We start from the raw sequence: 113,160 nt of genomic DNA, 5'->3' as shown, positions 1-113,160 counted from the left end.
ATCGCTCCGTTGATCACTGATCAACATTCTCGAGTGCCTCAAATTAGCATTGTTTGTGTGCAAAGAAGATCACTGAGCATTTTGGGTTTACAAAGAAGAAGAAGGGGAGGAGTAGGTGGTGAAGGAAGGGTACATATGTTATTAACTTTTATGTTAACTGTACTTGGTCAATCGAAGGCATAAAAGATCGATAAACAACTTTTGCAGCAACTTTGTTCATTATAAAGGAAAAAGGAGCAACTCTGTTCATTACGAAGAGGAGGATCTGTGTGCTCTTTGAGGAAGCAGATAATGATCTAGTTATAGTTTTTAGCTCTTGCTTACTTCCTTATAAACAACTCGTCGGTTGTCAAGTTACGCAAGAAATAAGTTTTATGGGTATTCCCATATTATACTTATCCTCTTTTTAAAGCAACTGTACTTATAAATATTATTTAAGTAATTGAATGGTGACTTAGTGATTCCTTCCTTATTTCCCGATTTGATAACATACATACATACATAGGTCGACAGAAATTACCTGAACCCCCTATTCTAAGACTATTGGAATATACTTTTCTAATGTATTTTGGTGCGCTGAATCCCTATCCAAAGTTTAAATATTAAGATAACCTAACAACAAATGCAAACTTATTTTTGAGGTTATGTTGAATCAAAGTGTTTGTTTCACTATATAAACGATGACCACTACATTAAAGCAAGACTCTTGTTCTTTCAAATGTAGTTTTATTTACTTTATTTATTTCTGAGATATACAATTTTAAACATTGCAAGCATTTTGCCAAAATCCTTTCCGCTTGCTTTCGACTAGAATATATTAGATTTGATTTAAATCCTATTTAAGAGTATATTTTGATGTGTTATTTTTATATTCTCTTGGTCTTACAAGACCAATGTCTTTAAAACAACTTTACATACTAAGAAAGAGAAGATCTATATTTGATTTTGGATCATTTCGTTATTGTTTTTATTCTTCTTTGTTGTCCACCAAACAAGATAAAATGTGATAAACATTCAGCATTTTCGCAGTTTATTAAGAGTAATTGATTAAACAAGAGTATCTATATATAGTCTGATCTTAAGTCTTTGAATTTGTACTCAGTTCTATTTATACATTTACTTTAGGTTTATCTTTAGTGCTTTAGAAAAAGATTAATAGAAAGAACATATTGATCTATACCCAGTCGTATCTTGACTTTTTTATGTTTTCCTACAATTACCTCCATCTAGAATAGATTAGACCATCTCGCTTTAAAAGAATAGAAAAAAAGATTAGTAACAAAGCTTCGTTTAATGCCTGGCAACAAAACTATAGATCATAATAAATTAGAAATATATCTCCAATTGAAATTTACGATTATAATTTCCATAAAATTTAATTTACAGCTTTTCATCCATTTTCTTTATGGCTCTCTAACCATATAAACAAGATAATCACTTGAAAAAAAAAATTTATAATTAAACTCAAAGTAATTCCAGATAGAGTGGGGACAATAGAGGAGAGCGTGGACAGTGGTGTGGCCAATGAAAGGGATCGAAACGGAAATGACAACTGGTTAAACCCGATCATCCATTGAAGTTATCTACTTTGACCTGGTCGACATCGTTTAAACTTTTTTTTTAGTTGTTGTTGTTTTTCAAATAGTATTATTATCATTCGGGTGAAAAAAAAACATATTTGTAAAGCGAAAATTTATGACATGGCCTGCAATTTGCATTCGGTATTTATGCATTGGGGCCACGAATACCACCTGGTGGTGCTAGTGGTGCCGGTGGGTACTGGTGGTGTGGTTCCACGCTCTCCATACTGTGTCTAATATCTCATTCCAAAAATTTTTGTCGTAATTAAAAACTTAACGTTTCATTTTAGTTTTTTTTCTTTTCACCCAAGTTGAACTAATCACAAAAATTAACGTAAATGATGCTGAACAAATTTTCATTTTATGTTAGCCTAAACGAAAATTAACAAAAAAAAACAAAAAACCAAACACAAAAAACAAACCTCCAAACAAAAATCTACCTGCTGCTAGAGGCGAATTCTGCTCCTCCTTCTTCTGCTTGTTCTTCATCTGGTCTTCTGGGGAGACTGGAGGAACTGGAACCGAGTATGATCTATCCACTCTTTTTTCGCTGGCTACCCACTTGAAATTGCCAAGTCAGTGAACAATTAACAGACAACAAGAAATGTGTGCATAATGAATATGCATGGGCAAATGCATTTTTCTTTTCCTTTTTTTTTTCTCTGCCATATGGAAAAAATAAAACAACTATACGCCCCTGACTATTTATATACATGGACGACAAGTACAAGTAATATACAAATATATATACTTACTTACTTACTTACTATGTATAAGTTTAACACGTAAAAAATTAGATAAATTTGCATAGAAATTGCAATGAACCTTAACACAAAATGTGGAAGAAATAGCAACAGGTTAATGGGCTCTATGGACACTAGACTACAAAGTTGAGATACATTTTCACAATAGAAAAACTTGAAATCTTAATACAGTAATAATCTTAAGTAAATTATCGCAATTGGCTTAATCAGAAACAGAAATGAAGCAAGTGTTACTAATAAATGAAATGGAAAGTTTTTTTTACCTCTGACTAACACGTGCTAGTGATAAGAATTACTACTTTTTAGTGAGAGGTTTATGTAGAGAAAACTTTGTATTCAACATACTATTCACTGATATTACAAACAATAGCTCTAGGCATTGAAGAAGTGTGCTTAATAACTCTAGAATTGCAAATCTTTACCCTAAAACCAGTTGGGAATTACAACTAAATGGATCGAAAACAGTGAGGTAAGCTTACAATAGCAAATAAATTTACATACGAAGATAAATTTTACGGTTACTTAATTAAAGAAAGACTCCTACTTACAATCGATTAAAACATTTAAAAATTTTAGCAACTAACTTCTTTTTAAGTCCTCTCCCATACTTTGAATATTTTTAAGCTATTTCATACAAATGTTGTCAAAAAGTAATTTAAATTACTTATTAATGAAGTAGACTTTCTTCAATTTTTTTATTGCAATTGGTGACATATTTTTATTAAAAGAATGATAAGTAATGTGTTTAAAGTAATTACTCAAAAGTAAGTTTTTAAAAAATTCCCCAATATTTTGAGTTGCTTATGGAGCAATTTTTAAAATATTTCTGATATGACGTGATCAGACAGAACCAAATGATATATTCCCATTTTTTTGTTCTTTGTTGCCTAGTGTTGGTCATTAAAACTTGTTGTAGTTGTTGCTGTAATTATTAACATATGGTTTTTGTTGGCATTGTTGGTGTTGTTGTGATTGTTGGCAGACTTTTGAACCCGCAGCAAGTTTAAATTAAATACTATTTTTTTTTTCCATCAAACTTAAATATATAAATTTGTATAAAATGTTTCTTTTTTTTCTCATTCTGCTTGTAGCCACTTGTCTCTCTGTGTCTCTGTGTGGCTACTGTTGTTGGCCAGTTTCTGCATTTGGTAATAAAGATTCGAATCAAAGTTTCTTATTTTTTTTTTGTTTTTTTTTGTGATTTTGTTTCTTTTTCGTTTGCTTTATTTATAGCACAACAAAAATTCTGTAGCAAGTTTGCCGCCATCCTGAGCCGAACAGAGTTATTAATGCTTGGAATTTTCATAATCGAAACAAGTTTTTCAACCGGCAAACCAGCAGCCAAACAGCCAGCCAAGTCAGGCAAGGAAGCACGCGCAGTCGCAGTCGTCTGGCTTGGAATAACTAACGCCTCTCTCTCGCGCCATCATGTGCCCCAGCCCCAGCCCAAGCCGGCCAGTCAGCCAGCCAGCCAGCTAGCCAGGTTTGGGGTTTGAGGCAATGCCAAAGCCAAGTCAAAAAGAAAAAGTTGCAAGTCCCCAGTCCAAGTCCCAGTCCTCCTCAGTTCCACTTGGAGTTTGTTACCTTCCTCAGAGTTATGGCAATGGCAAGACAAGCACACGCCTTGCGCGAACAGGTGAAGCGTTTAACTGTATGTCAGGAGGTAGCTCAGATTCAGGTGGGCGATGGACGGAGGGCGGGGGGTGTGCCAGTGAGTTTGGGGGACAGAGGATCATACCAATTGACTCTCAATGCTCTTTGGTGACTTTGCCATGGCTTTGGACCGCAGAGAGTTGCGTTACTTGCGTTTTATGTCTACGACAACTGTAAAATTCAATGTTTGATCATAAAAACAACGCCATATGGTTAATAGCCAATGTACAAATGATCAACAAAAAGTATTTTTCAATTGAGATTCCACTGAAAGTGTTGAATTTAAAAATTCAGCAAGCTTTCATGTATATTTTCAGGTTTTCTAATTAACCAAAATGAAACATCTTTTACTTAAAGAACTGTACTTATCCAGAAATTCACAAGTTTAAAATTTAAACTATGTAGTTTTAGACAGAGTTTAATAGGTAAACCGATTATTACAATACTTTTGATTGTGTTTGAGTAAGAACAATATAATATTATGATTATAAGTTTTCATTTTTATAAAGAAGAGAAACACCAAATGTTATTTTAAGACTCCACTCAAATGTTTCTATTCTTCCTTAATTAAAAGTATAATACATAAAATACTTCCTAAGCCTAAAAAATAAACGTAAAAAATAGGAAGATATTTATTATCGGAAGAAATATTTAAACAAAAGTTTGAAATTTTTCTATATACGTATTCTATTTTATTTCAGAAATACTTCAAGGGATTGTAAGTAATATAGATATGTAGATAGATGGATAGATCCAGTTGGATAGATATGTATATATGGAGAATTAGTTGGATAGATAGAATGATATTCATGGATAGATAGATGAATATATAGATAAATAAATAGATTAATAGATGGATAGGTAAATGGAAATACAAATGGATATATTTTTCAACGTATAGTTGATATATGTATATCTGTTCATCTGGCAAGATATATAGATCGAAGTGGTTTTCCTTTGGGCTCCATTTTCAACCAATGAAATGAAAAAGAATCGAGATACATAAAAACCTAAGACCATGTACAGTGCTCAAGAAATTAAAGTAGTCTCAAAATGTTAAGATCATAGTAAGATTTAAGTTTATATACTAAGAAATATATGATTGGCACTTGCCAATGATACCAACTTCAATTAAAAGTAAACTGAAATGAGTAGGTAATATTTTTCTTGAATTATTCTTACCCTCATAACCTATAAGTATCTTAATGTACTCCAAAAGAAGTTCATTTTTATTCATGATTATATTTTATAATGTGAAAATTACGAAACAAAATTCATTTGAATATTTTGAGATTAAAAATGAAATTCGTTTTTCGTAACATTTATCAAGCATTTGCGTGTGCTTAAGCAAAAGTTATGAATACACGTAATCAGGTTTCAGGGCATTGGTTTCCACTCAAACCCCTATGAGAGCAACACACACATACACATGCAATGACTGAATGCCCCATGGCCAGGGACATGCACTTGCAACGGTGTGGCAGAAGCAGCCGAAGCAGCAGCAGGTAGCACAACAACTTAAAAGTTCTTCGTTTGCTTCCAAATTAACCTCCTCTCTGTCTCTGGCCTTCTCTCTCTATCTCCCTTCAGATGGTGGACGGCAAAAGCTGTAATTTGCTTAAAAGCAGCGAACAAATAAAGGGTTTCAATGGCCCTTTTCCACTACTACTCCTCCCCCTTTTTGCTGAAGAGATCGGAGATCGGGGGCAAACCAGACAAAGATAATGAAACGCCAGCAGAAGAGATCAGTGACAAGTGCTTGGACCTGGCGTCGTCGTCGTCGTCGTCGTAGTCATCGTCATCGTCATCGTCGTCCATGTCGTTTGTTGTCTTCTTAGGCTGTTTGGGAAGACAGCTGCCGCATTTTTGACTGGGTCTCTCTACCACGGGGACGACAGTCAACGTCATCCAGCATTCAACATTCAACCAGCCACCATCTTCATTTAGCTACCACTAGTCCTGGTCCTAGTCATAGTTATAGTCATAGTCATAGTTTCCTTTTTTAATTAAATGCGTGTAGGTTTTCTCTTTGACTGCACTTGACTTGATGTCCAACGACGTTGGCTCAACATTTGATTAAGTGCCCGAGTAAGGCCAATTACATTGAACCAAGGCGAGATCAGCTAGGGCCAACGTAATTCTTAAGAAGTCAGTAAGTGCATAGGCGATGGGACGCCAACACAAATTTAGCTATAATCATAATCAATTTTTGATTGCCTTTCGAAAATTAGTTTGCCAATCTTTTCTGGAATATTTGTTTCCCTTTGGTCATCCTTAAAATGTCGAAGTACAAGGTAAGTGTTGAAGTAAACAATAATTAGAGAGTTTTCTATAAAACGGACATACTGTATCAAGAATCCTCAAAATTTTGATCAAATATCCTACACTCGGAAGAAACTTTTGAATCAGATGTGAACATACAGTTGGAAGTTAAAGATCTGAACTTAAGATTGTTTGATCAGCTCAAGTGTAGATGGTTAAATATAAAGAGTGTTAAAAGTAATAATTCTTGCCGTGCCGTAGATTTGCAGAAAGAAGTCTTCCAATTTGTTCCTGCTTTATAAACTAAAAGCTCTTCATGAGTTGTGTAATAGAAGCTTTTCAAATATATTAATGTGTTTACAATGGGATAAGTTGCAAAAATCAAAAGATTATAAAAGCAAAATATCTATTTTTGCATTAAAATTGTGTCTGGAATAATGATTCCAAATTAGAGGTAATGAAAAATCTTGATAAAGTTTTACAGGGACTCCAAACAAGCAATTGTATATGGACATCTGGGGGAAGTGAATTCCCCTCATTTCCGCCCCTAAAGATTTACGCCTTTATGCATAAATCAAGTATAGATCCATAAACCAATTGAAACTCATGTAAAATTGATCGATTTTCAAAATATTTGACAATTTTTCAATGCTAAATACCGAGGCCTATATAGATAGATAAATTGTAGTTAGTTGAGCTATCAACAGAAAGTTCACTTTGAGAATGTTGAGTTGAGGATCTAGAAGGGGTCTATGATGCGTTTTCTATGATGTTGATTTCCAACGGAGTAGTCAGAAAGAAACGTATTGCCGGAAGTGGCTCCAAGGCTGCCTCTCAATCATAATTCAATGTAGATTGTAAAATCCGAATTATACAAATAGATATGCTTCAATCGCACGTCGTCAACAGTTTCGAGGAGTTGTCACCGTTAAAGTAGTTCAAAGCGGTTTGGATTAGGCAAGTTGCATATATTTCAATGCATTTCAAGGGCTATACTTCACTTAGGAAATAAATTTAATACTTTTATTAGTTTTTGAACCATATTCTAGTTCAACCTTATAAAATACATTGAAATTCATGAGTTTATACGGGGGGGACATACCTAGTTAAGGAGCTACCACATCTGTTGAGTCATTATCAATGAATAGAATTTCCTGGCTCTCTTCTAACTATAGTGCCATCATTCCTTCCAATCACCAAACCATGCAAATAATCATTTCACATTCCTTTTATGATGTAGAAAATGGCACAAAAATTAGTCTCTCATGTTTGTACATAAATCAAAATCAATTGGAAATCTTGTGAGGTCTCAAAAGATGAAAAATCAACGAAATATCCCCATACCCTGATATTAGACAGAAAAGCCATTAAAAAAAAAAAAACCAAAAGTCAAGTGCAAAAGAGGGTAAAGTGCTGGCTGATAAATACCCAAAGGCGGCCAAGCGAAACGTCGATAAAGACAAAAATAAAAGAGGGAAGAGAAAACAAAAACCGGGACCAACAAGATCGAGGGGAACCTTATCACAAAAATAATATACATACAAACACATACACACGCGCACACATACATATGAGGAAAGTATGAGTAAGGAATTTATTCATAAATATTCGATGTCGGGGAATCGGAGTTTCAGTTTGAAACAGGTTCAAGAACTTTTTCTATGAGACAGAAAGTCCAACTCCAAGTCCAAGTCCAGGTCCAGGTCCGATGCATTGGTCATGATAAAAATTAAGTATTTATTAAACTACCAGAGTGCAATTGTTGCTTGTAAGTTAGTGACTAAGTGTGCGTGTGTGTGTGTGTGCATCTTAAGTGGTCGGCAGACATTGCACGATAATCATAAGGTGTGAAAAATTTATGAGCACTGCGTGCACTTTTTTGCGCATTGTGCACCGAAAAAAACTAAAGCTCCCCAAAAGAGATCTCCACACACACACATACACACAGACGGACAAAAGTGAAGGTTACACATATAAATGGTTGGTCATTTTATAGGATTCATTGTACTTATGTTTTCAAAAACAGCCAACCAAATATTTCAATGACTTTATAAATGTTCTATAAGGAACTCATCAAATTTTATAATGAATCAAAGAAAAAATTAAGAAATTGTTTACCAATTGTTATGATGTTAATTTATTTTAATTTAAATCTAAAAACAGTTAGACCAAGAATAGCCTGAATGTATATTTGATAAATTTATTTAATATAATAATCATTAGAACAGATAAATTAAGACTTTGAAACGTTCTAATTTAAGAGATAAATTAAGACTTAAATTAGAACGTTTCAATAGGTTTTGAGAACATTCTTTAATTACAAGGTCCTTAGATTATAGATAGGCGCTAAGGGTAAAGAAGGGTTTCAAAATTATAACAAAGATGGGCACGAGGTGCGAAGGGTATAAAATTTAGTTCACAAGGTTTTTGGATGATCCCTGAAGTGATTTTCACTTAAAATAAGCCCAATAGCCAATGCCATATGACTTTAATGTAATGTAGTCTGACAATTTACCAAAAAGATGTAAACATTAGTAATCAAATAGAATGAAATGTTCATATACAGCTTAAAGCTTAAATGAAGCTGGATCGAAACTATTGCCTATCGCTTGGATAAGAAGGGACAGGATGTAAAGTAGAGCTCAGTCGCCCAAAAATCAGACCACAAAGCATTGTTATATCTCTTCGATGTAATCGAATAAGACGATAATACATACTTTTCTTTTCTAAGTGTTCACAACAGTTTTTTATGAATACCCCATCAAGTCTAGTTTATTTACTAAGGCCTAAGCCTTGGTGCGAATAAACACTGAAAAGAAATCTCTTATAATGAATTTCAATGTACCTTTACATACAACAACAAGACAAGAATTTAACAATTATAAAACTAAGAACAGGATCGTGATCAGCTCCTTATAAGTAGCATGGGACATCGTCCTGTGTTATCAATCTATCTATATCTATGTCTTAAATAAAGTGTACTGTAAATATTTTAAAGTTGATCCGTCCAAAATAATATTCAGCATGTCAAAGATTAATTTCCCAAAAAACTAATGAATTCGGCAGATTCATGGGACCCCATAACCCTAAACTGAAACACTTATTAAAAAAGTTTAATTTATTTTAACGTTTTAACGTAATTGAGTAAAAAGAAGGCCAACAAATATAAATATATTTATTGACTATTAGTTTAAACATTTATTTAGGGAACTTCTGCATGGAAAACAAATTTAGAGAAAGTAAAAAGTTAAAGTTCATCTGTCTTGGGAAGCAAATTAAGGCACAAAGGAGGCATCATTTTGAATAACTTTACTAGATCAAACAAATAAAGAATCTTTTTCTGGAGTGAAGAAATAAAAAATTCTAAAAAATACTTAAATTTAGTTGCTAATACTTAATATTTTGACCAACTCTTCTCTGAACTGTCTTAACAAGCTTTCAAGCTGCCAATAATGTATAAATAAAAGCCAAAAAAGTTCAAATTATTACCAATTGACCTGTGATTTCAATAATGTATCTCTTATGATCTTTGACAGCCACTAAAAATGACGAGAAGAGAATGTTTCTGTGGTTCTAGTAAAGTCAAACCGTAACTAAACACTAAAAATCAAAAAGTGTTAACCGCAGGCAGGAAAAAAAGGAACAAGTGAATAACTTTGCAAAAATTTTTACGAGATGATTTGCAGCCGCCAATGTCTCAGTTGGAGTCATCCAACGGTTTTAAGTGTCAAAGTTGTCAGGTTTTGGCACTCGAAAGAAATTGAAATTGGGCTAGGACCGATCCGACCGACCGACGACCAAGGCAAGCCAAAGCAAACCAAAACAGATTTATGGCCTGTTAAAATGTCGACCGCAAAGTGCCAGGCAATTGGTTAAAAGCTACAAGCCCAGATACAACACGACCGATAACAACAAAAGGGGAGCACGACAAAGCGAGGAGCGAAGGTAACAAACCGAAAGGAAAGAATGGAAACAAAACCAAAGTCAAAAGTATGCGCCATGACCAAAAAAGGACACCGAACCAAAGCAAAAGTTTCAAGTTAATAAATAAAAGATGGTCCGAGAAGAAACCCCAGAAAAGGGCAAAACAATTGGCAACTCACAAATATGCAGACGTGACTTATTTAGGACAAATTGTTTGATTTACGTTTAATAAAGGTCGCAATCAGCTCGTAAGGATCAGCAGCAGAAGCAGCAGCAGACGTAGAGTAGCAGAAAGAATTAATCAGTTTAAATAGAGGCAGAACCTTTGGAATGGGCAACGATTTAGCTCTCTCTCTCTCTCTCTCCCTCTTAAGTAGTCCCTCAGACAGTTGGGCTCTGTCTTGCAAGTCCTCTCATATTCATGATGATAACTATGAAAAAACCATGAGGAAATCCAAAGGCGACAACGAAGCATGTCCACATAGGTTCATATGTGCATATGTTCATGTGCTTAGCTTGTAATTTGACACCTTCGACATATGACCACCATCTTACCCCCACCATCTCTCTCTCCCTCACACTCTTCCTTCTCTAGTTCTCTCTAGTGTCGTCGTCGTCGTCATCGTCTGTGAGCCAATGAAGCGTTTTCAAAGCCAACAAACATAAAATATAAGAAATATGCATTCGCATTGGGATTGAGACTTAGGCTCGAGGACGCTTTGCTTGACTAGGTAAGGAGACAAACCGGCCAATAGGTCATTGCACTTGCAAATCAGAGATGACAGCGTGACACGAGAGTGAATTTCATAAAAAAGTCGTGTTAAACTTGAGAAAATCAGACTCTTTAAACAAGAATCAAATATTAAAACCGAACAGTTAGTTGTTATATTTAAGTTAAAAGTATTCGTGATATTAGTCAAATTTGTCCTAGAAATATTATATGGCTTTATCAAATCAGTAACTGAAAATTTGAATGTTTTCGACAAAGGAAGTCTTTTCAAAAGCACTTAACTATGCCGAAGAACAACCAATATTTTGTTTAATCGTCTCCCAGTTAGGTTTTTAATTTAGATAACTATTTAGAAAGAAACAATATTCTAATTAATTATTAATTATAACTGATTAACTGATAGCTTCGGCGTCTTTAGTACCTTTATATATAACTAAATTATCGGACAGTGCTTTGATTATAGAGGGATGTTGCCTCGTTAAGAAAAATATGTCTTCAATAAAAATAAAAACTTGTTTATTCCTTTTATAACATTTATACTTGGCACAATCGAGATTCAAATTCGAACTTTTTCAACGATAGAATAAGTCACTTACTTAAGGCTTATTTGGTTGAGTATTCATTCATTTCATTTGGTCTTCTATTCAGTTAATTCAGTCGATCAGTGAGAAAGAATTTGACAACTATTTCGGCACTTGCATTCATTCAATTCGTTTTATGTTTAACTCAGATTTATTCGATTCATCATAAGACACCATTTATAAGTATAAGTTAGATCACCCTCTTTCTTGGTCACGATCAGATTTGGTTTCAGATATTCAACTACAATTGCCTTCAGAGAGAATCTTCATAAAGAATTTACTGATGTTAAGTTTTTACCTTTTTGTAAACTTAGCCATCATAAGAACCAAAACTCAATTCGGTAGAGATGCCTACTTAAATAAATAAGGTATCTCCCATAACTTGAAACCATCTCCATCTATGGAGATACCATCATGTCTCGCCAGGCAATTGAATTGAATTTTTCGACTGGTGTTACGAAAATTTATGTACTTTTGTTTTTTGTTTTCCCCCCTCTCGCATTGTTTTTATCTTTTCTACATTTTTATTATTATTATCGAATGCGGTCGATGGATGAAAAGGAGCCACAGCCAGAGCGAGGCAGGGCCATTTGCTTCGCTTCATTTCACCTTGCCTCGCCTTGAGTTTTGTTTTTTTTTTTTTTTGTTTTTTTTTTGGGTTATTTTGAATATTTAATTTGTGACATACTTCCAGCTTCGATTTTGTTCGGCTGAGCCCCTCAACCCCCCCTAGACCCAGAGTAGTCCATATAGTTTTGAGTTTCTTGTAGATGTTTTCTGTTAATCGCTGCTGCTGACTTTGTGTATGCTGGATATAATTAAAATTTATGGTTAATGCGCTTCAAGTTAATTCATTAGTCGCCCCCCCGCACTCCGCCACTCTAAGCCTGCATAGGTTTGGTTCGTTGAGAGGCTTAATTAAAAAGTTTCATAAATTTGAACGACTAAACACCTGTTGTTCCCCCCAGAGAGAAGAACCCCGGCATCGTTCGCGATGGGTCAAAGGTTGATAAGAGAATTCATATACAATAAATTTGAAATCCAAGAATGTAAGAGGATTGAATATCCTGTTTCGGCATTATCAATAAATACTCTGCAGATACATAGATATTTATTATGGCTTTTTAATGAGCATTATACAAAAGTAAGTAAAAAGGAGACAGTCAAGTGCAGTCCCCCAACGAAATGATCCTCCAACTACATGTCATTAGCATGCAAGAGGCAACAGCCGCATGGATGGCGGGTGAGAGAGACCCTGCCAAGTGAGGAGACCCAATCCAAAAGCCTTGCCCGGCCCGACCAGTTGACAGTTGTCAAATCCACTTACGCTCATCATGGTAAACAGTTTTTGACGAGCCTGCTGAAGGATTTATTTATGTATGTATGTTTGTAACGGCAGACAGACGAAAGAAGAGACTGCCAGACCGTCAGACTAACACACAGACGGACTAATAAGTGCACTCACACATAAATAATTACAGAGAGAAGAACAGCAAAACGGGTATATATAGTTAAAGAATGGCTTTCTTGCCTTGACTCATGACTCTTATTTGCTCGTGTGCTACCTGTTGCTACCTCTTTGCAGCCAGGTGCCTCCCCTTTCTCCTCCTTCTCCTGCTCCAGGGTTTGACATTTTAATGGAGGAAAAGCCCTGAAACAAAAAGTTCTGTCGAACCTTTTTCTATTTCCGTAAAGTCAATAACAACAAACAAAAAAGGCAGCAGCAGCTCTAAAACAAAAAGTCTGTTTCTTCAAAAATTTCAATTGACTTGTCAATAGAACAAAAACTGCAAACAAAAACGTTTATATAGAAAAAAATTATATGAGGAATATTGCAATACTCTAATAGAGTTAAATATTGTAAGAAGTAATTATTATTTGTAGTACTTACCGAATGGTAAAACGATTAAACTTGAAGACAAGCTGAAATTAAAAGTAAATAGAAGATTATTTATGATTGATAGAAATAATATTAGTTAGTTTATATTAAATGCTTTAAGTAGTTAAGATTTTATCTCTAGTCCATCAAAATAGGTTAAAAGATTACACTTTTTCGGCCTGTTGTTAATTAAGCATACATATATAAAAATGTTATATTCTTTTATCACACAACAAATTTACTTAAATTGATTGATTTGAAACTACTAATATTAAAAAAGAAAATTGTTTTTTCTAAAGGAATTTTTATATTTATTTTAACATGAAATATTACATTTAAAATTATTAGTTTTTTAAACAATGAAAAACGTTCGGCTTGTTGAATTGAAATCTATAAATTTAATAATAATATCAATACAAATTATTTACAAAAGATTTTTTATATTTATTTACTTCATTTAAAATAGAATAATTAAAAATTACACAACAAAAATATCGATATACAATTTTGTGTACTTTTTTATATGTTAAATATAATTTCAATTATTTATATATTTTTAGTTATTTAAAATAATAATGGCAATGTTTTTTTTATGTTTAATTTAAGATAAAATTTCAAGCATTTTTACTTATTTTCATTTATTTTATTCGAAAATATTATAATCTCATAATATTGTAAAGGATTTTAAGAATAATCCAAATATTTCTTAAAAATTATAAAAATTTAATTATAATAAATTAAGTAAAAAAAAAAATTACTGTAATCAAATTAATGTTTTTATTATTTTAAATTCTTTCATTAGAAAAAAATTATTATTTATTATTATTCAAATAATGAATAGAAACCCTAAGAAACTACCAAATAATATTTAGAAAATCAAAAATCAGAACATCAGAAATTGCAAAAGTCAAGTTCAGAAAACTATCCAAACAATTTATATTTTTCTAAATTTAAAATAAGATTGCTCACCATTTTTCCTAACTTTTCCTTCAAAAAAACCTAACCTTACTTTGTGTGGGCCAATTTTACCTATGAATGTATTTGGAAGTGCCCAAATTTTGGCCCAGTGTATCCGGAAAACACATTTACTGACAACAACAAACAAAAAAGCAACTCCAATTCAGATGATCACAAAGACATTTTTTAGAGTAGCCAAGTACAATGCATTCTCTTTTTTCCATTTTTTTTTTTTGACTGAATCGAAAGCCAACTGTTTCAATAATAAAAATAAAATACATAAAACAACAAAAACACCAAAAAACAATTTTATATACTCTTTTTATGTCCGCAACATTAAATGTTCAGCTGTTTTTTTTTTTGGGTTCATTCCAGGCTTTTGGAAATGGTTATAAAAGATAGGTATTTGTAAATTTATGGTTGAAAGAACACGCGCAGTGCCAAATTAAACAAAACAACAACAAAATAAATAAAAAAATTAAATGTGGATCGAACAGAAGTAATACAACAAACAAACCAGAAAGAAGACAGAAAAAAAACAACGACAACAAAAAAAAGTTGTGAAATAATTTCACACTATTTACGAGTGGAAATCCGTCAGGTTTGACAATTGATGGCTAGCACATTTGTCTTTCACTTGTTGCTTCCCCCCTCTCTCTCTCTCTGTGTGTCTCTCCTTCTCTGCCCACCCCTTTGCCGCCTTTAACCGTCCTTTATCTATATAAGTCTATGTATTTATGAGCAACTTCCCATTGTCTGGGGGCACTTCTTGTTCTTCTGAAGACGACGAAGACGACGACGACTCTTGGCGGCCTTTTGAAGTGAGCTCGTTTTGACAAATGTGTGTCATTGCTGGGTAACGACTACAATGTTTGAGATTCTCTTTTTTTCCTTACAATATATTTTATTATTATTATTTTTTATTTGATTTGTTCGGCAGAACGGTAAAAACCAAACAAAGTGACTGGCATGTGAAGATGAACTTGATGCTGGGATGCTGATCATGATGATGACGGCGATCCAAGATCCAACACAGACATACAATCGTTTCCACCGCTCACCAAAACAACAAATCTAGATCCCTTCTATTCCAACAAAGATATTGAATTGGTTTTACTTTTAAAGATACATACATGAGTTTAAAAGGCGGTAAGAAGACTCTTTAAACACTTTGAACTGCTTTTAAAAGTGATTTGCCTATGAATAGAATTTGATTTTCAACCAATAAAATTGGTTTCACATCAATATAGAAGACATTTATATAGTATAGAGACTCAGGATTTGAATACTCTCTACAAATCGACTCTTCCTGAAACTGTAAGTTGACTTTTTCCATCTAGAGTAGAGAGATCTTCCTTCTAATTAAGTTTTTGAAGTGTTTTTGCTCCAAAAATAAGTCACATTTCTTTCTAATTCTAATCTCATGTTCTCAAGTAAATTTTCATTTCCATGAACTTAATTTAGAAAAATGCTCAACTATGTCAGGCATTTAGTTGTAAGTTAATTCACATTCATTCGCTCCAACTCCTCTTACTCCTACTCCTACTCCTACTGAAAACATCAAGTAGAATTCCAGAGAAACGTCACGACAGATTGTCATCAGGAAAAACCTAGTGGGCCAAAAATAGACAATCCAGGGAAAAAAGAAAAGCGCTTAATTGCAAGTATTACACGTTGGAAAATGATACCAAAAAGTTTGGTTTTTTTTGTTGTTTTATGGAATCTCGAGCAAAACGCAAAACAACAAATGCCTTAGACAAAAAGCATGGTATTTCTTGTGTTGAATAATTTTTGAGTTTGGCGACACCAGAAGCAGAGAAATTTCTAAAAACAAAAAAAGAAAAACCAACAATTTTCCAAAAAACGCATCACGACGGTGGCGACAAACGACAAATTTTCATTGTACTCTTTCCCATGTGTGAGTTGTTCGATCTGGAAGAAAGTTTTGTATGGAATTTGCATTAATTCATAAAGAGAATATCTTTTGAATGTCAGGTCCTTTCTTTATAAAGTGGGATACGTCGATAGGGGATAGGAAGGACGCAAAATCCCATCGATCTCTAATAGAAAATTATCAACTAAACTAATATAAACAGCCATAAACTAGCCATCTCTACTGCTTGTGATTAACACAAGAAAAACAAGAAAGTTTTCAATCAATGATAAGTTTTTCTTACTAAGTCTCTTTTTAAAACATGGCTTAAAGGCCCTACACCAACAACACTATACAATTTATAGTTTTGCTTCCTTAACCCCAGAAAAGGGTTTTGAGAAGTGAGTCTACAGGTCAAGTGATTAGACAAACAACTTTCCCGAAATCCATGCAAAAGCAAATTGGAAAAAGCAACATTATGAAAAGGTTTTCAGTCACTTTTGTCATCATGACAGCTAAGGAAGAAGCTGCTCAATTTTCAAGCTGATGAGCATTTAAAACTGGGAGTTCTTGAAGATTAACCCAAGGCAACCAATTTCTAATTGGAAAAACAATGACTATGCCCCATGCTTAGTTAATCAGTCTTACGATTCATTGTAGCCCAAGTTCCGCAAGTTTTACCTTCGTGGTTTTGCTAATGAAGAGGCTTTTAAGTAGATTAAAATTATCACCGATGATCCTAACACTTTCCCAGAGAATTCCTAGAGCTAGTGATTCTCTTACCTTTTTCGATAATGTCCAGAATGCCAAGAAGGTAACCTCCGTATGTAAGGACAACTTGGCTAGACTAGCTAGACTCTAGAGAGACTCTAGAGACGTACCCAGAAAATAAAGCTCTATACATATAATAAAGATACCTTAGACAATTTGCCAAAAAATATACCAAGAATTTCGATTAAAACTCATTTTAGAATAAGAGCTTTTAAAGTAAAGCCTTTCCAATTAGCATAAAGACGGAAGGAAGCAAGTTCAGTTGACATTTCCATCCAATACTTCAACAGATCTTCCTTTTACGTATGCAAGGTGAAAAATTCAAACCTTTGTCTCTCTATAGCTCCCCCAGTATAGTTATAAAGTATCCATTTGGATCCTATAGTACACATTTCCCTATACATATGAAGCTCCCTGCCATCTCGTCTATCTATAAATTCCTAGAATATTTCAGAGTATTTCATCTTTCATAGAAACTTTAAATTTACAGATCTCACTCTGTAGTAAGATTGTAGAGGGGGTAAATAATTTCAACATTCGCCTCATTTCAGAACCCATCAACGACGACACGGCAAACCGACAAAATTTCCTGCCTCCCCCCCAACCCCAACCCCAACAGCAACACCAGCGTTTGTTTGAAATGAAAATCTCGGGCACAATTTTCATTTCAGTCAAAAGTTAAGAGATCGTTTGCCACACACACACCCCACTCCACCCCCAAACCCTCCATCACCCCCAAGTCCCTCGATGAAGATCTGCGTAGGAGGTAGGCGTCGTCCTCCTCCCCCCATGCTCCTCCCTCTGAATGCTGTCAACCATTGTTGAAAGATTTTCGTGTCGTTGTTTCCATGCCGCCTGCCACCAACAGACGACAGACATGAATTTCTTTCTTTCCATCTTCATTTTATTTTTTTTGATTTTTTTGAAACATTTTCAGAAAATGGTTTTTATATTTTCTTCGTGGTTTTTTCTTCGTGGTGTGCGTAAAAAAAAAAATAAAGAGATTTAGCAATAGCAATGAATTTAGTTAATTTATGGCATTATTAATGACATTTCGAAATATTAACAGAAAATAAAAAACGAGAAAAACAAAAAGCAAAAAAAAAAAAAAAACCGAGAAAAACTAAAAAAGAACGGCCAGGAAAGAAATGTTTGAAAACCATTTCGAACGCAATTTTTCGAGTCATGTGAGTTGTTTTTTTTTATTTTGTTATTTTTTTCTTCATCTTTTTGTCATACAAATTCACTAGGCCAAAGTCATAAATATATATATATAAAGACATATATTTTTTTTGTGAATGGCCCTAGCCGACGATCCAACTTCGATTCGTTTCATTTCGTTTCGATCTCAACCTGCATAATATGCTAATCATCTGAGGAAAAAAAGAAACCAAAACCCCCTCCAAGAGCAAAAAGCAAACGAAACCAATCAATAGAATCCATAAATTGTTCTCTTTCGTTTCGTTTAACAGTAAAAAAAACAAAATTCCAGTTGTCTGTTCAACCACAACAACAACAATAATAAAATTTATACATTTATATTTAATTTTGTGAACAAAGTATGGCATATTATGCAAATATTTGATAGACCTCTAAGACTCGACTTGAGACTCTGTTAGAGACTGAGTTCCTCCTTAGCAACAGTTATGAGTGAATCCAAAAGACATTCAAAATGTTACGGGTGGAAATTACGGGAAAATGGATTCGACTTTAACGTACTTAGTGATAATGAATTAATTAATTCAAACTAAAAACATTGCACAGTGGCTTAAGATACGGGCAAAACACTTTGAATTTTTGAATTGACCTAGAGATCAGCTAAAATTTTCAAATTTGTGGCTTTTCAAAATCATTAAATCGAATTTTTAAAATCGTAAGAGAAAGAAAAGTTAAACTAAAAACTTAAAAAACACTTTAAAAATTAAAATATAAATCGATATATGTATATGTATACATATGTATATAAGAAGTAAAATTCATTAACGATTTCTTAATTAGAACAAAAACATTTCAAAACCCAGTATCTGATTCTTGGAAACTTTTCATTTGAAGCTCTTCTAATTTTGATACCCCTCCAAAAAACCATATTTCCATCCCCGAATACATGATATCCCCTGGCATTATGATGAGCCAGCTCCGCCATTGCAAAAACTGTCCACTATAATTCAAATAAGAAATGAAAATTATAAAAAAAAAATTGTATTTGTTCATAATAAATTCATGCATAAAATTGAAAATTTATGTACCTAATGATTTTTGTATGTATTTTACCTAAAAAATTAAAAAAGTTCAATTATAACTAAAAAATTCGAAAACTAGTAGAGTTTGCGAATCATTTAAGAAAAAATTAAACACTTTACATAAGAAGATTTATGAAATTTTAGGTATAAAATTTAGGAATTTAAGAATTATATTAATTTTAGGTATAAAATTTAGGTATAGATATACCAATTATTTGGAAAAATATAAGCTTTAAGCTTTACAGAATTACAAATTATTAGAAAATTTTTGATGAAAAAATTGATACATCTTTCAATTTTAAAAAATTAATGCTAAAAATGTTTAAATAGTATCATTAAAAGATTTTGAAAAGTAAATGAAAGTCAAAGTCTGTCAAATATTTTATAATATTCAAAAAATGGAACCACTTTAGGAAATTGGATAATCTTTTTTCAAAAATTCTTAAAAATTAAGTATTAGAGACTCGATATTTGGAGAAATTAATCTGTATTATTATTATTAAATAATATAAAGAACATTATATTTTAAACATTTTTCAATGCAAATGAAAGTCAAAGATTTTTTTAAGCACTTTATAATCTCAATATACCTTTCAACAGATCATTTCATTTTATGTTTATTCATAATGAGTACTAATTTACTTTGAAACCGTTTTCAAAAATATGGCACAATCATCATCATTGCCTTAACCTGTAACTAAGATAACCCTCTGGAGGATGGGGCGAAGCGCAGGCGCTTAATTAGTGTTATTTATACATATTTATTTTCTGTGATTTCGACATATTCTCGCCTTAATCGAGAATTCAAAACTGTCTTGCGTCTACAAAAATTCCTTTGGAGTCAACTTTTGTGAACTTTTGTTGGGGAGATTAGAATCGATTTGTTTGTAGCAAAATGAGATCAGGCAGAGAATCGGTGCGCTATATAATAAGAAAAAAGTGGATCATTGGGTATGTGTCTCTGTGTGTGTGAAAAACCATGAATGAATATCGTTAGTCTTCTTTCACTTCAAGGCAAAAGCATCTAAATTTAGATCATTAATCTATATGAAAATATTATTTATAAGAAAATACATTAAGAAAATTTACGAATTTTCTGAAATTGATTTGACATTTTTATGGAAATATGCAAAAGACAAAAAAAAAAAGAAATGGAAAAAAAAATATATATTTCTCGATTGCATAATTTGTTTAGTGTAGAGATTAGAGATCAGAAAAAATTTCCAGAAAATTCAAAGCTATTCGAATGAAGATGAAATGCCAGAGGGGATCGGTTGGGGTCTGAAAGCATATAATTTGCATAAAATCACCTGCCTCAAAGACACACATATTCCGAAATGCTCATAAAGTTCCACAACTTAGGGCGGAGACATCGATACACTGAAAGAAATAACTAGAAATCTCTAATATCTATCTATCTCAAATATATGCAAATTTTCTCACTCTGTATTTGAAAGAAACAGACCACAAATATTTGCATAAATTAAATAACAAAAACTATTTTACATTTTTAATGAACTACAAATGGTGGAGGGGGAGGGGAGATACAAGCATGAAATGATTATATATCCATCCAATATGTACTACTCTTTTATCGATTTATGCGCTAAGGTGATATAAATTAGAATTTTATGACTTTCAACAAAAATTGTGTCAACGATCATAAGCATAAATAAAAGAATCAAAAGAAAAAATACAAAAAAATAAAATGTTTGAAACTATGAAATTAATTAACATTTATTGGTGGGGCTTCGTCGCGGATTTTGTAGGAATGAAAATCGGGTTAAGTCTGGAAAGTGCTTGGATATATCTATGTAGGAGGTGGTGAAAAAAGTTGAAGGGAATATAGTGGGGGGTGATATCAAAAGGACTCTCCCCTTACGTATTCTGGTCCTGTAATGCAGTCAACTGTTACATCTTTCAATCAATTAGAGTTTTAGACAAGGTAGTGAAAAAAAAGAAAGTGGGAGTCTCCCAAGGAACATATGTAATTTAAAAAAGTTCTCTATGCCAAGGAATGAAAGGGGATTTACAATTTCAAGGGAGGAGGTCTTACTGATATGGAACATTCTGTAGTATTTTAGTAATATTAAAATAAAGACCGAACGTAAATTTCGTTTAAAGGTGAAAAACAAAAATAATGCAAGTGTTGAGGCTTAAATGCCCAGAAGGCAAAAAAAAGTGACGTAATATTGACACAACCACGCCCACATTCACTGAAAATACCGCCCTAGGCACCAGAAAAAAAGCCAACCATATTAAGATATGATGGACTATGAAGTAAAGAACATTTCTAGAATATAAAACATTTCACAATGAAACCATAAAGAATGAAAGCAACGAAGGAATGGAAGATGGCGATGCAGTCAATGAAAACTTACCGTTTATTTTAATAAGCTGTTAATTTCATTTCTCAATTCCATTTCTCACACACACGCATGATTAATCTTACAATTAGAGTGACAATTTAACTGTACTTGAAACATCACAAAAACAAAAACCACAAAAAAGAACATCTCGTATTTGTTAACTGTCCCATAAACGTTTACCTTCTTGTTCTGAGCATCTTTTTCCTTTTTTCTTACACTAATACAAAAGCTTTTGCAAAGTCAAGGAAAAACAATGATGTCGGTTGTCCAGAACTTTAAGTTGATCTTATTTATCTACACCCAACGAAAATTAACCGGAGAGTGAGAGAAGGGTTTGCCCTGGGTCGATTTATCGAAGAATGGTTTGTATTTATTGCCATTATTATTTGCAATTTGCAAATTACATTTTACTTTAGTTAAAAAATGCCGCCATTTCTATATATCCGATATTTCGATTGTCCATTTTGTAATCGGTTAAGTTATCGGTAGGGTTGTTGGCTACAATTTACCATCTTTAGATTCCACAATTATTATTATTTTTTTAGTAGAAAACAAACAAAAAAATTATTAAAATTAATGAAATGGATGACCCGCTAAAACCCAAAGCCGTGCCATTGGCAGCGGAAACAGTTCTCTGGTTTGAATTCCTGCTAGATCCGCACAAGATAACACAACATTTGCAGCGTCCCAATCCCGGTAAAGATTTGGAGCGAAAGCCACATCCACACACTTGTAACTGAACGACAATTTCCTGTTCCTCCATTTCAGAGCCCAGTGCTGTGGATTTGATTATGCAGTTTATTAGCATGACGCCGGATACGGTGATGACGTCGGTGGTGACACCTGGCAGTGATTTGCAAAGCTTGCCGGGATCAGGAGTAGCAAACACACCAAGTGCCTCTGCGGCACTGCAAATGCCTCGATCTCCCGGCGAACCAGTGGGTCTGCAATTAACACGCAAACAGTTGGCCCTCAAGATTCTGGAACTGAAAGTAGCCACATGGTTGAGATGGGATTTAGATATGCTGGAGAAGCAGCTTCCAGTGGTCATGCAGCTTGGTCTGCTGCGTGATTTATGTACCATTAGCTATGGACGACCAGTGGCGATACCCCTGGCCAGTGATTTCAATATGCAAATATGTGAGATAATAGTCTGGCGAGGATTGGCTTGAATTAATTAACTATAACTTTAATTTTTTGTTACAGCGGCCAGTGGGAATGAGCATGCAGCACGTTTTGCTTTGACCATTTATCACAGAATGCTCCTCCGAATGCAGTTAATCAAGGAGAATGCTTTAAAGGCTCCGCGGCCGATGAATATGTGAGTTAGCCAAACGACACTAATCCTAGTGGAACTAACCAAACGTGTATTTTTGAATAGGTATCAATGTGTTGATCAATTTCTGGACAGTCCAACGCAACCTTCCATAGAGTATCTGGAGCAACTTTGCTCTACCTCCTCCATTACTTGGGGGAAACCCTTCTATGTATTCCATTATGATAGTTTTGTGACCCTACAATGTGATGACTTGGGCAGTGGTCAAAACTATGATCTAATGCGATTGATCTCACCCCAGGAGTTGCGCGCTCAGCTACAATTCGAATTGGCTCACTATTATCTCTTTACCAAGCAATATATTCTAGCCCGAGAGGCAGCTGCCTCTTGTCGGAGTAATCTCCAAGCTATACCCAAACAAACGGAAATGTATTTCTGTCATATACGCCCCGAAGAGCTGGAGGGAATGCTCCAGGCATGCGGCATAAGTTCACAGAAACCCACACTCTTGGAGAGATTTCATCAGTCTATGCTCAATAATTTCGCGGATTTGCTGCCTATTCTAAAAATGGATAATCGAGAGCGAGAAATTCCTTTGGTTAGTCGACGACAACTGGAATTGGATTTGGATGCAGCCATTTCGGCGGGTTCACTCAAGGATTCTCCGCAATTGCCCATGCAGGTAGCCGCGCTCAATGTGGTGCGAAATATCTACGAGTGGGGCGACATTTTCGGTCAAATGGAATACTTTGAAAAGTTCAAAGATTTGGATTGTCTGCCGCCTCTTATAGAGGCCATCAAAACGACTCTACCACATTGCCGGCAAGGTGGAAGGACGGCCCTCAAGCATTTTCTCATCGATGGCATACTCCTTTATCATCAGAGCAATCAGGGCAGTAATCAAGCGCGACAATTACTTCAGTCTGTAAGCAAGTTGAAAATCTTTACACCAGCTGAGCTGGAGGATTTGGAAGAACAACTGCAGCAGTCCTCGTTGCCGGCGCTAAACAATTCTCTAGCCAATATCAATGATTGGCTATGTCACTCCAAAAGTAAGTCCAATCATTTCTTCATCCCATTTAATAGTAATCATCAGTTTGCCTTCTTAGTGAGCCGTGTGGATGGAGCCGCCTTGGAGAGGCAATTGATTAGCTGTTCCAATGCCAATACAGTGCGCATTCTCTTGGTCAAATTGTGCGGCACAGAGCCGGGTAAACCTCTGTGGGCCATTAATCCAGCATGGGATGTGCCGCAACCGCTCAAATCCCTGATTATGGCCATGAATGCTAGCTTTATACAGGACTTTAGCTATGTACTTCTCGGCAAGGCTCGGGAATTGGCCAATCAGGGCAATCACATTGATGCCGTGTCCATGTTGAGTGTCCTGAAATCGGAAATTCAACGTAAAGAGCAACCAGCTCCAGTCAATAGTCAATTGATGGGCAAGCTGCTTAACTGGGAGATTCTTCACATTCAGATTACTCAATGCCTGGAGGAGTGGCATCAGAAACCCTTAGATCTGCAGTCCCTGAGTGGTAGATGTAAGCAATGTTTGGGTGCGTGTTCGGGAGATTCGGTTATACCACGCCTTGAGATTCTCGAGAATTGTGCAATAATGTTGCTAAATTTGACGGAATTCGCACCTCTTCTCTACCTGGACAAGCGAGCGGGCCAATTGGAGCTGCCCGTTTCGTTTGCAGCGACATTTATCGAAATGGAAAAGATGAAGGGACCAAAGAAAGTGTGCCGGGATGCCTGGGAACTGATGTTGAGCATGTTCTTAAATGTACCCAAGAGGGCCAATGGTGGTGGTGGAGGCGGTGGCGGGGGCATTAGTTCCTTGCAAGCTTTCCTCCAGCGAGTTCGGCATCAGAGTGTCTTTGGTCTGGCGATTTCCATGCTGGGCAAGATGCATAATATTCTAAAAGATGATCCCAATCATGACCTTAATTGCGAATACATGCAGCTATGGCCCACGAGTGTTAATAAGTGAGTACCAAGAGTAATCCACATGGAAGTCCTAATTAAACGCTCATCCATTTGCTCTTTCAGTCCCATCAGCTATAGTCTAAGGAGCATCTGCGAGACACTGCAGTGGCTTTTATCGGAGGCTCTGTCATATTACCCGCAGACAATATCGTGGCTTAAGATGAAAGGAGATTTGGAATTGGCCATTGGTAACAATGAATCCGCCATGCGTTGCTATGTCAATGCTCTGGTTACGGGAACCGATTATTGCACCCTTCCTCTGCAGAGGAATGTGGCCGATGATTATGTTATACGTAAAATGATACGCTGTGCCGCCAATTTGGGTTGCCATATGCAGGCCACAGTGCTCTGTCAATTTCTTGAGGAGATTGACTATGGTATCGTCTTTAAGAATCTAAGCGAGAAATCCTCCAATTTCACCGATGCCATGGATGCGTATTATAGCTGCATATGGGATACCACTCTATTGGAATTCATTGTAAATTTACACGCGAAACGTGGTGAACATAGTCGCAAGCTGGAGGCCATCTCGATGATGGGCACTTTGGAGTTAAATGCGAATAACAATGAAGAGATCAAACGGGAAAGCTCCATGGTTAGGAAATCTCGTTTCCTGCGAGCTCTAGCTAAACAGTATTTGCTGTAGTTGGAGGAGGCGTAATGTGTCCACCGGTCCATTATCCTCATTCACCCTCAACGTCACCTTAAGAAACCTCCCCCTTTAAGATCAAGACCAATTTGATAGTTTTAAGTTACAAAAAGTGTGTTTTTTATGTTAGAATTAGGAATTAAACAAGAAAAAATGTTTGTGTAAATATTGAAAACTTATTTAGGCCGTCTGCCACGCCCTGCACCGCCACCGCCTCCAATTTTAGCCTTCTTATTGTTGGCACTCTTTTTGGCCTCCTCTGCCTTGCGTTTGGCAGCTGCTACCGCATTGGGGGAACTGGGCAATGTCTGAAAGAAGCTATCCAGTCTCACTTGGGTCTGAGCCTTCTTAGATTTCAATAGCTTTTTGGCGCCACCTCGTACCCTTTCCTCACTAAACTGACGTTCACCACACAGGAACTTAACCAGACCTTCCTCATCGGGTTCGGTCCATTTGAGATCGATTGCAGAAGCATCTGCCACTTCTGGTTCTATGAAGAGTTCGCGGGCCACCTTGTAGTTCCAGTTCTCAGGGACGGTGTACTTGCTGGTATCCAAATTATCTAATATAGTCTCAATATCTCTATAGGAATTGATCAGCTCGATGGCTCGTTTGGGCCCAATGCCTTTGATGCTCTCACAATAATCGCAGCCCAGAAGGATGCAGAGATCAATGAATTCCCTTTGATTCAGTTCGAGTCCCTGGAGCAGCTTTTCGTAGGTGAACTCCTTGACGGGCATTTTTCGGGCCTCACTGTAGGTGAGATAACGTAGCAATTTGCTGGAACCAAAGGTTAGAGCATCCATATCCTCTGTGGCCGTTGCATAGACCTTGCCTGCCTTAACCAAAGCGGCACATTGGGCCTCGGCTTCGCAGGGTGCGTCCACATAGGGAACACCCATCAGTTTGAGCAACTCCTTGGCCTCTCGGGCATGCTCTTTGGTCACACGTACCAATCTCCGATTGAATTTCTCAATTTCGGCTTCATCGCCCGCCTCTGTGGCCGCTTTCAGAGCCTTCTCCGCCTCCTCGCGACGCTCCGCGCGCTTGGCTAATTCACCGCTTTTTAGATCTGGTGGCTTACCATCGAACACATAGACCGGCTTAATGCCATTGTCCAGCAGGCGGATGGTGCGATAGAACATTCCCATCAAATGGGATGTGGGATCACCATTCACCGTGGCCAGTTGGGCACCTTCCGACCGCACAGCAATGAGAAACTGATACAGACACATGCTAGCATCGATAGCCACTTTGCGCCCTATTCATAAAGGAATCAAGAAATCATTAGCCATTCAAAAAATCTATAAATATTTCAAGCTCACCAAAGAAATTCTTGATCTCACTCTCGCGTATGGCCTGGGGAGCCAAATCGGCAATTAGCTTGGATAGGCCCAAAATTCCCATGGCAGCGGGTTATAGATGTAAATGGAGGACGAAAATATTTGCAATATGTTGTAATAACGCCAGCGTCTGAGTTTATGTATATCCTCTTCCTTGCTCCGACATAGACCGCGCGCTTTTTTTTGGCACAATAAATAATGTGACCAGAGCGATTGCAACTGGAGACGCTCGATTAGCGCAAAAAATTATTATCGATACTTTGTACACTTAATACAGGGACACGCCTATATGCAATTTGGAGTTTATAAAAACTTTAGATAAATCTTTAAATGTATAATAAAAAAATATGCCTATTACGAAGTAATAAATTTTGTTCTGAAATTAATTAATTATCTTTAACTGACAAAACAAAATATTTTTTTTATAACCATCTACGTTAATAAATATTGCTTAGTATTCAAGTGACATTATTCATTCTATTCCATCAAATAATTTAATATTGTGTTTTTTATTCATAATTCAACGCAATTACATTTGCAATATTCAATGAGTTCCAAACATCGTAGAAGTTTATAATATATCAGTGCAGTCCTCGGTAGATGAGTTGTCTAATTGGCCTAGTCATCTAGGTAACTGAACAACGGGGATCCGGGCTCGAATACCAGGCTAGTGTATGGATGTAGTTTTCGTCTAAGCTGAAGGCCTTAATTGCCAGTGCTTGTAAAACATAGTTAGGTTGATAGTTTATAACTATATCTTATACTCATAATAATAATAAGTTATGAGTGTCTTGAGCACTTGAGACACCCGTTATTCAGCTAATACTTATTTCACAAGTATCGATACCTTACCACACGCACGGCTAAACAAAATACTCAATTGTGACATCTCTAGTGACCAGATTGAATGTGTGTCGGCTGACGAAAAAAAGATAAAAACCATTGAAAATATGGTATGTAAATAATTAAAAACAAACGGAAAACCATTATTAATGCGTGGGCTAAATGCTAGAAATAAAAATGTTTAAAAACAACACGAGTTTCATGTGTAAATAGAGCGCAACAAATAATTGAAGTTTTTTTATTTTTTGGTCATGGCGTCTTGTTTAAAATGCCAATGCGTTTACGATGCGTGCGAAAGAGATGACACGAGTGGTGCGTGCGTGTACTCTTTGATAGATTTGCAATGTTGTTTTTTTGAAATTTCTATCGACAACGACTATGTGATGAGAAGACTCACTCACTGACTCTCTTGCTCTCGTTCACGCTCATCGACACGCATACACAAATCTCGCTTAGGCAAATGAAAACTTCCGAATAAAACGCAGAAAGTGTTTATCCCCCACTCCTCCAAAAACGGTCGTGTAATGATGGTAGTGGGCCGCCAAAACAGTTGAAAGTGTTGAATAATTGTTTGATTATGTTTGTTTTGATTGCAGGATGCCACCAAGACGTCAGATACGGCGACCAAAGAAAATGCCGCCGACAAAGTAAGTGAGTCGAAGGCCCTAGAAAATGCATCGGGAGCACCAGCAGCAGCAGCAACAGCGGTGGAAAGTGACAAGGAGAAGGAGGCTGCCTCAGAGGAGGCAACGGCGGCTAGCAAGAAAACCGAATCAGGAGCCGATGCAGCAGCAGCGCCCCCACCACCACCACCCTCCGCTGCTAGTGCTGCCGATGGCAGCAACTCTGATGACGTCGCTGATAAAAAAGCTATAGCCGGAGCTACCGAATCGGATGCAGGTAAATAACGCACACTTACACAAACACAAACACACAAGTAGAGAGAGAAATCGAGAGAGAGAGAACATGCATGTTGTGTGTATGTGTGTCGGTGTGAAGAAAGAGCGAGAAAAACAAAAATCATAAAATGAATTTTGCGCGCGTTGAATTCATTTGACGTTTTCTATTGGGTGTGGGGGAGGCAGAGACAACCGCATGTGTTTGCCGCTCTCTCTCTCTTTCTTTTACTCTCGGTCTCTCTCCCGCTCTTTCCAAATTTTTTTTTTTACTCTGCTGCTATGGCCACTTGTCTTCTCAACGTAAGAGCTCTGCTTTGGCTCTGCCGTCTAAGTTACCGCCATGCGTGTTCCATTTTAGCGCGCGCGGGTTCGAATCGCCTTCGTGACCCACACACAGGAATTTTTCTCCTTTCCTGATGTTGTGATATTTAGGTTTTCATAATATTATCCTATCCTTATCTTATCCTTGGCTTATTGTTCATACTTAACCCTGAAACGATAAGGTTTCGTATAGTAAATGCCGAGGTATAGCAAAACTTCATTATTCAACGCTCAATGCGCTTAAAACTAGCATTGAACTTCCCAAGCATGAAGATAATTATTTAACTTTTATTTATTTTTATTTTAACTTTTTTTGAGTGCTAATTATTTCACAATTAATTGTAACTTTTTTAATAATCAAAATATTGTTAATTAACTAAAAAAGTACAGTAGGAGTACTTCAAAAATAGTTTAATTCAATTTATGATTAAAAATTGATCTTATAAGCCTTATCAGAATTTGTTATGGCTTCTTTTTTTTTGGGGGGCAAAGTTCAATTTTAGATTATATTGATTGATCGTAACATAGTTTATGTTACACTTAGAACGCTTCCATTTACTTATTAGACTTTGGCCTGATTAATCTAATTGGTTTCTTTCTTTACAGCCGACTCAAAGGACAAAAAGGAATCATCACCCTCGGCAAAGAAAGTCACTAACAACAATAATGGGGCTAAAAAGGAAGACTCATCCTCGGTGAAAGGTGCAAAGGATGCCAAAGATAATGGATCTGCTGGCGAGGATGAGGAGGACGAGGAAGAAGAGGATGAAGAAGGCGATGATAAAGAAGAGGATGACGTCAGTGATGATGACACAAAGAAGAAGAAACCCGTGGCAGAGAAAAAGAAAAATGATACCAACACCACAATAGATGGTGCCTCAAAGGCATCCAAAACTAAGGATAAGGATGCGGGTGACAAATCTTCCACAGCTAAGAAACCCGAAACGAAGGCCAAAAATGGCAAAGTGGACAAAAGTGATCAGGAAGATGATGAAGAGGATAGCGAGGCGGCCGATGGCGATGACGATGTCGATGGCGATGGTCTTGATGTGAACAACGAGGTGGCCGAGGACGATGAGAATGTTGTGGCTCTGGCCGAAATTGATCGCATCAATGAGAATATCAACAAAACTCGGGTCGATGGCCTACAGACTCTACATGCCCTCTGCTTTGGGGCCCAGGGCAAGAATAATGTGGTTAAAAAGAATCTACGATCCTTTGCTGGCTTCGAGTTTGCCAAGGATTCGGCGGAATATAAAAAGAAATTCGAAGCAATCAAGAAGGTGGATAACAAATCGTTGCGTAGCATTTGCGAAATTCTCACCTTGGATCGCAAGGGTAGCAAGGATGAGATAGCAACACGTGTGCTCAAATTCCTAATGGAACCGGATGAGTCCCTGTGCCTGGAACAAGGCGACGAGGAGGATGAGGAGTTGGATGAGGATCTTGACGAAGACGAGGAAGAGGAGCAGGCCAGTGAAGACGATAAGAAACGCAAGAGTGCTGCTGGCAAAGCAAGCGGCGGCAGAGGGTCAGCAAGAAATTCCTCTGGACGCCCCAAGCGTTCCACTGCAGGCAAAAGTTAGTAGAGATTAACTTCAAAATCTAATTGATAGCTAATTTTCTATGTTCTCCATATCAAATTTTAAGCAGAAATGTCTGCTTATGTAGATTTCTCCAGCTCTGAAGAGAGCGAGCACAAAGTTACGGTGGCCAAGCGAAGACGTAACGACGATTCCGAATCAGGATCAGACGTAAGGGAGATTAACAAGCTTCTTTACACAAATTTGCTAAAGTAATTTTATATTTCTTAGTATAATCCTTCGGCCAATTCCGATTCAGATGCTGGACGTGCCGGTGGTGGCGGCGGTGGTAGCGGAGGAGGCGGTGCTGCAGGACGAAAGGGTTCAGGACGTGCCAGTCGGGGACGCCCAGCGCGTAAAAGTCGACGAAGAAACTCCGATTCCGAAGAGGAAGAAGAATCTGAACTATCCGAAGCGGATAGTGATGTTAGTATACAAAATATCCAAGACTAGTTCCTTATTTTAATCCTCTGGTTTTTGTTTGTTTAGGTACCCAAAAGAGGAAAACGTGCGCCGGCTGGCAAACGTGGTCGACCCGCTGCTACTCCGACTGCTGGACGAAGAGGTCGTGGACGAGCAGCTGCTGCACGTAAACGCAAAGATTCTGAAAGCGAAGAGGAGGAAATTTCCGAAGACGAAGAGGAGGAGGAACTGTCTGAATTTGGTAGCGATCAAAGTGAGGTAAGTGGAAAATCGTAAATCGAATAAGGAGTATCTTCTATAATGATGTTTTGCACTTTCTCCTTCAGGAGGAACGTCCCAAGAAGAGTAAGAAGCCTGTAACGCCTGCGAAAAATAGCAAAGCTAACAACAATAAGTCAAAACCAGCTGGAAAGGGTAAGAAAAATAACTTTATTTGGGCTTAAACTATCCTTGTGATATTATCCCTATCCCTTATACCTATCCCTATATCCTATATAGGCATAATTGGTATCTGGATAACTAGATTTCTACTATTTATGTATATATTGGTAGTAATCAATTGTAATGGATTCCATTTCCCTTTTTTTCTAGCCGCTGGACGACCAAAAAAATCAAAGAAAGAATCTTCCGAAGAGGATGATGATATTGATGACAAGGATGAATCCGACGAGGATGAGCCACTAACCAAAAAGAGTAAAGTGGCTTTCCCAACGGTAAAGAATCGATATCTATATAAGAAAGAGTTTAATATTTACTAACTTATTTCACTCTTTTGTCAGGATGAGCAAATACGCAGTTATGTTAAAGAAATCTTGGATAAGGCCAATCTCGAAGAGATCACTATGAAAACAGTTTGCAAACAAGTCTATGCAAAATATCCCGAGTTCGATTTAACAGATAAAAAATATTTCATTAAGGCCACAGTCAAAGCGGTAAGATATAAATAAATTCATTTAAAATAAAACTAAACTAATTCTAATTACTTTCTCCCTTCCAGTTAATTGCCACATAAAAACTCACACACCCCCCTACACACACACACACACACATACAATGAGAGGGAAAGGCAGAACTTGTACCAAACAGCAAAAAACTATATAAAATCCGACAGAATATACACAAAAAAACTAAGGCAAAACTTGTTGCCACACTTTTTGAGAGCTCTGCTACAACAACAACAACAAAAAACAAAACAAATAACGAACCAGATCTTTAGTTTTCCTATATAAGTCTATATAATTTGTAACTCCTAAACACAAACAAAACTTAAAATCAAGAATTTTTGTTCTATTATATATTAGGTTTATACACTATATATACATATATATATTTACATATATATCTCTGACTTGATTGCATGTGTATATACATATATGTACTATGATTTCTGTACCAACTTATTTCTAATTTAATTTCTCTCTGAATAGCTCTACAAAAAGTGTGTAAAAATTTAAGCATAAAGTAGGAAAACAAAATTGTAAAAAACAGAACAGTTAAGTAAAAAGTGGAAATATTATAAATAAAAAACAAATTTGACACACACACACACACACTGTTAACAGTACAAAACAGAAAAAAAAAACAAAATCCATAAAAAAAACAATGTTTTTGGCAAAATGTAAAAAGAAAATTTTTATCAACCTTTTGGAAAAGTATTTTTTTATTAAGAGCAAAAGTGAAAAATGTGAGAAAAGAAAATGATATATTGATTATAATATTTTGTTTGTTTGTTGGTCAGAGGTTTTCCTTTTAGTACTTCAAAGTTCCAAACGTTTATTTCAAATGATTAATCCCAAAATCAATTACTCATTAATAAATATATATATGTATGATTTTCGATTTAGGTTTATCTCAAGTGCTTGGCCTAGATAAATGTAAACTTTAGAAGGTTTCTCTTGTAGCGCGGCAACAAAAGTCCACATTTACACTCACACACACACACACACATATACACAACCATATGAGTAAAAAAATAAAATTTGTGCAAGTTGAATATTATATATTATATACATAAACCAAGAAAAAAAAAGAGAAAATAAAACCAGAAAATAGCTGTATGTAAATTTTAAAATAAAACCACAAAACAAAAAATTAATAAACAAGTTTAATTTTCTTAGAATAAAAAAAATATATATACAAATCTTCATTCACATCTAAATGTAACTTTTCTTGTAGTAGAAACGACAAAGAAAACTCCCCAAACCACACACACACACACACGCATACAAACAGACAGACACACACACACAAATTGATGTATGTTATATTGCATAATAAATATATATATCTATATATATATCTTATCTATGTATGTAAATGAAATGATCGATAGAATTTATAGTTTATGCGCTCTTGCTCCTGGTTTTGCGCTCTGGAAGAATGCGATATTTTCACTCTCAATTTGAAATGAAAATTGTTTATCAAGAATAAAGAGAAAAAAGTGCGAAATCTTAAAAATATATACATATAGATATATATCCAGAGTTGTTAAGGCGTATTCCTTGATGGTTTTTTATAGTTTTCTATTGGGGTAAGTATTTTTTAAAAAATTGAGATATAGAAGACTATTTCAACAACCGGAGATAGTAAGGGTAGAGGATATGATCGCAAGGAAGACAAGAGAGCATCTTGACCGCCTCGGCAAGCAAACCAACTCCATGGCTATCAAGAGAAGTCTCTATACCCTTGACTCTACTCATTCCAATTATTTTTGTCATAAAATGTTATTTGTTATTGTTTATTTATGCCCGACTAAAAACATAAATATTAATGACAAGGCGTAAAGCAAAAAGTTTACTTTAAATTTCTGCGAAACGAATTCTCTCTTTCGCATTAAACCATAAAAAATAGGTCTTAAATATTTTCATAAAATTGCTTAAAATCATAAACATAATCTCAATTTCATACAAATTATTATACTTTATATGAAAACTACATCATTTTTCAAAAGAATAATTTACCTTACAATAAATAAATCACTAGAAAATCCCAATCTAACCATTCCAACTAGAAGACAAAATTTCTAAGCTGATAAGATTGAATTTATTGCGGAGAGTGATTAAAGGGCATCCAACCATTAAAACATATTGTCGCCACTCTGTAGAGGATGCTTAAGCGGTTTTGATTATCGAAAATAGCTCACTGAAGTATGCAACAGATATTCATAAATATCCTCTTTTAGAGTTATGAACTTGTGGAACATAATAAATACATTTTTTTTGGACACATAACACTAAGTAACAAGATTTTTGTACATGGTTGTAATTGTTATTTCCTAGTCAGTTAGGTCCCAAAAGTATAGAAAACAGTTACTATCCCAAGATAACTTCGCTTTTGTGACCGTGGCAGGGCTTTTTTGAAAAATACGTCATCGCCTCTACTTATATACCACAATCTCATTGTCCTGGTGACATAAGCAAAGTTTCCGAGGAATATTAGGTGGTTTCCACAGTATTAAGACATAACAGACTAGGAAATAAAAATTAAATCCCAAGGACTGAGAAATTTTTTATTTGTGTTACATAGTGTAATTTCAAAATATAATTTTTGACTCCAGGGTTATTACAAATAATTCTTTAGAGTTTTAATAAGTAAATTCAATGGTTGACTCTGCATACTTTAGGGGGCAAATATTCTCTATTTTACTCCTCTATATGGGCCGTTGAAGAATTAAGATTGAATCTCATGCTGAATTTGGGTATACTCTCACTTAAAGGATATATATAAAACAAATTTTTACTGAATTTAATGCTGAAAGTTGTTAAATCTATTCCTATAAGAATATATAGAAGAACTTTGTCTAAAATATTTATAAAAAAATCAAAAGTATATAGAAAACTATTTAGTCTTTTGTTTTTAGAAAATGGAAACAACTGAATTTGAAAGTTTGGTGAAAAAGTTTATTGAATATTCAATATTTTGGCAATTGAAGGATCTTAAGGACTACTATATAGATATATAAAATATATGTATATGTAAATTATCAATCAGAGGTGGGCTATATCGAACACGATCACGTATCTTGTAGAGATAATGCTGCAACATAGTACAAATATGGTTTAAAATTCAATCAAATTGGTCAATATGGTATATATATAATATATATGCATATAGGATAAATAGAGAGCAACAAGAATAAAATGATCAAATTATAATAATGAAAATGTGGAATGGAATCAATATTGAAAGGTAATAAATCTTTTTTTCATGTTTTTCTTTTTTTTGGAATTTGTCCCTGCAAATAGATATCAAAAAGCAGGTAATTTAAATGATATATAAATAAATATATATAGTCTATATATAATATATATTGGATATTTGGTTAAAATGTAATTGTGTGTGTGTTAAGATCAATTGTTTCTTTCAAAAATATCATTTGATTGCGAAATAAACGGCTTGAGATATTGGACCCAAAGAAAAACGGAAAATTTTTTACATTTTATTTAGATTTAAATTTAATTTGTTGAATGGCAACTACAACAAAGAAAATAATATGTAATACTTTTAGGTAATCAAGTGTTTTTATACTTACCTCCAAAGGGGGGTGGAGTATTCCGGCTAAAAGTAAAAGAAAAGAAGCGCCTTCCCTTCTTAAAATATTTGGACGGAACAGAAAACTACACCACAAATCACCAAGAACAGAATAAAGAAAATAGTTATTCATATCATCTTATATAGAGAAGGATATATAGATTATGAGAACACTAAACCTAATGCTGTACCGACGACAAATTTGGCAAATATGTATATATGGTATATATATAAAAAATGTTATATAGGGCAATATAAAAGACCGCAAAAATCGCAAACAAATGATACCTTGAAACAATGAAATATATAATCCAAATTCAAAATTGGATTTAGTATTGGATTATAGGACACAGTTGGTACAGTACAGCTTGGTTTGACGTTGTTGACGATTTTGCTATGAACGAGATATATATAGAGATATATACGACAATAATATATATATATATGTATTATATGGTGCATTTAAAAAACAGTTTTTGATGTAAAAAAAGTAGTAGTAGTAGTTGTAATTGTTTTTGTTTTGTATATATAATTATATAGAAGAGATATATGTAAAGATCAAAGATGATGTTTCAAGGCATACCACAAAATATACAACGAGAGGAATAGGAAGTTTAATACAAATGCCCGATTGCCCGTCCCGTTCCCTAGAACTGTTCCCATCTTTCTCCAACAAATCAGCTTCTGAAAAAAATCGCTTAGAACAAACGTTTTTTTTTCAAATTGTTATACAGAGAGAGAAAGAGAGAGAGAGGGAGATAAAGAAATAACAAAACACAATAATTGTTGCATATAACTTGGATTATATGCAGATGTATATAAATGTATATATAAAATGTCTATATATGCATTTATATAGTTTATAAATATAGTAAATTATATTATATTAAATGTTTTATTCAAATGTTTTTCGTAGACTGTGGATGGGCGGGGTGGCCATGGGGGGGAAAGTGGGAGGAAAGGTTTAGTTTCGAGTAGATTCTGGCGATGAGAGCCTACCTAAACTTTTACATATTATTCTTCTTTTCTTCAAGACGTAAAACTTATCAACTAATTTTTGTTTGCATTATTATTGGTTATAAATGTTTCAAGTATTTATATATATATAATATTTAGACCTAAGGTTTATTAAAATGTGGTTTTTGCTTTTGCATTTTGTCAGACATACGACAGAGTAAGTTATAGATATAAAGATATATATGGTATATAACAACAGAAGATCTTACCAACGTTTTTTTCTTTTCTTTTTTTGTATTTCATTTTGACACTATTACAATATTAAATGTTTTTGTTCTTTTTTTGTGTTGATTTTCTTGTTTTTTTTTGTTTTGTTTTCTTTTGTTTTTGTTTTTAAAAGAGAGACTATTTTCATTTTGGGGTCTGGTTTGATGAACGGCCTCTGAAATTATGTTATTTATATATATATATATATATAAGGAGGTATATGTATATGATAATATAGAGTGTGGCAGCATATATCGGTATAAAATGTTGAAAAAAAATAATAAAAATAAATTATAAAAATATTTGTTTTCTTTACACATATTATTTAGTTATCATTTGTTCTAAAAACTGGGTTTCGAACCCAAAATAAGTCAATATATTAACTGAAATATAGAAAAATAATAAATTATACACACAATTTATATAGACATAGATATCATATGAACCATCCACAATTGAATATTATATAATAATATATGAGTAAAACCATTTCATGTAATTCAAACCAAACAAATTCATCAGTTCTCTTTAGTTAACCCAGAAGTATAACCCATTATTAACCATATTACAACTTTCACTTTGCGTTTAATTGAGAGTAAATCATCTTACCAGATCAGCTGAACTTGTACTATATATATATAAATATGTATTTTGTATGGACTTGTTGTTTGTCTTCTCTTTATTTCCTCTTTTATACCCTTGCAAAATTGAGAAAAGGCATTTAGATTCTAAATCAGCATATATAATTCCAGCTTGGACTGAATAAAAAGCAAATTTCTATCCAAAGTTCTATTTATAAATGATTCTATATAATTTTTAATAACAAAATAGTTCGTTTTTGTTAGAAGTTCCTTCTTAAAAACAAAGTAAAATCAAAATATTTTCATTGATATAGCAAAATTTGTTGTAAAGCGAATCTATTTCTTGATTTCCTGCATTTTCGAACTCGAAAACTTAAAAATTTCAGGACTAAATTCAATGACTACATTGTTAATTTAGATTTATTTATGACAACTTTAGTTTAAAAAAAATTCTAGAATGCATTGTTAATAAAATATTGCTTTTAATCCGTGTTTTCTTCATTTTTACCTTTTTTTCGAACTCGAAGATTGTAAATGGAGGTCTAAGAGTACTTTTCTAGTGAAATTGCAACGTTGAATTGAATAATTATTTATATATTTTGTAGATTTTCTTAAGGTGGTTCTAAATATATTGCAAGTTAAATGTGTTTTCTTTTTTTCTCGTATTTCTTATAGTTTCGAACTCGAAATTAGACTTTCATTGAGAAGTAAGAGTACTTTTCTAGTCGAAATTGTAAAGTCAAAACGATAAATTATTTCTATATAAAATTGGTTTTCCTAAGGAATCTTTATATATATTGAAAACTAAATCTGCGTTTTCTTCATTTCTCACCATTTTCGAACTCGAAAACCGTGAAAAACAGATCTGATTTTGCAAGTGTATAGAAACAACGGCAAAGCCGCTGCTAACCCAATCCTCAGAGTTTAATTTTAGAACTATAAATATTATTTTTTGGGGTAGATGTAAGTGAGGGAGAGCAAAATGTGTGTATGCAAAATTTTATATACTAGATTTCTATATCAAAAGTCTATATATATATATTGTGGTATATAATGACACATTCTAGGTTTATCAAAGTTTTATATATATAATGGGGGGTTGTTTGTCTTTCAGAAAAGGAATTATTAATATATATATATCATGTCAGACACTCACACTCACTCCAATAAGTTGTTATATTTTTGGGCCTAAATTGACGATGAAAGAGAATTGGATTTTCATATCATTTATATATAATGTATATATATATATCGGATGTTATGTGGTAAGTAGATTGAATATTATGTTATTTCTTAAAAATCAATGGGATTAATGGGTTCGGCTTAAGAAAGGGAAAGTCACTTATGTGGTAAGGGGAAATTATTAAAAAATAAATCATATATCGTATGTAAATATATATATATATATATAAGTGTATATATATGTAGGTTATAATTAATTATTTTACAATTATGCATTTAGAAAAAAAATAGCGACGGCCACAAAAGCTGCAATTTACTTTTTGTTAATTGTTTTTGGATTGACTCATTTCGATTTCCCATAATTTTGTTTGGGCTTGTTGTTGTTCTTCTTGTTGGCTCTTTACTGGTTCTCTGCCACATACTTCTTCTTGTTGTTGCTGTTGTTGATGTTGATAATTTAGCTAAGTTTTTTTGTATATATTTTTTGTATTGTTTTTTTTTTTGTTTTTGTGAGGGAGAATTAAAAGACATAGGACATAGTAGAGGAATAGATCACTGCAAAGAGTTTGTTACGCATGGTAAACAAGATATTGGTTAGGATAAAGAATGTATATATATAAAATAATATATAGAGAGGTATATGTATGTATATATAGAGAGGTAATATGATAGATCAATAATAATAATAAACCAAAAGAACAAAAAAAACAATATAAAAGGAAAAGGCAAAAGTAGATATAGTATTATAACAAGTTAACGATTATAAATTTTTCATTCATTTTTTGACCACAAATTTGAACATGGAAAATATATAGTTGGAATTTTTATGCATATATATATATCAATATGGTATACACATATATAGAGACAGAGAAAGGAACCATCGATTGGTATAGTGATTCGAACAGCACTCACCCCATGCCAAGGCACCAGTAACATCATCTCAAATTGTGATTTCAATTTTGATCATCTTCTAAATGGGCAGCCTTTCTTCAATGTTTGTCATTCTTGTGCGATTTCTGTTGGCCACCACCGCCGCCGCCGGGATAACCACCATAGCCACCGCCACCACCACCACCTGGGTAACCACCTTGTTGTTGTTGTTGTTGCTGCTGTTGTTGTGATGGCTGTTGTTGCTGGCCCGTGGCAGCTGCTGCCGCATAATACTGTGAATATTGTGCATATTGGCTAGGAGTCATACCTTGAGCGTAGCCACCGGCTGCGGCTGCTGCCGCTGCAACAGCTGCAGCAGCTGGATTCGGTTGCTGTTGCTGATTAGGATTGGGTCCACCAGCCCCCTGATTGGGTGCACTGTTGTTGCCACCTCCATTTTGAGCTTGCTGAAAGTTGCAAATAATCCAATTAGAGGCCAAAATAAGTTATGATGACTTCTTTCTACCTTATTTTTTAGTGTCTTCTCGATGGCTTCGGCTTCTTCAATTTTACCCACACTTCGATAATATTCCGCCCATTGGGCACTGTAATCGGCGCCACCGGCTCCGGCTTGTTGTTGCTGTTGACCTTGTTGTTGTTGTTGTTGCTGCTGTTGGCTCTGTTGCATTTGCTGTTGTTGTTGCTGTACAGGAGCCGCACTGGCCTGTTTGGCCTTCATTTGTTGTTCTATAACCTCAGCCTCTCGATGGCAACCCATTTGTCTGGAGAAAGATCACGTTGGATTTGATAGGATTGCTTTAAGTTTTCTCTATTCACTCACTTGTAGTACTCTATCCATTGAGCTGAATAATCCTGACCACCAGCGGCAGCAGCACCGGCTGCTCCGCCGCCCTGAGCCATGGCCATTTGTTGTTGTTGCTGCTGTTGCTGTTGGGCAGGATCCCAGCCACCTTGTTGTCCACCATATGGTCCCCAGGGCTGTTGTTGTTGCTGCTGTTGCTGGTAGGCTGCCGCAGCGGCCGCTGCAGCTGCATTTGGATCGCCACCTTGCATGGGATTGGGTCCTCCATAGCCGCCTTGTTGCTGATTGTGATGGGAATTATTGTGTCCACCGCCGGAATTGCCACCATCTCGACCGCTTCCACTTATGGGTTTCCTGGAAATCACTGTGAGCTCCATGTTAATCTTCTCGGAAATCATTTGACGGGCTGCCTCCACTTGGTCTGTGGTACCCTTGGATTTGAATAGCTTCTCATTGGGCCTATTTGTGGCATTGCGATCCATTTCTGTGTGGGCCCCGGATTGCTGATTAATCAATTTTATGGTCTCTCCACCGCGTCCAATGACAATCTGTGAAAGGGAAGCCGGAAATGATTTTAAGAACTGCTCTAAGCAATATGAATCTTGTTACTTACACCACACTTGGAAGCTGGTACCAGGAATGTGATCTCTTCTCGTCCTCCCTGGGCATGATTCACCCCGTAGCCGTAACCATAATTTGAGTTATTGGGATCACCACCGCCACCTTGGCCACCTCCTCCTCCTCCGCCGCCATTACCATTGCGTCCCATGCCATTTCGTTGCTATAGAAACAAAATATTCAGATTAAAACCAATCATCATCATTGTCTGAATGTCCTCTTACCATGACATTCTCGATGAGGCCGTCGATAGTTCGCTTGGCATCTTCCACCTGCTGCCGTGTGCCCTGGATCACACATCTTCGGTCGCCCATTTCATCATTTTTGCCCTGAATGAATTGTAATTTACAACCGCATTCTGTTTGGATTTTCCTTATCATGTCGCCACCTTTGCCAATGACCACTCCGACAGCAATTTTGGGTACAAACACTTCGACACTTTCGCCTCCGTTGCCATTGTTAAAATTATTGAAGCCCAAACCGGGTCCACCGCCACCGCCGCCATTGGCTCCACCGGGGCGACCACCGCCGCCGCCACCACCGCCCTGTTGTTGCTGCTGGGCTTGGGCATCCTTTTGGGCAATCAAATCGAGAACCATTTGCTTCGCGTGTTCAATCTTTTGAGGATCTCCGGAGATGCGCAGCGGTTTGATAACCTCCTGGTTGGGTCCATCCTGTATAATGATCATTTTGGCTCCAGTCTTCTCCTGCAATTGCTTAATGGTATCTCCGCCCTTGCCAATGACCAAACCGACTTTGGCTCCTGGTATCATAATCTCCTGGTACGGAGGATAACCACTGGGACCTGGTGGTGGCATGTTAATGGTTAGCAGAACTTCCACAGTGCCGCCGCCTTGACGATTGGCCATTTGTTGAATCATTTCCCTGCCCTTGGTGACGCTTTCCCGCGAACCTCGCAATATAATCACACGCTCCTGCTCGGGCATCAATTGCACCTTAGCTCCGGATTCTGCTTGAATGTGGGTAATGGTGTCATTGCTGCCACGTCCAACAAATGAATTTGCCACAGATTCGGGTAATCGGATTTGCTCTTCACAAGTTGTGCCCGCCGAAGCAGCTAACCGTGCTGCTACCGCTGCGGCTTGGGCAATTGCCTGGGTAATATTGGCTCCACCTGGACCACCAGATCCTCCACCGCCGCTGCCACTACTCATATTGGAATTATTGTTTTGACCATAATCGGGGCTACCAAATGGTCGCTTCGAATCCGGGCCACTGTCGTTGCCGTCATCCATATGCCGCTTAAAGTTATTGCCCGATCCGGAGCCGGAACCAGGACCAGGTGGTCCTCCTCCCCCTCCGCCCACAGATTGCTGATTTGGTTGAATTTTTGCTGCTATCTGCAATTAAAAACAACAACAACATATATCAACATGATTATTTTTCCCTCTCATTTTTTTTTCGGCATAACCTCTTAAGTATCGGCCCCCCCACTCCGCGCTTGCTCTACCATTAACCCGGTTCTTACCTGCTTGGCACGCTGTATAGCAGCTGCCAACGCCTGCGATTGATTGATGCTCGCTTGCTGCGTTTGAAAGTCACTCATTTTGATACAAATATAAATTAATTTTTCAACTTTATTCGTATTTTACTCTAACTAAGTGTGTGTGTGTATATACGTGTGTGTGTGTTGGAAAATGTAATCTTGTGTGTGGAAAATTCAATAAACGCCTGACGACCCTAGCAAAATTGGCAAACAATGCCAAATTATCGACTTTTGTCGTATCGATTTTATACTGCAGTTCGAGTTTGTAATCAGTTGTAGCGTTTTGCAACTTTTTCACTTTCCGTTTTTCGCAATTTCATGTGAAGAAACACGATTTTTCCTCTCTGATTTTTTTCTTTTAGGTGAAAATAATCCCTATTTTATGTTCAGTGATGGACAAGCAGAGGCGTTGCTGTACCTGTGACTCATGTACTCGATACCGAGTCACCGTAATAGGGGGATGAACAGCAGTTCACCAATAATATGCAGACTTTGACTTTTAGTTTATATTTTTAAATTGTTTATTTTTTATTCTAGAAAAGCGACTGGTTTTATTTTTCTGGTATTTGCATAATAATTCTTCAAAAAAAATAGTCCTCTATTGCGTGTAAATGCACAATTACCAGTTTCACTGTGATTTTCGATTCCATGTTTCGCCGATCACTAGCATTCTTTATGTCACCGGTACATCTCGAATTATCGCCCTCTCCCTTTTACACAGTGTTTCTGGTCGGCAACGTTGCACGAGCACGGTTCGAATTTTTGATTAAATAGCTTAAATAAACGCATTTAAAATGGCTTTCGGTGATGTCAAGACCCCACAAGGACTCAAGGAGTTGAACAACTTCTTGGCCGACAACAGCTACATCAGTGGGTAAGTTAATTTGCAAATTTGCCAAAAAACATGCGGCATAAGTGAGGTTATGTGCAGGCTCCAAACATACGTCAGCATATTTTGGAATTTTTTTAATACAACTTTCTAATTTGTTTCTTGCAGCTACACCCCCACCAAGGCCGATTTGTCCGTGTTCGAATCCTTGGGCAAGGCTCCATCTGCTGAGCAGGCCCATGTTGCTCGTTGGTACCGTCACATTGCCTCCTTTGAGGCTTCAGAGCGTTCAGCCTGGGTTGGAGCTCCATTGCCCCAATTGGCCGGTGCCAAGCCAACAGTCGCTGCCCCAGCCAAGCCAGCTGCCGATGATGATGATGATGTTGATCTATTCGGCTCTGATGAAGAGGAGGATGCTGAGGCCGAGCGCATCAAGCAGGAGCGCGTTGCCGCCTATGCTGCCAAGAAATCGAAGAAACCCGCCCTTATTGCCAAGTCATCGGTTCTCCTTGATGTCAAGCCGTGGGACGATGAGACTGACATGAAAGAGATGGAGAAGAATGTCCGTACCATCGAGATGGACGGTCTCTTGTGGGGTGCCTCCAAATTGGTTCCAGTCGGCTATGGCATCAACAAATTGCAAATTATGTGCGTCATTGAGGACGACAAGGTCTCCATTGATCTGCTCCAAGAGAAGATTGAGGAATTCGAAGATTTCGTACAGTCTGTGGATATTGCTGCTTTCAACAAGATCTAAGAAGTGCAGCTGAAATTACATACATATATAAACTAATAAAACGAGCAAAGCAACATTTTGAAAAAAATTATAATCTTAAAATTTTGAATTTCTATTTTTCTTACAATCCTTTAGAATATTGACAGAAAGACATAATTTAAGTATTTCATATTCGCAAATATGTATCAGCTCTTTGTCCCTCTCTCTCTCTCTCTCTTGCTCTCTTGTCAAGTTCGCTGCTCAAGTCTTTTGTTTTGCTCCGAGATGTGAGCGAGCTTTTTTTGAACAAAAACCCGAGATTGAGCCTCTCCAAGTTTAGTTTCACGCGCAGCGCGAAAGCGTTTGGTTTAAAATACAAATATAACAAAAGATAAGAATTTATTTAATATACAATTTTTAACAACAATTAAATTTGTGCACGAAATATTAAACAATTGATTTATAAAAAATGATTGCCAACAAATTGTGCTGCACTTTGGCGTTCAGTGCTTTATTGTGCTTTGGTTTCGTTGCCTTAATTCAAGCGCAGGGTGAGTCAAATATTTGCTTCATTTTTTGCGGATTTTGTCATAGTTATTTTGTATTTGTTTAATCTGAAATGGAAATACCTTACCAGATTTGTGAATTTCATTAACATTAATTAACAATTGTAGAAATCAATTTGTATAATAATTGTATAATAATATTTATAATACATTTTGGTTTTAAAAGGTAAAAACTTTGAACTTTAAAGAACTATAAATTGAAACTTCCGAAATTGTTAATAATTTTGCAATATTTAGACTTATATAATTGTTATAATATATCGATTTTCTTAAAGCTACTAGTTCTTAGTAATCTTTTTGGAACATTTTTAAATAATTCGATAAGTAATAGATTAACCTTAAGGGACAAAACCTTAGTTTCCAAAATAAACACGAATCGATCGGCTGAACCTTTTTAAAGTCCCATTGATTTTGTCTTAGACCCCCATAAAACAGGGTATTTAAAAGTCATTTACTGCTTTTTAATTAGCAAACGATTGCTTTTAGGAATTGTTGCAATAAAATCAATCAAAAAACAAATAAAGTTTTAAACGCGCAAAACGCTGAAGAAACAAAGAGAAATACATTTTGTCTATCAAACAAATGCGTCTACTTCCGATTTGAAATTCCGCTTCGACAATTAGGCGGAAACATGTTAAATGAAATTATAATTAATTATACTACTAAATAAGCCTCAATTGTTCAAGTCAATTACAGTTGTTGCTGTTGTTGTTGTCTATCCATTAGTGTTTAAAAAGTTAAGGATGTAAATTGAAAGTGTTTCCCCGGATTCCCTGGTAATCTGATAGCTACAGATGTTCATATACTAGAAAAACAAAATAAAATAACAAAAATTCCACCTTCGTGTTGTGACATTTATTAAATGACGTAGTCGTCATCTATGTGAGAGTGTGTTTGTTTGTGTGTGCGTGATTATTATCTCTGATTTTTGGAAATTCCAATACACATTTCAAAAGCTTTAAGCGCTTATCTCATGTATTTGGAAGAATATATATATTTATATATACATATATGTTTTAGAGCAAACAAATAAACATTAAATAAAATATAATGCTTTATTTTTTATGCATAAAAGCAAATTAAAGGAATTCAAATTTTGACCTAAATTATAGATCACTTCATGGTTCATTGAACTAATGTGAAGTTCTCAAATACTTTTCAACATTTGTGTGGGTGGAACTTCTGTAGACGTTGAAGTTTTATAGCAAACATCAATCATTTGGTATACACTAGATAAATGTTTGGAAAATAAATATTTCTTGTATTAAAATAAAGTTGAGCTTTTTGTTTCTAAGTAACCTGGAGTTAACTTTGTTAGTTTTGCTTAAATTTACTCGAAATGTTTACTGTCAACAATTAGAAAAGAACATCTGTCAAAAATGTTTTTGAAAGAAATTACCCAGGACAGAAAGTGGTTTTAATCTTGGCCTGTGTAGTGGTAAAAATAAATATCAATATTTTAGTCAACTTTGTAATGCGTCATTTATTTATATTTTTTTTGGTGTTTTAAATATGTTTTTGTTTATTTTGTCTTATAACATACCGAAAAATTTGTAAGCCGTTGTATTCAGTTAGTTTTTAAATCTAAAACGTCATTGTTTATCGAAAAAACATAAAAAGCAGCAATATTGGATTTTATTAATTGTTTCTTATATATCCATATTGATAAATCTTAAAAGGTTGTTTACATATAACAATTTTTAGTCGATTGAATAAACAATCTTGTTTTTATCTAAAAGGTTTGGAAAAATGTGTGCTTTGGAATCGAGAACATATTAAAGAATGTTTTCAAATTAATCGTAGTCAAATCAACAACTTGAGTGTTAGTTAAAATAAATAAAATTCCCAAATATGCGAAACAATTGGTTTTAAATCGAATTTAAGACGACTATTTCGACTACACAATATTAATTTATTATTCATTAATTTATAATTTCTGATTTTATTTGACAAAAAAATTTTTTTTTGGCTTTTGCATTGTTGGCAAAACAAGATTTTTATACAAATAATTTTTGTAGATGTATTTCTGAATTTTATTTCTTTATTTATAAGTGTATCTTATAGAATAGCTGAAAATGTTATACATATGTATTCATAGATAAAAAATTGTATTTAAAACTGGTCTTGATTGGCTTCTTTAAAGAGAAACAAAATATTTTATTGATATTATAAATAAACTAAGTTAATTTCAGACAATTGAACTGAAATTATACTCTAGATTCACTCTACTTAAATTTATTTAAGTGTTTAGAATCGAAATTTAAGAATGGTATAAATAATCAGACCAGCCGAAAGCAGAATCGAAGATTCGGAATTGTTTTTCAAAATTAATCGGTTTTTGAAATTGATAATTAAAGTACCAATATTTCTAAGATAATACACTATTTGAAAAATAAAAGTTTCAATAGTAAATAAAGTTAAAATATTTATTTGAAGAGACATTCTTACATTTTTAACATTCGAAATCAAATATGAGAACAGAACGAGCAAGTAAACTTCTCTAGATCTTTAAAGGATGCATTTAAATAAAATGTAATGACAAAAAATTAATCTTTGATAGGTTTTTTGACCAAAGTAACCTTGAAAAGAATTAATTGGAAACGACACGAACGTGATCAATAAAACGAGAACAATGCGCCCAAGAGAAGGCGAAGAAGATAATGAAGATGATGTGGATTGACTCATCTGTTACTTCTTACCCCACGCTCGATAAGATGATGATGATCGGCATAATGGAGGTTTGATTCTTGCCCATCTCGAACTACGACAAAATTTATGTTGCCATTGAAAGTTGCAAAACTAGTTCGACGAAGCGAAACGGAACCTTGTCTGGTTCATGGGCGTGCAACGAGCGGAATATTTTTTTTTTGTTATTTTCTTAAATAAATATATTTTTAATATTTCAACTGATGGGAGGTTTTTTTCTGTTCATACTACACATTCCAGTGTGTAATCTGTAATTCTGAATTCTGGTTTCAATCAATTTTTTTATGGGTCAACAAAATAACGCAATTTATATATTTATATTTATTTACAGATAAGCCGGTGACTGATGTGTGTTTGGGTTGTATTTGCGATGCCATCAGCGGCTGCAATCAGACACGTTTCTGTGGAGGAGGAGTCTGCGGACTATTCAGAATAACCTGGGCATATTGGGCCGATGGCGGTAAACTGACCCTGGGCAATGAGAGCCCCCAATCGGAAGATGGTTAGTTCGTTTGTGGATATATCTATTTCGAGAAATTAATTTGTTCTTCTCCTTTTCCTTTTAGCCTATGCCAACTGTGTGAATGATCCTTACTGTGCGGCCAATACGATTCAGAATTATATGACCAAATTTGGTCAGGATTGTAATGGTGATGGCGGTGTCGATTGCTACGATTATGCGGCTATTCACAAACTGGGCGGATATGGCTGCAAAGGAGAATTGGGCTATCAATATCAAAACACTTTGGATAAATGTTTGACCAACTTTTCACCCTTGGATGTCCGTACATCGGGCTAAAAGACACTCCCACAGACACACACACACTCTCTCACATAAATAATTTATTTGGAAATTCTGTAATTTGATTGAATTGTGCAAGGAAAGACTAAAACTATAATTATATAAACTTTTTTTTCAAAAAAAGCATTTATAATGGAAAATAAAAAACTTTGTTAATTTTATTTTTAACCAACAATCTCAAAAGATATCTTTTTGATTTTGGAGATTTTTGTTTTTAAAGCAAACTAATTCTGTTTTCGTTAAGTATAGAGAATACCTTTACCCATAAATGTTACTTTTCTACCCATCTTTAGGAAGATTGTTTTATCAGAAATACTTTAATTAGAATATTTTGAAAAAAAACATATTTGATTCAAAAAAGACTCGAAAATTACTCTTCCATGTGGTCAATACCTGATTTATATAAAGTCCAATGAGGAAAATAATCTTTAGGAAGATTGTTTTAACAGAAATCACTTTAATCAGTCTATTTTGAGCCTCTTGGTGATTAGAAAAACATTTATTTTCATATTTGATTCAAAAAAGACTCAAAAATTACTCTTCCATGTGCAATGAGAAAAAGTAAGGCCATCAGCCTGCATGATCAAAAACTATGAGTCCAAAGAGATCATATCGAAATCATCAAGGCGAGTCGTGATTATGATAACAATTTTATCCGATATAGAAGTACTGTATGATCAGAATAAGAACTCATTTATGATTAGCTCTGAGTACAGAAAGAGAATTTGAAAAAGATATACTCGTAAAATCACAAATTTTAGAAAATTCTGAAAGGAATCCTCTATTCTTTTTTATATTCTTAATCAATTCTCTATCCTAGGCTGATGTAGCTCTGGAAAATAAGGGAATTTTGAACCTTTAAGTATGCAATATTCTGAAAAAGTCATCGTTTTGCAAATATAACACAATATAAACAAATTTAACACCTTTCATATGCCTTGTAATTTGAAATGTCGGTCCTCTTCCTAATTCTGTAATATATATAGTAAATATTTAAGTAGTACAAAAAGTATTTTAATTAAGTGCAATAACTTTAACATTGAATTTTGTTTTGAAATAATTTAGATCTGACCTCTGGCTTATTCATATGTATTTAGTATAGAGTTTAATCTTAACTGAATTACTATAAAATCTACTAAGGCAAAAAGATTATTACATATAATGAAGTTTACTCAGATAAGCAAAACACATTTTTAGCACATTTAATCTCATTGTCAGTTGAAATCATTCCATTTGAATTGATTTCTGACCTATTATATGGCTTATATACTCACCGACTGAGATTGTGCAAAGCTTTGGGATTGGTTTGTGTCTTGGGAGCATTCTATAATATTCTCCAATCAGTTCTCCCAACAGTTTTTCTTAGAACGTCAAGCCCAACGCATCAAATGAAGAACCATATATACACTTTTCTATTTTCCTATTTAGCCTATATGGCAGTTGTTGAAGGTCAGATACCCCAAATAAACTCCTTCAATAAGGTGGTCAGTTTAGATTGTTTGGAATGCCTCTGTGAAACGATCAGTGACTGCAATTTGACCCTAGGCTGCACTGGGTCAACATGTGGACCATTTGCCATAACTAAACCATATTGGCAACATGGCGGCCAGTTGATTTTAAGAGGCGATACCCTCGATAACGAGACTCAAGGTGAGTTTGATAAACTTTATCGTGGGTTTTTGTTAATTTTTAAATGCCTTTTCTTAGCCTTTGAAAATTGCTGCAATGATGTCTTTTGTGCCGGAGATACCATTCAAGGCTATATGAGAACTTTTAAACAGGACTGTAATGGGGACGGCGTCATAGATTGCTATGACTTTGGAGCCATACACACTCTTGGACCTTATGGATGCAAGGGGGAAGTACCTCAGTGGTATGGTTCCAAGCTGAGACGTTGTATTGAAAAATCTCACAAATAAAATTTAAACAAAATTGAAGATTGTTTTGAGGGACCCCAATAAATAATATACATATTATTTGAATCTCAGTAGCAGAGTGTGCAGGTTTCATTTCATTCCAGAAGTTGTTTGATCTGGATCCATTAGGAGACTGGCGAGATTTCATTGTTGTTTGTTTAATGTCATCTTATCTCAACTTTCTGCAGGACTTTCCAGGATATGATAGAGTCTGGTAAGTAAACACGTGGAGTTAATTTTTTGGTAAGGCGCACCGTAGTCAATGATTTCAAATAAACACACGCTTAAAGTAGCCTAAAAGTATGCATACAATTTTAATTTCCCAAAAAATCTTTTAATCTCAACAAATCTTCCCATATTCATCAAATATTTTGAAATATATTGCTTTCGATGGTAAAATAACTAACTCCCTTTTGCAGTATCAGAATATTAGTTTCTTCAGAGTTTCCCTAAATTATCTTTAAAGCACAGAAATTTTAAAATGTTAACAAATTACATTGTTTTCATATTTTGTTTATTAAGATTTAGGTTTATTTTTACTAACATTACCGTCATAAGTCTTTATTCACATATGAAAAATCGCTAGAATTCTTTAAGTGTTTATATAAATCTGCCAAATGAAAGATTTTCTTATGGGTTGTTCTGAAAATTGACTCCGTGCCAAAAACTACAATTTTGAAGTACCTACAGTTCACATGCGTTTTATGTAGAATATAATTAATAAGTTTTAAGAACTCAAGCTTTCAATTGTTATGTTTTAAGATATATACTATATACTATATAGATATATATATAAGTCGACAAAGTCAATCAAAAAAGTTATCAGTCGTATGCCTATTTATTCTGTTTAGAATAGAATAAGAAAGAAAATGCTGTTTACTAAGGCTCACAGTGAAATGTTTATTAAACTTGTAAATTATGAGTTTAGTGAGATTGTTTTTTTATGGCTCTCAGAAACCGGTATTTTTAAACTTAGACTAGCTAATCTTAGTTAGTCATAGATGAGACTAGCTTCAATTACAATTCAATTGCGGAAGTGTCACAACGTCTACGACAAAAATACAATATGAAAACTTATATGTCATATGGATTATTGATTCTATTAATCGCATACAAGTCTCAATTTGTGCAGGGACAGGGTAAGTTAGTAGGAACATCTTACCATTGTATACATATATGCTAAAGATAGTCTGTGTGCTTGATTTTAGGTCACCTACTTGACAAACCTGTGACAGAGCTGTGTTTAACCTGCATTTGTGAGGCCATCAGTGGCTGTAATGCCACAGCCATTTGCACCAGTCCAGAGAAAGGAGTCTGTGGTCTGTTCCGCATTACATGGGCCTATTGGGTGGACGCTGGCAAATTGACCATCAATGGGGAACATCCCGATGCGGAAAGGGCCTTCATCAATTGTGCCAATGATCCGCATTGTGCGGCCAACTCAGTGCAGAATTATATGAAAAAATTCAATCAGGATTGCAATGATGATGGTGAAATGGATTGCCATGACTATGCTAGAATCCACAAATTGGGTGCCTATGGCTGTAAGGGCGATATGCCATATAAATACCAAAGTGCCTTCGAGGAGTGCATTGAAAACTTCGAAGATCAGGGTTTGGGAGATAAAACAGACTGATAAAGATTCTCTCCAATTGCAAGCACTGTGATTATTTCCTAGTATACGTTTTAACAACCTGTAAGCAGTCTATCTATTATATTGCCAATAAAAATTCATGAACAAAAACGAGCACAAGTTTAGTATCTCTTTGCTAGTTGAGCGGATTGTAACGTAATCAACATGTCAAGCTGTCTCATCTATCTATCGATGTGTCTGGCTATAGGCACATCATTGGGTGTAAGGGCCGCGGATGATGATTTTCAGGGGAAACCAATTACCGAGACTTGTTTGATTTGCATGTGTGAGGCACTCAGTGGCTGTAATGCCACAGCGGTTTGTGTAAATGGAGCTTGTGGCATCTTTCGCATAACCTGGGATCAATGGGTCGATTCGGGACGTCTGGTCGTAGAGGGTGACACAGCTCTCTCAGACGATGGTAAGTAAATCCAACTGTAGTTCCCCTTCTATTTTAAAAGTCTCTTCCTTAAGCCTTTCCGAATTGCGCCAATAATCCGCGTTGTGCTGCCGATACGCTTCAAAGTTATATGGTTAAATATGGCCAGGATTGTAATGATGATCAGCAGGAGAATTGCTTGGACTATGGCGCCATTCATTATATGGGTCCGTTCAATTGCAAAGCCGATATGCCCTATACATATGAGAGTATATTCAAACGATGCCTAAAGGGATCCCAAAGGGAACAACAACAAAGAAATTTGAATTAATGTCATTTCAATCAATTGTGAAAATTTATTCTAGGAAAAACCAAAAGGTTCGAAGGGAAGAGAGACCACACAATTTATGTGTGAAAACTATTGCATCTTAACTTAAGCAATTCGCCCACTTGATTCCGGCTCAGTTGTGTGGTTAACGTCGACGGCGTCAAGTTCTCGGTTAGTTAAAAACAACTTCAACTTGCCTTAGGGAAAAACCAGCCAATTGGCTAAACATATACATTTACATTTATATCAAATATCCGAAGCACTTATCATAATTATAGCAAAATGTTTACCAGTTTACGTTTCTTGAATGGCAATAGTTTGTTTTATTTGTGCATTTTCCTGCTGGCTCTATGGCACAGTGGTGCCAGTTTTGAAGGTGAGTAAGGAAAAGATCGGAAAACGGTAAAAACTTACTTGAAAACTTGTCTTACCATAAGAATGAGAATGAAGTTTCATAAGTTTGGCAGTTTCCACGAATAAATTCCCATAGACATAATATTCGATTTCGATTCCGAATAAGTTTCAATAAATTTAACTTTTAAATTGAGTACAATCTTTACACTTAATCGTTTTGAAAATGCAAACAATTCTCCAAAATTGTTTGACAACTGAATCTTATATTGAAAACAATAACCTCAATGATTTTACATTCCAATTTGAACACTAGAAGCAGGACCCTAGTAGCAGGCAGATGCCTATTTATTTGTCGTGAGTTTCAACAAGATTTAAAAATCTATTAATCGATATCGAATTCGATGTAGAAACTTATAAGTTTCTTTCATATCTGATTACCTATTTGAAGCTATATTTTGAGTTTAATAAATGTCTAAAACATATTTATGGTCAGTTTGGTTTTAGTGTAAATCGATGTATAGGTCTATATCAGATTTACATTTCAAAAAGGGGTTTTTTAATTAAATTTTCTCCCCAACTTATCTCATAATATATGTATTATCGTTAAGCATCAATGTCTAGCAAATTATTATATATTTAAGTAGAAAATGCCAATGCAGCATGAACTCTTAACCCTTAGAATTATACTTACACATATCAAATGTATGTATATATCAATATTAGTAGAAAATTTTCAAAATTATTTCGAGATAAATAAATTAAGATCCATTTGATTTGTTTTCTTAATTTAAAAAAATATCTCATAATTCAACTGCACAAGAATGTACAGAGATTGTTTCCAAAAATGATGCATACTTATAAATTATTGTACAATTTAATATTTTCCAATGAATGTGCACCACTGTGCAGCAGTTATTTGCGTAGTATATGCTTTGTAATTATTGCAATCAATGAGAGGCTTGTCGGAAAATCAAACTAATACAATGCATTCGAATACCTCATAGGAAGTCGCACATTTCCTCTCCAGCAATTTCTCTCTCTTTCTGTCTCTCTCTGCCTCTCTTTTTCTCTATAGTTTCCAATAGACCCGTCACGGAAGATTGCCTGGAATGCCTATGTGAAGCTATGAGTGGATGCAATGCCACTGAGATATGTGTGAATGGAGCTTGTGGAATATTTCGTATAACTTGGGGTTACTGGATAGAGGCAGGTCAATTGACTTTGTCGAATGATACAACACTAAACGAAGAGGGTAAGCTGGAGTCTGTATAGAGAGATCACGAGAGATAATTTCTAACTTTTTTTATAGCCTTTACCAACTGTGTGAATGAGCCAAGATGCGCTGCCGACACTGTCCAGAGTTATATGTACAAACATGGCCAGGATTGCAATGGAGATGATCTCATCAATTGTCTGGACTATGGATCTCTGCACAAAATGGGAAATCTCAAATGTCGAGCCGAAGTGCCCAATAGTTTTGGTTCCGTTTTCTATAAATGTCTTAAGCTGAAGGAGAAGCAGGAGAAAATGAAAAAACCAATTCTCACACACATTTAACTAAATAACTTTTTCTTTATTTTCAATTTTTTTCTTTTGCATTTTTATTTTTCATGTTGTTGTTGTTTTTAAAACAATTTATTAATACATTTATATATATGTATGTATATAGAAACATTGCTTATGTTTGTCATTTTGAACAGTTACCCAATATATATATAGAATCATCTATAGATATAGATTTCAGATATAGTACAATACATAGTATATAAGATTTCATATATGAAAACTACTTAAATATGTTTTCTGTATTTTGTTTTTGTTTTGTTTAGAATTCATCGCCAATAGGTTAACCATATTTTTCATTTGGGATTCTTGGTCTATAGATATATATCTCGTTTATATATATATAAAGTTTCATTTTGCTATAGCTTGGCTCTAACATAGTTAAGATTTCCTCTTCTTTTTTGTCTATTTAGTTTGAAGTTGATAACATTGTTTATTTTGTTTTTGCTAGACTATTTCATTTTATTTTTGTTGGGTAATAAAATCTATTTTGTTTGGGAAACTGGAAAATTTAGTTTTGAAAACTTTGATCTTAAGTTTTTTTTAGAATTAGAATAAAAGTAATTATTTCAACAACCATTTCTTTTTGTTTTGTTTTCTTATTGAAACTTATGAGATAGATGAGAATGGAGAATGATCAAAAAAGAAAGGGTGGCGGGAGGGTAAACTGGTAACTTAAACATTTCTCTGTCTGTGGCAGAGTTATGAAAAGTCTTTCAACTGACAAACAAACTATTTGTTCAAATTCGGTGAAAGTGAATGAGTTGAAAATTTTAAGCATTTTCATAGAGAGTTTTTTTTTAAATTTTATGGGAATTTTCTATTGAATTTTAGAAGAAATTTAAAAAAATTAGACTACAATTAATAGTATGAACATTGATAGAACTTTTATTTGTTTTAAATTTTTTTTGTAGAAAAACGAGAACTAGGAAATTCTGTGGTTTTTTAAGAAGAAAATATTTATCTAACTATTTGAAAAGAGATAGGACAAAAAATAATAAAGTACATCTACTTATTTAACTTTAAGCTGAATTTTACCTAAAACAAACCTGTTTTATATAAAAGAAAGAAATACTAAGAGAAAAAAAATGTGAAAATTGCTTGAAATCAATGCAAGATTTAAAGCATAGGTAACCTGGAAATTTGTAGGATATTCTTATATAAATAAGGATATTTCCCTTTAGAGGCAAATAGAAATTATATACCTATACATATATATTTCAGTTTTTGTTATGGGGAAAAAAGGGATGAAAATTTGATCAATATCTAGTTTTCTATATCTTCAAAATCTCCTAGGTCCTTAACCAAATTGATTAATAATTTGACCTTTTTACAGTGAACGAACTTAATTCTTTAAAAGGGGAAAGTACTTACAAATAATTTAATCTTAATAATTTAAATTCTTTGGAATTTCTTCACAAATTTGTTCACCTCTAAGAAAATTTGTTTGAATTTGTTTGCCAAATATTTGAACAAAAGTAGTTTTGTTTTTTTTTAGTTTATATTGTTGATTTTTCATCTTATTACATTACATTTAATTTAAGGTAAAAACATTATGAAAATTATAGTAAATTTGTTTAAAAAAATACAATTCAAGCTCGTTTAACATCGTATGAGTGAGTGTATGAGGCTGACTATGGCTGATTATGCTTTTGAATGTGTGTATATATGTCGGCTGATCGTATTGATATATGTATATATAGTGTTTTTTCTTTTTTTTTGGTTTCGTCTATTTAATCGTTTTGTATTAATTAATTTTATTTCTTATTATTGCCATCGTTTGCCAATAATAGTTCCTTGGCCTCTTTTTTGCCACGTTTCTTCTCCTCCTTGGCATGCAGTTTCGCCATACGTTCCTCCTCCTTGGCGAGGCGTTTTTCCTCCTGCGGAAATACAAAAGAAAAAAGGGGAAATGAGAGATTTGTGATTTGAGGGAGAGTAAAAGGGGAAAAGGGGAGGGAAATGCGCTATAACTTTGTTTACATGCACTAGAAAGCAAGAATGCAAAAAAAGGGCATTATGAGGTATTTTTAGTTTTCTTCTCTTTCTCGTCCCTCTTAGCCAACATTTGGTAAGGGGGTAGAAATTTATGCTTGTGCAGCACAAAAGACGCCCCACGATTAATGAAAAACTTTCTCAGTCGAGAGAGTTGAGTCGAGTCAAGGCGAACGAGGCCAATTACAAACAATGCAAGTGGCGCCCCCTGTCGACAGAAACAATAAAAGCATGCGGGGGGGTCACTGTGTGTGCAATATGGGGCAGGAAAGGGGATGGGATTGGGTGCTCACCTTTCTGGCTTCCTTTTCAGCCTTTTGCTTGAGTTTCTCCTCCTTCTTTTTGCGCTCAACGGTTTCATTCTTTTTATTGTCAGCTTTCTCCTCTGTAAATGGGCGATATACTAATTAATTTCCCTGATCTTGGATAACATTAAACGAAGGAAAACTCACTGTGATTGCTGGTGCTCGCAAAGAGCGGAAAACTGCGAGTGGAAGAGCTGGAGTGTGGCTTTGATGCAGCTGATGTAGATGCGGATGAGGATGCGGATGCGGATGCGGATGCAGATCCAGATGTTCCTGTTCCACCTACACCTGATGACGACGAGGATGACGCTGATGAAATGGAGGCTGAGGCCTGACCATTTGCCTTTGCCTTCGCTGAGGAGCAATTGGAGGCCAGTGGAGAGTTCTTGGAAATTGACTTGCTATCGCCGCAGATCTTTTTATTATCCTTGGGCATTACATAGGCATTTTTCGGCAGCGAATTCTTTGTGGTTAGCGGACATATCTTGGCTCCGCCAGCCTTCAATGGAGGCGGAGCCAGGGCTGTGCAACTTAGCTGTATATTCATGGGACTGGGACGTCGTGTCTGTGGCGGCGATGACGATTCACGTAGCAAGGGAGCCAGTTCATGGACACTGGATTTGGTATATGAGGCATAGCTAAACAAAAGCACAATAAATATTAATCATAAACAATTAGAATCAAAGGTGTTAAGTTTTAGTCTAGTTTCAAATTAAAATATATCAAATAATCTAGTAAAACTATTTAAGAGAAGTAAAGTTAGGGCAAAGAAGTTTTTTTTAAGAAATATTGGAATTTGTCATTAAAATATTTTCTCAGGTGTCTTCGTGGACAGATCTAGGGCTTAGTGAAAAGCATATTTGCTCCTTAAAGTATGCCAAAGGCCACAAAAGTGTTCATTTTTTTTAACACATTTATGATTTTACGAATGCTTTAAATTTGTTTAAGAAACAATGTTAGCTTTAAGGATTATGACTAAAATAACATTTAAAATTGTGTTTCTACGCTCAAGACTCAATTCTTGCACTGCTTATTGCATACTTTAGGGGGCAAATTTGTCCATTTCACAACCCAAGCGCAATACCCGATCTCTGTTAAGACTTACCGAAATCTGGGATTGCTGACATGCACTGGTGAGGGATGTGGCACTTTGGCTGGACTGCGGAACTCCTTGATGGGTGGCAAACGATTCTGCAGATCCAATATGCGACTCTTGACATGTCTACGTCCCGGATAGGTATGTATGGGATTTGGAGTCATGGAGCCACTGTTTATGCCCCCTGCACTGCCATTGCTACTGCCACTTGACGAAGAACTGGTGTGATTAATGGAGTTGTTTAGCGTGTGCATGGGTTTGCGAGGCACTGCACCGGAGCAACCACTGGGGCAGCCACCGTGATGCGAATGATGAACACTGGTGTCACGCGGTGACAGGGAACTGGTTGATGAACCAGATGGCGTTGGCGATGCCGTTGCTGGCGAGTGGTGATGATGATGGTGATGATGAGTGGTGGGCGATGGTGGTGCCAAATGATGGGAGCCGGAGGCTAATGCCACAGCCGCTGGTGAAGCTGGAGAGCAGGCACCACTGCTCGATATGGAAGACGTCTTGGAGTAATGTGAATAGCCAGACAGAGATGATCCCGCTGATCCTGTAGAACTCATCGAATAAAGGCTATCCGATTGCGAGACCCGGCCATGAGGGCCACGATGGGCTCGTCCAATTGCACCACCTCCGCCGCCGCCGACGCCACCAGCACCCGCTGATTTGTGCAAAGTGGGCTGATGGAAGGCATGATGTCCACTGTGGGCATCGTTCATGGAGTAGGAGCTGGCAGAGGCCACAACTCCGCCAGCAGCCACACCAGCCGAGGCCCAGCTTTTGGCACCCATGGAATAGCTGCTGGCCGATTCCTGTATACGCCAGCTGCCCGATGAGGAGGTCAGACGATTCACTCTGGCCCTGCAGATGACACAGCGCAGCGGCAGCAGACGCTGGGCCACGGCACTTTGTATGGTCTTGACGAAACAGCGACGACAGACGACTCGATGGCCACACGGCGAGGTTTGCATGGTGGCTCGAGCATTGATGCAAATGACGCACTCATCTTCCTGGGATGTGGGAGGATCTGGTTCGCTTTCCTCTTCCAGTTTACTCAACAGTTTGTCCTGCAAAAAACACAAAAAACACCAATCATTTTACAGCCCAAAACTATGCACTTAACCATTGAGACATCTGCCAACTGAAGCCTAAAAGCATGCCACAAAATGAGGGAAACTTTTTGTCTAAAGTGTTTTTATATACAAATTAATTGGCTATAAGTTGCTGCCAAAGCAGTTTATGACCATTTGTTGGTTGGTTGCTTCGTTGCTTGTTTGTTTATTTTACAACTAAAGAGCTGTAAATTATGCCATTAGTTAGTCAAGGTCTCAGCCGGAAGCTGTTTGACGTGCCCATAAAGATCATTTGCAATTCGTATAGGACAAGCCAATCAATTGCCGGTCACAATAAATACATAAATAAATATATAAAGAAACATTGGCTAACTGTAATTTAATGTCATATGCAAATTATTTTGTCATCTTTTTATGCCCTCAGTTTGGCTCTTTTGTTTGCTCAGATATCAGACGCCTTCAAAAGGTCGAAACATTCATTCAGTTTGTATGCTTTGTGTCTATCTGGGGTGGGTGTTCGATCCAATGGTCATTATTATGAATTTAATCTTTTAAGAATTGTTTAACCCATACACACGCAGCATTCATTAATTTTATGATTCAGCAATAATTTTTCATATTGATTATAAGTATATTTTTATTTATAGCATTTCATTTTAAACCCATTTTTCGCCTATTTTTGGAATACTAAAGCCTCTTGAATAGGAACTTGAAGTTCAAGTGAGTCTCAAAGTTTTCCATTGGCAAATTTTTCCTTGCTATACCTAATCGTAGCACATGTAAGAGCCCTTGCACTTGATATCGAAAATATATGTTCAATGAAAATCGTGCTAGCCACCTAACCACAATTCAAGGTTGCATAATTTGTGTAAAATTATATACCAACTGCCATGTAATATCATGTAAATATGTAATTAGTTAATCAATCAATTCTTCAATGCAATACAACCGCAGCTGGCAATCGAAAAGTTTTCTCAAGATTGCAATTTCCTAAAAACTGAGACTAAAACTGACGGATCTTCGCTCCAATGCACAAAAGACAAAAAAAGACCAGACTTTGTAGTCTTTGGCTAATATCAATATCAAAAGACAAGACAATGGTCAAATAGCCGCGAAATTACACGCCCGCTAAAATGCCAAACTGAATGGCCAAAAATATCAAATATCATTAACTGAATAGAAGATACTCTTTCGTTTGAGAATTATGAACCATAAAAAGGGAGTTAAAAACTATGTCGGAAATGTCTTGGAATATATTTAGAGTTATATTTCACTATTAATTAATAATATTAAACTTAAATTGAGAATCTGGTATTAAGGAAGTTACATTTAAGTTTTCTTGAAGTTGAAATCTTCTTTTAGCTTATGCTTTAAAAACTTTTTTCTTTATAAATCTAAATGGCAAAAAATCACTTATTGATGTTTTAAAGACTTTGAGTGGTTTAGATTTCGAAAATATAAAAAGTTTATTTATAAAAAAAATCTAATTTGTGCTTTTGCGGTCATTTTGGCGAGTTCTATACAAATAAACTACATTAAGATGTTTGAAATAATATCTAACCTTACCATAAGAGTAAAATTATTATTTATTAACAGTTTATATAACATCAAAGAAAAACTTGCTAATACAGAAAGACTTAAAGCATGAGGGGGGAAGAGATATGTTTAGCCAAATGAATGATGACTAACTTTATAAATTAGTAAAGTGTTGATATTTGAAATATATTGTGCTAAAATAGTTTGAATTGAAAAGTTCTTGAAGATCTTTGAGATTTGTAACGAAAAATGAACAGTAAAGAGAAATAGAAACAAAAAAATCATAAATTTTAACGGAATAGTTCTCATCTCATAACTTTTCTCTCTTTCTTCTTTTAGTTTCTTTCATTTCCATATGGAGAGCTTGGGTAACCTTACCCAGTTTTCAGAAATATCAACAAATCTTATAAAAAGGAGCTTTTAACGAGTCGTACAATTTAAGCAGTTTGTTCTATAAACACTTTAAAATTAAAGATAAACTAAAGTTAACAGTTCATAAACTGTCTAAAAATAGCTTGAATTCTTTATACCCCAGTTTGTAGGGCATTCGGAATCCATTTCATATGATTAATGTGTCAAAACTTAGCGTCTTTGCTTAATTGACCCGCAACCAGCACAAAAGAAGTAAAAGGCAAGGTAAGATGCCTTCGATACGATTGAGGATGGGCCAGAATGGATTAACAAAAAAAAAAAAAAATAAAACGTTGTTGCTGTTGTTATTGACAGAGATAAGCATCGTTGAAAGCGTTTTTATATGGGCAAATTGAAACCAAAAGTCAACTTGCCGGTCAAGGTGAACGGCCAGCTGATTTAAAGGCTGGCCATTGCAGTCGCTTCTGTTCGCAACTTCTGAATTCAAGGGGCAAAACTATGTTTTGGCCACCCACATGGCAATAGTTCTTCTTCTTCTTCACCCACACACCACAGAACTATCAATTTCGTATGCCATGAGCATAATGAAAGTTGAGCGCGCGCGCCGGCGACAATCAGGAAATTATAAATAATTTTATGATCTTCAATTACACAGAGAGCATGCCTGATTTTGTCAAGTTTGTTGCCTCAGTCTTTTGTTGTGTCCCGTGAGGCGGCGGCGGGGAGAAGTACGGAGTACGGATGGGAACTTTATGGTTTATCAGCTGAGTGTTTCTAGCCGGACAATCGACTAACCGATCGAGCCAAGACTCACACATTCAGTTCGTCTACGCAGCTCGCTCAGAACAGATCGTGTGTTCGCTTTGTCTTCGCGTTTCTTTCTTTCGTTTGTCGGCGAGGAATCGCGGAATAGCAAACAAAAATATATATATCAATATATCTACTATCGATGATAATTATTTATGCGGAAATCGCAAAAACCAAAAACGTATTTACTCAAATTTTATGTGCAATTTTATTTCACACCCCTCAAAAAAAAGAATTTGAGAATAAATTTACTGTGCGAGTTCATTGAACGACAAGAAAACATAAACCTTAACTAAATTGTGTGTGTATTGGTATACATATATATCCTAAGTGTATATATGATATTTAGTATATAGTGCAATCTATTATGGTCTTGCCAGCTGCTTCAACATTATGCAATGTCTTTACATTTCTGCTCGGTAAGTCGACATATTTATTAGCACTTCTTTCAATGTCAGTTTTAAGTTAATCGATGTCTATTTGCTGTAGTTGTTAGACATATATTTTACTGATAAGTTCAAGGCTAGCTAATAAGCTAGGACAGACAGAGAGAGAGAGGGGTGGGTGGGGTGTTGTAAATAAGTTGACGTCTTTGTTAAAAGTCAATAGACTCAATTGTTGTTGTAAACACTCAGTTTACTTGGTATTGGCCTAGGTCAGTTCGAGAGTTGGAGAAGTTTACTTATCTGTGAAGGAAGGTCCAACATAAGATAAATTTATTTACCTATCTAATAGTCAATTCTACATAGGCAATATCTGATATAGCATGGGAAACTCAGTCAGTATGGGTAATAGTTTTATACAATTAAATTATCAATTACTTAATTATTCACTTGTGGGCGTTACTTTTTAAATTTCATTTGAATGATTAATGGCTGAGACTCGAAAATCCAAAAAAAAAAATAACAATGATTCGAAATTTACTTTAATAGGATTATAAAATTAACCGATCTTCAAATTCTCTTCTACAATTTCTTCGCACAATTCTTTTAAGCTAAATAAGTTTTTAAGTTCTAAAAAAATTTGCAAGGACGCAACTTGACGGGATTGTTGTTTTTCATATTTATTCTCCCTTCCTATTCGTATTCAGATTTCTTTTTGTTTTTTTTTGTGATTGTAGTTGTGTACGTCAAAATAGTGTTTAGGTCACTTTGGTTAAATTTGGGTAATATGTAGATAGATATTAATGGCAGTGATCCGATTTGAACAAGCCAACATTATTTAGAAATGCTAACAATTCCTCAAATGCCACTATAGTTTGCATTGAAATTCAATTTCATTCTTCTCAATTTCCAAGATGTAAGCAAAGGATAAAAACCAAATTTAAATAAAGGCTAGCATGGGAAATGATTTCAGAGCAATGGGTTACTAATCATTAGACAGATGATCTTCTTTTTTTATAGTTTTGCTTTGATAAGCTTGGGATAAGTCTCAAGAAACAGACGTTTTCGAAAGGCATTATGGTCGCCAATAATTTGTACAGAAGTATGTAGGACTCAAAGACTTGAGGATCTATGTCTGCGTAATCCTTTGAGTTGATTATTTTAAAAAAGAAAGAAAAATATAGTTTCCAATACTATCTATATTTTTCTTTCTATATATAGATATAGATTCCAATACAACATTCAAAAAAAATAGTTGTATTTTTTAAATATAAGAAATCACCAGCTTTCCAAATATTATATCCCATATGATATCCTCGAATTTGAGAGACTATTGTTTAGTATATAACACTGCTCTTTGTTGAGGCGGCTCAATAGAATTTGTTAAAAATACATATATCAAAAGTGAATTAGATGATCTGAGAATAAGCGGAACAAAGGTAAACAAAAGTAAGGAGTCATGGGTTGAACAAAGGCCGTCTTTTTAAAAATTTGTTCCGATCGACTCACGACTCGACTTATTTTTAAAAAAACAGTAATACTACGAAAAAACTGTCATCTGTTATTGTATACTTTCGTTAACGCATAAAATACAATTAAAGAAACTTGGCTATGAAATGGGTAAATAAATAGAAGAGTTTAGCAAACAAAGGCTATTCCACCTTTCTACCCAAGACCATTGAGGTGACGACTAACTAAATCAAATTCAATTTAGAATTGGACTTCATTTAATGCAACTTTTCCGCACTCTAACATATTGCTGACTTACTGAACTATAGCAGAGCTCGGTCTGTGATTCCCATAGAGATTCCCTTTCCATTAATGAAAGCTTCTATTCAGTTAATGGTGACAATAATTTCCCCGGCGGCAATTATGACCCCGAGAACCCCGCATAAAACTACAACTTAAGGCAAGTTATAACTGGCAACTGACAGTTTACGCTTAATTAACACCTATTGGGGTTCTTTTTTGTTTGTTTAGCATAATCAGTAGCTAGTTGAACTTTTGTTTTGTTTTCACTATGATCTCCAAATGTCATATGAAAATCCCCCGTCACTAGAGAATTGTTTTCAATGTCATCTCTCAACGTGAGAATCAAAAATCATCCAAAAGATAACAAAAGCCGGTCCCCTCTGATCCTTCAAACCACTTTTAAACGGGGCTTAGAATGCAACAAATCATAGGTAACAACTGACTGGCATGAGGTCGCTAATTAGCTGTTGGCCAAATGAACATTTAAATTTAATAAAAAAGAAAAAAAAAATACAAATTAAAATACACGGCGTGACGCTGCCAACATTCAGAGTAGCAACAAAGCAACAAATAAAATGAGAAAACACAAAAGCAAAAAAAAAGCAATAGCAACAACAACAACGTTTCCCATAAATAAACACGGCAAAACTCTTCCGCTCTGCATGAAAAAAAAAACTGGAAGTAAAATTTACATACATCCAAATATATATATATTTAAGCTATATACATAAAATTTAGAGTAAGACAAGAGAATACAAATTGTGTAGTCTCAAGTCGATAGGCGAATACTCTTTTAGGTTAAGTAATATATTGCTTAATCTTAGACGAATTTGTATTCTCTTCTTTATAAGCTGAAGATTAGTCAGCTAAGATAAATGAAGTAAATCACATCTTCTTTAATGGAGAGATTGAAGTAGTAACTCTTAAACTTTTAACTAAGATACTCATTTGGTACAATTTTCATTAGGTTCAACAGATTTGGTCGGTATCCGACTGTCCTTCTATCCTGTTCTATGCCAACAAGTCTCTCAATTTGGAATCTTTTATTAAGAAATTTCGTATTTAAGCTTCTTCCTTATATAAATAGTAAATGTGTGAGAATTGTCCAACTATAACATATGGAAATCATCTAAAAACCAAAACTACAAGTAAGAGTGACCCTTGGCGTTCCACTAGTTAAATGACTAAATATATAAGAGAGAGATAGCAAGCATGTGTGTATCAGCTACTCTTAATGCAGAACTCTTATGTAGAAAAGTTTTTTTTAGTTGAAAAATTAAATTTTGAAGATGAACCATACAAATACTGAACGCGATCTATGAGAAAAACACAACAAAAACTACAGAAAACGCAGGAAATCACACAGCTTCCGAGTATCTACAACATATTAAAATTTCATAAAAATCAGCCATTGGAATACCTGAACTTCCCCTTGTAAGATTATCTTTTATTTGAAACTTTTGCTTGGTTAGCAGCAAATTTTCACACAGTCTTTAACAATTTTGTGTGTATTTTAATACCAAATCAAAGGTCAAAAGAAAACTTATTTCATTAAGCATAAATCTAGTTAGTTTATTAGCAAAACTTTTGAAATTTGTGCCTAAGGATTAAATTAGACAGAGTAGATGTTGATTTAGTTGTTTAACGCCTTAGTTAATATACCTTTCGAGCGAGAGTAGGTATGTATCAGATGGTAATGATGACTGGCCAAGAATTGCCAAGTAATGTTAATGTTGGCATTGTCTAAGGTCATTATCAACATCATCCGCATTTTTAGACTCATTTGTGATTGAATTTGGCAGCTCATCAAAAATCGCCGATAAATTTGTGTAGCAAAACAAAACATGACAAAAAACAGACGACGACAACAACAACAACAACAACAACGACTACGACGAGTCGTTGCTTTTGAGACGTCATTGACATTGCAATGGCTTGACCCACTCATAGATATTGATAAACATACAGAAGAAAAAAACAGAAAAATGAAAAGCAAAACACACACACAGAAATATATTTCTGAGTTGATGAAAACTTGTTTTTTTTTTGGCCGCCCCTCTTTTACAACGCGTAACATGGGGCGTATGCGTCACGTGCGATTGCTTTTGCCGCTGGCTTTTGTTGTTGGTGTTGTTGTTGCTACTTCAAAGCACTCAAGTTCATGGCCAACAGAAGCAACGTTTAGCTAGTTTCGTTTCTTTTCGTTTTGTTTCGTTTCTTTGTTTTGCTTTAGTTGAGTTTTTTGTTTTTTGGTTTTTTTCTTTTTATATTGTGTTTTGTCATTTAACTAACTTGTTAGTTAGTTAATAAACTTAATGAATCAATTTATACTCGGCTAACAAATTGAATGTCCGTTTTGGTTAAGTGACATGAAAAATGATTTAATATTTCCGTTTTCCTTTGGCTCTTTTTTTTTTTTGCAGCTGGCTCCCCGATCTTTTACAGTGCCGCTCCACGCGGTTCCTGTTCGAGTTGCTGTGCCATCAGAGAAAGTGAGGACATCAAATTTCTTTTATACACCAGGTAAGACAAGGCCTCCATTATCCCAGTAGTCATGCATATTGACAGGTCATTTCCATCCCTTTCTCACTTTATATCTCCTGGGCCATCAGGCGTAACCGTAACACAGCCCAAATGCTGCACCTGAGCGACGATGTTGCTCAGTGGACGCAGAGCAATTTCAATTTCAATTACCCGTTGGCCATCTATCTGCATGGATTCTCGGAATCGGCCACTGGCGAACAGCAGAGCAGCCAGCAACTGAAAGATGGTGAGTGAAATTTTCACCCAGTCCCCAGTCCCAGTCCCAGTCTACTATGGTCCAAAAGTCCATTTTATTTCATAAAATTTAAAATTTGTTTGGCAAAAAATCCATAAAGTTAAAAACAATTTTCATTATGGAAATGATTCTCAAAATATATACATCAAGTTGTGGTAGAGGCTAATTGAGAGTTCCCTCTGTGCCCAAAAGTATGCAATAGATGGTCATTTTATAGCGCTGTCAACATATCTTGCCTATTAAGACAAATTTGAACTATTATTGTAAGTATTTTTGAACTACAGAACACTACCAAGTTAAAGTGTAGGTTTTTCCTTTTAATAGGTACAATTTTTAATTGTCTATTGCATACTTTAGGGGGTGAATATGCAAAATATGTATATACAAGAAGTAACTTTTAAAAAATTACTTGATTTTCTCTTTTCTAATCTGACTTTTTAAGAAATGAGGGGTGAATTTAAATTCTTTTGTTTTATTTTTGAAGAAATTGCAAAGTTGGAAAGAAAACAAATCAAACTTTCTTCTCATAGCATACAAAATTTATGCCAAAAAAAGTCGACCATTTGACCATAGTGCAGTCAGTCCTGGGGGAACTGCTGTCTCCTCATCAAAGTCCTGGCCAATAGTTTCTCTTACTCCCTCTCTCTCTCTCTTTCTGTCTATCTACTATTTTCAGCCTTTTTGCAGCGTGGAAACTACAATGTCATACTCATCGATTGGAGTGCGATGACAGCGGTTCCCTGGTACACGAATGCTGTGGAGAATTTGCCTATTACGGCACGGTATATTGCCCGTTTCCTGCGTTATTTGGTTATGGAACGTGGCTATCCGGCCAAGTTTATACATTTGATTGGCTTCAGTCTGGGTGCCGAGGTAGCTGGTTTTGCTGGCAAACAGTTGCAGGAATGGGGCATAAAACTGACCAGAATAACCGCTTTGGATCCCGCTCTACCCCTATTCGAGGGCAATAGTTCCAATCGCCGTTTAAGTCCAAGCGATGCACGCTTCGTCGATGTCATACACACGGATGGCGGTATATTGGGCAATCCCACGGCCATGGGACATGCTGACTTTTATCCAAATGGCGGACGTCCCCTACAACCGGGATGTGCTCGACAGGAAATTGCAAATAATCGCTGGTTGGGCATTATAAGTGAGTATGCTCTCTGTCCCATGTCCCCCATGGTTGGCTTACATTTATGTTTTTGCCTCTATTCTCTTGTTGTAGTTGGCTGCAGTCATCAGCGTGCCTGGGAATACTTTGTGGAAAGTGTACGGCAGCCAAGAGCCTTTCCCGTTCAACGTTGTGAGGCCTCACAGACAGTTGGCATCTGCCGCATGGGAGGCAATAGGAATGCTTTCATGGGCATGGGTGCTGATCCCAGGTAGGCCGAGAATATGACCAAATTCCATATATATATATAATCATTAATTATGTATCTTTACACAGACTACGGGGCAAATTCTATTTGGATACGAATGATGCCAAACCTTTTGGCAGAAACAACAAGGCAAGGACAATTGTTTCTCTGGCTCCACAGTTGCCCATTACCTACAAAATGCCATTAAATGTCACAAGCCAGAGATACGAGGAGGAGCGGCAACAGGAAGATGATAACAATATGCTGAGCAACAACATTCCAGTGACGTGACCAGTGAAATCTCTCTTAAACATACTGAGATTTATGTTAGATGCGTGATTTGAGCTTCAATTTTAGTTGTAGTCATAGTTTCTAGTTTACTTGTGATCTTAGGGAATAAAACGAAAACGACAAACAAAACGAAACAGAAATCTAACAATAAGAGAATTTGTTAACGAAGAGACAGTCATAATTTGGCATTGCCTACTTTTAGGCATGACTCAGTAGAAAATGCTCTTCAAATGGCAAAGCAAGTAATTTAATTTAGTTTTTGTTTGACATGCAAAGTGGTAAAGCGCCTATGACGCAATGGGAAACCTTAGATGTAAGTGGAATATGTCTACCCCCACTCCCCCCACCCACTGAGGCCAAATTGGCAACAGAGAGCAACAAAAAAACCAGAGGGCCGGGGCTAACTTCGACCGCGTCAAAGTTTGTATACCCTTGCAACTTTTTTGGTAAGTTTTTCCTTACCTATAGCCACATCAAAGTGGAAAAACGTTTAATCTAAAAGGGCTAATGTGTCCGAAAGAACGACCTACAATCTTACCATAGGAAACAACGAAGATATTAATCAAAGTCACTGTTTTCCACGGATCGTTCCTATGGGAGCTATATGATATAGCTACCCGATCTTTATCAAATTCGGCACAGTCATTAACAGATATATTAAACTAACAAATGTTTAATTTAAAAGCAATCGCGTCAAAAGTAACGAAGTTATTGACAAAAGTCACTGTTTTCGAAAGATCGTTCCTATGGGAGCTATATGATATAGTAACCCGATCTTGATCAAATTTGGCATAGTCGTTTATATATGTAATTAACTTAACTATATTAAATTTCATGATAATAGATCAGAAAATAACGAAGTTATTAAGAAAAGTCACTGTTCGTGACTTTGCCATTTGTATGGGAGCTATATGATATAGTGATCCGATCCGGCTGAATCCGAGATATACAACGCCTGCAGTATATACAAGCCTACATGCAAAATTTCAGCTCTGTAGCTCTTTCGGTCTAGGAGGAGTTTGCGTTGATCCAGACGGACGGACGGACGGACGGACGGACGGACGGACGGACGGACGGACGGACGGACGGACGGACGGACGGACATGGCGATTTGAACTCGTCTCGTCGTGCTGATCAAGAATATATATACTTTATATGGTCGGAGATGCTTCCTTCTATGCGTTGCACACTTTTGACCAAAATTAATATACCCTTTTTGCAAGGGTATAATGAAGCCGAGCAGCCATTAAAAAGTAATTAATATATAATGACTGCAAATGGTTTATTAACTTTAGCCACAAATTGTATTTTGTTTGTACGTTTTTTTTTTTCGTCTTGTTTTTTTAAATGCAACCTGCTTGCTATGACTATAATTATGCCAGGATGTGAGCTATAATGTGCAATGAGCGACAGCGACCATCAACAACAACAACAACAAGGACTTGTTTTTTTTTTCGTTGTTGCAACTCATTTCATAGGCGAACGCTTAACGAGGCGGAAGTTGGCGGCAAGTTCGGTGTTGCCTGGCCGGAAGGAAGCATGAAATGGAGCCATGTGGGTGCAACGGGTGCTTGCTACTGGTGTGTGAATTGCATTATTAATGAGCCTGAAAATGCATCTCCTCCAACCCTCTTCGTTCCTCCCGCTCATTACCAAGCAATACGTGACAGCTTAATGCAGTTTACACAATTTGATTTAGGTAAAAGTATCGCATATCGAATATTGACTATAATAGAGTAGAATTGAGTTAAGAGAGGCTATGGTACGGTCTTTGGGAGGGGGGGAAGAAGTCTAAATGATTTGTGAATTTTGTGTGTGTTTTGGCACACACACAAACACACACTCACAGTCTGAAAGTAAAGTTTACTAGGTCAATTGGGGGTGGCTACAGCGGGTGAAATTGGAGTGGAGCGTAGTAAAAGGTAATTTATCGAATTTATATTTTATGGATGCCAGAAAATAGGTATTTGCCAGCAGACTGTAAAAGTCGTACAATGAAAGATGTAACTGCCCCACAAGAAATCGATAAGATATTGGCAAAAGTGAAGAAAACAATTTCCAATGTGAATTTATGAAGCCATAAAAAACTTGAACAAAATATTTAGGCATAGCTATTGCTAAAGATTAGAATTTAAATGTGAAAAGACTAATACAAAATCTTAAGAAATTAGAAATAATTGCATAAATTTCCAACATATAACAGACTTAATAAAAAAAATGAAGTAAGTAAGTCGTCTCGCCGACTTGGGTATACCATACACCAGGTGAAACAAATATTTAAAATTTCGAAAACCAAATGTATGTATATTAAATTGTTTTAACATGCATATGCTATCTCGCTCACTCTACAAACACACGAGCACTCTAGCGCCGCCACTAGCCAACGGCCAATTCTGCCCTTATGGATCGCGTAGCAAAATACGTTCATACGTATATTTTGTATGTTTCTAGTCCGATTTCAATCAAATTTAGTTTGATAGAAATGGATAAGATTTATTAGTGATGGTCAAAAAATTGCAAGAGCTAATCGGTTTTTTCTAAATTATGGAGGCGGAAGTGGGCGTGGCAACATATTAAAATATATGTATTCTGCGCGCATACTAAGCCAATATACATACTAAATTTGGTGAGTTTAGCTTTGTTAGTTTTTGAGAAAATCAGTTTTGATTAATTTTCGGGGGCGGAAAGGGGCGTGGCAAAATTTTTAAATAGTCAATATCTGCGCGTCTATTAAGCTAACTTACATACCAAATTTAATGTCGGTAGCTTTCATAGTTTTTAAGAAAATCAGAGTTATGTAAATTCCGGGGGCGGAAGGGGGCGTGGCAAAAAGTTGGAACAATTATTTTCTGCGCGCTAACTAAACGAGTATATAAACCAAATTTGATGTTTCTATCTGCTATACTTTTTAAGAAAAACAGTTTTATGTAAATTCTGGGGGCGGAAGGGGGCGTGGCAAAAATTTGAAACAAACTCGATAAGCGTACATACTACACGAGACTGCATACCAAATTTGGTGGCTCTAGCTCTTATAGTCTCCGAGATCTAGGTGTTCATACGGACGGACGGACGGACGGACGGACGGACGGACGGACGGACAGACAGACGGACATGGCTAGATCGACTCGGTTTTTGATCCTGATCAAGAATATATATACTTTGTGGGGTCGGAGATGCTTCCTTCTGCCTGTTACATACATTTTGGCGACTTTAATATACCATTTCACCCTATGGGTGTATGGTATAATGAGTCCAAACTCTCTTTGGAGGTTAATTTTAATATGTGAAAGTTAAATTATGTTACAAGTTAAACGGATTCCAAAACTAACTAATCCAAAGAGAAATTTGCTAGTAAATATCATAAATTGGTTTCCGATTTCTATTCAAGGCGTATATTTAAAACCAATACAAAAGAAATTTGCTCCCCAAAGTATGCAACAGACTTAAAAGTAATTCTTGAATAGTCAGCTAGTTATACATGTTCACCAATCGACTGCAATTAGTCAAAGGAAAATGCCGACTAAAAACTGGTAAATAAAAAGTCGTATTGCTGTGACTAACTTTACATTATACAATTTCCCCAACTTGCATATACAGAAAATGATTTGCCCCACTTCATTTACCTTAGCCATATATACTTGGAATTCTTGTGTTGTTTACCTTATTATCATTACCTTGTATTACCTCCTGCCTACCAAATTGCCACTAGGCCATAATAAATGATGCTATTTATAAGTAAGAACGATTCGCTTATTGAGAAATCAAATTAACTTGGCTTTTCCTTTTTCTGCTTTTTCTGCCAGCCGCCATGGCCTGAAGAATTCATTTCCTACATAATTCCAGGCATATTTCTATGCCCAACCAAAAAAGGGTCATTTGAATTATGAAGTAAATAGGGTCATAAAGCGGGGAACTCCTACTTCTGCTATCTAGTTAAGGCTGAAAGGAGGAGGAGGAGAGTAGTTGTCTAGTTGTCTATGGCTTTGTGGCATGCCATGGACAAAAAACACGTGCCTGGACATGGGTCTCAGTTGGTGTGGATAATAAGCATTGGGGCGGGGTTTTTGCTGGCATATTAAATGAGTATTTAAGCATTGATTGATGAGTCAAGTAAAAGCCTAAAGACACATGACATTGGTTAAATAGAAATTCAAGTTTCTCTTGTACTCAATTTAGTTGCTTGCTTGTTGAAGCGCTCTTTAAGTTGTTTCCATTTCCAATTTGGTTCAACTTCACGTTGACACCGAAAAGTAGGCTGCAGTCAGTCATTCAGTCAATCAATCAGTTTGCAGTGCAAAAAAATTAATTAAATCGATAAGCAAAGAGCTTTAGTGCTTGAATTTTTATGTGAACTTTGCATGATTTTTGCATTTTTTTTTGTTCTATTGTTGTTTGACTGCACTTTGCTTTTCTCCCATTTGTACATACATACATATATAGGTATATAGAGAGAAGTCGTTAGGCACTCTGACAGAGAAGTGAAAACATAGTGCAGCAACATTGACTACAATTCCATTAAGCTATGTGGGACGACAGGAGACGCCGCGGCGTCCTGACGAGCGAGAAGGTGCTCACTTCTTTGCCTCTTTCTTCTACGCCCGCTTCCTTCTCCTTCTAGCGTATGTGGGTTGATGTTGTGCTGTTTATTTGTAGCATACTTGGCGGCGTCCAACATTGTCATGAGAAATTGCATTTATATCAGGCAACGTTTACGTGTCAACGGCTCTCAATGGGTCTATGTGTGTATGGGTGTGTATGGCTGTGTGTGTGTGTGATGTCTCATGTTGCCACTAAGTGAATTTATTGCATTTAATATGCCTTTCATGTCGCTCAATGTTCAAACGTTTTTTCCTCAGACTAAACCAATATTTCAAGTATTTTTATGATCTCAACATTAACGTAAAGGACGCGAAACGAGTTTATCGAAAGCAACGATAGATGAATGATGTTTTATGGCATGAAAACCATTGAAGTGGAAACTCTAAGCAGACCATCTCTTAGTTTATGAGAGACTTGCTTGTTGGCCAATTTCAGGCAAAATAACTTAATCAACGAGTGTAAATTTTAAAGGAAAATAAAAGTGAACTTCAAAATAAAGCTAAAGCTATGAAATTTAATATAGATTTAAGAAAAACTATTCAGAGAAACTACAGTAAATAATAAGAAATTTAATATAGATTTAGGAAAAACTATTCAGAGAAACTACAGTAAATAAGAAGACTAGAAAATTGTCTTTTATGGCTTAAAAATACTTTTACTCCTTTTTTTAGAAGTCTGTCGAAGTTTTTTGCTTCAACATGACACAGACCGACATGATTTTGGGCGACTTGAATTTGCGAAGTGTTCTTAACTATCTTTAATCTTAACGTTATTGAATCCAACAAATATGAACAGCAAATATTTAACACAAACTGAATCAATTAAACAATTATGGATTTTTATTGATATGGATTCAATAACAACTACTACAGAATGCAGACAAAAAGTGAAGAAAATTTGATTAAAATGCCAAACTTTATTTCATATAGACTGTTATTAAATTGTTTATGTGAAAAGTTATGCATATCAAAAAAGAAAAGTAACTCACTTAACCAGTTGGTTAAAGAAAAATAAACAAAACTCTTTCATTTATAAATGTATATTGAAAAAGTTGAGTTTTAAACCAATTTCTGATGTAGTTTTACCCCTTTGTTTTTAGCTGTCTCACTTTCTCCTTTCTCAAATGCCCCTAGGCCAATCCTTTCTCTCTTTCTCACTCTCTCTCTCTCTCATTCTCTTTAGTTTTAGTTGTCTTTTTGTTTTAACGGAGAGTAACCACGAGAATCTGCCAACTGCCATTGCACATTTCATTACGCGCAAAACTTTTGCCCCCATTTCATAAAGGAAGAAGACCGAAAAACTCCAAACCATGACAATATCTGGCAGCATAAAAAATGGAAATGCCAACAAAACAACAAAAAAAGAACTTTATATAGTAACAGAGAAAAAAAACTAAAAAAAATGAGTTGGGGGGAAAAACTGTTGTCATAAATTTGCAATGTTTCGCCGCCACCGACGCCGCATGGTCGGAAATCCGAGATGAAGATGAGAAATTGGAAAATCGCCCGCAATACACACACACACACACATACACATTATTATACACACGCATACTGGAAACAATGTATGTAAAACAAATAAAACTTTTCCAATTGCTATATACTCTAATAAAGAGTTTAATGTTTATGATAGGAAGCTTGATCAGTTATTTAACTATTTGAGATACAAGTACTTTCTTTTTGCTGATGACATTTGGTTTTGGTTTTAAGTTCTTACTAAGATTGAATATGTAATTCTGGTTTAAAACCAATTATAGTTAAATCTTTATCTAGTTGACTATTCAATTCCATGAAATTTTAATGAAAATTGTTAAAACTTTATTGGCAGGCACTTTGACCTTTCAACTGATTTTATTTTTATAGCCATCAAAGGGGTTTGAGTTTAAGGATCTAATGATCTGATCCTTAAACTCATACCCTTTGGTTTCTCCAAAGCATCGACATCATTTGATGAGAAGACAGCCACCAAAAAGGTAAAGTTTTAAGTTCTATGACACTGATTTAACAGTTTAGTTTAATAGTTTCTTTTAGAACTTTAACTAAAGACTTTTTGTTTGTTTTAAGTAAATTTTTCTAGGAAACTACAAGAAGACTCCTATTTTTTTAATTTTTTTTTTCATTGTGAAAAAGTTTCTTTTGTTTGCTGTATTCGAAATTTGGCAAAGACATCTAAGTTTAAAACTACTAAGAATCCAATTTTTAAGTTTTTTCTCAAGTAAAATGTTTTTCTTTTTTGTGGAGATGATTTTATTTTGCACTAATTTTCTTTTTGCCAACAGCCCTCAATTTTGATTGAAAATAAACGAAACTCTTTCTATGGATAAACAAAAAAAAAGGAAAACTTTTTCAGTTCATATAATTTTGATCATAAGAATTATAACTCTTATTGCTAATTAATTTAAAATTGAGAGGATTATTTTAGAGTAAAACCTTAAAACCTCGTCTCACAATATATCCTAAATTGATCCAAATAGGTGATTCGCATACCTGAAGTTCTTCATATCAGTTAATAATGTAATTAAGTATAAAACTACAAAATAATGTTCTTTTTAAAAGTATATTTACCAAGAGTATAAAAACTTCTTGGGTTTAGAAATTAGTTGGCTCTTTTTTGCTAGTTTTTTTGATTTCTGTGCTTTAAGGCTAAATTTCAATTAAAATGTATTTTTATGTGCCAACTGTTGAAATATGAGAATTATTTTACCAAATTGATTTTTATGGCTTTCAATCTGTGCTGAAATTGAACGAACTAAGTAAATATATATAGAAAAAATGGCAACACGATGAACAAAAGCCTGAAAGAGAACTTGTTGAAGTTCCGATTCAACTCCCACCATTATTTGCAGCATTTTTTTTTTGTTTTTTTTGTTCTCTATGTCGTGTATAGTCGAAGCCCTTCTGCTGTTTTGAGATCCTTTTTCACTTGCACAAAGGTTGATACATACACGGCATTTGCACATTTACAAAAAGTCGACTATTCTACACATGAGCTGACATGAAAGCCATGGAAATGTATATATCCTGAACGAGTGAAAAGGGGGGACACAGACACACATGGAATGTGGTAAAATGAGGTGGAGGAGGGGGAAGTGGATTCGGTGTTACCTTTTCAAATAATTTATATTTGCATGAAAATCGCTTTTAGTGAGCCAAGTTAGCTGCTGAATAAGTTAACTATATCATTTACACACTCAATCCTCGCTTTCTCTCCTCTAAAACTCTTTCCAGCCTGTCAACCAGTTTTCAATGCATTTGCCTAGCATCACTTTGCACTTTTCACTTTGCACTTTTGTGTTAAAAGCCATAATTATGCCTGATGAGATGGTCCACCATGGTGTTCTCTCTTTCTCGCCACCCACCTACTATGCTTTCCATCTCTATCACTCTTTTTATAGCCATTTCTTTCTCTTTCCCTTTGAGTGTGTGTATGTGCCTGTGTCTAGTTGGCAAATTTGACACTTTTGTCATCATTTTGTACCAGGCACTAAACAAACTGCGAAAGCTTTTACACTGAAAATATTTGGACATTATAGGAAGATTGTTGCAGGAACATTTAAACGCTTTGAAGCTTGACGGGTTTGTATCTTCTTTTTGGTGTTCAATTCCTTGTGGTCGTCTAAGTGTCTCCAGCAGACTATTAAAATACTCAAAAAGGAATATATATTCATAATGAAAAAGTAATTCCAAATCTTTGTTCAAAGGCTTCATTGGTATTAAGTAGACTGCAAATAGAGCTTTCAAAGTCAGACTTGTTGAGGTTAAAATAAGGAAGTTAGAGACGGTCCAAAAGGTACGAGATGAGCCAAAGAGTGAAGGAAAATGGCAGAAAATTCATGTTGAGTCCCGAGTGTCACGAGACATATTCTACACGACTTTGCTTATCTTATTGGATTATAATGTTGGCTTTAAATAGGTTAATTTGGCAAATGAACGCCTTTTATTTTTGGGATCTGCATTGATTAATACCCTAATAGACGATCACATAAGCTCTGAAGATCTAGACTTGAATGGAATACGTGAATCAATATTTTATTGGTTCATTTGAGTTTTAGGTTCTCTTTATTTTCTTGAGATTTCTTTTCGAAGGACCTTTGAAAGCAAACACTCATTGCCATCGTCGTCGATCTCTATAGCCTAAATCGATGGAAGTTGTTTTTCTTACAAGCCGTTTTAACCTTATCTTCGCTGGCACTCCTAGAGATACAAATATGCAAAACTATTTAGAAAGATATAAAATACATTTTGGACTTTAATATATGTAGTGGGATTGGATTGTACATAACAATTCTGGAGCTATTTTCGATATCTGTATAAACTTTCTAAGTTGCATATCGAGATAGATAGATGATGACTAAGTTAAAATAGAACCTAACATTTGGAACACCGTTTTATTAAAAGTCATCTCGACGAGTCATTTTTAAGCCTTCTTCTAGATTATAAAATTATTATTTTATTGATTGATTTAAAGAAAGAGTAAACAAATTGAAAGTTCGCGTTGCAAAATTTAAAACAGAGCAACCAATAACCCAATCTTCCTCAATAAATAAATTTCATTTTTTATCGAATGAGTGTTTTATTTGAATCTCTTTCTAAATTTTAGGTTTATGAGACAATTAAAGTTTAAAAAAAATTTCACAGATTTATTAATGTAGACTCGTGATTTTATTTCGTAACTTGAAGTTTTTCACTATTTTCTCTATGGTTGAAATGCTTTAGATATCGTTGGTTTTTATCGTTTTATTTATAGTTCAATTTATTGTTGGACTTATCGCAGATTTTATGGTAGTTTTTATCGTAAAAATTATACCTGCAATAATTTGTTCAGCTTGTTCCATTTAATGTTGCACTTATTGTTAATTTTATTGTTGCAGTTATCGCTGCAATTATCGTTGCTAAGCTGCAGTTATCGGAATTTCGCTCGACTTAATCCCTCCACTAATGAGTTTGTTCGCTCTCTCTCTCTCTTTCTCATTTGTTTGCATAATTTGCTCATTTATTTCAGAATTACACTGTTTTATTTAACTAGAATTAAGCTTTATTCTAATTAGTATTTAAATTAAGTTTGTAGCAGGATATTAGGGATTTTGAGATGGTAAAATGTTCAAAAATTTGTCATTTGGTCTTTAATTTTTTCAGTGTATTTTGGTATTTACCATGATTTTGCCTCTTTTGTGTCTCCTACTCATTGGCCTGGGCCATGTTGTTGTTATTGTTGCTGTTGTTTTGATTTAGCCATACATTACACATATGCTTCTCCCTCAGTGTGTGTTTGTGTGTGTGTGTGTGTGTGTGTGTGAGTTTTGCAATTAGCCAGAGATGGCCAATTGATAGCAGGGACCAGGCTAAAACTGTGTGTTATTGTGGTTTTTCTTTTCCTCTGCACAGATTGCCTATCCCCGATTTAGTTGTCTAGAAATTCGCCTACATGAAACTTATATTGTTTGTTTGGCTTTTATGGTTTTTAATTGGTTTTTAATGTGGCCAGCAATTAGGAAATGGCTGGAAAGTGTAAAACCAAAAAAAAAGAAATTGTTTGGGAGTGCCAAAAATGCCAGAGGGCAAAAAGAAACTTCATCTATCCGTGTAATAGAAATGATTATAAGTAGTATTGAATAGTATTGAATAGTTAATTAGCTTTGATACATATGGTTCAGGTTAAAGGTGGAAAGTTGACAAGTCTGAAACTGATTATTTGCCATTATAAAAAGGCTTCACAAAGGCAGCAATTACCATGGCATATCTACATACATACGTGTCTTCTTGGCCAACAACAATGGATAAAAGTAACAATCAATGCAATTAAAGTAAACGTTGGCACAACACAAAACTAAACAACATGTCCTCCAGGACACACACACACTTACATATACTTATAGAGTAGACATCGCGTGAGTTGCCTTAATGCAAGTGCCACACCCCAAAGAAGGGGTGAGTGTGAGGGTAGCAACCCTTTTTGGATAGCCGACATTAAATGCAGCACGTGATGGCCGACCCATCGAGTCATGGCAACTAACATCGAATGCGTAAACACTAAAGTTTAATGCACTCTAATTGCTTGCTAGGACGCAAGAAAGGCGAATGGAGGACAGGAAACGGAAGTTCGCAGACGACAAAGGCAACGGCTCCAGCACATGACATTCTAAAACTACAATATTTAAATAAAGCACAACGACAAAGACATCGTTGACGTCGTCGACGTTGTCGACGTGGGCGAGGACGAGGGCAAAGGGGGAATGAGTTTGAAGACAGGTTTCGCCATTATCCTAAAAAACGAGGAGAAAAAAAAGTTGCGTGTCTGCTGCAACACAAAAGTTCAATTACTTTTTGCTTTTCTTTTCATTCTCATTCTCTCTCTCTCTCATTCTCTGCTTTCGTCTTACGGATATCCGTCTACGCCCTGTGGCATTGCGTGCCCACCAAAAAAAAAAAAAGGAAACCGAAAAAAATCTTTGTTTAATGACCATTTTTGCCTGGTAGTAGCCATAAAATTGATTAATGTTTGATTTTAATGATTTATTTTAGTTGTCCAGCAGCCCGCAAAAGAAGACATTGATTGAATGACCCATCAACAGAGAGAGAGAGAGAGAGAGAGAGCGTAAAAGAGAAAAGGCGAAAAACAACTAACAGGTGAACTAAATGACACCCAAGGTGCCATGTATAACATTCAACAGAAACAACAAGAGCAACCGAAAAAAGGACACTCAAATTGGAATTATTTTCAAATGCTTTATGTGATTTATAGAGACAGTTATGAAAGAGAGCAGGAGAGTGTAAAAGGGGAGGCGGGGGCAGAGAATGACGATGTTTTTACAGAGAAGGGCATGGCAAGGCCAGGTCTATTGCAATGTTTGTGCAATTGACCACAAGTATGTATAACAACGAGAACAACAACAACAACATCAACAACAAAAATATAAATGTAGGTACGTATATAAAATAGGCAAAGGCAATATACATTTTTACAAACGAACCTGATGAAAGTCCTTGATATCCTTTACTTTAAACAATCAGAGGGGAAAGTGCTTAAAAGTAATTGAAACGACTTAATGCTATGCACTTAAGCTAAAGGAAGTTATTTATGAAAGCATTTAAAACTCTGAAATTTAAGGTATAAGAAAAATGAGTTCTACTTATCGATGGATTCTACTTATCGAGTAAGTACCGTTAATTTTGACAATCAGGTTATTCGATTTCTTATGCCCATACCATAATATTTGCTTAAAGTTTGCCAAGAAATAACAAAATCGTCAGAATTTGCAAAAAAGGTTCCATTTTGGTTGAATAACTTGAAGTTCTTGTAGGTATGGTAAAAGAAAGCGAGTCTATATGGTTAAAATTGTCAACACATCCCTAAGTATCCCCCAAATTCAAGAGTTTGATTTTAAATTTCAGTCAGTATATATTTAAAATTGCTTATCCAGTTCGCAACATTTTATTTTGGCAAGATGGAACGGTACCAAAATACTATACCAAAAACTGACAAAACTAAACTATGGAATTTATATTTATTTGTAAAATTTGTTATGCTTCTGATACCATTTTACAAAACTAAATCAAACAAACAACCTTTTTTAAATAATAAAATGCAATTTCGTCGACAATTTCTTCTCCAATTCTTACAATTGAAAATACGAATCGTTGTTTACTTTGAGGCTTAGTCTTTAGGAAAAGACAAAAATCCTACTCTTAAGTACTTCTGATGCTGAACAATTGAAATATGAAAACTTTAGAGTAGTATAAGTATTTGTATAAGTAAATTGAATGTATCCTTTTCTGAAAATAATCATTTGCGGTGTGCTAGCTTTTAAGACAATTTTATGAGGAATTTTGAAACTTTCCAAGGTAATTCCTGCTTTGTCTCTACTGCAAAAATTTTAATGGGTAGGGTCAAGCCAATCCAAGATTACGGCATTCTTCAATTAATTCTTGGATTATGGTTGCAGTTTTTGAGAATGTTTGAAAAGGAGATGTAAATCTACATACAGTTTTTGAATATCCCAAAATTGATTTCAAAGACCTTAAGCATTTTGGTAAATATAAAAGTCTGCTACTGATACGTATTTTAATTAGAATTTAAGACCTTAGGAAGATGTTTATGAAAGTATTTTGAAAGAATTCTTTTCATTATACATTAAAAATACTTGAAAGCATTCTTTTCATTATCAAAGTAAATAACAAACTTATAAATTGGTTTACACTTTGTTCAAATATATTTTCCACATTGGCCTCTTTCCGTTCACTCTAAAACCAAAATGCCCACCGCATCGATTACAGGATGCATGTGAAAATGTTTTGGTATTTGGATGACTAAGCTGGTTTTTCTTCTTGTGCCATGTGCCAAGTCAAATTGTGCGGTCATTTATTGGCAAAGAGAAAGTCGAATGTTTTGTAGTAAGGCAAATGCTCGACCAAACGTGCAAATTGCCTAAAAAGGACAAAGGTTTCAACCATTTAATATTCTGGTCTTTTTTTTTTAGTTTCAGCTGCTAACAAGACACAAAAAAAAAAAGGAAAAGAAGAAAATTTGTTTTTTAGTTTTGCTGCAACTGCAGCTAATAATCATGTCCAGTTCGCATTTCAATTTGAGGCAAATGTCAGACTGGCCCAGTCAAGGCTAAGGGACATTAGTTTTCACCTCCGCTCAGTTTGAGTTACTCTCTCTCTCTCTCTCTCTCTCTATGTGTGTTTGTGTGTGTTTTTGGCTAAAGTAAATTATAAATTTTTATTTTTATTTCGATTGCATGGCCATTTCAATGCTGTTTGCTGAACGTGTTCAATGTCCACGTTTCGTTTCAGGGCTTATCTTATGTTGAATTGTCACGCGACTTGTGCGGGAGAGTGAGTGGGCGATGAGTGGGGCATAAACATTTTCCAACGAGCTCGTATTTTCATGGCTAGTAAATATTTTACAGCATATTCCTTTTAATCGGACAAGGATTGTCTTCCCGGTTTACCTCACTTCCTCTCTCTTCTCTGTTTTCTTTTCTTCTTCCGCTCCCAAATTCCAAATTCCCCATTCTCGATTTTCCTTTCTCTCAACTACCAGTTTTTGTGTTTTCATATGTGTGTGTGTTTGTGTGTGTGTATGTGTATTTCTCTGGTCTAATCAAGTTTTAATGGTCAGGTTTTTTGGCATGCCACTAGGCGTATACTTGATATATTATGCATATATCGCGTATACGCCTCATAATTAGGCTGTCGCCTTCAAACGAGAAACGAGAATTTCTTGTTTGTTGTTTTTTTCGCTTGTTCGTTGCATACTTTAGGGGATTAGCTGCGAAATGACAGCAAAATGTGACTGTCTCTCTCTCTCCCTGTCTCTATCTGTTTGTGTATGTGTGTGTGTGTGTGTGTGTGAGCTTTAGGCTTAAATGAGCTCATACGCATGTGTTTCGGGGGATTTTTGTTTTGGCATGAAAAAAATATTCGCCGAGTTCAACTGACACTTTAAAATTTAAGAATTTATAGAAACTCAAACGCGTTAAAGTTTAGTCCTTTGAGATATGTATAAAATATTTAAACGAACTTATTTGATATTTAAACCAAAATTTAATTGACTGAGTAAAGTAAATGCTTAATCGGCTTCTTATTTGTAATTTATGCGCCATTCAAGTAAAGATAATTTCTAGCAAAAAAGTCGTTTCTTTTACAGTAAGATTAAATGCAAGCGATTATAAAAAAATGAATCAAATTTCTGTACTATTGGAAATTGATATATTTTAAGGACTAAAACCATTTAATATGCGGAAGAAACTAAAACTGAAAAGTTACTTTTGATTTGGTCTTATTTCTTGATTTAGTTTAGAGTTGAAAACCATAGATTAAGAAAATACTCATCTTAATTCATGTAAGTTCTAAAGTCTACCCAAAAAAGACCTCTAGTTAAATCGTGTTTTCAATGTATTCTTAAGCCTCTTACGTTGTTGAGACTTGTCTTTGTATATGCAAAACAATAAATTTATACTTGGCCTAACTAACATTAACTAATTAGATAGAAAAACAGCAAAAATCAATTTTGAATTGCATTAAACTTTCAGAAACCTGACATTCCAGTTCCTCTAGAGATATCTGGCACATATCCAATTAACAATTCAGTTTATGTATATCAAAATGTTCCTCTTGACCCATATTGAGGCATAAATTGAACAATTTGTGCTCTTCTTTCGTTTTCTTTTGAATTAAGTGCATATGTTTATGTTGAGTTGAAATGAAATGCTCATAGCTAAAGAAAATATAATCAACTTAGTGTTTTATATGCTATGGACTACAACTTAGGCTTGAAAAGTAGGCGAGTTCTCACTTTTCGTTAGTATAAAACTTTTAAAGTTATTTTCTAAGTTTCCAAATGAAAAAAATGTAGAAGAAGGTATTTCAAAATATTTCTTTCTTTGATTTTCTTATATCAGCTTTTTATAATTTCAATGACCAATTAAAGAAAAAGTATGAGAATTTATTTGCAAATATTTTCTAAACTGTTGACATGAAATTTTATATGTAGAACTTCTCACTCTATTAACATGGGCTAATTGGCAGATCAAAACAAAATATTTCATGTTTTTGGTCCACTTTCAAGTTGAAATCTAATTGCCTAAAAACCTTAATTGAAGCATTAGTTGAAATTTTCATTCTAGTACAGCCAAAAAGTATCTGTTTGTAGTAGTTGGAACCAAACAGTGACTCACTTTAGATGGTCATTAGTCTAATTGTAAGTAGGATTTTCCCTTGGACTTCCTGCTGCCTCTTGGCCACTAAAAATCCCCAAAATGGCCATTTTCACTTGCGTTCACCTTTATTGTAGAATTTTTGTTTTTTTTAGGTTTTTTTTTTTGGTAGGTATTTAATTGTAAAAGCATTTTTAATACGTGGCCTTTGTAATTTTTAATGTTGCATAAAAGCTTTTTGGTGTGTTCCTCTTCTCTAACAGGCTAATATATATTGGTGTGCGTGTGTGGCTTTGTATGTGTGTGTGTGTTTCGTTTTTCAAGGTCGCCTGAAGAAATTACAGTCACGCGTCAGATTTTATGCAAAACAGTTGAGACCGAGGCTCGCTGTTTTTGTGCATTTTCAGTCCTTATGTAAGTGGCCAAGTTAGTGTCTATATGTATGTATGTATGTATGGGTATGCGTGTGTTAGTGTGTGTGTGTGTGTATGAATAAGTGGGTGTGGCTGTCTATGGCTTTTGTAAAGTCATAAATTTCAAACAAGTCTCGTAAAATCTCAAGTGAGCTTAACAGTTTTTTTTTTTGTTTTTTATTTTGCCGCGTTTGTTCATTTTATTCTTTGGCATGCAACAAGAAGAAGAAGAACAAGCAAAATAAAGGCGAAAAGGCAAAGAAAATGGACAAGTTGAAATGTTTGTTTTGCTTTTCGTTGTTGTTTTTTTTTTTCTTTTGCCATTTTATAACTTAATGTGGAAAATGCAAAAAGGGTCAAGAAGCTGTCAGTTTTTTGTTGGTAACAAAAATAATGAATATTTAAAGGTTTCCTCCCTTTCTTACTTATGATGATTAGAATTCCTCAACTGACTTATGACCAAATCTTGAAGGCGAAATTTTTATGGGAATATGAAATTTTTGTTTGGTATGTGTTAAAATTTGTTAGTTATTAAGTTATTGCTAGGACAAGGAGACAAATTCCGTCCTTCTGGGTGTTTCCATTTCGAATGTTGAACCTTCTGCCAAGAAGATTCAGCCTTTACTCTTTTATAATTTATCGTATTCCAAGTAGACAATCAGATTTAAAGGAATGAAATTTTAATTTGAGACCTTTGTCTTGATGTTAAAATCTGCAAAATAATGCGAACCAATTGTCTTTATTGAAAGGAGTTTGGCCTGAAAGTTACTACATCCTTTAGTCTGTTATACAATTTTCCTACACTTCATTAAACACCCAACTAAATATTAACTATTTTTATTCAAATTACTTAAACTAAGTTATACCAAAGTCTAGCTAAATAGATTTTCAGCCAAAATAAAATACATTTGCTTAGGCAAACAAAACTTTTGGTAGCATCAACTGAAAGAGAATTTTCAATTTAGGCAAGAAAAAAAAAGGAAGAAAATTCTACAAACTTTTACAAGTTCTTATTTTATGTGGTCTTAAAATGCAAATAAGAAACTTACAAAAGCCACAGCCACACACACACACACACTTAGACATACAGACTCACATATGAAATGTCACATACAAGTTATAGCATTTTTTATTGCCTACTTTTGTGGGCTTCCACCTTTTGTTGATGTACTTTGCCCTGTTTTATGTTGTATGTTGTTATTTTATTTTGCTAAACAAAAAGCGGAAGCCATTGAAGAAAGAGAACTTTAAAATGTCCAAGCTACAAGGACTCCTTTCACCTCACACTTTCTTTTTAACCATTTGCTGGCCTGGGCTAATGATAAACGTTTATTCCTTGGCATTTTATTGCCAACATAAAAAATGAGTTTTGTTTGCTTAGGCCGCATATTTTAAGCTTCAGTATATACATATTTCTTATATATACTTTGTTTTTTTTTTTTTATTTTACTTACGATTTTATGATGCAGCGCCGAGAGTTCGCGCTCGGTGACCCGTCGGCTGGCTGCCTCGCGTCTTCGCTGGCGAAATTGGCTGTATTTATAGGCCAACATAACACCGGGCAGGGCCAATGCCTCTAGCGGTGATTTCCGACCAAAGGGCATGACTGTCCTTCTCTAATCCTTTGCCTTTGCTTTAGTTTTTCTTATTTTCCTTAGTTTCCTTTGCTTATAAGTATTTTGCTGATGGCTAGTCGAAATATTGCTTATTTGGAGATTTCGTTTCGTTTTCTTTTCGAATACACACTTGGCACTTTTTGTATTTTTTTTGCTTATTTTTCTTTTTGTTAGGAGCGTCTTAATATTATATAAGCAGCAGCAGGAGCAACACAACAACACAGAACACTTGACGAACACAACATTAACAACATGATGTTTGCCCACTTTTCCGGGCGCTCTCACTTTAATTGTATTGAATTGAGTCTTTCTTTTGCATTTTCATTGGACATTTCTTTCTCCTGCGCATGCTGATGAGTTGCAATCAATTATTTTGCATTCAATGCGATGGCCTACAGATGAATGAAAGAGATATATATGTGTATATAGATGGAGATTATCTTAATCAGGTTAAAATTTATTTCCCTGGATTTGTATTTAATATTTAATTTTAATCCTTAAAGTGATTACAGTTCTGCTCGTTGGGAGAAAAATCGTTTGCCATTTTAAAGGATTTTCTTTTTGAAGAAGAAATGGCTGGCAAATGTCCTGCAATTAATCTAACAAAGAGGAAATACAATTTACATAAATTGCACACAATTTAAAGGTAATTTTATTTAGTTATTTAAACATTTAAGATTAAGAGGAACTATCAGATTTACTTTATGGCAGATTTAGTCAATTTCATTGTGGGATCTAGGACTATGAAATGGGGGAACCATGTCCCCCATGCATGAGTCTGGAAAAGTATTCATTGTTTGCAAGAAATGTTTAACTTTCGTTGTTAAAATAGTTAAAAATTTGCTACAAAACTACAAAATATTCCAAAAACTTCTTTATATGTTTAAAAAAACAAATTCTTGACAAGCTTATTGCATACTTTTTGTATCAAATTTTCCTCATTTTCGTCTACATAATTTTTGTTACCTTCTTTTCCAGAGCTTTTTGGAGTAACTCAAGACTTTTTTAACGACTCTTATATGGAATTATGATTTCGTTTTTTTTGGGTGTCTTTAATGCTTTCAAATAAGTTTTTTATATTAAATATTATCACGATAATTGCAATACCAAAGACGGATTGTTGGAAACGAAATGGAGAAAATATGCCTCTACCTCATTTGGAAGTGAAATGAATGATCAAATGAATTTTGACAACTTTAATTGGCGAATCAGGAATGGTTAAATAAGTACAATATTTCCCTAAAGTATGCAATATATAATCCATTAGTATTCCTCGCTGTCAACAATATTTTAGGCGACTTTTCAACTTTTACAGGAGAACATTTTTCTAATATCAATAGCCGAAACTATATAATATATATATATTAGTTTCTTCTTCTTCTTTTCCTAGAGCTATTTCACGAAACTTTTCCATAGAATGACTCTTATAATTTTATCTAGAAATTTGGTTCTATAGTGAGGTCTTAAACTAGTTTAAGTATGATAAAATTAAACCGCCTTGCCACCATAGATAATTTTGGAATATCACGAGGTACATAATGAGGACCTCTTTTATCTACAAGATGTTTCTAAAACTATTTTCAAAAACCTAATATACAGGGTATCCATTGCATATTTTTGTGGCAAATTAAACTTATTTCACATCTTTAAAGACGATACTGAGAAAAGTTGTGAGTGAGGAGTGAGAAAAGTTTATGTTTTTAGGTACTGTTTCAATTCAAAACGTTTAAAGACAATTTAAGATTTAACAATCTTGTAAGCAAACTTTTTGGCGACAGAAATTTCCAAAAAATGTATTTTACTGAATGTTTTGATAACAGTGTAAAGTCAGTTGAAAAATAATTTGCCACACTTTTTCGAATTTCACGTATGTGAAAAGAGATTCAAAGAGTACTTTTATCGGAAATTTCACATATTTAGTTTTTTTTCTCCACTTCACTTAACATAATTTGAAGAAAATATTTTTTCTTCACCTTACATTCTGACAAGCATTTTAGTTTTCATTAGTTTAATGGTTGTTGTGCCCAATACGAAATCTGTTTTGGGAAATGTTCACAAATATTTGTCTCAAGTGAATTTTCACATCTTCTGTCACATGTATCAAATGTACTTGTTATTTTTCTTGTTATTACTTTTGGATAAATAGAAATCCGAGCTAACACTGACTTTTGCCTGCGACTTGTGTTTGTTTAAGTGCTGAGGACAATTTGGTTGATGCTTTTTGTGGGCGGTGGTGTCCCATTTGGGGCATGAATAATGTTGAATGTCATGATTTGTCATAAATTACAGAGGCATGTGTGCGAAATGCATATCAGCCATTAATTTCAATTAGTTAATGCGTATGGCAAAATGGCAAAGAAGCAGTGTAAATCACAGTCAAGCTACAATTTACAGGAAGGACACCCAAAAAAAAAAAGTTGGAGCCAAAGGAAACAAAACTGTCACTGATTACATGCTGGGTTAAGTTTTATTTTTATTTTTATTACATATATTTTGTTTAGCTTCACACACACACACACACACACACACACACGGAAGACACACACACGGAGACACAGTCAGGTCGTTATTATTTTTTTTGTTGCTTTTTTTATTGGCGGCATCCACGTGCGCTTGGGGCAAACGCAGAACATTGAATGTCCGCAGAAGAGAAACTAAAGCCAAACGAAGATGTATTTCCCACGCAATCATCGTTTGGCATTCGTTCGTCCTTTCGTTGGAAGCTGCGTGAGTTCAACGCAATATTTCCAAAAAGCGGAAAATAGAAATGTGGTCTAAGGAATGAGTGAAAGAAAGAGAGAGAGAGAGAGAGAGACAACAGGGGGAGGCTGTTGGGAGGCTCAGGGGGCTTGGCATCTCTTCCAATGGCAAAACACGTTTTGTTTACTACTATTTTATTTTTTTGCAAACTTTTTTGTTTTTCATTTGAACACGCATTTTTCTTTTAAAGTCTTAATTATTTGGAATTTAAGTTCACATCACAAACACCTGCAATTTTCACAAAAAAATATACTAGCCCACACACACACTTTTACACACTTTCAGATACTTTCACTTGGACTCACTCACACGTTTTTGCGGTTTAGTTCTATCTTGACCGCGTTTTCTTGGCTAACGAACCTTTTCGTGGCGCCTTTCAGAATGCGACTGGCAGTTGGCAAGTTTTTTTGCCAGGATATTTTCCAGCTAGTCTAGAATTCAATTCTAACGCAGGCGCCTTGTACAGAGCCGGCACAATGTTCGGTATAACAGTTTTTGCTTTTTGGCCAGCAAGTCTTTATGCCAATTTTTGTTGTTTGTGGCTCTCTAGTAAACAGAAAACGTCATCATATTTTCTTTAGCTGCTGTTACCTTTTGTATAAACAAATCACTGGCATTTTGTTTCTCCCCGTCTCTTTCTCTCACGTAGTGCAGGGTCAATATTGTAAGCTATTCTGTTGAGCAGTTGTCCAATTGCTGTTGCGGTTAGCTGACAAACTCGGTTTGTTCAATTTTATGAGACACTGTTAATTATGGCTAGCCATTTTCTGTTTGCTGTTACTTTTATTATCGTTGTCGGGTGCTAATTGTTGCGGTTTTTAGCTCAGGCACTGTGATTTGTAGTATTGCCAGTATAAATACTAAGCCAAGGACCTGAACATGAATCCTTGATTGGCTCCATGGAAAATGGGTTAACATTTTCTCTTACTTCTCGTGGGGGGTTATTAGAAAAATAAGTTGATAATAAATTCCTCCATGTGGGGTAATTGTTTTTGAAGCAAAGTGTATCCTTGATTTCTTAGTAAGTTTTTGCAGGTTATTGCCTTTGTTGGTATAGGGACAGTTAGACAATACATCAGTGAGTTAGTCGGTAGATACTTTTATTTAATTAAAATACTTGAACAATTATTCTTGTTCGAGATTTTGGGCATTACTTTTGTTTATGAAGGTATACTAATTGAAAGGTTGTTCTAGAATCTAGATCCTCCCTTTTTTTTTGTTTAAAGCAATCGATAAAAATAGTCGATAAGCATAATTAGTCGCAACTCATCTCTAGATACAAGGTTATCGGAAAGTCATAAATTTCTTCAAATATTATATTTTAGTACTATTTAATAAAATGAATCGATGACAGATTCTCTTTATAAAAATTCCTTGAAATTAATATTAATTTAGATTGTATTTATCAATGACAACAATTAATTGGTTCAATCGATTAAAATCAATTCATTTATCGTGGGGTTTCCATTCGCTTGGGTTTTACTTTCATTAACTAAGTATATAAGCACTGAATAATAAGCTTAATTTTAATTACAGCTTATTTGGGGATTTATTTGTAAACTTTTAGGGATAAAAATCAAAAGTTAGTTTCTAATAATTGTAAAAGAAGTTTTTATAATAGCGTAGCACAGCAGAAATCGGATATAGCCAAAGAATATGCTTTTTAAAATAGTATTACGATCTATTATAGTGGAGTACATATTTTAGTCTTAGGCAGAAGGGTTGGAAGAATCATCGAAAACTTAGAAGAACTGCAAAAGAATCATTGACGAATCAGAGTTGCTTTTATTAATCGATATCAACTCTTAAAAAATAAGTTATATCGATAAGATCATAACAATTTCTCATATATTATATCTGTTTGTATATATATTATATTTGTTTGTAATCTACTGCATATCATTTTACATTTTCATTACTAAATTGTAGTAGCGCTTGTAACCGTTTGTATTTAGGAAGAAAATAAAAAAATAAGAGAAAGAATGATTTTTTTTTGTCTATAACTAAAACGACATATAAACGCTTTATCCCTAAAAGCGAGCAATATAAGTTTCATATAGTAACCGTGTTCACTGCTTTCACTGCTTACACTGCTTGCGCTGCTTGTATTGTTAGTTAGCGTTATACTAACTAACAGAATGTTAGTCTACTAGGTAAAATTTGGGAAAGGTAGGAGCTGCGTTTTCGAGATTCGTTTTTTTTGGTTGTGTTCAGAAAATTTTCTTCGAATTTTTCAATCCGATTACTTTCTCTTGCGTTTTTGTGGCGCCCCCTAGGCTCCTCTAAAGTTGGGATCAGGGAAGTTTAGGGGTAATCGAGGTGAAGAGAGGGGTCCAAAGAGGACTAATGGATAGAGAGTTAACCAAGTATGTCGGCCCCCATGGGAATGACTTTTCTTTTTCAAGTTATCTTCAAGTAGTGCGGTCACAAAAAAGAAAAAAAAATTAAAGTGATAGTGAAAACGAATTTTATTGGAAAAAAAAAGTCTGACTGTGAAAAAGTCGGCATAAATTGTGAATTCGAAGCAGTTTTCTGCTAAGGAGTATAGTATGTGTCTTAAGAAAGTGAATGCACATGTCAGCCTGAATTAGATTGCTAAGAGAAAGGCATATATACATATTTTTAATCCGGTGCCAAATCAACTGAATTGGCACCTAGTTTTGGTCTAAACCTAGTCCTGGTTCAAACCTAGTCCACAGACTAGATATAATGGTATAAGTCTAACAGCGAACTTAAGAGAGGCGCAGGAGAGGCACGCCCGTCGAAACGGACTGAAGCCCACGGGAGCAGCAGACTCTCGAGAAGGAGTATTTTGGCGCAGACATTTGGCCAGAAGAGATCTGATGCGACAGGCGTAAAAAGAGAAAAAAAATATAAAGAGTATATGATTCTCTAGGCCCCCCCCACTACCCTTGCTTTGCGTGATAAGCAAAAGCTTTCTTTAGATGATTATCAGCCAGCGAAGCTTTCATGTGTAGCCGCTTGGCTTGCGTTTTGTTTTGTTTTTTTTGGTTACTGGTGATTGCCGCATAGCCTCCAACCACAAAAAAAAAAAAAAGAAAAATTAAATATCTTCGCCAGGCCCTAATGATGAATGTAACTCTTTAATTTTGGGCACAAATAATTTATGCCCTTGATTTTTTTTTATTTTTTTTTTATATATAATGTTATCTTAAAGTTAATCTTTTTAAATCGTAAAATTCTGATGCATTGGCGTTCTCCAAAGCCAATTTTATTTTTTTTTCTTTTATTTCATTTTGCTTTTGTAATTTTTTTTATGTAATTTTTTTTGGTCATGATTGAACTTCGATGAAAATTTTTATTTAACCCCTTTTTCGGCACGCCCCTGGCAAAAGCTTATCATGTGGTTTAATTCTCTCTCAAGCCAGCAACAACAACTCTCCCTATATTTAATGCAATTGCTTACAGCTGTCACCAGAAAGATCTTTCTCCGTGGGATGCTTAAGTGAGTACTCTTTTGTTTTAATATCATTTTTTTTTTTGCTGTTGGTATATGATGGTAAAGTAAAGAGAGAGTTAAAGCAGTTTTCGTTACTCTCGTTTAAATAACATAAAAAAAATTAAATTTTGGTAAAGTAAAGAGAGAGTTAAAGCAGTTTTCGTTGCTCTCGTTTAAATAACATAAAAAAAATTAAATTTTGGTAAAGTCATCAGAAGTTTAACTTATGCTCAAAAAAAAAATAATTTTTCTTTCCTTGAATTTCAAAATGCTTTCTATATAAACATTGTCATACCTATATATATATTATCATATCACCTTTATATCATTATCTATATTTTTGATCTTTGAAATGCCTTATTATATTGCTTATTGTTATTAAATATAAGTTTTTGAAATGAATTTGGTCTGAGACGTTCGTGAGGGGGGGAATCATGCGAAGTAAGTTAGGTTGAAAAATTGGTTTGGCATAGGGATCGCTGTGTAATTTTATATTTTGGCTTTAGTACAGCGATCATGGTAGGGTGGGCGAATTTTTCTTTTGGGCGTCACTGACATCTGACCCCTTTCTTTTTCAGCAGCTGCGCTAAAAACGACGGTCTTTCTGTTCTCTTCTCATCCTTTTCTCTATTCTTTTCTTTTTTTTGTACGAAACGTTAAACCGAGTATAAGTGGTCTTAGTACGCGAATTTATTAATAAAATTTTCTACTAGCAGAGCGGGTAGTCTATCCATTCCCCCATCCCCCATTTCTCACCGACTAATTTGAGCCGAAACCAGCGCGTACACTTGATAGGTACTACCAGTTTCCAACAGCTCGCAGTAAACTTGTAGCAGGTTATATGTTACAGTTAGTTAAGTATTCATAATTTTATTAATTGGCGCCCAAACGTGGGGCCAAATCGGTTTCGGGAGCCCCGACGACAACATTTTAGTCAACAACAGCTTTTCTTATGGGTATTTATATCTCGGTTTTCGAACGCTAGTATTCTTTACTGTATTGGGTGGTCAGTCGGAGTACATAAAAGTTTCGACATAACTCTATGTCCACACCACCAACAAAAAAAAAAAAACATTAGGGCAACGCACAATCAATTGGTCAGCTGGATCAGCCTTAAATTCTAAAATATTTTCGGCTCCGCGCTTAGGATTGTCGGTGTAGCCACAGGTAATTTTCGATAGTCAGAAAGAGTATTTTTTTCTCGTTTTGGATCAGGTTTAACAATGGTCAAAGACTATAGCCTCCAAGCGGTTAATAATTCTTAGAACTATTGGTTTTTTATTTGCCTACAAGTTAGGTACAAAATGTTTATTGCTTTAAGCAGTTAGGTAAATTGTAAGGAGTTATGTGATACTTGGCAATAAGCTAGGGCATACCTGCAATTTCAATTATACTTAAAGCCCTCTTTTATCGTTATTTTAGCAGCTGCTCAAACCATTTTTTTTTAACACATGGCATGATTCCCCTCATTACTTTTATGAAAGTTATTCAATTTTTTTATATTTTCTTTATTTCTTTGCGACATTATTATAATAAGTATAACTTTATTAATCAAACAATTTAGTGGAAACAGTTTCATCAGGAATTAAACAGATCTGGGATTAAAAACTTAAGAGCGAAGTCCTCAGCATAGTTAGTTAACAAATAGGTACAAGTTTTGTTCTGAGAAATGTCGGTAAGGCACAGCAGCGAAGATCTAGCCGCGATTCAGGACGACAATACCCTTTGCCTTATCTGCGATAAACCAATTCAGTATAGGGCGCAGCTACGGAGCACTACTTGTGGTCATCACTTCCACATAGCGTGCTTCAACATACGCGTCGGTAGTAGGGAAATTTGCCCCACTTGTGATCAGCCGTTACAGAGTATGGAAGGAGACGGACCTGAAGCACTTAGTGGGGGACCACAGACCAGCCATCAGGCAAGAGTGCAAACCAGATCAGCAGCGCAAAGGGCCAACTTACTGGCAGAAATGGCACAGAGAGATGTTAGCCAGGAAAGAAGGTTAGATGAGAGTGTAGAGCCAGCCGAATCTGTTAGGAATAGCGACGTGAATTTAGCAAGGTTAATAGCGAATGCCATGGCGACGGCTGCATCTCGGCAAAATGAGCGACTGGAAATTCAAGCAGTCAGACAAACGGAATTGTTGACACAAGCGCTTGAAAATGGGTTCCAGAGGTTGTACTCAGTAGTAGCGACACACCAGGCGAACGCTGAGGAAAGTACACAACAGGCAGCGAATTTACGTAGCCAAGTATCAGCAACAGCAGCTAGTGAGCAGGCAAGCAACGGTAATAGCATTTTGGAGCTTAGACCAGACAGAATAAGTCAGGTTATAAGTAGCTGGAAGTTAAGGTTTAATGGCAAGTCCGGTATATCAGTGGACGAGTTCATTTATAGAGCGGAAGCAATGACCCATCAGGCTTTAGAAGGTAATTTCGTAGTTCTGTCGCGGTATGTTAGCAATTTGTTTGAAGGGAATGCTAGTGAGTGGTTTTGGAGATACCACAAGAAGGTATCACACATCAAGTGGCTAGACTTATGTAGAGCCTTGAGGGAACAATTCAAAGACGAGCGTACCGATCAGCATATTAAAGCTGCTATCAGCAAACGCAGACAGGGAGATAAAGAATCGTTCGACGAATTCTACGAGGCGATAGTGGCGCTAGCTGACAAACTGTCTACTCCGTTACCAGAGATTGAGTTACTAGAGCATCTTCGGGCTAATCTCTTGCCCGATATTCAGCATGAGTTATTGTATGAGTCCATAGCTTCGGTCTCTAAGTTAAGGCAGTTAGTGCGTACTAGAGAAACCTTTATGCAGACAGTACGGAAACCATTGGGTGTACCACCAAGACCAATGCCTAGGAGAATGGTAAATGCAGTGAGCATTCAAACAGAAGAAGAGTCTGAGGCAGAAGATGACGTGCCAGTGGTGGAAGCAGTTAATTTGGATTGTTGGAACTGTGATACGGCGGGACATCCCTATCAAGAGTGTGTAGCAGAACGGCGAGTGTTTTGCTATGGCTGTGGGAAGCCAAATACGTATAAGCCATCTTGTACCCATTGTAATGACCATTCAAAAAACACGGCAGGTCGTGCACTTCGGAGAAGTGCACGCAAACAGATGATCTCGAGGGCCAGCAATACAGATTAGAGGAAACACAAGGGTTAGAAGAATATTTGCCCGAATTTACGCATATCCCCGATGAGAAATCACAAGAAATATCTAAATATTCAGAAACGGAACCAGTAGAGTCACCTAGATTAGGAATCTATTGGTCAAAGACTCGTTCAAGAGAGCGAAGGAAGGTTTTTAATAAAGGTGTTAAAAAAGAGCGAAAGCTAATAGCCTCGGCGGTAGTCGGCAATGTTTTTGATATCCGTCCTTATGCAGAGGTAAAGTTATTCAATAGATTAGTAAGTGGCCTCATGGATACTGGGGCTAGCATAAGTTGCGTTGGTGGCAGTTTTGCCGAAGAATTATTGGCTGTAAAACAGAATATTAGGCCAATGTCAAATAAAGTAAATACTGCAGATGGAACACCCCAGCAGATAGTAGGAAAGATAAGTACTGAAGTTAATTTTAGAGGAAATAGTAAGATATTAAAATTTTATATAGTCCCTGGGCTAACCCAGGATCTTTACTTAGGCATAGATTTTTGGCTCGCTTTCGATTTATTACCATCTGGACTGTCAGTAGGACCGATACAGATAGCTAGTTTAAGCGTTGAGGATACGGCGCAACGAATGCTAGACAGTAATCAGAAGCAACGTTTGTCTGAATGTATGGGTTTGTTTCCATCATTCGCTAAGTTGGGACTAGGGAAAACGCAGCTGCTGTCACATGTAATAGATGTTGCTGGTGCAGCACCAATTAAGCAGCGACACTATCCTATGTCACCGGCAAAAGAACAGTTGATATATGAAGAGTTAGATCGTATGTTAAAATTAGGAGTTATTGAGGAATCTCAAAGTGCTTGGTCTTCGCCTGTTGTGTTGGTGAGTAAGCCAGGAAAACATAGGTTATGCATAGATAGTAGACGGCTGAATGCCGTTACAGTTAAGGATGCTTACCCAATGCCAATCATAGACGGCATCCTTAGCAGATTACCTAAGGCCGAGTATATCACAAGTCTCGACTTGAAGGACGCGTATTGGCAAATTCCTTTACAGCCCGAGTCACGGGATAAGACAGCCTTTTCAGTAGCAGGTAGACCCCTGTACCATTTCAAAGTAATGCCTTTTGGATTATGTAACGCGGCACAAACCATGTCCAAACTCATGGATAAAATAGTGCCACCGCATCGGCGCCATCAGATATTTATCTACTTAGATGATCTGTTGATCGTCTCAGATTCGTTTGACGAGCATATAACTCTACTTACAGAGCTATCCAAATGTATATCCGATGCAGGGTTAACTATAAACGTCGAGAAAAGCCATTTTTGTAGAAAGAATGTCAAGTATCTAGGACATATTGTAGGTGAGGGAACTATTAAGACAGACCCAGATAAAATATCCGCCATAGTCGATTTCCCCACCCCAAAATCGGTTAAACAAGTTCGGCGCTTTTTAGGAATGGCGGGTTGGTATCACAAATTCATTCAAAATTATGCTGCTATTGCGTCTCCAATTACAGATACTTTAAAGCATAAGCGTAAATTCATATGGACGTCAGAGGCTCAGTCAGCATTTGAAGACTTGAAGACACGTTTAAGCCAGGCACCAGTTTTACATAGTCCCGATTTTAGAAAACCTTTCTCCATAAACTGTGACGCCAGTCATACGGGAGTTGGCGCGGTGCTAACCCAGTTAACAGAGGATAAGGACGAAGTACCCATTGCGTTTATGTCGAAAAAACTGAACCAGGCACAAAGAAATTACTCAGTTACAGAGAAAGAGTGTTTGGCAGCCGTGTTAGCAGTTAAGAAATATAGGGCCTACGTGGAGGGTCAAGAATTTTCTATCATAACCGACCATGCTTCGTTAAAGTGGTTAATGAGTCAATCAGACTTGAGTTCTAGGTTGGCCAGATGGTCTTTGAAACTTCAGGGATTTAATTTTACCATTTCACATCGAAAAGGTAGTAAAAACGTGGTGCCAGACGCTTTGTCCAGAGTTTTTACCCCTGATTTAGCGGTATTAGATAGTGATTTAGGAATCGATCTCAATTCGGTGCATTTTCTAAGTCCCGCATATGTGGAGCTAAAGACGAAGGTCGAAAAAAACCCCCAGTCAGTACCAGACGTGAAAGTAATGGGCAATTTAGTTTACCGGCGTAGTGAGCATTTTCCTGGGGAGAAGTTAGCAGATGATCATTGCTGGAAACTATGGATTCCCAAGGGATTAGTGGAGCAGTTGTTGAAATCGGCTCACGAAAGCCCACTAGCGGCCCACAGCGGTATTAATAAGACATTGGAAAAACTTAGGCGCTACTATTACTGGCCAAATCTAGTGTCAGAAGTTAAAGAGTTTATAAACAGATGTGAAGTTTGTAAAGCCACCAAACACCCGAATTATACGTTAAGGCCACCATTAGGCAAGTCGGGTGAAACGTCAAGATTCTTCGAGAAACTGTATGTGGATTTCTTGGGTCCTTACCCTCGAAGCAAGTCTGGCAATATTGGAATATTTATTGTAGTGGACCACTTCTCAAAATTTCCGTTTCTAAAGAAGGTAAAAAAGTTTACTGCAGAAGTGGTTACACAGTTTCTAGAGGAGGATCTTTTTCATTGTTTTGGGGTACCTGAGATTATAGTTTCCGATAATGGGCCCCAATTTAGAGCACACCATTTTAATGAGCTATTGCAAAGGTATAAAGTGCGTCACACATATACGGCTGCGTATGCTCCGCAGGCTAACGTGTCAGAGAGAGTAAACCGGTCGGTATTGGCAGCAGTAAAGGCTTACGTAAGTCCAAGCCAGTCTGATTGGGACGAAAAGCTAAGTAGTATCGCTTGTGCCTTGAGGTCTACTATTCATTCGGCGATAAACACAACACCCTATAGGATGGCATTTGGTCAGCATATGGTAACCGACGGGTCCGTTTACCAAGTGCTACGGAACTTAGAATTGTTAGAGGATCGAGCTGTGAGGTTTAGTAGGGACGACTCTTTCGAAATAATGGGAACTAAAGCTAAAGAGGAGTCACGAAAACAGCATGATCGGAATGAGAAGCTGTATAATTTACGTAGTCGCGAGGTGTCTTTTTCAGTTGGACAAGAGGTATTTCGTAGGAACTTCCAGCAAAGTAATTTCTCAAAAGGATTCAATTCCAAGTTAGCGCCACCGTTCGTGAAGGCGAGAGTGAGACGGAAGCTCGGCAACGCGTATTATGAGTTAGAGAATCTACAAGGTCATGTGGTAGGCAAATTCCATGCGAAAGATATTAAGCAATAATTTTTTTTTGCCCGGTTTCAAGCGAGTATCACCCTTTCCATTAGGTAAGTGTGATTTTAGTGGGGGGGTTTTGTAGTAGCGCTTGTAACCGTTTGTATTTAGGAAGAAAATAAAAAAATAAGAGAAAGAATGATTTTTTTTTGTCTATAACTAAAACGACATATAAACGCTTTATCCCTAAAAGCGAGCAATATAAGTTTCATATAGTAACCGTGTTCACTGCTTTCACTGCTTACACTGCTTGCGCTGCTTGTATTGTTAGTTAGCGTTATACTAACTAACAGAATGTTAGTCTACTAGGTAAAATTTGGGAAAGGTAGGAGCTGCGTTTTCGAGATTCGTTTTTTTTGGTTGTGTTCAGAAAATTTTCTTCGAATTTTTCAATCCGATTACTTTCTCTTGCGTTTTTGTGGCGCCCCCTAGGCTCCTCTAAAGTTGGGATCAGGGAAGTTTAGGGGTAATCGAGGTGAAGAGAGGGGTCCAAAGAGGACTAATGGATAGAGAGTTAACCAAGTATGTCGGCCCCCATGGGAATGACTTTTCTTTTTCAAGTTATCTTCAAGTAGTGCGGTCACAAAAAAGAAAAAAAAATTAAAGTGATAGTGAAAACGAATTTTATTGGAAAAAAAAAGTCTGACTGTGAAAAAGTCGGCATAAATTGTGAATTCGAAGCAGTTTTCTGCTAAGGAGTATAGTATGTGTCTTAAGAAAGTGAATGTAAGTACGGCGTTATACAAACGCGTAAATTAGTTATGGAAAAATTTTATTTAGGAAAATATAAATTTTCATCTTTTAGGCACATGTCAGCCTGAATTAGATTGCTAAGAGAAAGGCATATATACATATTTTTAATCCGGTGCCAAATCAACTGGTAACTATTAGCAAAAAGCGCCTTTTGAGTGCGTGTGTACTAAGAGTGTTTTTTTTATAGAATTGGCACCTAGTTTTGGTCTAAACCTAGTCCTGGTTCAAACCTAGTCCACAGACTAGATATAATGGTATAAGTCTAACAGCGAACTTAAGAGAGGCGCAGGAGAGGCACGCCCGTCGAAACGGACTGAAGCCCACGGGAGCAGCAGACTCTCGAGAAGGAGTATTTTGGCGCAGACATTTGGCCAGAAGAGATCTGATGCGACAGGCGTAAAAAGAGAAAAAAAATATAAAGAGTATATGATTCTCTAGGTCCCCCCCATCCCCCATTTCTCACCGACTAATTTGAGCCGAAACCAGCGCGTACACTTGATAGGTACTACCAGTTTCCAACAGCTCGCAGTAAACTTGTAGCAGGTTATATGTTACAAAATAAATGAAAGTAAATACCATTTTAATTATTTCAAAATATAATGAATAATTCATTGTTTAATTCAATTAAGAGGAAAATGAGTTTTGCAGTCTATAATATACACCCCACATAAGTATTTGCCTTACCATTGATAAATTATATAACAAATTGGTCAATTAGTCTGGTCCGGTTAAATATTTCATCAACTGTGGGACCAATCAGGTTAACTGCCAAGTTACACCTTGGCAACATGTTGCCGTTTACGCTTTGCAACATGTTGCTAAAAGTCTTTTGTACCTGTGATTAGAACAAAACTGATGAAACATCTAACAAAGTAACATAATAAACAGACACACACACACACACACACACACACAAGACAAAGGTGTTGTGCAGATCAATAGGTGTTAAGAGCGCAGGTCAACAAAGCGGCAAAGAACATAACTAACAAACAGCTAAACAAATTGCCAAATGGCCAAAAAAGAAAAAGAAAAACATAAAATAAAATATATAACAAAATCAAAAAACAGTAAAGACAAACTAAAGTCAACAATTTGGAAGGGCAAAAGTGTTATACAAAGAGAAAGAGTGAGAGAGAGCGAGAGAAAGGGCCATCGAGAGAGAGAGAGTCAGTAATTGTAACAAGAGAGAGAGAGAGAATTCATTTGGCCTGCTTTGGTGAAAATGCAAAAAGAAAATTGTTTGACGACGCCATGGAAATGATGACGTAAATTGAAAGCAACAACATAAACAACAACAAGAACAACAACAACATGAAAACGAAATCTATTTGAGCGTACCATACCACCCACCGCCCCTCCTTCCCGTCCTTAGCAACCTCATTTGTCTGTCTGCCATGGACAGGTGTAAGCAATACTTCTGTGTATGAGCTTCTGTGTGTTTGTGTGCAATCTCTGAGAGCATATTTGTCGACACAAAGTGCACTTCTGAGATACATCGACTGAAGGGAATTCATGGACTCGTCTACTCAGTTACTACTATACCCCAAGCCCTTTAATGACATTTGCTTTTGTTGGTTTTGCTTGTTTCTATTCGCGTCCGACAAAGGTTTCCATTTCCGTTTGAATGCATTCACACAGCAACACTTTGCTCTTCCTATACCCTAACATAATATGGCTTGGCATCAGCTTGTCTGCATTTGCCGCTCATTGCCATTTTGTTGTTGTTGTTGTTGTTTTTTTGTTGTTGGTTTTCGTTTTTCTTGGTCTTGTCTACGTCACAAAATGTATTTTTTGGTTGGTTTAGATTTCAAGCCGAAAAACCACAGCAGCTTTTAGTTTGTCTTCCTTTCTGCCTCTGCCTCCCTCTGTTTGCTTCTGTATTTCGCTCTCTCTCTCTGTGTGAGTGTCCTTCTATGTGTGTCCTTACAGCATATAAAACAAAAACACAAAAAAAAAACATTCTGCACTTTGTGCTCGATTTGCGTTTCTATTTCTATTTTTAGGAAAGGTTAACTTTTAAATGGTTTTTCTCGTACCTCTCTTGGCGTTGTCTCTTTTCATTCTCTGTCTCTTTTCTTCCTTCTCCTTGTTTCTCCTTAGATAGTTATATCAATCATACGACATGTTGGGGCCCCCTGCAAATTGCAAATTGCATAAATTAATCAACAATGACATAGAAATAATCGACATCGTTAGCAAAACTTCCGTTCCATATAACAAACACACACACACAGACACACACACAACCAGTTTGTGTGTGCTCTCCTTTAGGTCCTGCAATCTCTGTGTATATATTGTCCTATTCCTCCTGGCTGTTGGCTGCTGGTTGCTGGTTGCTGGCATTGTGCAAGTTTGTTGACATGCCATAACCCTCTCCTCCTTTTCCCGTTTCGCCATCTTGTCTCTTCTAGTCCATGCATTTCTCATGCTGCCCATTGACGTCACATAACACACATACGCAACGTATGCCAGCTGTCGTTGATTGTCGCTTGGCAAATGTCCTGAGTTGTGCTAGAGTCGATGCTAGAAATGGAAATGGAAATGGTGAGGACCATCTTAACCTTGTCCAAATTGTTTACACTTATCAGTAAAGGTAAGTGAATTTTTGAGAGGCTTTCTTGTTTGACTACAGACAGAGAGCAAAAGACACTTAAAGAGAGACAATTAGGAGGGCGATAATTGCTGTTAATATGCTACTAGTACTCACATGAGATTGTGTGATCACTGTTAAGTATATTTACGCCTTTTAAGTATGCAAATCATGTCTTTGAAGGGATCAAGTGTGGACTCTTTTATGGTAATTAAGCTTAACTTAAATATTTATATATACTCTAAATTGTAAGAGTTAAAAAGCTTACAGGTTGTTTGTTTGTATATAAGCCATAAATTCTATAATTCGTATAAATTTATAGATATTTTAATTGAAATTAAACGCATTTGGAGATGACTCAAAGTAACTCAAAGTAATGAAGACAAACATAAAAGGTTCCCATTCAGGAAAAATAAAACAAAATTAGCTTATTTCTAACTTGGGGAAATAGAAATTCACATAATATAAAGTTAAGTCAAACCTTCGTTGGAAATGAATTATTAAGACAAAACGAGTCATTAAAACATTGCAATTCTCTAGTCATATCAAAAATGACATATTACAATCATCTTTTATATGAGCATTAGTTTAGGCATAAAGGGATAAGTTTAGTGCAGTATACCAACAAGGATCTATATAAGTGATATACCAATCCGAATGACCTGCTGATTATATACCGTCTAATAAGTTTAAGGCTTAAAAATTTGCAAATTTGCAAAACATTTTTACTTAGCGCATCAGGGCTGTGAAATGGAGGGAACTTTTTACCATTAAGTATGTAAAAAGCAGTCGAAGAATTAGATTTTTGTAACATAAAACAAGATTTTGGAATGTTCCTCGAAGTGGACATTGTTTATAGACAGTTTTCAATTTCAATTCTGGAATCAGCATTTATTAGGTTATTTTGAATATCTGTTGTTGAAATGAATTTAGTCTTCAATTAATTATCAATTTTTTATATACAGTGGAGGCAAAAAATTTCAGTACATTTTTTTTTGACCTTAAATTCTGATTTCATTCGATTGTTACTTAATGTTAGTGAAAAGTTTTGATATGTTAATTTATAACGTTCAATTAGTTATCCTACTGAGATGATGTTCTGTAAATTTCATGGGCATATCTCTAATGGGGTTTTTTTTAATTGTTTTTTTTTCATATTCATATTCAATTATTTCCCAAACAATTCTAACTTTTGCTGCATTTGTTTATTTCATATTCGTGTAGTCATGTCTTTGGCATTTCTTGCATTTTTCTTTTACCCCTCTTTTATTTGTTTATTGAACATTACTTAAACATAATCCCTTTGTCTTGCTTGCTGTCCGTCACCTTTTTGGTCTGGCACTTTTTTGGTTTCTTCAGACATTAGATAGTTGGCCCATTGTCGGTTGATAGGTCAGTTGCTTGTCGCGCCTGAAGCCGTGCGGTGGTTCGAGTCGGTCTTAGTCTTTCAGTCTGCCAGTTGATCCAAGGAATTAATCCTTTTTAGCCATGGCTGCTGCTGCTGTTGCCACGCCAGGTGCCACCGTATTGCCGTCTGGACCAACAGCTGGACCAGCTGCTCCCGCAGCAGGAGGAGCAGCAGGTGGCAAGGCTCCTGCCAATCTTTTGGATATCACTGGCGAGGCCAACATAGTCAATTATATGAAGAATCGTCTGCGCAAGGGAGCCATGAAGCGCAAGGGCTTGGAAATTGTCAATGGCCATCGGTTTGCGGTGCGTTTCTTTAAGCAGCCAACTTATTGTGGTCATTGCAAGGATTTCATTTGGTGAGCCTAAAAATGCTGCAATTTCAGTTGGTTATTTTCATGCATTTTTTTCCCCATTTGTTTCTCCACTTTGTTTTCTTGGGGGCAAGCGGCGGCGCGTTGCTAATTTAATTAGACTTTTTTGTGTAATCTGACACGTTTTTTTCTCTCTCCCTCTGTTTTCCCCTCTGCATTCTATTGTGCGGCAACGTTGACCGAGTTTAGGGGTTTTGGCAAGCAAGGTTTTCAGTGCGAGGGTAGGTTGAGAAAAAAGAAATATGCATTGAAAATGCATTAAGCCTTTCGTTTTTTTGCAGAATGCCGCTTTAATATTCATCAAAAGTGCTGCAAATATGTTGTATTCAAGTGTCCTGGCAAGGATACCGATTTCGATGCTGATTGCGCCAAAGTGAAGCATGGCTGGATCTCAACAACCTATACCACGCCCACATTCTGTGATGAGTGCGGCATGCTGTTGCACGGCGTGGCCCATCAAGGTGTCAAGTGTGAGAGTAAGTATTTATTTTCAACTCAAAAGAGGCTCTTATAGTGTTTTTTGTTCATTCCAACAGATTGCAACCTAAATGTGCATCATGTTTGCCAGGAGAAAGTGCCACCCATGTGTGGAGCAGATATTAGTGAAGTGCGTGGCAAACTATTGCTCTATGTGGAGCTTAAGGGGAATAATCTAAAAGTAGACAGTAAGTTGACACCTCAAATATGTTTTAGTTCACAATTTTGTCCTTCTTTTTAGTTAAAGAGGCTGCAAATCTTATACCCATGGATACCAATGGTTTCAGTGATCCTTATATAGCTGTTCAAATGCATCCCGATCGTTCGGGTCGCACCAAAAAGAAGACCAAAACCATACAAAAGAATCTCAATCCTGTTTTCAATGAGACCATCACTTTGTAGGTTTTCTAGCGAGTGTTAAATATAAATTTCCTTCTGTAAAGTTTATTTATACTTTTAGTGAACTACAACCACAGGATAGAGAGAAACGTTTGCTTATTGAAGTCTGGGATTGGGATAGAACTTCTCGTAATGATTTCATGGGCTCATTTTCATTCAGCTTGGAGGAAATACAAAAGGAACCCATCGATGGTTGGTATAAATTTCTATCTCAAGTCGAGGGAGAACATTATAATATACCTTGCATCGATATCGTTAACGATATGGCACGTTTAAGTGATGAAGTTCGAGTAAGTTAAAGGACAAACTAATTGTCCAAAAAGTTTATTTAATATGTATTTTCTCTTCAAATCGCAGCACGATCGTCGTCCGAATGAAAAACGGCGCATGGACAATAAGGATATGCCACATAATATGAGTAAAAGGGATATGATACGTGCAGCTGATTTCAATTTCGTCAAGACCATTGGCAAAGGTTCATTTGGTAAGGTACTTTTAGCCGAACGCCGTGGCACAGATGAATTGTATGCGGTGAAAGTGTTACGCAAGGATGTCATTATACAAACCGATGACATGGAATTGCCAATGAATGAGAAACGTATTCTGGCCCTATCGGGACGTCCCCCATTCTTGGTATCGATGCATTCTTGTTTCCAGACCATGGATCGTCTATTTTTCGTTATGGAATATTGCAAGGGTGGCGATTTAATGCATCATATGCAGCAATATGGGCGTTTCAAGGAGTCAGTGGCTGTGTAAGTACAAGTTCTTGAGATGGAGAAAGTGAAAGTCACTTTCTATTCGTTCTATAGTTTCTATGCCGTGGAGGTGGCCATAGCCTTCTTCTTTCTTCATGAACGCGACATCATCTATAGGGACTTGAAGCTGGATAATATTCTCTTGGATGGTGAGGGTCATGTCAAGTTAGTGGACTTTGGCTTGAGCAAGGAAGGTGTAAGTGATCGTCAGACTACACGCACTTTTTGCGGTACTCCCAATTACATGGCACCAGAGGTGAGAAGGAGAGGGGGGAATTTCTAGCCCAAAGCTAACAATAACTCCTTTTTAGATTGTTAGTTATGATCCTTATTCCATTACCGCCGATTGGTGGTCATATGGTGTTCTATTGTATGAACTATTGGCTGGTCAGGCTCCATTCGAGGGCGATGATGACTCTACCATATTCCGTAATATTAAAGATAAGAAGGCCGTCTTTCCCAAGCATTTCTCGCATGAGGCAATGGATATTATAACCAGCGTGAGTTCATTTTACAACGGGCAAGGATTTCTAAAACATTTCACTATGATTTTCCTTTTAGTTCCTAGCTAAGAAGCCTAATAATCGCCTGGGAGCTGGTCGCTATGCCAGACAGGAGATAACCACACATCCTTTCTTTGGTCAAATCGATTGGGACAAAGCCGAGGCTGGTGAAATGCAACCACCGATTGTTCCCAAAATTGTAAGCAATATTTAGAATTTAGTGACATAAATAATTGATAATTTCCTTTCTTAGAAACATCGCAAGGATATCAACAATTTTGATGAAATATTCACCAAGGAGAAAACAGATTTAACTCCAACTGATAAGCTTTTCATGATGAATTTAGATCAAAATGATTTTATTGGTTTCTCCTATATGAATCCAGAGTTTATAACAATTATCTAAAATGGTTGCCACACCGAATAAAGCTTTAAGGATAGTCGAGAGGAAGCTTTAAAAGCTTTCAATCTGTTGGTGTAATTTTGGTTTCGTTATTAGAGTTAAGTTTATCCTGTGTAACCTTTCTCTCTCTTGCTCTGTCTTGCTGTTATCCTTACTGTAAGCTTTTGAGAGCTTTCTCTCCGAGTTCTTTTTTTCTCTCTTATGGGTTCTCTCTCTGCTAGTTAACATTTAGATTTCAGCGGAAGCCCAGATAGTAAATGAAAACAAACCCATACTCCCCAAAAAAAAAGGCTCAACTAGTCCAGGTAAAAGCCACAGCTCTCTCACTCATTCTCTCTCTCTCTCGCTTTCGCTCTCTCCTCTTTTCTGAACTTTAACCTTCAAAAGGGGAAATTGAAATGCGAAATTAGTTAGGGGAATTGCGTAGAATGTTTTTTCACCACTCTAGCGACTGTTAGAATCTTAAAGCGAACATCGTGAGAATTCAACTGGGAAAACATAAAGACGTTACGCATACGCCGCATGGGCACGAGATTAAATTTGATGATGAGGAGTCTATGTAGAAGTATTCACTCACTTTGAAACAGATTCAGAATGCCAAAGCAGAGAACTTGTTGCTGCTGCTGCTCCATTAAGACAATTAGCGAAGGCGTTGACAAACACAAAATGAAATTCATTTCATTGTCATTTTGCAATTTTTTTGACACTTGAAATTGGCTGCCATATAATGCCAACGCCAACGCCATTCACTCATGGTACCCCCCTCTCCCACTCTTTCTCTCTCTGTCTAACTTGGTGTGTCTTTTTCTGGTCTTGGCACGCACTCAGCCGTAAAATTGTTTGAAAATTGTTTTGGCACTCACTCTACTCTTTTACAATGAGTTTTGCCCCTTTTTGCTCCCATTAGATTCTCATGTAAACTATGGCAGGTGCGCGCGGTTTATCCTTAAGGCACTCGAAACTGGAACCAGCAAATAGTTTCTAACCGGGTCCTGCAAAAATATTTCTTTGGAGACATTTTAATACCAAATTCCTTGAACACTGACAAAAGGTTGATATGTGGGCGGCCTCAAAAAAGACTTGGCTCGACCAAAACATTATGAGACTCCACAGGGCAAAGCAGCGAGAAGGTCATCGTTTGAAATTTCGTCAAAAAATTCACCCAAAAAAGGAGAAAAATAAATAAAAGTATAAAAGGAAAATGAAAAGAAAATGAAATCAACTTTATTCCCTTTAGGAAACTAATGCAACAGCTGCTTAGATATTACATTTTTCACCGTAAAGGGAACCTATACCAATTTGTTATAATGGATTTGGCTAAGAGTTAAAACGAAACGAAAACCGAGAACTTGAGGTGATGTAAGTTTTACTCTATTCGGTAATAACTCGTATGGAATGTACAAGGACTCTATCGGAGAGTGGCGGATTTAGGAATTATTTTTAGCCGGTAAAATCAAATTCCTTTTCATCCGTTCAACTAAAGATACGCTACTGCAATCAGGCATGTTCCCGCTTACGATTTCTCACAATATTGTCGAAAAAGAAAGAAATTGGCAACTTTTCTTATTTATGATTTCGCTTAAAACTATTTTCAGTTTTTAATAGAATATTGAAACCATTTCTCCATTCTAATATAGAGTCTTGGGCAGGCTCTAAACGGGATCCTAGAACATTATGAAAACGCGCGGCGAATTGGCTGTCAAAACACCAAATTGGAATCGTTAGGCTATTCTTATCAAAATAGTACATAATCTGATATATTGTAAGTCGATTGGCAACACTTTCTAGACCTAAAATTGTAAATACTAAAGGGCGTTTAATAAATCGCCTAATGAATCCACATCAATTCACTTTCACGGCGTTATCGTGTATGGGAACATGTCCAAATGTATATGTATTTCCTTTTATCTAGCTCTTAAAACTGTTTGCACTTCTATTAGCGGCAATTTGCAGTTTTTACGTGCACTTTTTCGTGGCTTTTCAGACACGTGGCCGCGCGTTTTCAATGTCTATGTCCTTGCCTTGCCTTGGCACCCACTAGAACAAGTGGGTAACAACTCTTACTAGAATCCCCTGGCAATCCCGCAACATGTATTGCTTGTGAATGTGTTCTGATGGTGGCATGGTGGATTTTGCCTCTGGCATTTGTGTCTTTGACTAACGCGAACCGTGACGCTAACTTGAAACCGGAACAACAAAACGCATTAGGATGTACTAAAGTGCTTAACACAATATAAATAATGGCCACGACATTGGCAGTAGGAGCATCGGAGATAACAGACGGAAGGTTGAAGGGGATAGTATAAATTTTACCCAATGCAATAAAACTGATACAGACAAGAAGCTTAGTTTAGTTTTTAGGAGACAATCTCTTTGGCATAGTTTACTTTAGCTTTCAGGGTCTTTGTTGCTCATCTAATGAAACCTTGACCCGGCATAGATAATAGACAAGTAGATAGATGGATAGATAGATAGACGCTGATGCTGTGTGGAGTGGATAAATTGAAAGGCATACATAAACATAAATCAGCTGACATTGATCTTGATGGATAGACTGATGAGCGGGCGAGAGAATGCCAAAGGACATGAGAAAATTAAATGAGTTTTTTTTTGAGGCCTTAAACAATTTTTAAACTCTATTCACGAGTTTTGCAGTTCGTTCACCTCTTCTTGGTACCGTACAGTTTCTATATTCTATATAACACTTTATTTGTATTCCTTTGGCATACATACCTTTGTCATGGCATGTTAACGATAAAATTGTTATAGCAAACGCGTTTCTTACCTGGCTGTCGGTCTGTCTGTTTGTCTGTTTGACTACCTACCTGTGGTTCTTTCTTCCTTTGCCCCATTCCTTTACACTGGCCTGTCCCGTCTTTTTTCATACACTGTCACTTCCGTTTCCGCATGAGCACCCCTCGAACTCAATATGGCCACCGCCCCGTGGCATCAGCCATCACCATCTCGGACTCGGTCTTGTCTTCTCTTCCTTTGCCTGTTTTTCACTTTTTTTTTTTTTGTCTGACTGCCACTAACTGTTCCCCACTTGTGCTCTCTCTTTTTTTTCTTTTTGGTGTGTGTGTGTGTGTGTGTGTGTGTGTGTGTGTGTTTGGCTCGTTCTTATGATGTGGCAATGGCAATGGGAATGGCAGTGACATGCACATATGGATGGATGCTCCCTAGGCCCATAAAAGCCACAAAAGCCACAAAATATTGTCATGAATTAGCTGATGATTCAGTTCCAGCATTCTGTTTTGTTCAAGTGTTACCATGACAATGAATGCTGCAAGGAGATGATGATGATGATGATGATGATGGTGGTCCTGATGATCCTTTTCCAGTTAATTTCATTGACCAGCTTAGAGACCAGTATTTTTCTAGAGCATTTCAACTTATAAATCCAATGCCAGGCATAGGCTTAAGTTCCAATCATTGTTCATTTGTTTGGCTTGACTAAATATTTAAACGTTCCGTGTAGGCCGTTTATTGTTTCAATTATAGTAACCCGCCATCTCTCTCTCTCTCTCTCTCTCTCTCCTACTCACACTTTCTCCCTCTCTCGTCACGAATGCACACATGGAATGCAATGTACACATGAAGCGGCTATTCCCCTTGCACAACTTTTGAAACACTTTAACAAAAACACAAACTGAACCATTTACCCATGTGTCATTGTCCTTGTTTGCTTTGTTGGAGTCTTCTTTTTTGTCTATTTTTTGTTTCTTTTTTTTGCAAACCATTTGGCAGCCGCTCAGTTTGGGAGACAATGGCTTGAAAAAAAACAACATGGATATCTTCCCAGTGGGGTAGAAAGAGAGAGAGAGAGAGAGAGAGAGAATTCTGTTGAAAGTTGCATTTTTCACAGATGATTCCCCCAAAGCATTGAAGAGAGAACTTTCATTCAACCATGATCCAACATTTGCAACATTCGTTTCCATCTCATCAAATTCATAATCAAATGAAAGACGACAACTAGAAAGTGAAGAATGAAGAAATTTATATGCTCTTAATAATTTCTTTACATTAAAAAGAAGTCCAGTCGTTCTGCGAGACTAAAACCAGTTGTGAATTATAACCTAATGGAGCAACGAAGAAGAAAGAAGCAGTAAGTTCTTATCAACTATTCAGATTTAGGATTTTGGAAGGATGTTTCGAACTTTTTGCAAAGAATATAGACGACAAACTATCCAAATAATCTTAGGCCTGCATTAAGTTGATGTTTATTATAAAAAAAATTGCATTAAGCTTCATCGTAACTTGTCTTTGACTTCTTAAAGAAGAGAAAAATTTCAAATAGATAGAGATAAAAGGAGATGCATTTTCATTTTACTCTTTGCACTTCATAAACTTGTGAAGAGTATTAGAAAACAAGTGCGCTAACAAATGAATAAAATTTTCTTCTCTTAAATGCAAATAAACATAAAAAATACGAAAATATTTTACGAACTTGTTTCCTTAATATAGTTAAGTTGTGTTGTGCCACACGAAATACTACAACAAATATTCTACATGGTATAGTATACTATAGTATTTTATTGTTCCGTCACAGAATGGTGATAATTTTTTATTATACCCAGCGAGACGAAAGAGAATTGGAGAGGGAATAGAGTCGACAGGAGCAAGGGGAAGTGCTCTTAAGCTGCAGGTCACTCTCTGAAGCATTGCTTCTAAATTTATATATCTCGTAAAAATGCAAAGCTCATTTCAGAATTCTTTCTTTTTTTTTTCTTTCTCATCTTTGCCAAGCTTGTGGAAATTTGTTTCACTTAAAGTCCATAGTAAAATACTTCTCTTTTAAAGCTCATACAACACATGCCATCAATCTAGACACACAGGCGACTAATAAACACAAACAAACGCATATACACCCACACCGAGACACATGAAAATGGAAAAGCTTGTGTTTATAGTCCAGGCGTGATGGTTAAGTATGTTCAGTGGCTTACCACTAGACGAACAAGGAGGGGTCCCATCTAAATAAACTGAGTAGGGAATTGAAGGGATAAGAAAAACATTAAACACTAATGATTTCCTGACAAATTTCAATCTAGAGTTATAACTCGAACTTATAACTTTGTCTTTATTCTGTCAAAGGGCAGTAAAGTCAGTTTATTCTGCGTCAGATGGTAGTACGGAATCTTTGTCTCATCCCCTTTGACCCGTCAAGTGGCCAAGTTTTGGCTTTAATCAATAAGTTTATATATATATTTCGCATCAACATGGTTAAGAATTTACCTCAGTTTTTGCTTAGTTATCTTTCCCTATTTAAAACTATGTATATAGAATTTAACTACGACTCTGCTTAAAGCCTCATAGTTTGTATGTATGTATGTATATGTATAACCGTTTGTATGTTCGTGCATATGTTTGCTATGCATATTGGCCGCTCTGTGCGCTCGCTTATTCCCAATGCAAACAGCGCGCATGAAATAATTATACAGACTCCTCCAGCAACAGCAACAACAACAACAACAGTAACACTAAAAATAAGGATGCTACAGGTATACCAGTGAGTCCCAACCAATCCCCAATTCCAATCCCAGTCCCACAGCCATCAGATAGCAGCACACAGGATACTCATTCTCTCTCTCTGTCTCTGTCTCTTTCTCGCTGTTTGGCTTACTTTCTGTTGGTAACTTTTGCTGGGTAACTACTAAATATATATGTATGTATTCAACTTTCCCAGTTGGTTATATTTATGTGCGTTCGCATTGTTATAATTTCCGGACGATTTCTCTGGGCGTGTGTGTGTGTGTCTTAATTAATAAGTGAAAGTAGAAAATTGTTAAATGAAAACGACAATGAAATTTATGGCACATCAGCAAAATATATACGAAACTGCACGGAAAATGGCTAAAGGTATACACTTTGGTATATAATATGTGGCCTATCCGCAGATATTTCGTTTTTATGTCATATATATATATAGACAAAGTAGAGTTCGCTTAAGTTGGTCGCACTGACGCTTGGTCGCACGGTCGTTGCGCTCGTTACACTTCAGTGCACTCTAAAAGCGCAGCGCGCCATTTTCTCTCACCAAGTGTGTTTGTCTATGTGTGTGTGTGTATGTTTGTGTGTGTGTGTGTGCTGCTATCTAACGGTTAAACTGTGCTCTTACTTGCATCAAAGCAAAGTCCAAAGCATTGCTACCATTTCATTTTGATTGCTATAACGGTGTGTGCGTGTTTTTTATACCCTGTCATTCAATGGGTATAAAGGACTTGAAACTAGGTTAACACCACCAAGGATAAGTTAGGGTTTCAGATACGTGCATTAAGTACGGAAATGGAAATGGCTTAGATAAGTAAGTTAACTGAATAGCTAACTAGTTACTCTAAAAACAATTAAACTGGCTAAAAAAATAATAAAAAATGTGAGAGATAAAAAGTTTCTTGAAACATGACAAGTTACAAATAGTTTAAGTACTGACTAATGCAAGTTTCAAGTAAGTATTTCCACATAGATTTCAATAACTATGTATTTAAATATTACATTAAACCAATCTTAGTAAAATTAGCTAGTAAAATTTAATAAAAAAGAAAGTAATCAAAGTCGGATTTCTTTTAAAAAATGTTTAAAAATATAAATTTAAATAATTAACTGATTGATAATTTGCTAGGCATGAATAAAGCTTTTTGAAATTCGTTGCCATTAAGTTCTAATAAGTAATTATTTTCACAAGTCTCATATTAAATTCAAATAGAGATAGCTAAGGTGATTCAAAATCTGTGAATAGTGCTACCTTTTTAAAATGGAAAAATAAGTAAAGTATTTGCTCAATTTATACGAAGTAGGTATTTTACCACATTACCGATAAATGTAAATACATATGTCTAGTTCTAGTAAATAAACTATAGGATAAGATTACTGAGATATAGTAAAGTTAAAAATAGGTTATAAGTAGGTTCAAAATAGATTAGCTACAAATGTATTTCACAATTTTGTTTAAGTACGTAAGTATTTGCATATTCATACTTGAGTTCAGTATCTAAGGTACAAGGGAAAAGGGAAAAGGGAATTCAAGGGAATTCCTAAGCCTAACTGCCATTTTGGACTGGGTGTTGATGTGCCACAATATTCATTTTTTTTTTTATATTATCATACTTAACTATAGAATACTTAACTAATTGTTTTTATGGACACTATTAGCATACATATATGTAGGTATCACTACTTTTTTTGCGAATATCAACGACTTTGCTCTATAAAATAGTTTAAATTATAACCGATATAAACGAATACCGAAGGACTCATTTCAAGCTTTTGAATGTGTATGAATATTAGTTGGTACATGAAACGAATGAATTATAATACGGTAAGAAAATTCACAAAAAGGATAGTGGAGGAATTATTTAACCCTAAATCAAGTGTTTTGAAATGTTTTGAACATTATATTCTGCTACATTCAGTTTTAACTTATGGATAAAAATGAAGTAAGAACTAAAGATGACTATTTATGCATTCAGAGATTTGTTTAAAGTATTTATTTTGCTTAAATATGCAATAGACAATTAATTAATGGACTAAAATATTTATATTGCCAATTTACTAAAATATGAATAAAATAATAGACATGATTATATCTCTATAATCTTCCTATAATACTTTCTTAACTAATTATGGTTAATTAATAATGATCAAAAATGAATCTGACGCGAAAACCTGCCTATATTTTCTTTAGAATGTTGCAACTTTTAGTTGCTTCCGGTAAGTGTATCCTGAACTCCTTTTGAAGCACTTTGAATTTCTGTGTAAGCGCTTTTTGGGATACGCAGATGGTAGATAGAATGTGCCTAATCAA

The 113,160-nt window shown here is 35.7% G+C and overlaps 13 protein-coding genes across 19 annotated transcripts; 10 read left to right on the top strand and 3 right to left on the bottom strand.

The window, feature by feature from the left end:
- The first annotated feature begins 22,107 nt into the window (after positions 1-22,107).
- Positions 22,108-25,663, top strand: LOC6639955 (integrator complex subunit 8). Its single transcript, XM_002063600.4, has 6 exons — positions 22,108-22,279; positions 22,352-22,723; positions 22,790-22,904; positions 22,965-23,911; positions 23,969-24,848; positions 24,912-25,663. The coding sequence occupies exons 1-6, from the start codon at positions 22,165-22,167 to the stop codon at positions 25,492-25,494; spliced, it is 3,012 nt and encodes a 1,003-aa protein (XP_002063636.1). The 5' UTR covers positions 22,108-22,164; the 3' UTR covers positions 25,495-25,663.
- Positions 25,594-27,041, bottom strand: LOC6639956 (flap endonuclease 1). The gene is made up of 2 exons (XM_002063601.4): positions 26,823-27,041; positions 25,594-26,758 (listed from the first exon to the last, which is right to left on the bottom strand). Exons 1-2 carry the CDS (start codon positions 26,902-26,904, stop codon positions 25,674-25,676), a joined length of 1,167 nt encoding a protein of 388 aa, XP_002063637.1. The 5' UTR covers positions 26,905-27,041; the 3' UTR covers positions 25,594-25,673.
- Positions 27,042-27,715: 674 nt separating this feature from the next.
- Positions 27,716-32,445, top strand: LOC6639957 (protein DEK). Of its 3 annotated transcripts, none has more exons than XM_023182074.2 (10): positions 27,716-27,793; positions 28,280-28,583; positions 29,510-30,484; positions 30,554-30,657; positions 30,718-30,912; positions 30,976-31,167; positions 31,236-31,323; positions 31,501-31,622; positions 31,689-31,841; positions 31,907-32,445. In XM_023182074.2, exons 1-10 carry the CDS (start codon positions 27,791-27,793, stop codon positions 31,919-31,921), a joined length of 2,151 nt encoding a protein of 716 aa, XP_023037842.1. In that variant the 5' UTR covers positions 27,716-27,790; the 3' UTR covers positions 31,922-32,445. The 3 variants fall into 3 exon arrangements, with proteins under 3 accessions (XP_023037842.1, XP_023037843.1, XP_002063638.2); XM_023182075.2 differs by lacking the exon at positions 27,716-27,793 and adding an exon at positions 28,123-28,213 and having other exon boundaries at positions 30,557-30,657; XM_002063602.4 differs by lacking the exon at positions 27,716-27,793 and adding an exon at positions 28,124-28,213.
- A 6,355-nt stretch (positions 32,446-38,800) lies between these two features.
- Positions 38,801-42,637, bottom strand: LOC6639958 (far upstream element-binding protein 3). Of its 3 annotated transcripts, none has more exons than XR_002724514.2 (7): positions 42,230-42,637; positions 40,965-42,101; positions 40,736-40,903; positions 40,141-40,670; positions 39,826-40,081; positions 39,342-39,766; positions 38,801-38,981 (listed from the first exon to the last, which is right to left on the bottom strand). XR_002724514.2 is itself a non-coding variant. In XM_023182117.2 (6 exons), the coding sequence occupies exons 1-6, from the start codon at positions 42,305-42,307 to the stop codon at positions 39,419-39,421; spliced, it is 2,517 nt and encodes an 838-aa protein (XP_023037885.1). In that variant the 5' UTR covers positions 42,308-42,637; the 3' UTR covers positions 39,140-39,418. The 3 variants fall into 3 exon arrangements, 1 of the variants encoding a protein (XP_023037885.1); XR_006953966.1 differs by lacking the exon at positions 42,230-42,637 and adding an exon at positions 42,173-42,192; XM_023182117.2 differs by lacking the exon at positions 38,801-38,981 and having other exon boundaries at positions 39,140-39,766.
- Positions 42,638-42,948: 311 nt separating this feature from the next.
- Positions 42,949-43,906, top strand: LOC6639959 (probable elongation factor 1-beta). Its single transcript, XM_002063604.4, has 2 exons — positions 42,949-43,121; positions 43,245-43,906. The coding sequence occupies exons 1-2, from the start codon at positions 43,042-43,044 to the stop codon at positions 43,831-43,833; spliced, it is 669 nt and encodes a 222-aa protein (XP_002063640.1). The 5' UTR covers positions 42,949-43,041; the 3' UTR covers positions 43,834-43,906.
- Positions 43,907-44,078: 172 nt separating this feature from the next.
- On the top strand, positions 44,079-48,089 carry LOC6639980 (invertebrate-type lysozyme 3). The gene is made up of 3 exons (XM_002063605.4): positions 44,079-44,342; positions 47,395-47,565; positions 47,630-48,089. The coding sequence occupies exons 1-3, from the start codon at positions 44,261-44,263 to the stop codon at positions 47,860-47,862; spliced, it is 486 nt and encodes a 161-aa protein (XP_002063641.1). The 5' UTR covers positions 44,079-44,260; the 3' UTR covers positions 47,863-48,089.
- Positions 48,090-49,227: 1,138 nt separating this feature from the next.
- On the top strand, positions 49,228-49,852 carry LOC26529473 (lysozyme). Its single transcript, XM_015178907.3, has 2 exons — positions 49,228-49,515; positions 49,573-49,852. The coding sequence occupies exons 1-2, from the start codon at positions 49,254-49,256 to the stop codon at positions 49,782-49,784; spliced, it is 474 nt and encodes a 157-aa protein (XP_015034393.3). The 5' UTR covers positions 49,228-49,253; the 3' UTR covers positions 49,785-49,852.
- Positions 49,853-50,817: 965 nt separating this feature from the next.
- LOC6639981 (lysozyme) lies at positions 50,818-51,528 on the top strand. Its single transcript, XM_002063606.4, has 2 exons — positions 50,818-50,920; positions 50,990-51,528. The coding sequence occupies exons 1-2, from the start codon at positions 50,848-50,850 to the stop codon at positions 51,415-51,417; spliced, it is 501 nt and encodes a 166-aa protein (XP_002063642.1). The 5' UTR covers positions 50,818-50,847; the 3' UTR covers positions 51,418-51,528.
- A 43-nt stretch (positions 51,529-51,571) lies between these two features.
- On the top strand, positions 51,572-52,429 carry LOC6639982 (lysozyme 2). Its single transcript, XM_002063607.4, has 2 exons — positions 51,572-51,835; positions 51,889-52,429. Exons 1-2 carry the CDS (start codon positions 51,580-51,582, stop codon positions 52,122-52,124), a joined length of 492 nt encoding a protein of 163 aa, XP_002063643.3. The 5' UTR covers positions 51,572-51,579; the 3' UTR covers positions 52,125-52,429.
- On the top strand, positions 52,404-54,079 carry LOC6639983 (lysozyme 2). The gene is made up of 3 exons (XM_002063608.4): positions 52,404-52,497; positions 53,551-53,727; positions 53,785-54,079. Exons 1-3 carry the CDS (start codon positions 52,404-52,406, stop codon positions 54,030-54,032), a joined length of 519 nt encoding a protein of 172 aa, XP_002063644.1. The 3' UTR covers positions 54,033-54,079.
- Positions 54,080-55,765: 1,686 nt separating this feature from the next.
- LOC6639984 (pneumococcal serine-rich repeat protein) lies at positions 55,766-88,208 on the bottom strand. Of its 3 annotated transcripts, none has more exons than XM_023182106.2 (6): positions 88,122-88,208; positions 84,921-85,474; positions 57,444-58,507; positions 56,486-56,976; positions 56,327-56,418; positions 55,766-55,921 (listed from the first exon to the last, which is right to left on the bottom strand). In XM_023182106.2, the coding sequence occupies exons 2-6, from the start codon at positions 85,068-85,070 to the stop codon at positions 55,796-55,798; spliced, it is 1,923 nt and encodes a 640-aa protein (XP_023037874.1). In that variant the 5' UTR covers positions 85,071-85,474; positions 88,122-88,208; the 3' UTR covers positions 55,766-55,795. The 3 variants fall into 3 exon arrangements, with proteins under 3 accessions (XP_023037874.1, XP_046866123.1, XP_046866125.1); XM_047010167.1 differs by having other exon boundaries at positions 88,148-88,208; XM_047010169.1 differs by having other exon boundaries at positions 88,152-88,208.
- On the top strand, positions 61,596-67,921 carry LOC6640134 (phospholipase A1 VesT1.02). The gene is made up of 6 exons (XM_002063610.3): positions 61,596-61,647; positions 65,787-65,886; positions 65,976-66,133; positions 66,819-67,295; positions 67,371-67,527; positions 67,593-67,921. Exons 1-6 carry the CDS (start codon positions 61,596-61,598, stop codon positions 67,792-67,794), a joined length of 1,146 nt encoding a protein of 381 aa, XP_002063646.3. The 3' UTR covers positions 67,795-67,921.
- A 14,249-nt stretch (positions 88,209-102,457) lies between the features above and the next one.
- Positions 102,458-105,401, top strand: LOC6640135 (protein kinase C, eye isozyme). Its single transcript, XM_002063611.4, has 11 exons — positions 102,458-102,804; positions 103,009-103,040; positions 103,101-103,295; positions 103,356-103,484; positions 103,538-103,694; positions 103,757-103,985; positions 104,053-104,450; positions 104,508-104,709; positions 104,765-104,953; positions 105,015-105,155; positions 105,210-105,401. The coding sequence occupies exons 1-11, from the start codon at positions 102,527-102,529 to the stop codon at positions 105,360-105,362; spliced, it is 2,103 nt and encodes a 700-aa protein (XP_002063647.1). The 5' UTR covers positions 102,458-102,526; the 3' UTR covers positions 105,363-105,401.
- The last annotated feature ends 7,759 nt before the right edge of the window (positions 105,402-113,160 follow it).

This window comes from Drosophila willistoni (genome assembly GCF_018902025.1).
Source record: "Drosophila willistoni isolate 14030-0811.24 chromosome 2L unlocalized genomic scaffold, UCI_dwil_1.1 Seg196, whole genome shotgun sequence".
Taxonomy (NCBI): domain Eukaryota; kingdom Metazoa; phylum Arthropoda; class Insecta; order Diptera; family Drosophilidae; genus Drosophila; species Drosophila willistoni.
Note: the sequence above shows the minus strand (reverse complement) of the source record. Positions and strands in the feature narration are given on the sequence as shown.

Excerpts from the sequence above, each read along its gene's own strand:
- LOC6639955 (XM_002063600.4), top strand. The coding sequence starts at position 22,165 with ATGGATGACCCGCTAAAACCCAAAGCCGTGCCATTGGCAGCGGAAACA. Across the intron at positions 22,724-22,789 it reads TGATTTCAATATGCAAATAT|CGGCCAGTGGGAATGAGCAT; the intron begins GTGAGATAATAG and ends TTTTTGTTACAG. Across the intron at positions 23,912-23,968 it reads TTGGCTATGTCACTCCAAAA|TGAGCCGTGTGGATGGAGCC; the intron begins GTAAGTCCAATC and ends TTGCCTTCTTAG.
- LOC6639956 (XM_002063601.4), bottom strand. The coding sequence starts at position 26,904 with ATGGGAATTTTGGGCCTATCCAAGCTAATTGCCGATTTGGCTCCCCAG. Across the intron at positions 26,759-26,822 it reads TGAGATCAAGAATTTCTTTG|GGCGCAAAGTGGCTATCGAT; the intron begins GTGAGCTTGAAA and ends CTTTATGAATAG.
- LOC6639957 (XM_002063602.4), top strand. Across the intron at positions 30,485-30,553 it reads GCGTTCCACTGCAGGCAAAA|CAGAAATGTCTGCTTATGTA; the intron begins GTTAGTAGAGAT and ends TCAAATTTTAAG. Across the intron at positions 31,324-31,500 it reads GTCAAAACCAGCTGGAAAGG|CCGCTGGACGACCAAAAAAA; the intron begins GTAAGAAAAATA and ends CTTTTTTTCTAG.
- LOC6639958 (XM_023182117.2), bottom strand. The coding sequence starts at position 42,307 with ATGAGTGACTTTCAAACGCAGCAAGCGAGCATCAATCAATCGCAGGCG. Across the intron at positions 40,904-40,964 it reads GCCTCATCGAGAATGTCATG|CAACGAAATGGCATGGGACG; the intron begins GTAAGAGGACAT and ends TTGTTTCTATAG. Across the intron at positions 40,082-40,140 it reads CAATGGATAGAGTACTACAA|ACAAATGGGTTGCCATCGAG; the intron begins GTGAGTGAATAG and ends ATCTTTCTCCAG.
- LOC6639959 (XM_002063604.4), top strand. The coding sequence starts at position 43,042 with ATGGCTTTCGGTGATGTCAAGACCCCACAAGGACTCAAGGAGTTGAAC. Across the intron at positions 43,122-43,244 it reads GACAACAGCTACATCAGTGG|CTACACCCCCACCAAGGCCG; the intron begins GTAAGTTAATTT and ends TGTTTCTTGCAG.
- LOC6639980 (XM_002063605.4), top strand. The coding sequence starts at position 44,261 with ATGATTGCCAACAAATTGTGCTGCACTTTGGCGTTCAGTGCTTTATTG. Across the intron at positions 44,343-47,394 it reads TGCCTTAATTCAAGCGCAGG|ATAAGCCGGTGACTGATGTG; the intron begins GTGAGTCAAATA and ends ATTTATTTACAG. Across the intron at positions 47,566-47,629 it reads GAGCCCCCAATCGGAAGATG|CCTATGCCAACTGTGTGAAT; the intron begins GTTAGTTCGTTT and ends TTTTCCTTTTAG.
- LOC26529473 (XM_015178907.3), top strand. The coding sequence starts at position 49,254 with ATGAAGAACCATATATACACTTTTCTATTTTCCTATTTAGCCTATATG. Across the intron at positions 49,516-49,572 it reads CCTCGATAACGAGACTCAAG|CCTTTGAAAATTGCTGCAAT; the intron begins GTGAGTTTGATA and ends GCCTTTTCTTAG.
- LOC6639981 (XM_002063606.4), top strand. The coding sequence starts at position 50,848 with ATGAAAACTTATATGTCATATGGATTATTGATTCTATTAATCGCATAC. Across the intron at positions 50,921-50,989 it reads TCAATTTGTGCAGGGACAGG|GTCACCTACTTGACAAACCT; the intron begins GTAAGTTAGTAG and ends GCTTGATTTTAG.
- LOC6639982 (XM_002063607.4), top strand. The coding sequence starts at position 51,580 with ATGTCAAGCTGTCTCATCTATCTATCGATGTGTCTGGCTATAGGCACA. Across the intron at positions 51,836-51,888 it reads CACAGCTCTCTCAGACGATG|CCTTTCCGAATTGCGCCAAT; the intron begins GTAAGTAAATCC and ends CTCTTCCTTAAG.
- LOC6639983 (XM_002063608.4), top strand. The coding sequence starts at position 52,404 with ATGTTTACCAGTTTACGTTTCTTGAATGGCAATAGTTTGTTTTATTTG. Across the intron at positions 52,498-53,550 it reads CAGTGGTGCCAGTTTTGAAG|TTTCCAATAGACCCGTCACG; the intron begins GTGAGTAAGGAA and ends TTTTCTCTATAG. Across the intron at positions 53,728-53,784 it reads TACAACACTAAACGAAGAGG|CCTTTACCAACTGTGTGAAT; the intron begins GTAAGCTGGAGT and ends CTTTTTTTATAG.
- LOC6640134 (XM_002063610.3), top strand. The coding sequence starts at position 61,596 with ATGGTCTTGCCAGCTGCTTCAACATTATGCAATGTCTTTACATTTCTG. Across the intron at positions 66,134-66,818 it reads CAGCCAGCAACTGAAAGATG|CCTTTTTGCAGCGTGGAAAC; the intron begins GTGAGTGAAATT and ends TACTATTTTCAG. Across the intron at positions 67,296-67,370 it reads TCGCTGGTTGGGCATTATAA|TTGGCTGCAGTCATCAGCGT; the intron begins GTGAGTATGCTC and ends CTCTTGTTGTAG.
- LOC6639984 (XM_023182106.2), bottom strand. The coding sequence starts at position 85,070 with ATGCCCTTTGGTCGGAAATCACCGCTAGAGGCATTGGCCCTGCCCGGT. Across the intron at positions 58,508-84,920 it reads CGGCGCTGCATCATAAAATC|GACAAACTGTTGAGTAAACT; the intron begins GTAAGTAAAATA and ends TGTTTTTTGCAG. Across the intron at positions 56,977-57,443 it reads GTCAGCAATCCCAGATTTCG|CTATGCCTCATATACCAAAT; the intron begins GTAAGTCTTAAC and ends GCTTTTGTTTAG.
- LOC6640135 (XM_002063611.4), top strand. The coding sequence starts at position 102,527 with ATGGCTGCTGCTGCTGTTGCCACGCCAGGTGCCACCGTATTGCCGTCT. Across the intron at positions 103,695-103,756 it reads TTCAATGAGACCATCACTTT|TGAACTACAACCACAGGATA; the intron begins GTAGGTTTTCTA and ends TTATACTTTTAG. Across the intron at positions 104,710-104,764 it reads CCAATTACATGGCACCAGAG|ATTGTTAGTTATGATCCTTA; the intron begins GTGAGAAGGAGA and ends ACTCCTTTTTAG.